Source organism: Uloborus diversus, chromosome 7, assembly GCF_026930045.1.
Source record: "Uloborus diversus isolate 005 chromosome 7, Udiv.v.3.1, whole genome shotgun sequence".
NCBI classification, from domain to species: domain Eukaryota; kingdom Metazoa; phylum Arthropoda; class Arachnida; order Araneae; family Uloboridae; genus Uloborus; species Uloborus diversus.
The window spans coordinates 52517326-52661504 of record NC_072737.1 but is presented as its reverse complement, the minus strand read 5'-3'; the positions used below and the strand labels follow the sequence as shown (position 1 = coordinate 52661504).

Below are 144179 nucleotides of genomic sequence, written 5' to 3'. Positions count from 1 at the left end.
ATCTATATCATATCATACACGTTACAAATAACACCATAACACTGACTTGGCAATTAAATACTATTATCAACTTGCTCAAAAAATAAATGAGAAAAGACTATCACCACACACTCAACCAGATATGAGAATGCAAATTTTAGCCTAAAGCCTGAGGAGCGGACTGGCTGACTTTGACCCAGTCGGCAAAAGAATATTTTGGCCCATCTCTGCAAACGAGATTAAACGAGAAGTTTCTTCCAAAACTAAACGAGCCTACTTTTCCGTATACCAATATCGAATTTTTAGTATCTGATCAATATTCTCAAAATTTGCTAAAATCGCAAATTTTTTCAAACGTAATTAACAACATTTTAACTTGATTTCTGCAAATAAAATATGCCCCGCTCATCTGAAGAAATAGATGCGTAAAAAATAAATAAATGAACTAATAAAGTAGTAGCGATTTTTAAACAAAGCAACTAAGGCATTTTTTGCCATTAAAAAATTTTTTTTTAATCGCATTCAAAAAGATTTTTAAAAAAATAATGAAAAATAATAAGCTTATTAAAATAAGCTCATTAAAATTGTCAAAAAAAAAATAGTTTATTTTCCCCCTCTTGGCAAAAAAATTTTTTTAAATGAAAAAATATACTCACAAAATAAAAATAAAAAAGTTTAATTTAAGTAAATAATTTTCATTATCAAAACATACAAAAAATCGTTTGCGCATATATCTTTATGTAGAAACATAAAGGAGTCCGAATTTCTCCGTCAAACACTGAATACTTAAGTTAAAACTTTAGCGTTAAAATAAAAACAAATCATATCAACAATAACTATTTCAAAGTAAAAACTGTGGCTGCGGAGTCGGAGTCAATCTCATTTTGGGGTAAAAGAGTCAGATTCGGGAGTCGAAGGTTTTTCATTCAAAGATTCGGAGTCGAAATCGATCTTTTCCCCTTATTGTCTGTAACTTTGCCAATGTTTGCGGAGCCGGAGTTTGACTTATTTTGGGAAAAAAAGTCACTGTCACGTTTTAGAAATCACCCGACTTTTAACAAGAGCAAGTTTCTTAATTTCTTCGATAAGTGGAATCCTTATGCTTTTTTTTAACACGCTTTTATTAGCTTCACCTATATGTATGTATGTATGTATGTATGTATCTTGTAACGGAATCTTGCATCTCAAATTTCGCCCACTTCCTGCGATCGGATTCTTTTGAAATTTGGCACGCGACCTCAGACCCGATGACAATGCAATATTCTGTAATCAAATTAATTAATTAACTCTTTTAATTGTTAGTTTCCTCCAATTTTAATCAATATTTTGGCAGAAATCCAACAATGTGAAAAAGGAAAAATTTAAAAAAAAAATACATTACAAAATGATCGCAAAAATTATTTAAAAATATCTACAAAAACCTTTAATTTTTCTGCATCAGACAAAATTTGTTCCAATGTTCCAAGGTAATTAGAACATGAAATATAATTGTTTTTAACAAATTTCATGCCAAAATTTAGGTGAGCCTTCAATTGGAAATTTATTGCTGATCAGACCATTGTTGAAAAAAACTTTTATTGAAATGCATCTCAAATTTTCAAAATAATATAAATATGATTCTCGCAAACATACATCGATGACTCACAGTAGCTTTCCATCGGGGTGCCCTTGTCTTAACTTTAAGATATTACTTCGCACTTGTTTTATAAATAATTTCGTCGCCTGATAATTCTCCAACATAAGACTAAAAAACAGAAAAATAAAATAAAGTTTAAAAAACTAAAAAAACACGCTTTCGTAGCAAAATGAACTAAAAAGTGAAAAATAATCTTTGGATGATAGTAGTTGACCGATAACTTAATTTTAATGTAATACAAAAAAGCGTGGGGGGCTTCTTACCAGATGTCTTGAATTTCTTCCATTTGTTGTCTAAGCAAAAATATAAATAGACAGCACCCTACGCTTTTTTGTATTACATTAAAATTAAGTGATCGGTCAACTACTATCATCCAAAGATTATTTTTCACTTTTTAGTTCATTTTGCTGCGAAAGCGTGTTTTTTTAGTTTTTTAAACTATTATTTTATTTCGTTGAACCCTTGGTTTTTCTTCGGTACATAGTTTAAATATATCATTCTACAGGAGTGTCCCACCTGAGAACAAAAGCGCCCCCCCCCCAAATATCGCGATGCCCCTCCCCCCCCCCAAAAAAAAAACAAGAGCCCCTCAAAAAATGAGAAAAATACCCTCAAAACAGCCCCTACTAAAAATTTCAATGGCATTCTAAAATCGATTAATTTGCAATAAAAAAGAAAATTATTCCAAATAACGCTCATTGTCTTCAAAAAGTAACTTCAAAAGTTTTCTTTAAGTTTAACGTATGAGCGTTGAATTTGCATGTCAGCTTTTGAAATAAGTCTTCTGTGATTTTTTTTTTTTTTTTTTACACAACGTTGAGAACCAAGTTTGATGAAAATGGTTTAAGTTCCATTCAATATTGTTTCAATAAAAGTTTCGTTTCTAGTGCTGACATAATCGGAATCTCGTACACTGACGACAACTGGGTATTTAATCCACGATTCATTTTGATACTTTCTTTACTGACTATTCGAAGAATACTGATTTAAAGCTTCACTCAAACCTCATTTTCACAGATGTTTTAAGTGACTAATTTCGATTTTACAAAACAAAGCAAATTTCGCGGAACCTTTGAAGGATCTCCACGGAACCGCGCCACGATGTAAGTTCACGGCAGGTCACTGACCTTCCAAAAATTTCCTTATTCGGCAAATGTTGTCTGACGATTCGGCAAAATTACGATCATTCTGAAAAATTTGGAGTTCTTTCTGGAAAAATTATCATCATCCGTCAAGATTTGAAGTTCTATCCGTGAAAATGTGGAGTTTCATTCTACAAAATTATCATCATTCGGCAAAGATCGGAGTTCCAGTCGGCAAAATTATCATCATTCGACAAAATTGGGGTTCATCCAGCAAATTGAGACTTTCCGCCCTCCCAAAAATTTAAATTCGGCGTGCCCCTGGTCAAAGGTTCCACGGAACACAATTTAAGAAACGCTGATATCTGAAGTATATGTCTGAACGGAATCAAAATTTCTGACTGCACCAACAGAACTATGCCCGAGGGGCTTACGGAAGAGCAATTAGTGGAATAGAACGATCGGTTATGAGTCTCCAGATTATGAGGAATTAGTCATACTTTGGCAGTGCCTCAGAGACCAATTGGCTTTCGATTAGCTAATGGGGAGAAAGCTTCCGATGGAAAGTAATGATAGCTCAAAACACCTGCAGAAATCGATTGAAAATGAATAGCGTTTTCATTGGGAAGAATAATTGAATTTTTTTTTTCATAGTAAGTAAATAACGTGAACGGTTTTTTTTACTCCGTTAATAGTGATATATTTGAGGGGGGACGCAGAGTTTCCCTCTAGTTTTTAACTTTTACACAAGCGGCAGCTTACTTTTTTATAATTTAATGCAAGTAAGTGTTCTCCACTTTTTGATTTCAATAACGTATGCTTTGTATCGGTAAGAGCCCCCTCACCTTTTTTTCCAGGACTGTACCAATCATCAGGAGCGCTCATTGCACCACCCCCCACCCCTCAATGGCTATGGTGCACTTTCCACAAAAGCTCGGAGCACCTCCAGAACGATAGTCGCACCCCCCCTGTGAGAACCCCTAACACTGCTTGTAGAATACCCTTGCCCCATTGATTCAGAACCAAAACATGATTATCAAATCACGGACTGGGTTTTATGAAGCCTTAAATTTTGGTAGAAGTTTTTTTTAATTTCTCAAACAATTTACTTATTTTTTTAGGTTACATTTTAAAACTTTCTCACAAATTTTGAAATCAAAAAAAAAATAATAATAATAATAATAATAATAATAAATAAATAAATAAAAAAGAAAACAATGACTTAATTTTTCTCACGGTTCTCGAAGTTGAAACAACTGGCGTAATTATAAAGTTATTATAGTACTCTGTTTTATATTACGAAAAGAAAGCCAAGAGTAGAAGATGGTTCCCAAAATTTCATATGCTGGGGGAGGGGGCGGGGGCAACTATTGAGGATTATGACGTAGACGTCACCATTGAAATTTTTAAGGAGCGGGTGTTTTTAGCGATGCTTTTCCCTTTTGGGAGAAACTCGCTCAAGACAAACTCTCTCTCTCTCTTATCGGGGGCGGGGGAGCTTAGTATTATTTAACGGGGTTCCAGTGCCAGTTCTAGGGGGGGAGCAGGACGGGGCCCTTGCTTCGGGCGGCAACTTCTAGGAGGCGCAGAATTCACACCATTTCTGTAGGGGGTGGTTTTTCGTTGAAACACAAGTAAGAAACCACGAAAAAACGATGCGTAAGCATAACAATATCAAGATTTTTCCCTCAGACCGGAAAAGTCGAAGATCTGGCACCGAGGGCTACATCATTGCTCTTAGGAGCAATAGGCACCATCGTCATATCTGTGGGCTCTCAATCGAATTAGGTCAATAAAAGGCAGTTGTAACGTTTTCACCTCTCGTAAGAGACAACCAGAGAACACATCATTTTTAAGAGACATTTAATGCATCTAATATTTAAAACTATTTTACAATTATTTCATTTTACAAGATATTTTTGAACTCTCATCATTTCATCCAGTAATCTCTCTCCTCTTGACTTGACCCACTTAATTTCCTTTATATACGGGGATCCGGATCGTTTCACGGTAGACTGCACCCCTGTTTACCGCAGACAGACGATGTTGGCAAACGTAAAGATATGTCCCTTATGGTCTTATGCTGTCTGTGGTTTCGAACTGTGATGACAGGATTGTTGAAAAATGTTCGCTAAAGTGTCAGAAACATCATCTCGCAAACAGAGAATTTTTATGAGCCAAACAACAAATGTCCAGCTACGGATAGAATTCAGCTATTACGAAACCACTTGGTTTTTCGTAGAAAAGGGGAGGCTAAGGCCCGTATTTAGGTGTGGCCCTAGACTTATCCAGTTTCCATTCTGTCATCGAAATAAAGAATAACAGAAGGACTCATTTTCGTACACGGTGGAGAGTTAGTAAAGATTTGGTTTTCTGTCAACAGATTGAATGCTGCGTCTTTTTAAATAACTCGACAGAAATCAAAAATATGTGACCTTCATGTTTTCTGATGATCTAAAAGTTGAAATGATGTCAGATTTCTTTTATTCTGAAGCACAAAAACAAAGGTTGAAAAGCTTATACTGAAAGGAGAAAACCAGGCCCGCGCCAAGCCTGATCAACGCCGTCGTGCAAATGCCTTTTGAGCGCCTTTATGCAGTGGCGTTTGGCGAAAATATAGTTAACAGCTGGATTGAAATTTTGTAGACCAATATGACGTAGAAAAAATTAAGTTTGGCATTTAATTTTTCAAAAAAATGTAAAAACGTGTATTTTATTTTGGATTACAGTAAGTTTTTACTTCATATCTCATAGTTATTTCGAGTTACGTTGCTCCTCTGATACGCTAATGCGTTTTGGAAAAAGAAAATATTTAAAATATCAAAGTTAACGCCGCTCTAAATGTCTCTCTAATTTCTGATTGTTGAATAACTAATCAAACATCTATGCCTCTTAAAACATAATAACAGGGTACTCATTACATTTCTAAATTGAAGTATAGAGGATATTTCAACTGAAAATCTGAAATTGAAATCCCCTTCTAGTAAAACCAATAATTATAAAATATGGGAGGCATTGAATAAGATATCTAAAACAAATACATAATTCAAACCTCCTTTTTTTTTTTTTTTTTTTTTTTTTTTTTTTTGACAAACAAATACTACTTAAAGAAAAGGAGGAAGGGGGGTGAGGAATCGAGTAATTTGGTCAAGTCGTTACTTTATGGAACTAAAAAGTTAACCCCAATTGATGTCTACAATATCGAAATATTACGCACAAATAAAATATATGCAAATGGACTTACATTATTTTTTATGTATGATAACATGAGATAGTCGAATTACCACGAACAATAATTCAAAATCTCAAAAAAACACCATTAAACAAATTATAATGCAACATATTCACCTCAAGATCCAAAATGAGAATAGAAAATTTCTTGCACCTCATATGCTGCTCAGCCTTGTGTACAGTCGACTCCCGTTACAACGCGATTCGACTTACGCGAAGTGGCTATAACGCGATTTTTTCCCCAGTAAAGAATTTTTGACCTAACGCGAATTAATTGCCAGCAACATGAAAACTTTCGGAAGGGAATCATGGTGCGTAAGTATCGACTTTGTTATTGGTTAATAAAAATATTCTTTTTCGCAAATGAACCTTCATTCCTTTAGCATCACTGACAGCTGAAGTTCCCACAGCGTACTAGTCTAACATCGTATTGTTAGTGCACATTCAAATAACTCTCTCTCTCTCTCTCTCTACTCTTCATTTTCCATTTATTACAGAGTCGAATCCCGACTTACGCGAGGGATGCGTTCCAAGACTCCTCACGTAAGTCGAAATTTCGCGTTGTGGAAAAGTGTATGCATACACATTTTTTTGAATCATACCAAATCCTTTTAGACACCCCTCAAACTGATTTAAAGCATTCCTCAACTATACATTAAAGTTTCTTATAATTAGAAACTGTACTTATACTGTACTTAAAAAAATAAAAAGCTGCTTCATTCAACATAAAAACTGTTGAGATGCACAAAATAAATGATCAATAGCAGGGAAAGAAATAAATTAAAACCACATGGAAATCACTTATACTTATTGTCCTGCTACCGTCGACGTACTTTTTAGTTGTTCAAGCATATCAAATATAGCTTGAGCTTTTTTTTTTCCAGAAACTTTTCTCTTCTTCCTATCTTTACAAACTTTAGATAAAACAGTGCACTAAGGTGCCATTTTATTTCATCAACTTTAATATTTAGAAAGAAACAAAGACGCCGAGTGGTTACTTGATGCACTAACAAAGCGATGCGTGGACTAGTAGGGTGAAGGGAACTTCCGCTATCAGAAACATTATAAGGATAAAATATATTAACGAAATCAATATTTAGGACCCAATAACGAAACCGATACTTCCTTCCAAAAAAATTCGTATTGCGAACGAGGAATTCGCGTTAGCCCTAAAATTCGTTACTCGGGAAAAACTCGCGTTATAGCCATTTCGCGTAAGTCGAATCGCGTTGTAGTGGGACTCGACTGTATTTTCATTCTAAATGCGAAAGTTGATGATGTGTAATGACACCTAAGACCGCTGTTTTACCTAAAGTAAGGTAACACGACAATTGGGTATGAGAGACAATTAAAAGTCAAGAAAAAGGAAATCCGTATAAGTTCGCCGAGTAGTGTCTACGTAAAATGCAAAAATGATGAAAATAGAAGCTACTCTTGTATTGTAAATTAAAGAAACCTGAAAGAGGGGTGTTGCCATAGATGGACACGTTATTAATGAATTGGCGATGCAACTATATTTAAAATATATATTCGAATAACGGTTTGATCACGCAGCATAAATCATCATCATCTTCATTTTTTAAAGGTACGAATATCATTACTGGATTTACTCTATAGTTCAATATAGTGCATTATTTCATTAGTATACCATACGTGCCATACTAGTTTATTTTATGTCCCTCTTTCCCATTGATCATTGATTTTGCATAGTAAAAATATTTTATGTCGAATAAAACAGCTTTTTTTAAAAAATGCAAATAAAAATTCTGTTCTTGATGTAAGAAATGGTAATGTATAGTTAAGGAATGGTTTAAAACAGTTTGAGGTGGTGTTTAAAAGTGTGTTAAATATTTGGGTGTGTTTGTAAAAGTTTTTGCGCATACATTTTTCCACAACGCGAAATTTCGACTTACGCGAGGGGCCTTGGAACGCATCCCTCGCGTAAGTCGGGACTCGACTGAGACATACCGAAACAGCATTCATGGCTTCACATTAGGAATTAGGATGAAAAATGCTACTGTTTGATCACGGATTGTATGTAATTTGGCAATCGGCCAAGTTAAGACGATTCCATCTGAATGAATCCAGCAGGGAGAAGGAAAAATAGCGATGGGATTTTTATGCACGTGATTTATAATGTCGCTAGTGCCTAATTTATTTATTACATTCTTTAAGATGAAAAACAGAGGAAACAGAGTTTCTATGGAAACAACAAAAAGATAATAAAATGTTTTCATTTTATCAAGAAATGTAAAATCGAAATGGTAAGCTCAAAATTACGTTGCAAAAAATAATATAATGTTTTTAGTGAGGATATAGATCGAATATAGTTTAGATTAGAAAAATGATTGCCGTGAACAAATTGTCATTTGTAATAAAGTGCGTCTAAATAATTAAGACAGGCAAAAGTGCACATCTGTACAAACAAACTATCACCCATGCAAGCTAATAGATGCGCCCATTTCCACCTCTAAACGGGTATTAACCTTTCCATACAACCAGTGGTCTGACAGTAGTTTATGCATTAATTAGCATCACGTGTTTTCATTGTAAAAGATTTCGCGTTTGAATAGAATGTTTAGTCTCAACGAGGTAATATTTTTTTTCTTTTAGATAGGCAGCGAGAGGGTTGCTTGTTTCAATGAGTAGTGTAATTTCACCGCCACCATTTAGACAATATCGGGACCTGATGAACGCACGGTATGGCAAATTCCTGGACATGGACACCGCAATTTTAGGGTCACCGAAATGGGGGGGCGGGGGGATTTCTTCATTTCTTCCTTTTTTTTTTTTTTTTTTTTGAAAATTCCACATGAAAAAATGTGCAGATTTTCATGTGAGAGGGGCACCAAATTTTTCCAGGGCATGTGCATCACTTTGGCTTGATCGGGACCTGAATATAATGCTAAGTGCAATTTTATTTTTTATTTTTTTGGTCGGCGAGATTTCCCCCATTTAGAGTATTTTTGATTGGTAGAGTTAGGCGTCTTTGCGACTCTGGCGCCGTCGTGCTCGCACGACCTTGTACATAAGGACGGCACGGTCCTGGAGAAAACTTACTCCAAATTGTAATTGTAATTTTGAAAACATTTTTTTCTACTGGGAAATAGTTGAATTTTGCGTGAAATGATGTTCAACTATGTCACGTAGATTTCAAATGTGGATTTGTGGATTACGTTTAGTTAGACAAACCCCAAGCTTTCATGGGATGGATGCAAAATTATAATCAGGTTCACAAGCATTTTCTTTGCCTTGTTTTTTTTTTTTTTTTTTTTTTTTTTTTTTTTTAAATTTCGTGTCTGGTCATTACAATCGTAGGATCACTTACTGTCAAACAACAAACGCAACTCAAAAACAACCATAATCCTGCAGTGAAGGACTTCTTTTCTTTTCGATCTGCACTAATTCTCGTTTCATACATGTATTCGTCACTCTATTCACAGGCAGCAAATTATGCCTTATGCAGGGCATTCCACTCTTAAGGTCACGGTGAAGTCTGAAGTCACGGTAGGTCACTGTGACCTCCCAAAAATACCTTATTCGGCAAATTTTGAGTGGCGATTCGGTAAATTCATTAGATGAGGCAAATTCATTAGACATTATTGCTAGATTGTTGGGGGTTTCATTTTTTTTCCCCTTCTTCTTCTTTTTTTTTTTTTTTAAATTCCTTAGCGGCTGTCCACAAATGATATCACGCTTTGAGGGGAGAGGGGAGTTGCGAAACTGTAACAGTTTGCGGCAAGGGGGAGGGACGGCGTAACAAGAAATGTGACATCGCGCACCTTTTTATAAGAATAGGTTATTAAAAAACAGTGTGACACGTGAGGGGGTGTATGTGGAAGTGTGACACGTGGTGACAGAGGGAGAAGAGAGGTCATAAAAAATTTAAAAGTGTGACATCGTTTCTAAATAGCCATTAATGTCGCATCTCATTGGTGTAAATACATGCGCATGATCGCATTTAAGTTTCAAAAGTTAGCAAAAGTTGGAGTTTCATCCGGCAAATTTAGAATTTCCCCCTTCTAGAATTTAAATTTTTGGGCGCCCCTGATCTTATGCCACTATTGAACAAACGTAGAGATTTATGAGGGAGAATAATTTTATAGTAAATGACTTTTTTTTTTCCTCTGAATAAATTTTCGTTTAATACATGCATTCGTCTCCCTCAAACAAACAGCAAAATATATCTTATGCCAATGCCGCTATTGAGCAAATAGCAAATACAGAAATTTATGTGGAAAAAATTCATCAACAGGTCGCTCAAAATGATTTATATCACAAGTACTTGCTTTCTAAATGATATAATCTTTCAAATTGCGGTAAAAAAATTACATAGAGATGCGACACGAAGAATAAAATCTGACAACAAAAAAGGGCTGACAACGGAATGCATCGAGTACATCACCCGGAGATAACTGTTGAAAGGGAAATGAAGAAATTCGTTTATGTTCGCAGCCCAAAGGTGGCGCTGGCGACACAAAGAAGATCCGGAGGAGAAAGTGATGAAATGAGCTTCGTTTTCAATCGAGATAATCATCCGAGTAAAGAGGGAGCGTCTCAGAAGTGCTTGCTCAAATATTATAGTACGAGTTCAGTACACGAAAAGTACTGGGGTACAGGCCCGTCATTTAGGGGGATTCCAAAAATTTATGTTTTTTACTAAAAAATGAGAGTGATTCTTGTTGTTTTCCGACAAAATTTGCATTGAGTATACGCCCCTTGCTCCCACCCCCCTCCCAGAAAAATTCGAAATGACGTGCCTGCTGAAGGGGTACACACGGGGACAAACCGGAATCTCTTAAAGGACGGTGGACCACCAACCCAAAGTTGCCAACACGCTTGCTATACACTCCGAATACAATAATATAGTAAACAAAATCCCCCCCCCCCAGAAGCATATTAGCATACTTTCTGTATCCATAGTTTTTAATGTATCTATCTCCATAAGTGCTTCAAGAAAACTTTTATTCCATTGCGCCTAAAAACATTTCACGCTCTTTCTTTTTTTTTTTTTTTGTTTTCTTGTCGCTTAAAGATATAGGAATTTTTTGCAAAAATAGTATTAGCTTATTATGCTTCACATTTTTGTCTAATAGCAACAGCATTTTTTCAAATTAATATTGTTTTAGTAAATTGGATTTCCGCTAATGTTTTACATTCACTTTCTTCATAATCGTTGTCTGGGTGGCGTAGTGGTAAAGCGTTGGCCGCTTACATCTTCGGGCCTGGGTTTTGAACCCGAAGTCCAAGTGGCCAGTCGTTGGATTTTCGAGGTGCAGAAAATCGTCAGTGCGTATGTTGTTTGACCAAGAAGCATGTAAAAAATTCCTCGGTGATTCATATGGCTTTGAGGATTCTCGACAAAATTAAATCCCAAATGCAGTTTCGCATCGGAAGAGAACTCCGGTGCCTTCATCTATAGTTGGGGCAAACCTAACCTGGTATTGTCTTCATGCCAAGATAGCCAAACAAACTGGTAGCTAATATAAAATTAGCACAGACCAGTCACTCGTCGGGCTCCCTAAAGAGGTTTTCCACCTCCAGCTCAGTCGCTTTCTATTCCGGGCTGATGAGTGCTAATAAGCACGAAACTGCAGTCCTCGGATGGAATGGCTGAGCTGGCGGTGTATTTTATATGTTACTAATAAAATTTGTTCGAACTAAAATCATAAAAACTATTTCTGTCAAAAATCAAATATTATGCCTTCCCGAGATTTCTAACGAACACGCACTTGCGTGCGTGCACCCAGACGCAGGGCTGTAGTTGGGCGCTGGGGGGATTTTTAGGGGAACTCACTTTGGGGTTTGGTAAAACTCCCTAAAAACAGAAAGGGTGTTCTGAAACCCTTTTACATTACATTTGCGTTATTTTTTTTAAACCAAATATTTTGAGACACGGTGGTCCTCTGCTTCCTCCTCCCCCCCTTCCTCAACTACAGCGCTGCCTACACTCGAGAAGTTTAAAAACCGGAATGAACAACCACTTCAAGGAGATTTTATACCTTTAATCATTACATTGCGATTGCTCCAGTACGCATGCAATTAATATGTATTTTTCTGCGACAGGAAAAACAGTTCCAGCATATTAACCATTAATGACAAGCCGATTTAATTACAATAAAATATTTATATGGAGAATAGGAGTTACACAGAGACGCCCCAAACTGAAATTTTTGGGAGGGCGGAAATTCTTAACTTGCCGAATGGAACTCCAAATTTAGCTGAATGGTGATAATTTTGCCCAGCGCCCGGATTTAGGGGAGGGCAGGCGGGGCTACTGCCCCGGGCCTCCACAACAAAGGGGCCCCACATTAAGGGGACCCCCATTGAATAATAACAATAAAAAATGAATAAAAATAATAATATTTTAATAAAATAAAAATAATAGTAAAGTGTTCACAATTAGGGAGTATCTAGTTAAATTCCAAACTGGGTTTTGCATATCCAAGCACTGGTACACACTTTAAATTATATTTTTTATTAATATTAAAGTAGTGCATCTTAAGCGCTGAAACAGATATTAATATTTTCAAATGGTTTTTAAATTGCGCAATTTGCCGCCTCCAAAAGTAAATTGAATTTCTAGTTCAATTCCGAACTATATGTTTTGCATATCCAAGCACTCGTACACACTCTAAATTATTATTAATAGTAGTAATATTTTTTTAGCATTGAAGCAGTGAATCTTATAACACTGAAACAGATATTCATACGCTTAAAAACATTTCAATTTCGAAATCTGCCGCCTAGGTCGCCTACCCCCAGAGTCGGGCCAGCGAAGGAACATTGGGCATTATTGAAAACTATTCAAAAAAAGAAAATTAGAGTATTTATGTTGCAATACTGTCTCCTAATTTGTTGAATCCATTGTCAATGACCCCTCTCCCCCCTTCCCCCAAAAAAACATTTTTGGAGGTCACGGTGACCACCAGTGCCTTCCCATCCAGGCGACCCTGAGGGGGGGGGGGGAGCAGTTTCTTAAGTTCGCCAAGAGCGCCAGACCCCGTAGGTACGCCACTGCGTGTACCGTAAAACTAGTATACAAGATGACAAGGGGGCGTGTACCGTAAAACTGGCATACTAGATGACAAGGGGCCTCCGTGGCTTTATGGTAGAAACTTCGCTTCATATGCCGGAGGTTGCGGGTTCTATTCCCACTGGTGCCCTGGGTGTTATTTCCTCTCTGTGTGCTGTAAATCTTTATCGTGTTGTCTTATCTGTTAATAAAGAAGTGCAACCTTTCGAGGCAATGGCACCAATCATACCGTAGTAGTTTCCGCAACTCCAACAAACTATAGGGGGCGCTGCAGCCACTGTCTAATGGCAGATGAAAAAGGTAAAACAAACAAATGCCGTAGCTTATAACTTGCTTCGACACTTAGTGAATGGCAGGAATTTTTCATCGTGTTTGTGGGAAGCTTTCTTTTCTATTCTTCTGAAATTACGTTACGCCACAAACTGTCTGAAACCTGTAATTTACCCCAAAGAAAACACGTGGAATGGAATGTTTTACCTTTTTTCTTTAGTAGTGTTAATCACCGCAAGGTAGCGTATTTGAGCTCTGGAGTTGCGAATTACGGACACAACAACAACTAGATGACAAAAAAGATGACATTAATATTAATAATGATGAAAAATTTGCAGTTAGTGCCCTTTACCTGCCGGCGGCAGTATGATGTTCTTGTAGCATATAAAACACTTCGTAAAGTAATATATCCTACTTGGTTTAAAAAATACTTGCTACTCACCATCCATACACTCAGCAAAAGAAAGTAACGTGCGCTCCTAATTCCATCGAGTACCAACAACATTCCTTTAAAAACTTTTTCAACATTTTGCATAATAAGCGTGGATGTAACGAGACAGTTTGCGTCCTTGTCATTCTTTCAAAATGGCTGTCTTTTGCATTCTCTGCGCTTAACGACTTCTTTTCTTCACGAACAAAAGCTTTATGCCCAAAAAAAGAACCTGCCACGAATTTCACTGCTTTGAAAAGTTTCAGCCTTAAGCACTGATCGCAGTTGAAAAAACAATCCATACACTATGATATGCCTCAAAGTTTGTTTTGATAGTTGTCGCTAACGGCTTAATTTGCTATGAAGCTTTTTCTTTTATTTGGTATAAATGCGTAGAAAAATATTTATGTTTTCATTTTGCTGCTTATTAATAAAGATAGGAAACCTGTAAACAGCAGGCATTTTTTTTTTTTTTTTAATTTGATTGAAAAATAATTGCAACCGATGCTCTAAAATGTTTCATTCTGTTATTAAGTCTTCTTGGCTTTTACGCAATTCATACAATATGCATAGTTTTTTATAGCCAATATATTATGATTTCTTCACGGTAGAACTTTTCAAATTTTGCATATTTGCTCCGTCACATAAAGTACTTCAGGGGCGGACTGGGTCCTCCAAAAAGGCGCCAATCTCGACTCCCAAAGGACGCAGAAAGAAAAAGAAAAAAAAAAAAAAAATAAGGCGCACAGGTTTGTGGGCGGGAAAAAAACAATAAGAACAAAGGCGCAGAGGTACGAGAACATAGGAGGGTGCTTAGTCGGAAACTAGGTGGGAGGGGGGCGGTGACACTGACGCAAAAAAAGAAGGAAAGAAAAGCGAAAGAAAAAGAAAGAAAAAAGAAAGGGGGGGGGGAACTCCGAATAAGATTAAGTAAAATTTACTCTTATGGTATGCACTTTTGCAGCATTAAAAATAGAGTTAACTGTTTTCGAGTAAACAGATTTTTTCTCCCCTCCCCCTTTTCTCTTCTCCCTCTCCCCTCTTTTTTTTTTCTTCGTTCCCCCTTTTCTTTTCTTTCTTTTTCTGTTTTTGGGGGGTGGGAGGGGCCCAGCGACATAACTGACAAGTGGCTCGCCTTGGCTCTCTGGGGGGAGGGGGGTAGACACGAAGATGCTGAAGGCGCACAAGTTTAAGGGCGCAATAAACAACCAAAGAAAAAAAAAATCAAAGTCGGACAAGTTTGAAGCACAAAAAAACAAGGAAAAACGAAAACACAGTTCTTGATTCTAAAAACTTGAATTTCTCAAAATCGAAGGTTTTTTTTTTTTTTTTCTTAAAAGATAGAGAAAATTAATTTCTTATTTGCTTATTTCAGAACTGATTCGTAGTATTTTCTCGATGTCTATGTTCTCTCTGAACTAGTTCGAAAGGACAGTGACTGATTCTCAGAATATTGATGTTTTCCTGCACCAATTCAACGAACCTAATGTTACTTTTTTTTTTCTTTCTTTCTTTCTTTTTTTTTTTTTTTTTTTCTTTCAGCAGAAGTGACCCTTAATAGCACGAACTACAGCAACGCAATTATCTGCAACACAACACGATGAGAATCTATCGTAATGAAATAACTAAACCAAACAACTGTGGTGAGTCACCTCTAACTGTTAACAAACTGCATCCCCCCTTCTGCTAGCTTAGCCTAATTCAGGGGGAAATAAGCGATTAAAAAGAAATTCGAAGACAGAGTATTACGCAATCAAAACCTGAAATTCAGCCGAAATAACAAAGCTACAGGTATTTTTGTTTGGAAAAAGAAAAAAAAACTCAACCGACTGAAATGAAGGGTTTGCTTTGACTACAGTTCTTCCGTTCACCAGGTAAAATGGAATCGAGAAGGAATTTTTTTTTTTTTTTTTTGAAGAAAGTTGTGGGAAAATGCATGCAGCTACCCTACGTAAATGTCTCTGCGAGTGTGTGATTTGTTTTTTATTCTCGAGGCAACAAAGAAAGGTTTTTGGCGTCTGATTTGTGCATTTGTGTGTTGCTCTAAAACTAGCCTTGCCAGACGTCCCAGTTTGACCGGGACAGTCCCGGTTTTCAGACAAAATCTCGGTTTCCGGCCGGTTTACTTCACGTCCCTGTAAAAGATAAATTTGATTACAGATGACCAAAAAAGTTTTTAAACAATCAACTGGGAAGATTTACCTTTGTCATTTGTAAAATTGACTTGAAAAATTAATATCGGATTAGCTTGTGAGGATTTTTACAACAAGATTAAAACTAAAAAAACAGACTTTCTAAAAAAAGTCCTTGGCAGTGAAAAGTATATGTGAATATTGTCGAATTCTTCATTCCTCAAAGTGTTTCTTCTTACTAAAAGGACTTTTAAATATTAACCTAAAAGAAGAAAAATGTAGATGAAAAAAGTAGATAAAAAGTAAGATGAGACCTAAGTAAATGAGAACCTAAAAGTAGATGAAAAATTCATCTATTTGTGTCATTTCTTATTACCGTTTTTAAGGTTCATAATTTAATTAGTGACCATTTACTCATAGCATTGAGAATGAACTGTCTTGAAAAATATTCTAAAAGTCAGCCAGTGTTGGAAATTTTGATACTCGCAACGCTTGCGCGGGGGGGGGGGGGGGGGGTCTGGTGTCCCGGTTGAACATTTCAGAAATCTGGCAAACCTATCTAAAACGCATAAACCGGTTTTTGATTTTTCCCCCCTTGTGTAAGAAGACTTGACTAACAGTATTCTTAGATCCCAAGTATAGTACAGTAAAACTAAGCCAAAAAAAATCGCAAAACTCCAACCTTAAAAAAAAAAAAAAAAAAAAAAAAAAAAAAAAAAAAGTTAAACCTGTTGCTAATTACTTCTTACCCTTTCAACTAGAAGAAGAAAAGTCCCAACGTTTTGTGCGTCGGGTTTGGGCTTAAAAAAGGGGAGGGGACGAAAAAAAAATCCTACTTTTTTAAAAAAGAAAAAAAGTTCTATTACTCAACAAAATTACTCAAAAATCGCAGAAACAACACTCTATAAAAGGATATCAATAAACTCTATGCTATAATTAAGGGCTATTTAATCAATAAATGCTATAATTAAGGGCCCGTGGGGGGGAGGGGGCTCGGCACAGATTGATCCTTTGGAATTTTTAAGGAAGCTTTATGATGGGGTAATTATCTCTTTCTTGGGGGTTTTATTCTGGGAGGGTACTACTCCGCAACACTTGAAGAGGGAGGGATCTTGGGGGAGGGGGGTATGTAATTTTCAATCTATAATCAACAATTGCAGTGATGTTCAACGGACAAACTTCACTGATTCTAAACTTTTCCGAAATATGTTAAAATGCCACGCAATGACATAGCAATGTAAGAAGGCACATCCTAAAGTCATCTAAGCGAGCTCAGGAACCAATTTAGTTGGAACAAGAGTTATTTAGTTGTTTAGAACGCTGGAATGATATCGAAAACTAAATCTCTGTGAAGTTCAACAAAACGTCCATATCCCAACTGAAATTTCCTTCCACCATCTTTTGCCATCATTGCAATTGGGGATAAACCGAAATCGCCAATAGTGACCTAGGAAATGCTGCAATTCTACTCCCTCTAAGCGAGACCCACGTGATAACAGGCCAGACAACTCCCCTCCCCCCCCGCTTCGTTACGCCACCAGTAGTCGATCTTTGAACTTGGCGCGAAACTTAAAAACAGTGCAGTTTACCAGTAGTGTTGCTTGCTCTGGTTGATATAGATGAAATAGGAAATATGTAACTTCGGATGCATATTTTTGAATACAATTCTGTTGGATTTATCTCTTCCTTCCCACGTACCGGAATGTAGAGGCAATTAAAAAATATATGTATAATATAAGTCTTAAGTATCTGCTGAGTGAAAAGTGAGTCAGCGAGTTCCGCTGCCGAACAACCTGCATGTAAAGCAAAAAGCTGGACGCCTCATGGAATAAATTTTAAAGTTCGGAGGTAAGTACTCTTTTCTCAGATAAACAAATTTACATTTTATGCAGTTAAGATATCTTAAGTTTTCCTCCATTACACAAACAATTGTCAGTTTCCTTTCCGATATCTTTGTCTGTAATTTGTAATTTCAGCATACTGCTTTAATATTTGAAACGGTTAACTTGCAACTTTTTATTTCTTTATTTTTTCAACTTTGAACACGCATTTATTCGAAATGGATTTTCCAAACTAACAATATACATATGTCAAAATTTTCTGCGAATATACTTGTTGCTATCAGAAGCGTAACTTGGTGTTGATATTCAGTAAAAATGTAAACAAGTTTATTGAAACAGGCTTTTAACTGAACTAATCTTATATTTTCGGTTTCGATTAAATTGTTTTATACGCTAGCATGTGTTATTTTGATCAAAAAACATTCCTTGATGGGTTTCCGTAGTTCTGAGATAAAAGATTAGATTTGAACGCCGGAGGTCGTGGGTTCGATACTTAAACATTTCCCCCCAACTACGCCCCTGCAATGTTATTCAAACAAGCTGGTTCTGTGCGTAAATTAAAAAATATATATATGGTTTTTTTTTCACTGTTGTCTTTAGGTTTTATGATATTTATGCACACATTGTGGTTAAGTTAACGGTATTCATAATTTCTGGGCTTGCGAAAGATTAATTTTGAGCAGTGGATACACAACGTGTTTTTGCCAAATGCTCTATGATTGTTTGTTTATGCTTAAAAAGGGCAAAATGTCTTGAACTACATATTTTTTGAACTCCTTGGGTTTTCTGTTAATAAGCTTTCAGGAACTCTGAAACTGTAACATAAATTGAATTAAAGGGCTGTCTATAAAGTATGTTACAAACTTTTGAACAAATCCTCCCCCTCCTCCTTGTTACATGTAACGCTGTTCAACATGAGCATATTGTTATAAACAACGCGTGATGTCACACTTCTTGTTATCCCCTCCCTTCCCCCTGTCACAAAACTGTCACATTGATTTCCTAAAAGAGCATACTTAGCAAAATGTTGATCTAAATTTAACATATATGAGGTTTTAAGTATTAAAGAAAGTTGCTAAAATGGTCATTCTATGAAAAGTTTTTTGAAAAATATTACTTTGTCATCAATTAATGCTTTTTAAAATAATTTTTCAAAAGCCTAAAATGATGAACAATTAAAGCCCCCCCCCCCACACACACAAGAATCATTAGCAGCAGAAAAAGCTAAAAATGGGAAAGTAGCCGAATTCCAAAAAAAAAGGCTGTTTAGATATTGAATACATTTTTTGATATACAACATACAGTATTCATGATGTATCATTCATTCTTTAATTAACGTTTTTCAAGTTGAATTCCTGTGTAATTTTTCGAGAGTGCCCACCGAAGGGGGGGGGGGGTCGGAATCATAGTCTCATAGTAATGATAGCTTTTCAACGGCTATAGTTATAAATAACTGTGCCCTTGAAATTTTAAGGGAGATGGAGATGTTTTGGTTTTTTTTTTTTTTTTTTTTTTGAAGGTTTCATAATTGAAGGGGGTAGGGCACCGTCTACTTTGGGGATGGCACCCAAGCATTCACGTCTTTTTAAAAGCATAAATTTGCTCAGCTAAGTTAACATTAATAATCTGGTATTATGTACTTTAATTTGATGTTATGTCTTTGAAACATATTGCAGTCCTGTTTCCCGTTTACTTAAGTAAAAATGTTTATTTATTTTTTAAAATTTCATTTAATTCTTATTCAAATACAATAGTAATATTATTTTTTGTTTTGATGTAATTGTAAAATGAAAGTTCATTTATTTATTTGAATACTTCTTAAGACTTAATGTTTCAATACAATATACGAGTACTTAAAATGCGATTAGTTAAAAAACAATTTCTAATGAAAAATAAAACTGTGTTTATTTATCACTTTGTTTTAACATGATTGTAAAATAAAATCGTGTTTAGTTATTTGAATACTTTGTAAGACTATGAATTAAGCTCAGTGTATTTTTTAATGTATGATTATCGGTTCCTTTTTATGTTTTCAAATGAAAAAGTAGAACTTGTAATGCTACTTGAATAACAGAAGACAATAATAAATAAACCAAATAGTTTTATTTAACCAAAATATTAATCGAAGTGCTCCCTTCCCAATATCATTGTGGATCGACAAACGATGACGTCATTTGCTAGTTGGATGGCCTTTTTATCTCGAAGGCCTCGGTCAGAGGGGATTCTCTTGTGCATCACCAAGCTGTTCTTTCACACAGTCGATTATTAGAATTATGCTAAATCTGCGCACATACACTCGGCAAGACAGTGTGAAACTTTTTAGTTCATTATGCGATAAAAAAATTTGATAAGCATGTGCTCAAAGGACATTTTCAAGTTTAAGGTAAATTTTTAATTTTAAATGTATTAATTTTGTATTATTCACTTGCAAATGTTGATTTGAAAATGTGTTCGCTAATAATTTTTGGGCTTCTTTTTTTTTTTTTTTTTTTAAATTTTCGATGTCATTTTTGAAAAGATAAATAGAAAAAATCAATTTTTAAAAACAATTATAAATTGTAGACTGGACACCTAAATAGTTCTTAATTTGGATAAATATTTTTGTGGTACATGCGAGGCTACAGGGACAACGTTTTATAAACATTAAATTTCGAACTTAAAACAAAAGTTTTTTTTTTTTTTTTCGATTTTGCCTATGACAATTTTGCCGAATAGAAATCCAAATTTTCCGCATTCTCAGACAAAATTTGCCGAATAAGGAATGTCAGGGGTGCGCCTGATGCCGTGCCACACCGCCACGCATCAGTTACGTAAACTGACTTCGCGAGTAATGGTAGCAAGAATAAACATTCAATTCAGATTTCAATTCTTATGTTCTTCAAATTTTTGATAGGCATAAAACTTGCCCTCGGTGAGAAAGCGACATGTTTTTCAGCCCCCCTCCCCCCCATGAAGTTTCTGATTAACTCATTGTCTACTGAATGCTCAATTAAATGACCATCCTTTAGTTACTTCCAAAGAAATTGCCCAAATGTGTGCAAATTACCAGTTTCAGCTCCATTAGCTAATCGAAGATTGCTTCTGTCTCTGAGGTGCCATAAAGATATGTGGTTGCCTATTCCCCTATCCAGGACCTTTTACCATCATACTAATTGCGATTAGGGACTAGGAGAGACGCCCTCTTGGGTGTAGTCTTCTGCGTCTAGTCGGAAATTTTGATTTTATTCGGTAAGAAACGGCTGCGCTCTGAAGCGTTTCGAAATTTTTTAACTTTTTAAACTGCAACCCTTCATTATTTCCAGACAACTGTCATATATTTTGGAGGGTGGGTCATTTGCTTCAATTGCGATTAACTTCTGCCACACCTTGGTAATTTATGAGAATATTATACGTGAAAAGAATAGGAAATACTCACAAGAGGATTTGGTTTACCTATTAGTACTGAAAAATTCTGAAATCATCGTTTTGAAGTAATTTAATATTTCTTAATTATTCCTTTGTTCATTCGCTATTTAGCAAAAAGAGGTTGTCAGTTTTAGAATGCTTATATGTGTCACTTTTTAACAAAAGTTGACATTTATGCGAGCTTCCCTAGTCAACATTGTAAGGTAACAAAACCTTCTTGACACTGCACTAAAGTTGATATACTAGTAGTTTATTATTTTCATCAATCTATATGGGTAGAAAATTATTATTATTGTATTTTTGTATCATTATACTTACGATTATAGTGCTTGTGTTTTATATGCCAATGTGAATGGGGCATTGGGGGTGTTTCCTTCAGTCAAAAGTACTATTTTTAATCACTGAAAATGATAAAATAAGCAAGAAAAAAAAATAATTTTAAAACATGGAGTCAGAAAAAAAAATTACTTTTATTTTCCTAACAATTAATTTTTCTACTTATTTATTTATTTATTTATTTTAATGTCAGTTTTATAAAACAAGATATTTTATCGTGTGTCACACAAGTGAAGACAGACATCTTGGCAATCTTGGGTCGGATCGCGTGGTTACCTTTTCTGGCAAGATATCGCATTTTGATGATTTTTTACCGCGAGCAATTCGCAACTCCAGCGCTCGCTACCTTGCGGTAACTTACAAAACTGCCGGAAAAACTAAAACTTTGCCACGTTGCGTTCCATGTGTGTCTGTTGACGTAAACACAGGCAGTTTGTTCTGAGTATTTATTAACGCAATCGATGTGTCTTAGTTCGACTTCTGTAGCTTTCAGCTACAGAAATTGTTTAGTCCCTTAGTAGTATTCTGGAGCTTCTCAGAATAATGTTAGTTTTCCTTATTTCCTTTTAAAATGTGAGTTGATTGAGAAATGGTTAAAGCGAAAACTCTGGATTAACAAACTTGGATAACGTTATACAAGGTAAAAATTTTTATTGTTTTGCATGAATTTGTAAGAATATGGGTTTTTTTTAAATCTTAAATTAATTTAACTAACCATATTTTACAGCAGCATTCAGTTGGAATGGACAGTATGCAAAATATTTTCTTGAATATATTATCGTAGAACAAAATGAAAAATGTTTAACCGAGAAAGAATTTACTTTATTCCTTTTATTCTCAGCTGAAAGGTTTCGTTAAATTTCTTTAGGGTTATAGTTTTAGTATTGTGCGAGCAAAGTAACCTTGGCGAGATTTCGCGTTTTTAGTTAAACCATTTTTAATTTTTATCATGAGTGGAATAAAATGGTAGTAAGATTACAGAATTCGATAAGTTAAAAGAAATAATGGTCATTCAACTGAAAAGAAAACTACTTCCATATTTCCGTGAGAAATTTGTTGATGATTTGCATAGCATGACATAATTAAATCGTAACTCAGAAATTAGAAACATCGAAGCAGAAAAATTTTAAATTAACCGATTCGGGAATTTGAGAGAAATAACTCAGCTACAAATGCAAAACAATAAGCGCTAGCCAAGCAAGGCAAAGAAGTATCATCTTCTGTTGATAATAATTCGTAATGTCATATAATTAAATTATCCAGCATTAATTGTTATTCTTGTCAGGCTACAATTATTATTTAGTTTTATCAAGAATTGATAAATATCGAATTCAACATCGTGGAAATGGCTGCTTAGAACTACGAACTACGTAGTTTGCATTAATGTTTTTAGTAATGCTTCTTGAATTCTCATTTCTTTCTGCGTGGGCCAAAATATCCTCAGGACTTAAAATATTGATTTAAAAAGGATAAAACAAAAAATCATACATACGAACAAAAATCACAACACTTTTAGCTTTTTCTCTTCGTTACCACGTGCGTTTATTTTAGTTTTTTCGTCCGCCATTAGACAGTGACTGCAGTGCCCCCTATAGTTCGTTGGAGTTGCGAATTATTTGCTCACTTGTGACGTCAGCAGCGAAAAGGAAAACCGAGACTGAACATTTTTTAAAACTTTCTTTAAGATAGTAAATAAGTCAAAATTAAGAAAATTAACTGTAATTTGAATTCCGAAACTTTGAATTCAAATTATGTTTTTCGCAATCACGAGTTGCGACAAGACTCTACTGGTTAGAGTTATTGTTTCTAGAAATGGCTCCCCCGCCCAAGCATGTCCCTCCTCCTGGGTGCTTACGTGTATATAGTTGTGTGCGTGTGTGTAGGCTTACGTGTGTGCACGCAGGCGTGTGTATGTATGTAAAGGCGTGCGCGCTTAGGCGACTGTGTATGAGCATGCGTGTGTAGGACATGGACGCCACCGCCCAGCAAAAGTGGATTCCGGGGGACAGTGCTCAGGACCAGCCGCGCCGTCGCAGGTGGACGGTGGTGCTGCAGGCCTGATCCAAGCTGAAAAAGGAATCGGAACATCAAGGACTGTCAAGTGAGAACAATAAGCAATCGTGATTGCTCAAAAAAAAAGTCCTCACCCCATGTTTTCGACCATGATCTTTCAGAAAAAAATATTTTAAACAAGAAGTTCTGTCTAGAACTAGACTAGCCTAAGCTTACTTTCCCGTATACCCATACTACTTTCTAGTACCTGATCAATATTCTCAAAAACAGCTAAAATTGCAAATTTTTTCAAACATATTTTAAAAATACTTTAAGCTGATTTCTAGGAATAAAATAAATAAAGCAGCTAATACACTTTTTTCCATTAAAAAATTCTTTCACAGCTTTCAAAACGAAAAAATAATGATTAAAATTAATAAGCTCATTAAAATAACGTTCGGATAAATCTGCAACGGTCTACCTCTGACGTCACAAGAATGGGTGGAGCTATATAACCTGACGTCACATCGTTTCTTTAGCTAGTTTGATTTTCTCGTTGATAATTTTTCTTTTCGCTTTTCGACCTTATTTTATTTATTTATTTATTTCTGGTTTTTATTTTTATTTTCTTTTTGTTATTGTTATAAAACAGAAAGGGAGTTCATTTTTTTAAAGCAATTACGGTTTTATTTTATATTTAATAAAAATGAATTAAGAATATTATTACTGGTTTTTTAAGATTTCAATTTGGCGTTCTAAAAGATATGATTATTTTATTCATTAAAAAGGATAGGATGGGGGGGGGGGGTGTAATATTATTATACAAAACCCAAATAATTTCTGATGAGGAATAAGAGAAAAGAGAGGGACTAAAACGAAAATTTTTCATTGATGAAGTTTAGTACATTTGTGCTCATTTATTTTAACTCCTTTAAATGACTACTTTTGACAAAGTTTCAGTTTTTTGTATTATTTTTAGGAAAAAACTAGGATGACTTGAATAAGAGTCCCCTGCTCGTTTCGCTACGCCGCAGACCCGGGTTCGATACCTAGGATGGGCACGGTCAACTCGACCTTTCATTTCTTCAGTGGGTCGATAAAATGAATATCAAGCGTGCTTGGAATCTAAATACTTCTGACTCTGCGTTCGGCTGAGTGGAACATCTGATTTTTGCACCCTAGTATCTGATTTTTGCACCTAAGAATTGCTGATTTTTATTTCGAGGATATGAAGCTAGGAATATGTTTTTTAAATGAATAAAATTGCAAATAAAAATCAATGTTGCCTCCGTAGTCAACATGCGAAATAACACTAGCCTACACTCCAGGGTCCCCCGTACCTACCGCTTACAAATGAATTAATTGGTCGGATGAGACCTTCAAGACAGTTTTAGTTTCTTGATCTAGACCATGAGCCGGGCAATCCGTGATCCAGCATCCTCCGAGATATCGATATGGAATGGAAACTTGGAGATCTTCGTGATCACGACTGATTAAATGTGAACCTGTCACCATTAGCGTACACAGAGGATCTCCTACCAGCTGCATCGAACCCGCGACCCTGCAGTTGCGAGTCCAACGCCCTACCAATCATGCCATCACGGCCACATGTTAAGAACATGCAAAATTCTCAGTAATATTTTTCCTGGGGTCGTGGTGGTCTGATCGGCAAAGTGTCGTCGGACACGTAACCGAAGGGTCTAGGGTTCTATGCCAGCCGGTCGAAGGTATTTCGTGTTCGCTAAATAGTTGATACAAAATTTAACTTATGTTGAAAGATAAAATCGTCTTTGAAAATTTTCAAAAGAACGCATCATGCATGAACACCGGCAGAATTAAATGAAGGGGGTGTAGCCATATAGAATTCCGTAACAAAAAATAACATAGGGCTTCCATACAGGCATGGAATCTGGCCAATCGGGAAATCATTCAATTCTAATAGCTATAAATCCTTTATATGACCAATGTGTCCCTTTTCCCTCCCCAAAAATTATATATTAAAAAAATGGTTTAATTTTGAGATTTTTAATTCAAATTAGGTTTTTCGCAACCAGGAATTGCGGTAGGACCCTATTCGATGGGTTTCTTGTTCCTACTAATAGATTTTACCGCAACGTAATTTGAATTCAAGACGTCAAAATTCAAATGAATGCCAGGGGCTGGATATTGGATGTTATGTGCTGGATACCGTTTTCGCGTAAAAAGGATTGTGTAAAGTCGAAAAGGTCGTAATAAATAATACGATTTCGAGGTGCATGGGCGCTACCACCCAAGGGAAGGGACATGCTAGCGGAAGCCCGCGGATCAGAGGACATGAATGCCACGAACGAATGGACGAGGAGAATGGACACGCTTATGGAGGCCCGTGCACAAGAGAAGTTTGCGTTATGAGCATAGGAAAATAAAATCAAAGAAAATCACCTATTATCAAGTAAAAACAACAAACAACCGGGATTGCTCAAAATAAAAAAATAAATAAATAAACCTGTTTTATTTTTTTTTTAAATTCAGCAATTGTGAACCGCTTATTTTTCTCACTTGACCGTTTTCGGCGTCCGTCCGTCCTTTGATTTTATTTCTGCCTCCACCCCAGGTGGATTTTTGGAGGGACTCCCCACACTCGCATACCTGCACGCACACATATGCTTGAAGATAGACTTACACATACACACACACGGCTACATACATGCCTACACAGACACTCTTGATTGCGAAAAACATAATTTGAATTCAAGTTATCAAAAGTCAAAATTAATTTTTATTTATTTATTTATTTATTGATTTTCCAATTTTTAAAAAGTATGTGATTAATTATTTATTTATTTAATTTAAATCTTAAAGCGACATCTAAGACGTATTTCTATTTAATTATTTAGTTTATAAGTTATTTTTCTGATCACAGTATTTTTGTACTTTTGAATTAGCCCCTTTTTAAAATGCTGTTATTTTTACTTACTTTCTTATTTATAGTATCAATAACCATTAAAACATGTTTAAAAAATATTTTTATAATATTAAGTCATTTTTGTTTTTAAAATTGGTGTAATTTTATTTTTTTAAATCGAGGGGGAGGGGGTGCATCTTCCTGCCGGTTCGAGTAGACATAAGCGAGGGAATAATACTTATCGTGATGTATTTTGCAGTTCTTTAAGGTATCTTGCAATTTTTCAATATGTTTAACTATACCAATTTAATTTTTATAAGGGGTGTCAAGGGTTTTAAGAATGCCCCTAAAAATAATATAAACACGTAAATATAGAAGAAAACCTTTTTATTTATTTTTTTTAATTTCTTATAAATAACTAGTAAAAAATTTAATATGAAAAAAAAATGTCATTTGAAAATTGTTTTTTGATGTTTTTTTCATAAGCCGTGAGATATAAGAACACCTCCTGCACCGCCCTGCCGGTATCCATGTGCACATGCTCTTATTCCCTGTGGAAGTAATAGGTGTCATATCATTGTCGTATGATTTACAAAAGTAAAAGAAAAGGAAGGAAAAGAATGAGTAAAAAATAAAAATAATAAAAATATCGAGATGAAATGCAACGTAAATCCGCTTATATCGAGACGGCAGAAGAAAACGTAGCTCCACCCATTGTGATGACATCAGTAGTCAACGTAGCTATGACGTCAGCGGTAGACCGTTGCAGATTTATACGTTCGGATAAATCCAGGTTGTTCATTGTTTTTACTTGATAATAGGTGATTTTCTTTGATTTTATCTTCCTATGCTTATAACGCAAACTTCTCTTGTGCACGGGCCTCCATAAGCGTGTCCATTCTCCTCGTCCATTCGTTCGTGGCATTCATGTCCTCTGGTCCGCGGGCTTCCGCTAGCATGTCCCTTCCCTTGGGTGGTAGCGCCCATGCACCTCGAAATCGTATTATTTATTACGACCTTTTCGACTTTACACAATCCTTTTTACGCGAAAACGGTATCCAGCACATAACATCCAATATCCAGCCCCTGGCATTCATTTGAATTTTGACGCCTTGAATTCAAATTACGTTGCGGTAAAATCTATTAGTAGGAACAAGAAACCCATCGAATAGGGTCCTACCGCAATTCCTGGTTGCGAAAAACTTAATTTGAATTAAAAATCTCAAAATTAAACCATTTTTTTAATATATAATTTTTGGGGAGGGAAAAGGGACACATTGGTCATATAAAGGATTTATAGCTATTAGAATTGAATGATTTCCCGATTGGCCAGATTCCATGCCTGTATGGAAGCCCGATGTTATTTTTTGTTACGGAATTCTATATGGCTACACCCCCTTCATTTAATTCTGCCGGTGTTCATGCATGATACGTTCTTTTGAAAATTTTCAAAGACGATTTTATCTTTCAACATAAGTTAAATTTTGTATCAACTATTTAACGAACACGAAATACCTTCGACCGGCTGGCATCGAACCCTAGACCCATCGGTTACGAGTCCGACGACACTTTGCCGATCAAGCCACCACGACCCCAGGTAAATAATACTGAGAACTTTGCATGTTCTTAACATGTGGCCGTGATGGCATGATTGGTAGGGCGTTGGACTCGCAACTGCAGGGTCGCGGGTTCGATGCAGCTGGTAGGAGATCCTCTGTGTACGCTAATGGTGACAGGTTCACATTTAATCAGTCATGATCACGAAGATCTCCAAGTTTCCATTCCATATCGATATCTCCGAGGGTGCTGGATCACGGATTGCCCGGCTCATGGTCTAGATCAAGAAACTAAAACTGTCTTGAAGGTCTCATCCGACCAATTAAATCATTTGTAAGCGGTAGGTACGGGGGACCCTGGAGTGTAGGCTAGTGTTATTTTACATGTTGACTACGGAGGCAACATTGATTTTTATTTGCAATTTTATTCATTTAAAAAACATATTCCTAGCTTCATATCCTCGAAATAAAAATCAACAATTCTTAGGTGCAAAAATCAGATACTAGGGTGCAAAAATCAGGTGTTCCACTCAGCCGAACGCAGAGCCCCTAGTAGTTAGATTCCAAGCACGCTTGATATTCATTTTATCGACCCACTGAAGAAATGAAAGGTCGAGTTGACCGTGCCCATCCTTGGTATCGAACCCGGGTCTGCGGCGTAGCGAAACGAGCAGGGGAGTCTTATTCAAGTCATCCTATTTTTTTCCTAAAAATAATACAAAAAACTGAAACTTTGTCAAAAGTAGTCATTTAAAAGAGTTAAAATACCTGAGCACAAATGTACTAAACTTCATCAATGAAAAATTTTCGTTTTAGTCCCTCTCTTTTCTCTTATTCCTCATCAGAAATTATTTGGATTTTGTATAATAATATTACACCCCCCCCCCCCCATCCTATCCTTTTTAATGAATAAAATAATCATATCTTTTAGAACGCCAAATTGAAATCTTAAAAAACCAATAATAATATTCTTAATTCATTTTAATTAAATATAAAATAAAACCGTAATTGCTTTAAAAAAATGAACTCCCTTTCTGTTTTATAACAATAACAAAAAGAAAATAAAAATAAAAACCAGAAATAAATAAATAAATAAAATAAGGTCGAAAAGCGAAAAGAAAAAATTATCAACGCGAAAATCAAACTAGCTAAAGAAACGGTGTGACGTCAGAAGGTTATATAGCTCCACCCATTCTTGTGACGTCAGAGGTAGACCGTTGCAGATTTATCCGAACGTTTTATTACGACCTTTTCGACTTTACACAATCCTTTTTACGCGAAAACGGTATCCAGCACATAACATCCAATATCCAGCCCCTGGCATTCATTTGAATTTTGACGTCTTGAATTCAAATTACGTTGCGGTAAAATCTATTAGTAGGAACAAGAAACATATCGAATAGAGTCCTACCGCAATTCCTGGTTGCGAAAAACCTAATTTGAATTAAAAATCTCAAAATTAAACCATTTTTTTAATATATAATTTTTGGGGAGGGAAAAGGGACACATTGGTCATATAAAGGATTTATAGCTATTAGAATTGAATGATTTCCCGATTGCCAGATTCCATGCCTGTATGAAAACCCTATGTTATTTTTTGTTACGGAATTCTATATGGCTACACCCCCTTCATTTAATTCTGCCGGTGTTCATGCATGATGCGTTCTTTTAAAAATTTTCAAAGACGATTTTATCTTTCAACATAAGTTAAATTTTGTATCAACTATTTAACGAACACGAAATACCTTCGACCGGCTGGCATCGAACCCTAGACCCTTCGGTTACGAGTCCGACGACACTTTGCCGATCAAGCCACCACGACCCCAGGTAAATAATACTGAGAACTTTGCATGTTCTTAACATGTGGCCGTGATGGCATGATTGGTAGGGCGTTGGACTCGCAACTGCAGGGTCGCGGGTTCGATGCAGCTGGTAGGAGATCCTCTGTGTACGCTAATGGTGACAGGTTCACATTTAATCAGTCATGATCACGAAGATCTCCAAGTTTCCATTCCATATCGATATCTCCGAGGGTGCTGGATCACGGATTGCCCGGCTCATGGTCTAGATCAAGAAACTAAAACTGTCTTGAAGGTCTCATCCGACCAATTAAATCATTTGTAAGCGGTAGGTACGGGGGACCCTGGAGTGTAGGCTAGTGTTATTTTACATGTTGACTACGGAGGCAACATTGATTTTTATTTGCAATTTTATTCATTTAAAAAACATATTCCTAGCTTCATATCCTCGAAATAAAAATCAACAATTCTTAGGTGCAAAAATCAGATACTAGGGTGCAAAAATCAGATGTTCCACTCAGCCGAACGCAGAGCCCCTAGTAGTTAGAATCCAAGCACGCTTGATATTCATTTTATCGACCCACTGAAGAAATGAAAGGTCGAGTTGACCGTGCCCATCCTTGGTATCGAACCCGGGTCTGCGGCGTAGCGAAACGAGCAGGGGACTCTTATTCAAGTCATCCTATTTTTTTCCTAAAAATAATACAAAAAACTGAAACTTTGTCAAAAGTAGTCATTTAAAAGAGTTAAAATACCTGAGCACAAATGTACTAAACTTCATCAATGAAAAATTTTCGTTTTAGTCCCTCTCTTTTCTCTTATTCCTCATCAGAAATTATTTGGATTTTGTATAATAATATTACAACCCCCCCCCCCCCCCATCCTATCCTTTTTAATGAATAAAATAATCATATCTTTTAGAACGCCAAATTGAAATCTTAAAAAACCAATAATAATATTCTTAATTCATTTTAATTACATATAAAATAAAACCGTAATTGCTTTAAAAAAATGAACTCCCTTTCTGTTTTATAACAATAACAAAAAGAAAATAAAAATAAAAACCAGAAATAAATAAATAAATAAAATAAGGTCGAAAAGCGAAAAGAAAAAATTATCAACGCGAAAATCAAACTAGCTAAAGAAACGATGTGACGTCAGAAGGTTATATAGCTCCACCCATTCTTGTGACGTCAGAGGTAGACCGTTGCAGATTTATCCGAACGTTTTATTACGACCTTTTCGACTTTACACAATCCTTTTTACGCGAAAACGGTATCCAGCACATAACATTCAATATCCAGCCCCTGGCATTCATTTGAATTTTGACGTCTTGAATTCAAATTACGTTGCGGTAAAATCTATTAGTAGGAACAAGAAACCCATCGAATAGGGTCCTACCGCAATTCCTGGTTGCGAAAAACTTAATTTGAATTAAAAATCTCAAAATTAAACCATTTTTTTAATATATAATTTTTGGGGAGGGAAAAGGGACACATTGGTCATATAAAGGATTTATAGCTATTAGAATTGAATGATTTCCCGATTGGCCAGATTCCATGCCTGTATGGAAGCCCGATGTTATTTTTTGTTACGGAATTCTATATGGCTACACCCCCTTCATTTAATTCTGCCGGTGTTCATGCATGATGCGTTCTTTTGAAAATTTTCAAAGACGATTTTATCTTTCAACATAAGTTAAATTTTGTATCAACTATTTAACGAACACGAAATACCTTCGACCGGCTGGCATCGAACCCTAGACCCTTCGGTTACGAGTCCGACGACACTTTGCCGATCAAGCCACCACGACCCCAGGTAAATAATACTGAGAACTTTGCATGTTCTTAACATGTGGCCGTGATGGCATGATTGGTAGGGCGTTGGACTCGCAACTGCAGGGTCGCGGGTTCGATGCAGCTGGTAGGAGATCCTCTGTGTACGCTAATGGTGACAGGTTCACATTTAATCAGTCATGATCACGAAGATCTCCAAGTTTCCATTCCATATCGATATCTCCGAGGGTGCTGGATCACGGATTGCCCGGCTCATGGTCTAGATCAAGAAACTAAAACTGTCTTGAAGGTCTCATCCGACCAATTAAATCATTTGTAAGCGGTAGGTACGGGGGACCCTGGAGTGTAGGCTAGTGTTATTTTACATGTTGACTACGGAGGCAACATTGATTTTTATTTGCAATTTTATTCATTTAAAAAACATATTCCTAGCTTCATATCCTCGAAATAAAAATCAACAATTCTTAGGTGCAAAAATCAGATACTAGGGTGCAAAAATCAGATGTTCCACTCAGCCGAACGCAGAGCCCCTAGTAGTTAGATTCCAAGCACGCTTGATATTCATTTTATCGACCCACTGAAGAAATGAAAGGTCGAGTTGACCGTGCCCATCCTTGGTATCGAACCCGGGTCTGCGGCGTAGCGAAACGAGCAGGGGAGTCTTATTCAAGTCATCCTATTTTTTTCCTAAAAATAATACAAAAAACTGAAACTTTGTCAAAAGTAGTCATTTAAAAGAGTTAAAATACCTGAGCACAAATGTACTAAACTTCATCAATAAAAAATTTTCGTTTTAGTCCCTCTCTTTTCTCTTATTCCTCATCAGAAATTATTTGGATTTTGTATAATAATATTACACCCCCCCCCCCCCATCCTATCCTTTTTAATGAATAAAATAATCATATCTTTTAGAACGCCAAATTGAAATCTTAAAAAACCAATAATAATATTCTTAATTCATTTTAATTAAATATAAAATAAAACCGTAATTGCTTTAAAAAAATGAACTCCCTTTCTGTTTTATAACAATAACAAAAAGAAAATAAAAATAAAAACCAGAAATAAATAAATAAATAAAATAAGGTCGAAAAGCGAAAAGAAAAAATTATCAACGCGAAAATCAAACTAGCTAAAGAAACGATGTGACGTCAGAAGGTTATATAGCTCCACCCATTCTTGTGACGTCAGAGGTAGACCGTTGCAGATTTATCCGAACGTTTTATTACGACCTTTTCGACTTTACACAATCCTTTTTACGCGAAAACGGTATCCAGCACATAACATCCAATATCCAGCCCCTGGCATTCATTTGAATTTTGACGTCTTGAATTCAAATTACGTTGCGGTAAAATCTATTAGTAGGAACAAGAAACATATCGAATAGAGTCCTACCGCAATTCCTGGTTGCGAAAAACCTAATTTGTATTAAAAATCTCAAAATTAAACCATTTTTTTAATATATAATTTTTGGGGAGGGAAAAGGGACACATTGGTCATATAGTGGATTTATAGCTATTAGAATTGAATGATTTCCCGATTGGCCAGATTCCATGCCTGTTTCGAAGCCCTATGTTATTTTTTGTTACGGAATTCTATATGGCTACACCCCCTTCATTTAATTCTGCCGGTGTTCATGCATGATGCGTTCTTTTGAAAATTTTCAAAGACGATTTTATCTTTCAACATAAGTTAAATTTTGTATCAACTATTTAACGGACACGAAATACCTTCGACCGGCTGGCATCGAACCCTAGACCCTTCGGTTACGAGTCCGACGACACTTTGCCGATCAAGCCACCACGACCCCAGGTAAATAATACTGAGAACTTTGCATGTTCTTAACATGTGGCCGTGATGGCATGATTGGTAGGGCGTTGGACTCGCAACTGCAGGGTCGCGGGTTCGATGCAGCTGGTAGGAGATCCTCTGTGTACGCTAATGGTGACAGGTTCACATTTAATCAGTCATGATCACGAAGATCTCCAAGTTTCCATTCCATATCGATATCTCCGAGGATGCTGGATCACGGATTGCCCGGCTCATGGTCTAGATCAAGAAACTAAAACTGTCTTGAAGGTCTCATCCGACTAATTAAATCATTTGTAAGCGGTAGGTACGGGGGACCCTGGAGTGTAGGCTAGTGTTATTTTACATGTTGACTACGGAGGCAACATTGATTTTTATTTGCAATTTTATTCATTTAAAAAACATATTCCTAGCTTCATATCCTCGAAATAAAAATCAACAATTCTTAGGTGCAAAAATCAGATACTAGGGTGCAAAAATCAGATGTTCCACTCAGCCGAACGCAGAGCCCCTAGTAGTTAGATTCCAAGCACGCTTGATATTCATTTTATCGACCCACTGAAGAAATGAAAGGTCGAGTTGACCGTGCCCATCCTTGGTATCGAACCCGGGTCTGCGGCGTAGCGAAACGAGCAGGGGACTCTTATTCAAGTCATCCTATTTTTTTCCTAAAAATAATACAAAAAACTGAAACTTTGTCAAAAGTAGTCATTTAAAAGAGTTAAAATACCTGAGCACAAATGTACTAAACTTCATCAATGAAAAATTTTCGTTTTAGTCCCTCTCTTTTCTCTTATTCCTCATCAGAAATTATTTGGATTTTGTATAATAATATTACAACCCCCCCCCCCATCCTATCCTTTTTAATGAATAAAATAATCATATCTTTTAGAACGCCAAATTGAAATCTTAAAAAACCAATAATAATATTCTTAATTCATTTTAATTACATATAAAATAAAACCGTAATTGCTTTAAAAAAATGAACTCCCTTTCTGTTTTATAACAATAACAAAAAGAAAATAAAAATAAAAACCAGAAATAAATAAATAAATAAAATAAGGTCGAAAAGCGAAAAGAAAAAATTATCAACGCGAAAATCAAACTAGCTAAAGAAACGATGTGACGTCAGAAGGTTATATAGCTCCACCCATTCTTGTGACGTCAGAGGTAGACCGTTGCAGATTTATCCGAACGTTTTATTACGACCTTTTCGACTTTACACAATCCTTTTTACGCGAAAACGGTATCCAGCACATAACATCCAATATCCAGCCCCTGGCATTCATTTGAATTTTGACGTCTTGAATTCAAATTACGTTGCGGTAAAATCTATTAGTAGGAACAAGAAACATATCGAATAGAGTCCTACCGCAATTCCTGGTTGCGAAAAACCTAATTTGAATTAAAAATCTCAAAATTAAACCATTTTTTTAATATATAATTTTTGGGGAGGGAAAAGGGACACATTGGTCATATAATGGATTTATAGCTATTAGAAGTGAATGATTTCCCGATTGGCCAGATTCCATGCCTGTATGGAAGCCCTATGTTATTTTTTGTTACGGAATTCTATATGGCTACACCCCCTTCATTTAATTCTGCCGGTGTTCATGCATGATGCGTTCTTTTGAAAATTTTCAAAGACGATTTTATCTTTCAACATAAGTTAAATTTTGTATCAACTATTTAACGAACACGAAATACCTTCGACCGGCTGGCATCGAACCCTAGACCCTTCGGTTACGAGTCCGACGACACTTTGCCGATCAAGCCACCACGACCCCAGGTAAATAATACTGAGAACTTTGCATGTTCTTAACATGTGGCCGTGATGGCATGATTGGTAGGGCGTTGGACTCGCAACTGCAGGGTCGCGGGTTCGATGCAGCTGGTAGGAGATCCTCTGTGTACGCTAATGGTGACAGGTTCACATTTAATCAGTCATGATCACGAAGATCTCCAAGTTTCCATTCCATATCGATATCTCCGAGGGTGCTGGATCACGGATTGCCCGGCTCATGGTCTAGATCAAGAAACTAAAACTGTCTTGAAGGTCTCATCCGACTAATTAAATCATTTGTAAGCGGTAGGTACGGGGGACCCTGGAGTGTAGGCTAGTGTTATTTTACATGTTGACTACGGAGGCAACATTGATTTTTATTTGCAATTTTATTCATTTAAAAAACATATTCCTAGCTTCATATCCTCGAAATAAAAATCAACAATTCTTAGGTGCAAAAATCAGATACTAGGGTGCAAAAATCAGATGTTCCACTCAGCCGAACGCAGAGCCCCTAGTAGTTAGATTCCAAGCACGCTTGATATTCATTTTATCGACCCACTGAAGAAATGAAAGGTCGAGTTGACCGTGCCCATCCTTGGTATCGAACCCGGGTCTGCGGCGTAGCGAAACGAGCAGGGGACTCTTATTCAAGTCATCCTATTTTTTTCCTAAAAATAATACAAAAAACTGAAACTTTGTCAAAAGTAGTCATTTAAAAGAGTTAAAATACCTGAGCACAAATGTACTAAACTTCATCAATGAAAAATTTTCGTTTTAGTCCCTCTCTTTTCTCTTATTCCTCATCAGAAATTATTTGGATTTTGTATAATAATATTACACCCCCCCCCCCCCCATCCTATCCTTTTTAATGAATAAAATAATCATATCTTTTAGAACGCCAAATTGAAATCTTAAAAAACCAATAATAATATTCTTAATTCATTTTAATTACATATAAAATAAAACCGTAATTGCTTTAAAAAAATGAACTCCCTTTCTGTTTTATAACAATAACAAAAAGAAAATAAAAATAAAAACCAGAAATAAATAAATAAATAAAATAAGGTCGAAAAGCGAAAAGAAAAAATTATCAACGCGAAAATCAAACTAGCTAAAGAAACGATGTGACGTCAGAAGGTTATATAGCTCCACCCATTCTTGTGACGTCAGAGGTAGACCGTTGCAGATTTATCCGAACGTATTAAAATAAATACATAATATCAAAAAAAAATGGTTTCTTTTTCCCCTGATGCCAAAAACAATTTTTTAAATGAATTAATGCACTTACCAGAATAAATAAAAGCAATAAAATGTCAACTTAAAGAAATAATTTTCATTGTCAAAAAAAAAATCGTCTGCGCATATCTTTATGTAGAAATATAAATGACTTCGAGTTTATTCGCCGAAAACTGAATACCTAAATTAAAACTTTAGCGTAAAAATAAAAACAAGTCATATCAACAATAATTATTTCAGAGTCAAAACCATAGCTGCGGAGTCGGAGTCGGAGTCAGTATCATTTTGGGGAAAGGAGTCGGAGTCGAATAACTAAGAATTGGAATCAGTCATTTGTCCTCCGTGTATAAATTTTTGCCAAAGCTACGAAGTCAGTCGAAGTCGGGGAGTCGGAGTCCGATTAATTGTCGGGAACAGGAGTCGGAGTCGGAGCCAAGTGCCCCTAAATTCTCGGAGTCGAAGACTGGAGTTTGGCGTCAAGAGTTATTTCGAACAAAATTTGTTTGAAGTAAATCCGCCTTCAAGTACGGAATCTACATTGACTTTCAGTTTCCCCGTAGGAGCTAATGTTAAGGGATTTGAACTGTTCAAAATTGAACGGAAAATTGTTCAAATCAAAAAGATATTTTATATACAAGTTTTTCATCAAACGCTTTTTCCTACAAAGTTTGTTTGAAGCAAAATCGCCTCACAGTTCGCAATTGCCTTAAATTTCCCCGTAGGCGCTAATGTTAATTTTTTTTGAACTGTTCAAAATTGAACAAAAAAGAGTTCAAATCAAAAAGTGAAATATGGGAATGAGGTGTCCTCGCCGAGATCTTTCGAACAAAAAAAAGTTTGTTCGAATCAGACTATTCATTCAAAAGTTATTAGGGGGGGACAGACAGACCGATAGACCGACAGACCGACAGACATTTTTCCCCATCTCAATACCCTACTTTCCAATTTTTAATTTTTCAATATTTATTTAATTATTTTATTTATTTTTGACTTTTTTTGTTTTTTTGCGAAATTTTTAAGATGCATTAAGCCTTCTTTCATGCTTTTTTCTTCTTTTTCTGACTTATACTGGGAAAGTAGGCTAAAAATGGGAAAGGTCTCAATTGTAAAAATCTAATGATGGTGCTCCCAGCAGCCAATGAAAATCTTTGAAACTTTATGACGTTGGAAAGTAGGGATAAATTTCATAATGAACGTTTAAAATTTCAAGCAGAGGCTGAAATAGATCACGTGCTATATTTTGCAAACGATTAAACTAATATTGGAGTAGAAATGTTCTAAAAATTTTTTGCATAGTATTTTTGCATTTATTCAGCAAAATCATTTGAAGTTAAAGTAGGGACTCAAAGGTGGGGAATGTTTTGAAACATGAGAAAATTTTGCACTCTTTTAAGTTAACAACGCGGAAAAATTTTATATCCCGAATATATTTTTTCTGAACATATTGTTGAACTCGCACCTTCTAAATTATAATGCTGTCGGTCAATGGCGCAGCGAAGAGGAGGTTTTGGAGGAAAACACAACCACCAGGTGCCTCAGTTTTAACCAGGGCTGTGGAGTCGGAGTCGGAGTCGAAGAGTCGGAGTCCGGCTGATTTTGGGGTAAAGGAGTTGGAGTCGGAGTCGTTAGAAAACATGCCGACTCCGACTCCGGGCTTCTTTTTTCTTTCCTTTTCACTGACTCTCCTTGCATTTTTTAAAAACTGACTAACAATTGGTTCGATTACATGTATAAAAAGATACTAATGAGAAAATAACTGCCATTATGGCAATCAGCTAGCTTGAGTGTACCGAACTTTCTGTAGCCGTCCCCTAATTTGCTTGCTTTTTAACTTAACTAATAGCAACTGTCAGCAAACGGTTTTGTTGCCTAACATTTTCAAGTAATCAAGTAATCACTTTCAAATAATAATAGAAATATAGTGTTTTGTTCGATCTCAGTTATAAAATAGTAAAAGAAAAGTAACAAATTAGTAAGTCGAGGTCCGTAGCTAAGGTTTAAAGGTGATCGATAAATTCAAAGAAGTTCTAGCGCGAAAGCACGAATCCAAAAGATTCAATGAAATAATCTAATGTTTTTTTCTTTATTAAGACTATTTCTATAAGCTTGGTTCTCACTAAAAAGTATGGAACAAAATAAGTGTAAATGATTTCTTGATTACAACACTCAACAATTGCAGTTAATCATAAAATCTTCATATTAAGGTTAATTCTAAAGCAGCCAATAAAATTTAAATAAAAAATTTAGCGAAGAAGAAATATAGGTATAATAAAAGCTATTCGTACAAATTTGTATACCGCCGCATTTTGTGTAAAATTAGCTCCTGAGGTATAGGTGCACTATTTTCGTTGAAATTTTATTGATGAAATATAATTTAAAATACATTCGCGAAAATTTTCAGAATTAAAATATTTATATTTTTTTATAAACTCTGAAATTAACTTTGGGTGTCATTTACCAGATGGGTGTCACCCGGGGCAAACCACCCCCTCTCAAGAACTTGGATTTAGGAAAAAAAAGCTTTTTTTTCTCTTAAGTTACAGGTTTCAAAAATTGAAAGCACACGATTTGATCAATATCTATTTGTTAATCATTAAAGGGGGCAAATTACAAATAATCCTTTTCAAATTTTTAAAAGGGATTTTTAAGTCATCTCACTTTTTAACTCGTAACTATTGGAAAATTTGATTTTTAAATTGAATTTCTAACGTTGTATACGTCTTAAGTTTACAATAAAAAACAAAATGCGAAATTTTCCTAAAAAGGAATTAATATTTCAATCTCTGTTTAGAGGTTTTCCCCCTTCCCCTGAAGGGAGAGAGGGAGTTGAAAAAATGCAATTAAAAAAAATTTAAAAAAATGCGGAGTCGGAGTTGGAGTCGGAGTCGGGCGTTTCAAAATCCAGGAGTCGGAGTCGGTCATTTTCCTTCCGACTCCGCAGCCCTGTTTACAACAAACAATTGCGCCAGACAAAATCACGCACTGTCTCTAATGTCGGGGAATTTATTTACTATTATTTTTTTAACCACTATAACTTAAAAGCTGCTGTTAGATTTAAAACATCTTCTGCTACTAGTCATTACCCTGATATTTCTTCTAGGAATTCACACAATTAAAGTGAATTATTTCGAGTCAAGATCAAAACGTTTTCGCGCGAATGAGTAACTGGAAATAAGTTCCAACTGCCATGCACGAAGATGCGGCGGGAAGTGCTACTCATCATCGAAAAATGGGCAAATTTTGACTTTTATTTACCTTTCTTTGACAATAAGCGCATTTCATTTTAAAAAAGTTTTTTTTTTTTTCTAAGTGGGGTTGGTTTTCTTAACCAATAGTTTTATTATTGCACAAATGAGAACAGGCAATCTTTATTCAGTTAAGAGAAATAAAAAAAAAGAGAAAAATGAGAAGAACGGGGGGGGGGGGGGGGGGGGGGGGGGGAGAGAGATTCAAAAGTTGTTTAAAACCCTTTTTTGGCAAAAAAGCTCGGTAAAAATTTCGCTAACCTGTTTTTATTTTACTTTTATATTTATTAACTTATTTTGAAAATTTATAGGTGTTATAAAACTACTGAATAAGCTAATATTAAAAAAAGGTTTACTATCATTTAGAGGAAGCAACATTTAAATGTAAAGAGCATCAATTATTGAGCTTATTAGCTAATGAGTAAGTAAACCTTTGAAAAAATTGCAGGCTACTTATATATATATATATATATATATTTTTTTTTTTAATTACAAAAAAAAATCCTTTGTATACAAGAAGTAACTAGTGCGTTGTGCCAGTTGTGGCCATCACAAAATTTTCTTTTGTATCCATCTCATGAATTCTTGGATCAAACGCATAATTGCTTATGTAATTGCGACAGCAAAATTCTGCTGTTCACAAAAGGGAGAAGATTTCGACAATTTGGGAAATTGGTGGTTTTAATGCATTAGCGCTGTTTTTTTTTTTTTTTTTTTTTTCACCAATGCTTGCGCGAGGAATGTATTTTCTTTGCATGCACACTCCCATGCTACAAACTAATTCTGTGCCAAATTTCGTGAAAATCGGCCGAACAGTTTAGTCACTATGCACGTCACAGAGATCCGGACAGAGATCCAGACAAAGAGACTTTCAGCTTTATTATTAGTCAGAGACGAATCTATGGGGGGGGGGGGGGGGAGGAGCAAGCCGGGTTTTTTGCTCCGGGCGGCAACTTCAGGGGTGCGGCCTGTTCGAGTGTGCTACTATTCGAGTGGTGGAAAGAAAAACTTGTTCTAAGAAAAATTCTGGAAAGTATTAAATATTGAAAATTTAAAACTGGAGAAAAAAATAAAGTAATGCAAAAGTAAACTAAGAAAATTTTTCTTAACAGATACGATAAAAATTGTGTAGAAGGAGAATGAATTCGGGAAAAATAATAAAAAAATTCTAAATTATCATCTATAGTTCGCGCATGTCGCCTAAAGTTACGAAAAAATCAATTTTTTTCAAAAATTTTCATAATGTTGAAAAAAAATTCTAATTATGTTTTTTTTTTATCCAACACCAAAAAAACAACAGTATGTAACATACATTTGATTTTAAAAATGGTTTTATTGCTGTTTTAAAATAATTTCGGTTTGCAAAAAAAGTTATAAAATGGTAATAAATCGGTGAATTCGGACATTTTTGACTATATTTAAATCACATCGTTGTACCAAAATTAATAGTTAAAAGGTTTTAACTACACTTAAAAATGAAAGTGTGATCGATGCATGTATGTGTGCAGCTCTTTGCTCGTCTCAAAGACATTGAAACTACCCAGAACTCACCACGGGGAGGTGGCTGCACTTCGAGTTCCACCCACTCCCTACCGAACCATCCATCCAAATGTAGGGGTGTTTTTTACAATATTTACATATTTACATTCACCAATTCTTGGCTAGCATGATAGTGAATTTAAGTTTACTTATCATCTTTAGACATTGTCTTGAATTCACTTTTAAAGTTAAACAATGGCATGACTGATCTTGAGAGCAGTGTTGCTCTTATGAAATCATCTCTATTTTCTTCCCCGCAAACTTTTGTACAAGACTCAGTTACCAGTTTTACTATTCTTTCCACACTTTGAGTATGGCAAGGAAATTTCATCGGGTCAAACTCCGGCAAAACATTACTACCACTCAGTTGTTCTAAGCTCTCATTTGACACATGGTTCATTGCTGGAGGAGGTGAAAGTTTACACTGAGACCAGTCAATCAGTTCAATGTAATCTGAAGCAGCAAAATTGATGGTCGGAGGTTGAAATGTACGCACGGATTTCCCTTTGGGCTCTTGATTTCTAGCTTTTAGCAACCTTCGAAAAGCTAACTGCCGAACATGGATTCTTTCGTCTACTGCCATTGATATTAACATATTTTCTGGATGACAAAAGAAAGCATTCCTCTGCATCACAGGATCAATGATATGCTACAATGATGTCAGCTACCACTATCGGGTAGCTGACGTGACGACTTGAAGAAGAGCTTTGAAGATGTGCTTGGGTCCAAACTTCACTGATGGATGCCCTTTGATTTCAAACCAAACTGGGGCGTATACTTTCATAATGCAGTCTACAAGCATCTTAAGTCCTTCAGAGGGTGTCACTTCAGATATGTATAGCCTTAGTGTCCTATTTGCACATGTCAACCACCTAGAATGACTAAGAGGACCAGGATCTTTCACAGCAAGATTTGAAGGACACTCTCCTGTCTTCACTGCTTGATATATGTCAAGTAAGTACTTTTGGTCCTTGCTCAAGTCAGTTTTTGTTATGCTTATATCTTCACCAGTGATTGTTTCAAAATTAACAACCGGGCGTTTTTCACAGTTCAATAAAAGTCTGCCAATTGTTCCCCAGAAACTTGTTTGCCCTGAAGTCTCACCATCTACACTTTCAAACAAATGTCTCAGCGGCAGTTCATTGAAATGAAGCAAGCATATGAACCATTGCACTGGGCGGGCAAGTTTAATCTCAAGATTACGTATTGCACCGTTTTTCCAACCTGTATTTGTTGCTGTGCCGTCACATCCAACAGCAACAAGCTCATTATGGTCAAATTCCTTACTTTTTAAAAAACTCAAAATGGTTGATGCAATTTCGCTTCCTGTGCCACTTACTGGTGTCAAATGGCCTATGTACTTTCCACCAGGCTCTTGTACTAAACTTATGTGCTCCTCCTTCTTCAGTCTCCGATACATTTTATTACCAATTTTTTCTTGGAAATAAACATTGTCCTTCCTCCCATCAAAATATACCCCATATATCTTAGCACTGTTATTTTCGAACTTTATGTTTTTCACGTCTGATCTTGCTCTTGTCTATTACAAGCGATAAATCTCCTTCATTGATTAAGCCGATGTCTTGTAAAACACTTGAAGCGATAGCGGCAGTGGCTCTATCTGATATCCCGTATCTATCACTCATCAATGCAGTCGCAGGAAGTTTAATTCGCATTTGAGAGGTCGATGGTAAACTATCACTGTCATCTCCGCAATTCTCGATTAGAATGTCATGTAAAGGTTCAATTGTAATATCTGTTTTACTGGCATTAACATCAGGTTCATCAATTTTAGGTTTCTTACAGATTTGTAATCGTTGATCTCTTTTAATTAACTTATTCGTCTCTACTCTGTCCAAGGAACCAATATACCTTAACCTCATATTTCGTTGGTCATAGATAAATTCTCTCTCAATAATAGGGATTTTCTTTTCCTTATCACACCTACAATCCATAACTATTTTACAATTACAAGAGTTTGGCCTCTTACCACATGAACACGTAAAATGCATAACACATTTGCAGAAAGCAATGTCAAAAAGATTGTTATTGGCTTCACTGACAAACTCGTTAAGCTTTTTCTTAAAGTTAGGTTTTTGTTTATCACGATTGAATGATTTTTTCAAAGTAAAATACTTGTCGTGCAAATCTTTAATTAATTTTACAACACGTTGATGACTTACAGTTGGTATAGAAGCTTTACTGTAATTTTTTTCTATTTGATTACCAACACAAGAGATATCTCGGAAAAGGGTACATTTTTCGCAGAATTTGATGTTTCCTCAATGCATGCTAACAAAACATCTTTATGTGTGGGTAAAACACTTTCACTAAAAGGTTTTGACTTACCAAGAATTGGACAAAGATTCAAACGCTTAGAAGTTTTGGTAGACGCCATGTTGCTTGTTTAGGACTGACTGACTGACTGTGAGGTGAGGAACGGGTGCGGTATGGTTTCATGTCAGCACATGCTCGGCCAGTGTGCTGCATGTCGCGACAAGTAGGCGCCGTGCCGCGGTGGCTTAGTGCATGGATCACGGCCTTGGCGAATAATTTAGTTTATTTTTGACTTTTATAAAAACATACATGCATCGATCACACTTTCATTTTTAAGTGTAGTTAAAACCTTTTAACTATTAATTTTGGTACAACGATGTGATTTAAATATAGTCAAAAATGTCCGAATTCACCGATTTATTACCATTTTATAACTTTTTTTGCGAACCAAAATTATTTTAAAACAGCAATAAAACCATTTTTAAAATCAAATGTATGTTACATACTGTTGTTTTTTTGGTGTTGGATAAAAAAAAACATAATTAGAATTTTTTTTTCAACATTATGAAAATTTTTGAAAAAAATTGATTTTTTCGTAACTTTAGGCGACATGCGCGAACTATAGATGATAATTTAGAATTTTTTTATTATTTTTCCCGAATTCAGGGTACAAAACTGCAACTTTTGAGGGGTAATCGGATACCAAATTCGAAAAAAACGTTTTTTTCGAACCACCCTATTACACATGAGTTTTTAGGTGCTACAGAGGGAGATAAGTAAGCAATCTTGGTAGGACTGAACATGATAGATTCGCCTTTACTAAAATTGAATAAAAATCAGCAAATGATGGATTGTTTCCTCGTTGATCAACTAGCTACCGTGCTACCGCCTATGGCGGCATATTTTAGGGGGCGACACATTTTTCGATGTCTAGGTAAAGTAAAAAATACTGTTACGGATCCGGTGCGACTTCCAACTTTCTTGAAAGGACGACACAGTTCTTGAGAAAATCACAGGAAATTTATTTACACTATGAACAGGAAAGATTTACATCCAAATACGAAAAACAACACAGCAAAATGCCTCGCAATAAACAGAGCTAATACACACAGAGCAAAATAAATGCTCTCAGCCCAAAGGCTCAGTCGAGATTGACTTTTTATGCCGCGGAGGCTATTTATACTAAATCCTTGAAAAGTTTCCACAATGTTCCATTGAGAAGTTTCGATAACATTCTACAAATATCTCGTACTTTCTTTTTATTCATTCACAAATTTTATCAATGAAAAAAAAGTCGGACCGTATACTTCAGTCGAATGTCAGGGGGTTGTATATTCATTACAAGAAACTATTTACACGTTACGTTGCTACAATAATTTTAGATGAAAGATAATGGAATAAACGCCCAAATTTAGCTAGATTACGACAAATTAATCACAAAAATAATTACTATTTACAGAATTTGTAGCAATACAAATATTTTTCTATTCCTTATGTCTTGCTTAAAACCATAGGGGAAGCTGCTGCACCCACGGACGGTTGTGCCTACGGACGTTGGTCGGGAAATTCCGGATATCGTCGAGAGGGATCCTAATTGGGGTTCAACGTGTGTGTCACAGCCCTATACTCCAGAAAGTTTCAATCCCGTCAAACGAACATTTAAGATTCTATCACATTTTTTTCGGTTTTAGTAGGATCTAAGTAAAAAATAACATGAACAATTTCTTTTTTACTTTCTTCTATATCTAATATATAGAAAAAAGTATTGGATTCGTGCAAATTTTCGAATTTCGAATTTTGACGTATTCGAACGTTTTGAGGTGTGCTGAGTCCATTTCGACTATTTTTGGAAAATGTCTGTCTGTCTGTGTGTGTGTATGTATGTGTGTGTGTGTGTGTGTATGTGTGTGTGTATGTATGTGTGTGTGTGTATGTGTGTGTGTATGTATGTGTGTGTGTGTGTCACGTCTGTGTGTGACCAGTTTTTTGTGGCCGCTCTACAGCAAAAACTATCGCATGAAATTGAAAGAAATTTGGTACACATATGTGACCTTATGTGAACTTGTGCCCATTGGTTTTTGGCGCGAATTCCTCCAAGGGGGGTGGAGCAATGGGACGTTTTTTGAGTTACGCGTGATTGCTATTCCTTGGGAACTAACTGGCGGAATCAAACAAAATTTGGTCCATATGTTGCCCCTAACTGGAGCAGGTGCTGATTCAATTTTGGTGTCAATAGCTCAAACGGGGGTTGAGTTATAGAACGTTTTTTGTCGTGAATTGTGACTGCTGTATCTCAAGAAATAACGAACGGAATCAAACAAAAATTTTTTGACAAGTAGCCCTTAGTGGGTATAAGAGCTGATTTTATTTTGGTGTCAACAGCTAAAAAGGGGGTAGTGCAATCACCCGTTCTTTTTTTCCATTGTGAGTGCCCTATCTCAAGAAGTAATGCTACGTTCTGGTTGAAATTTGGAATATATGTAAATCCATACGTAAACAGGCTTTGGTTCAATTTTGACTCAATCGCTCCAAGAGGTGTTGATTTTTTTTTTCTTGCGAATAAAAATAGTTTTATTAATGCAACAATAAGAAAGATAAATCGTAATAGATTGTCGTCTGCGTATTTCTCGTAATTTTTACTTTCTTCTATATCTAATATATAGAAGAAAGTATTGGATTCGTGCAAATTTTCGAATTTCGAACTTTGACGGATTCGAACGTTTTGAGGTGTGCTGAGTCCATTTGGACTATTTTTGGAAAATGTCTGTCTGTCTGTGTGTGTGTATGTATGTGTGTGTGTATGTGTGTGTATGTGTGTCACGTCTGTGTGTGACCAGATTTTTGTGGCCGCTCTACAACAAAAATTACCGCAGGAAATCGAACGAAATTTGGTACACATATGTGCCCTTATGTGAACTTGTGCCCATTGGTTTTTTGCGCGAATTCCTCGAAGGGAGGTGGAGCATTGGGACGTTTTTTGAGTTACGCGGGCTTGCTATTCCTCAGGAAGTAACTGACGGAATCAAACAAAATTTGGTCCATATGTTGCCATTAATAGGAACAGGTGCTGATTCAATTTTGGTGTCAATATCTCAAACGGGGGTTGAGCTATAGAACGTTTTTCTTCGTCAATTGTGACTGCTGTATCTCAAGAAATAATGAACGGAATGAAAGAAAAATTTATCGGCAAGTAGACCTTAGTGGGTATAAGAGCTGATTTTATTTTGGTGTCAACAGCTAAAAAGGGGGTAGCGCAATCGCCCGTTCTTTTTTTCCATTGTGAGTGCCCTATCTCAAGAAGTAATGCTACGTTCTGGTTGAAATTTGGAATATATGTGAATCCATATGTAAACAGACTTTGGTTCCATTTTGACGCCAATCGCTCCAAGAGGTGTTGATTTTTTTTTTTTTTTTTTTTTTTTTTTTTTTTTTTTTTTTTTTTGCGAATAAAAATAGCTTTATTAATGCAACAATAAGAAAGATAAATCGTAATAGATTGTCGTCTGCGTATTTCTCGTGATTTTAATTGTATGGAAATGACCGGAAATATTATTTCAATGATTTAAAATTTTTAACTGTTGCCATCTTATGTTTGTTAATAAATAAAATATTTGTAATTAATTCAAGTAACTCTTTTAAAGTAACTTTCAATTTTCGCTCTTTGTTTTGTTTTTACAATAATTCAGACATTGGGATGGTCGTCAAGTTTTTGCATGTGTAATTTTGTTTTTGTTGGGAATATTGCTTCCTCGTTAAGCATGGGGAGGGATCAGAATTATAAGAAAGATATAGAAGAAAGTTTCGTGATGGCCACAACATACTAGTTTTAATTGTATGGAAATGATCGGAAATATTATCTCAATGATTTAAAATTTTTAACTGTTGCCATCTTATCTTTGTTAATAAATAAAATATTTGTAATTAATTCAAGTAAGGCTTTTAAAGTAACTTTCAATTTTCGCTCTTTGTTTTGTTTTTACAATAATTCAGACATTGGGATGGTCGTCAAGTTTTTGCATGTGTAATTTTATTTTCGTTAGAAATATTGCTTCCTCGTCAAGCATGGGGAGGGATCAGAAAAAGGAAAAATATAGAAGAAAGTTTCGTGATGGCCACAACATACTAGTTTTTTTTTCGTTCGACGTGTATTGTATTATTCTTTTTACTTTCTTCTATATCTAATATATAGAAGAAAGTATTGGATTCGTGCAAATTTTCGAATTTCGAATTTTGACGGATTCGAACGTTTTGAGGTGTGCTGAGTCCATTTCGACTATTTTTGGAAAATGTCTGTCTGTCTGTGTGTGTGTATGTATGTGTGTGTGTGTGTGTCACGTCTGTGTGTGACCAGTTTTTTGTGGCCGATCTACAGCAAAAACTATCGCATGAAATTGAACGAAATTTGGTACACATATGTGATCCTATGTGAACTTGTGCCCATTGGTTTTTGGCGCGAATTCCTCCGAGGGGAGTGGAGCAATGGGACGTTTTTTGAGTTATGCGTGATTGCTATTCCTCAGGAAGTAACTGGCGGAATCAAACAAAATTTGGTCCATATGTTGCCCCTAACTGGAGCAGGTGCTGATTCAATTTTGGTGTCAATAGCTCAAACGGGGGTTGAGTTATAGAACGTTTTTTGTCGTGAATTGTGACTGCTGTATCTCAAGATATAACGAACGGAATCAAACAAAAATTTTTTGACAAGTAGCCCTTAGTGGGTATAAGAGCTGATTTTATTTTGGTGTCAACAGCTAAAAAGGGGGGTAGCGCAATCGCCCGTTCTTTTTTTCCATTGTGAGTGCCCTATCTCAAGAAGTAATGCTACGTTCTGTTTGAAATTCGGAACATATGTGAATCCATACGTAAACAGGCTTTGGTTCAATTTTGACTCCAATCGCTCCAAGAGGTGTTGATTTTTTTTTTTTTTTTTTTTTTTTTTGCGAATAAAAATAGTTTTATTAATGCAACAATAAGAAAGATAAATCGTAATAGATTGTCGTCTGCGTATTTCTCGTGATTTTAATTGTATGGAAATGATCGGAAATATTATCTCAATGAATTAAAATTTTTAACTGTTGCCATCTTATGTTTTTTAATAAATAAAATATTTGTAATTAATTCAAGTAAGGCTTTTAAAGTAACTTTCAATTTTCGCTCTTTGCTTTGCTTTTACAATAATTCAGACATTGGGATGGTCGTCAAGTTTTTGCATGTGTCATTTTGTTTTTGTTAGGAATATTGCTTCCTCGTCAAGCATGGGGAGGGATCAGAAAAAGGAAAAATATAGAAGAAAGTTTCGTGATGGCCACAACATACTAGTTTGTTGTAGGCATCATGATTCCCTATATTTTAAAGGGGTTTTTTTCTGATTTTTAATGTTGTAAAACTGTGGTCGTGTCGATGTGACTGCCTTGCAAAACCAAAATGGCATACCTTTGTACCCAAGGACACACAACCATGTGTACCCACGAACAGCGATTTTTAGTCTCCTTGAGTCACACTTGAGTCTTCTTACGATGTGAAACACCTCAAAATGGTGCCTTGTCATCAACGTTCGAAATTTGCTTTTAACAATAATGATGAATTTGAAGTAGGGCTTGAACATATAGTGTTGAAGTAACCTCCACCTGTTGTAAGATCTTTAAAACGTCAATCCCACCTGTTTTCATTTGAAGTCGACTTTTCTAGATTTTTGTTGATTTAATCTAAACTGAGTTTTTTATGATGGGTTAATTTTAGTTAAACGTTTCAATTTGCATATAAATTGAAGTTATTATGTAGGTACATAGAGGGCCATACTATCATGAATATAGTTATTTTTTTTTTTAAAAACGTATTAATTATTCATAACATCATTAACTCTCTTAAGACTAATCACTTTTTTAAAGAGTTCACTGATGTTAATGATTAAGGAAAATTTAAAAAAAAGGGAAAAAAACTTCGATTAATTTTCAAAGTTTAATTTCTGTTGCATATTTTATTTAAGGTTATTTTTAATGGATGTTTGAAGTATTTCAACATAAAATGGCTTATGAAAATGTATTAAGTATAATTGAGTTCCTCAGACCGAGTTATATATTATTTTTTTATATGTCCATGGGTACAGAGGCTCCTGTCCGCTGGGTGAACGAGTTGTTGTACCCACGGACAAAAAAGATGGTTTTTAAGAAAACAATTTTGAGGTTGATAGCTTTGAGGTTTTCACCTGACAAAAATTGCCAAATTAGATGATAAGCTGTAGATTCTGCCAGAAATTTTTTCCGGGCGATTATCCATTCCCAGAGACCAGCAAAAATTGAAAAGTAAATTTTGTCCGTGGGTGCAGCAACTTCCCCTACAGCTGTTTTTCCTTCACAAATATTCTAGAGCTACCCTTTGCTAATAAACGGGGGGGGGGGGGGGGGGATGAGACTGTAAATGTTACTGGAGACACTTATTAAGCGCCAACGAAGAAACAACGTCATGGGTGCAAAAAGGAGGGAAATGGTTTTGTCGTCAAACTAAAAAAATACAGCTAGTTTTATTATTATTTTTCAGTATTAAGTAAAAACTTCAAAAAACGCTACTGAAGATAGTTTCGTTAGCATTGATTTCTATAAGAAAATACTAGAGGACCCGACAGACGTTGTTCTGTTCAAACTTTATAAATTGAAAAGTTAAAAAATTTCAATGAACTACCAAGTGTTTGAATGTTAAAAAAAATCAGTAAAAAGAAAATGATTTAAGCTGCTTGGTGTCAGAATACGTATATTTATTACAACGTGATTTATCTAATGCCCACTGAGCAGTTGTTTTATTAACTATTTTTCTCCCGTACTTGATGGCTTGTTCCTTCAGCCATACTTAAAGGATAAAAAGCGTCCTCAGATATTAAATGTAAAAAACTAACTACCCATCTAAAACAAACGGGAAATCCCGCTGCAGCATCCCTATAAGAAAAAGAATAAAACAATCGAAAGGATATCGTTTTAAAAAATGATGAAGGTAGGTAAAAACAGTTCTCTGAATAAGCGGAAATCACTCATCCGCCCCCCCCCCCCCCCCTCCCGATGTAAAATAAACACATTCTTCAACTTAAATGACTAAACACTCTTTAAAAACGAAAAACAGTTCTTTGCAATTTGAAATATTTCGCAAAAAAGCAAAAAATACAATAAATTACATTAACAGTAGCTTTAAAATGTAAACAAATGATCACGCAACTCTATTGTTTATAGCCAAAGTCTCCGAACCACCTCGTTACTGTAATCTAGCCGATCAGTGAGCAAAGCCAACTCCGACGATTAGCAGTACGATCTTTTGAACAAAAATTTTTAAAACTTCATATATTGCCTAATTTGTTCTTTCCACCAAAGATGAAGATCTTCCACTGCACTGATCTTTTGTGTGCAGAACTACCCTGCTGTAATTTATCGGGAAGAAAATAAAATTTGTTTCGCCTTTAACTTCCATCCTCTTTTCCTTTAATAATGTACTGATTAGTTAGATAATCCTTAAAGTATTCTTGACATTAGTGCCAAAACTCAGATGGATTTCAGCCGAGAATAAAATGTTGCTAGGTACGGTACTTTCTGATCATTTGGATAGGAAAACCTAAAATCGTTGCTTTCAAGAAATGAAGGCTTCACTCTCTCTCTCTAACGTTTTATCTTTCCTCAATTGACATATCACAGTAGGAAATTTCATTACAAAAAGCAGAGCTGACTTTCTTATTGTCCTTTGGCAACGTGTTAAATATTTATTTAAGTTCTCGCTGAGGGCCGTGGTAGCCTGATCGGTAAGGCATTGGACTCGGGGCCGGAGGGCCTCGGGTTCGATCCTTGCTGGTCGAAGACCCACCGTCGTCATTAAAGGGGACTGGGCGACGTTAAATATGCTCGTGGTCTCAATGTCCTCCAAGTGAAACGATACCTCTGGGGGTGCTAGTACCAGGTAGCTATTAGCTCTTGAACTAGTTCTAAATTCTCATTAACTGCTCGATCCGGTGATGGTGCTGCCATCTATCGGTATATAAAAACAATGGAGGCAAGGCACTTAGTATGCAGTCCTCGACATAAATGCGGTTGAAGTCAGTTGTGACTCTTGAATAGAATAGAATAAGTTCTCGCTCAACAATAGGTTAAAATAAATATTAATCATTTGGGAAATATAGCCATCCAATGTTTAAGTTAATTAATTAATAAACAAAAACGTTTCCGATTTGATCCATCGCGCTTCGAAACCATGCTTGCCACAACTTAAGTACACACAAAAAAATTTTATCAAAATCGGTTCAGCCGTTTAAAAGCCTTATGGTGACAAACGACCGCACAGAAGATTTTTATATATTAAGACTAGAGGACCCGACAGACGTTGTTCTGTTCAAACTTTGTAATGTGAAAAGTTGAAAAATTTCAATAAACTATCAAGTGTTTGAACCGTTTTGTTGAAAAAAATAAGTAAAAAGAAAATGTTTTAAGCTGCTTGGTGTCAGAATGCGTATATTTATTACAACTTGATTTATCTCATGCCCATTGAGCAGTTGTTTTATTAACTATTTTTTCTCCCGTACTTGATGGTTTGTTCCTTCACCCATACTCAAAGGATAAAAAGCGTCCTCAGATATTAAGTGCAAAAAACTAACTACCCATCTAGAACAAACGGGAAATCCCGCTGCAACATCTCCCACATGAGAAAGAATAAAACAATAGAAAGGATATCGTTTAGAAAAATGATAAAGATAAAAACAGTTCGCTGAAAAAGCAAAAATCATCCCCCCCCCCCCCCCCCGATGCAAAATAAACACATTCTTCCACTAAAACGACTAAAAGCTCTTTTAAAACGAAAAACAATTCTTTGCAATTTGAAATATTTCGCCAAATAAACAAAAAATACAATTAATTACATTAACAGTAGCTTTAAAATGTAGACAAATGATCACGCAACTCTATTGTTAATAGCCGAAGTCGCCAAGCCACCACGTTACTGTAATCCAGCCGATCAGTGAGCGAAGCCAACTTCAACCGATTAGCAGTTCGAGCTTTTGAACGAAAACTTTTAAAACTTCATATATTGCCTAATTTGTTCTTTTCGCCAAAGATAAAGATCTTCCACTGCACTGATCTTTTGTGTACAGAACTACCCTGTTGTAATTTATCTGAACGAATATAAAATTTGTTTCATCTTCATATTCCATCATCTTTTCCTTTAATAATGTATTGATTAGTTAGATAATTTTTAAAGTATTCTTGACATTGGTGCCAAAACTCAGATGGATTTCATCCGAGAAACAAATGTTGCTAGGTACGATAATTTCTGATCATTTGGGCTAGGAAAACCTTAAACACCGATCCGGTCACATGGTTCAACTACGACGACAGAACACACGTTTTGCGTGAACTTTCCACAGTACTTTACTTTAAAATATATCACGGGTTCTAAAATCATTGCTTTTAAGAAATGAAGGCTTCACTCTCTCTCTCTCGCTACGTTTTATCTATTCTCAATTGACACATATCACAGTAGGAAATTTCATTACAAAAAGCAGAGCTGGCTTTCTTATTGTCCTTTGGCAACGGGTTAAATATTTATTTCAGTTCTCGCTCAACAATGGATTAAAATAAATATAAATCATTTGGGAGAAATAACCATCCAATGTTTAAATTAATTTATTAATTAACAAAAACGTTTCCGATTCGATCCATCGCGCTTCGAAACCATGCTTGCCACAACTTAATTACATACAAAAAATTTGATCAAAATCGGTCCAGCCGTTTAAAAACCTTATGGTGACAAACGTCCGCACAGAAGATTTTTATATATCAAGATTATATAAGTGTGTAATATCTAACACTTTCTTTTTTTCTCTTTCGCTCTGAATACGGGGTTAATTACAAAATAAAAGTGAAAACTTACTCCTAAAAATATAAGTAAAATAATCTCTCATATTTATTCTGAAATAAAATGATTGGAGATATAACCAAGTATGTTGTAAGGAATCGTGTGTCTGAGTGCAGATTTTTATGAGATCCCCCTTAAAAGACGCCCCTGCCCCCTTCTAGCCCTAACCATACATAGAAAATAGAAATTATTTCTCCATGCGAAATCTCGGTTGGGAAAATTCGAAATGACGGGGCGCATCCATGACTTAACAAGTATAAGTTTGTCGAGTGTTAATTTGGATTGACCAAATTCAAAACAGGATATAAAACTAGGGGGTTGCTCCCCTTCTCGCTCCGCTCGTCAACGCCCGATAATTATTGCTTGGGGATATGTCCTCTAGTATCGGAATGAAAGTAGTGCGCACGGAGTAAAATTAGCATAACGGGAGGAAGGACCGGCGACATAACTAACATTGGGCACGCCTTGTCTCCGGTAGCCCAAATTTTACAAACCCATTCTTTTATGGTCCTTCAGTTAAAAAAAAAGATAAATAAATATGATAGCTGAGACATATTCACATATGAGGCAGTGAGAAGCTAAGAGATGTAAATGGCAAAATTAAAAATTTGGAGATAACCAGTACAAATGGTAGGGAACCTCTCCTCTGTTTTGGAGAAGGAGATAGTACTAGTAGCCCTGGTAGGTGCTGCTCTACAGCATGATTGCGAGAAACTTTTCAATGAAAGCCTACCTAGGAACTTTGAATGCGTTTTACTCAGAACTTGAAAATGTCCACTTTACATCCTTTTGCTTCTCACTGCCTCATATGTGATTTTTTTTTAATGAAAATTACTGTCTTGAAAATTATTACTAAGTGGAGGAAAATGCATGGGTCACTGAAATATGTTTGAAATAAAAACAAAAAAGGTAAATACAAAAAAAGATTCAAAATATCGTAATGAGCGACACTCAGTAGGATGTCTCAAAAAAAAAAAAAATGAAAGTCAATTTTTCAAGTCTCACACACTCATATTTTTCTTTTTATGTCAAAACAACTGTAAAAAAAAAGTTTTATGTAATTTGAACGAAGGCAAAACGTGCCGACATGCGTCTAAAAGAGAGCACTTGTGTGCTAAGCCGAATTGAAAAAAAAAAAACTTCCTTTATAAACTTGAAATTTTATGTTCATAAATCGTTGCGCTGTAGCATCACACGTACCACAAAGATATTTATCCAAATTAAAAATATTTAGGTAACCCGCACTAGACCTAAAATTTGTAATTTTCTTCTAAAAATTGATTTTTTTCCTATATATTTTTAAAAAACTGTAAGGTAATTTTTAAGAAATTATCAAGCTGAAAATTATAAGCAATAAGGTTGGTTATTAGCCTTAAATAGAAACTTTCGCTTTCATGCAATATTTTAGTCTCCCAAATAGTGCTCAAAAATATGGATTTTTTCAAGTTTAAGTAAAAAATTTTCATTTTAACTACATTATGTTTTTATTTTTCATTTGTAAATGTTCATTTGAAAATGTGTTGGTGTAATAATTTTTAAACTTGATATTTTGTTTAAATTTATGTATTTTTTTAAATAAATTGAAAAGTCAAATCTGATCTAATATTTTTAAAATTTGGATAAATATTTTTGCGGAAAATGTGGGGCTGTAAAAGGACGCTTTATTAACGTAAAAAAATAAAATCAATTCGACCTAATACACATTACACAAGTGCTGGGGTACACTTTCAGACGCAAGTCGGCACGGGTTGCCGTAGTTCAAATCATATGAAACTTTTTTTTTTTACAAGTGTTTTGAAATAAAAGGGAAAATGTATGATGGTGTGCGACTTGAAAAATCACCTTTAACTTCTTTGGGGTCACCCTAATACTCACACCAGAAGTTCTAACTGCTTGAATGTAAGAATCAGTGGCGTAGCCATGGGGGGGATAGGGGGGTCAGAACCCCCCCCCCCCCATGAGCCCCAAAAAATCATTTTTCAGTCGAACCTGAAGATTCGTTTATAATGTCAATTGTTGTTTAATTGATAAAGAATAATATATATATATATATATATACATGCATACATATATATATATACATACATACATACATACATATATATATACATATATATATATACATACATACATACATACATATACATATATATATATATATACTTTAACCTACAAAAAAAATTAACCCCCCCTAAGGATTTTTTCTCGCTACGCCACTGGTAAGAATCATAAGTAAATTCAAATTTTATCAAAAGATGCAGGAGGCATATTGAAAATATAATGCGGAGGAATAAAGACCTAGGACCTAGGCCTAGGGTATTGCAGCAAAGAACCACATCCGCTCAAAATATTGAAAGTTCTTTTTCTGGGGCCGCAGACGTTTGTACTTCTAGCAAATAAAATATTAGGCTGAAAATTGAAAATTTTAATATGGAAAATCCAAGCAATTAGTTTTGGAAAAGGAAAACTGGGGAAAGGTTTTACCACAGTATGTTTATCAATAATTAAAAATGAAGATAGGGACGTAGCAAAAAAAGGAAAGAGGTAGAAACTTTAAACTTTTATTTTTACGTTCTCAAAGATGGTTTGGAATTGAGTTTTTTAAACTTAGGGTTTAAAAGAATTCCGGGAACATATTCTCGAACCCCATCCTTTGCTCTAACGTCATTAAAGATAGCCTACTTGTGAGGATTTAGGCCAGCAATTTCAAAGAAACTTTCAGGAGAGTGCTCCAAAAGAGGAGTCCCCCCGGATCCTTTCCCTGTCACAAACGGAGAAACTTCACAATTGCGTACTTGGAGTTTAAATTTCGAAAAATTATCGGGGGTGACCTCCGATCTATAGATTGTCTAAAACTGTGTTTTTTCGTACAGTAAAACCTGTGAAGTTGACTACCCTTGTAAATTGAACACGACCACCTGTCTAAGTTGACCACTTTTTTCAGGAACGGAATTAGCCTCTATCATATAAATCAACCTCTGTAAGTTGACCACCTGCTTAACTTAACCACTAAAGTAGTGCACCGAAGGTAGTCAACTTACACATGTTTCTCTGTACTACAATTTTGAAAAATTTCCAACGGACCTCTCTTTCCTAGACATAATTGAATATATTGTACAGTTGTTTTTGCAGATTTAATTACGAAATATTATCGGTTTGAGGCTCCGTAGAACCTCATCTCCCATAAACGTAATATATGTACCTAAAACTACTCTTTTTTTTTAAACTCAAATTTCGAATAACTGCCGGGAGGTAGCCACCGACCCCCCCCCCCCCTTTTTTATGACTGAATATACACTTGTGATTTACAGGGTGGACTGTGCCCTTAAAACGAAAAAGCAATAGGAGCGAAAACAAGAAGATTTAAAGCAAAGCATTCGTATCCAAACTACTAATATCAACTCGAACACTGTGGAGGATCTTCGCCACTTCTTCTTTTTCACATTTTTCATAAATCAACTTTTGGAGAAGGGGAGAATTGAAGAGACCAGGTTCACAACACACAACTAATTTATTTTTCTACTCACTGACACAATATACATGATGGGCAGCCAAGTTTTGCCCTTTTTCCCGAATAGCGGTCAAAAGATATGCCATAAAGTTATTCCGCTATTTGGTCAGGAAGTTTTTCCCAGTCATGTTTTCACGACTTTCTATAGCCATATGAACTTAGGCGCTCTCATGCATCTGCGCAGTAGGCAATCGCGGAAAGCCCCATTACGCAATTATGGAGATCCCAGTTATTAATATTGGGTTCCCTGTCAAGTGTTACGCAATGTAATCGCGTGGAGCATATAATTTCTTACAAACACTAAACTCGCTTTCGGAAAAAAGGAGAGAGAAGGTTTTTTAAACTGCAATTTGTGTTACGGTATACCTCCGTTTTAGCAAAAAAAAAAAAAAAAAAAAAATTGTTCAGAATGACATTTTTTAATACAAAACGAATTTTTAATCAATCTACATGGTGTGATCCAAAAGTAATGAGCATTCGTTTAAAAAGACAGATTTATTGAACTGATCGGTGTAACTGCCTAATGTCTTAAAAATAGGCACCTCTTGCAACAATGTACTTCTGTCGGCGGCTTTTCCATGACTCAAAGGCATCCCTGAAGTTCTGTTTCGAGCTGCAAGGGCTGCCTTCAGCGCTGATTTTAATAGTGGAAACAGGAAGAAGTCAAGAGACCACAAGCTCGGACTGTAGGAGGGCTAGGGCAACACGGGATTCGTACTTTTTTCAGTCAGAACTTTCGCCACAAGTTTCGCGCAGACTTTCCGCATGTGCAACTTTTCCGTAACAATGCGTTTCACCGTTGTTTTTCCGATACGTCCAGGGCTTTTGCTACTTGGTAGAGACTCAAACGCCAGTCCGTGTTTAAAAATTCACACACTCGTTGCACATTTACGTCAGTACGGGCCGAGGACGGGCGTCCAGAAGGGGTTCGTTCCGGCAATTTCTAGATCCGACACTGTGTAAAAGACCGTGGTGGCTTGATCGGTAAAAAGCGTCGGACTCGTAACTAGAAGGTTCCGGGTTCGATGCGAGTCAGTCGAAACTTCTCCGTGCTACTTAATGGTGACTGGGGAATGTTAAATATGGTCGTGGTTACAAAGTTCTCAATGATCTCATTCCAAATCAACACCTTTGGGGATGCTGGATCAGGGGTTGCTCGGCTACTGGGCTGAATCAAAAAGCAGAGTTGTCTTCAGGGTATCTTCCAGCCGATTAAACCACGTATAGTGGTGGGTACGGGTGACCCTGGAATGTGAACTTTCTTCTTTTTTGGGGTATTCGGAACTCCAGCGCTCGAATACGCTACCTTGCGGTGATTTATAAAACTGCAAATGAAACTAAAACATTGCCACGTTGCGTTCCACGTGTGTCTGTTGACGTAAACACAGGCAGTTTGTTCTGAGTATTTATTAACGCAATCGATGTGTCTTAGTTTGCTTTCAGTTACAGAAATTGATTCGTCCCTTAGTAGTATTCTCGAGCTTCTCAAAATAATGTTAGTTTTCATTATTTCCTTAATAATTGGTGAAAGCGAAAATTCTGGATTAACAAACTTGGATAACGTTATACAAGGTAAAAAAATTTAATGTTTTGTATGAATTTGTAAGAATATGGAGGTTTTTTTAATCTTAAATTAATTAAACTTACCATATTTTACAGCAGCATTTAGTTGGAATGGACAGTATGCAAAATATTTTCTTGAATATATTATCGTAGAACAAAATGAATAACCGAGAAAGAATTTACTTTATTCCTTTTATGCTCAGCTGAAAGGTTTCGCCAAATTTGTTTAGGGTTATAGTTTTAGTATAGTGCGAGCAAAGTGATTCTTCCAGATAATAGGAACAGGAAACATGCCAAAAGAGTCGCCAAAAGGAACTCGTCGCCGCATTTATGCCAACCTCTGGTAATCGTTATTTGGAGTACTGATCACGAATTTATTTACACCTGATTTGATTTACACGAGGCGTGGTGATTATGATCCGCAAAAATTGTTTATTTCTTGCATTTCTGTGTTTTATATTTTACTTTTTTGTTTTAATTTATTCATTTTGATTTGTACTTTACATTCCTAACTGGTATGCGACTACTAATTATTGGTGATTCGATGATGAAATACGAATTTAAGAAGTTGATGTTCCCAGAAGAAACTTAAAATTGATGATATTCCGGCGTGTTCTAAAAGTGAATGGAATTAAAATCTTGATATAGCAAGTATTTTTTAAGTTAAAACGCAATATCTTTCGAAACGGTTGGTAATTTGACAGCATCGTAGATGGCTTCCAAATCATATAACACAAATTTCAATAAGTAATAATTCACTTGCTGCAAAATCATATCATAGTCAGCTCTTATAAATGAAAAATGTTGTGCCAGAGAAGAAATTTCTCGGTCAGATTATGTTTTTTCTACCAGCAAATATCAATTGCCATTGGTTCCTACTGTTATTTACAGTAAAAGATATAGAATGATCAACTTTTAGGATCCTAAAGGTTTGCAAAAATTTAGATGTTTATTCTGATTTTATAATGACATGGAGAAACTTCTTTTGTAAACTTTTAAATATCTTTGATAGTGATGTAACTCCTCATAACACATTGATAACGTGAATTGTGGAGTATTGGTTTCACTATTGAGAATTTTGCTCAACAAATTCTCAATAGTCAAAATTTTAATTTCTTCATTTGATATACTTGCCAGGGTTCAAAATTAACAGTGGTCCACTAGTCCAGGACCGACCACAAAAGTATCTACTGGACCAGTAAAATACAAATTGTAGTAGTCCACTTGGCCAGGGAAGTTTTATTTCTGCTTTCCTTTCAGAAATTGTAAGCATCAAAATTTCGATACCATAAGAAAGTTTGCACCTTTATTTACAATGTTTAGATTTTCATTCCGGAAAAAAGAATATGTTAAAAGATTTCTATAGCATTATAACATAGTGATTTTACCTCTTGTGTCATGTCGATTAAAAATTGTCGTTGTAAATTCACTCTATATTATCATGTTACTTTATTTTGTTTTTTCACCTTTTTTTGTGTTGTTTAAGATCAGGATGTGATAATGGACCACTAAACATGTGCTGTTCTGGGAAATTTAGATTTTACTAGTCCATTGGGCCAGTGACGTATTTTTCTAAATTTCAACCCCTGCTTGCTTTTAGGAAGCAAATATAAAACACTCTTGTGGGTTGCAAATAAATAATTACACGTGAAACTGATTTTTGAAAGGTATGAGAAATAATTTATTGCTCTACCTTTCTCTGCATACTTACCTCACAAAATACTTTTTTATGTTAATATACTTTATTTTACAGCTGCTGTGCAGAACTGATGAGGGCAGTTTTAAATTCCAATGCTTGAATTTTTGCAAGTCTCTTGGTGGCAATTTTTTTCATCAGAGACAGAAGACCCATAAAACTTAGACTGATCCATACTTAATCTGAATGCGGAGTGGAAATTAATCCTAGTGTATGCTCATGCAGTAGTTCATTTCATGCTACAGTTTAAAAGTTAAAATGCATTTTTTGTTCTTTCTTTTTTTAAAAAAAAAAATCTCTTTAACACAATTTTTAAACACGCCAGCATTAACAGCTGCCAGTCCTAAGCCTGGATAAAGTTTGAAGGAAAATTGTACAACATTTTAATTAAATTTCTTTGTAGGTATATTATAGCAGGAAGAATTGGTTTTAATTAGTGCCAACCTTTCTGTTGATGCTTTTCAGTTTGCATTGGAAGAAATTGAATTTCAAGGAAATATACATAAAGAGTTTTAATTTGCTGTCAAGTATCACTATGAAATTTAAAGAAATCCTAAGATTTAAATCACATATTCAAAGTGTCTTGTTTAATATTAAATAATTTCTTGCTTTTACAGCTATCCTACGATCTTTTATTTTGAGCCCTAAGATCCAGACCTGGAACCAGGAGTTTCAATACAAGGATTGGTCCAATCTCGCAATTTCCTTTTCAAGTAAATGTTTGTACTGAGTAGCATACAGCAGGAAGATTTGGTTTTAATTAATGCCATCCTTTCTGTTTGTGCTTTTCGGTTTGCATTATCTCTTCAAAGTTTCTTCAGAGAGCAGTGGATGAATTTTGCAGAAGCAGCTATGAATCTACATTGAACCCTTTAAATTGCTATCAATAAATCACACGTATAAACAACTATATATATTTGATGCACTTGTATGATTGTAACATGTTTTGTTTGTAATAAAGTATGATACCCAACATTTAAAAACATGGACTCAATTTTGATGCAAAAATGAATTGAATGGAACTGTCATTTGTCATGTTTGAACTTTATGCATAACATCGAATTTATTTGTTGAATTATGTAATATGTGTGAAATAATGATGAATTCTTATAAATTACAATTTAGTAAATTTGAAAAAGGAAATTGTATTTCAGATTGATTTGAATAATCATGAACGGGAGCAGGGTTTGTTAATATTCATATTGTACTCAGTAAGATTTAGTTAACAGTGACTAAAAAACATGTCTTTAATTTTAGCTAAGACCAACATTTCTTTTTAAACTAATTAAATGCGGTAGGAACTTATTATACCTCAAGGATTGAGGGATATATTTTGCACTTGGCTCATAACTTAACCATGGTATAACATTATTCATTATTACCTTCCCATTGGGCAACAAATTATAAAAATTAAAATGAAGAAAATGCATTTTACTTGGGTGTTAATGTTTGACAGCTGTACTTTACATGTTATATTTTTTTCCCGTTATAGAACTCGGACAAGAGAGGAGAAAAATTATAGGAACATTACATGAAAATTCCAACTTTGTTTTGTACATGCATATTAAATACTGTCGTAATTTATTTTGTCGGTTAAGGTTGCAGAGGGCTCAGGGGGATGAGACCCTGGATCTGGAGAAGGGCACCCATTTCCATCTTCAAAGTAGTTGTGTGTTTAGTATTATAATTTGCATCTGCAATAGTTAATCAAGCATTCTTTCATAATTTAACACATATACATTACATGATATCAGGCCTGGCTCCTGGGATAGGCAATCGCCTAGGGCAGCAGATTTTAGGGGTAGAAAATTTCAAAGTTGAAACATTTTTTTCTTTTAAATATGAATAACTGTTTCTGAATCATAAGATTCACTGCTTCAAAGCAAAAAATATATATATATTTAAGACTGTGTACCAGTGCTTGAATATGCTAAATATAGTTTGGAATTGAACTAGAAATTCAATTTAATTTTAGAGGAGGCAAATTGCATGATTTGAAAGTCTTTTGAAAATATTAATATCTGTTTCTATGGCAGAAGATGCACTACTTTAATGTTAAAATTGAAGTGTGTACCAGTGCTTGGATATGCAAAAATCAGTTTGGAATAAAACTAGAAACTCGCTTTAATTTTAAGCACTTTACTATTATTTTTATTTTATTAATATATTATTATTTTTATTATTCAATGGGGGGGGGAGGGGGCACTTGTCAATATCGCCTAGGAATGCAGAACTACTAGAGCCGCGCTACATGATATAAAAATAGTTTTGCACAATTCTTTAATCTTTTTGCTATCTACATAAGATTTAATTCAAAGGAAGCTGTAAAATGAATGAACATTATGGTCAATAGCCAGAAAGTATAAAATTCCATGCTGAGAATGATAATACGACTAAAAACCAAATGTTCTAGAAGAGAACTTTAATGCCCCCTAGTTGTAATCATTAAAAGTCCCTATTTTTTTTTTTTTTTTTTGAGCAATCACGATTGCTTATTGTTCTCATTTGACCGTTTTTGGTGTCCGTGCCTTTTTCAACTTGGACCAGAAGCCTTTGCAGCACCGCCGCCCACCGTCCTCTGCTGGCGGCGCTGCTGCTCCGGTTTTGAGCTATCCGCTTCTCATGGTTGGAGGCGTCCATGTCCTACACACACGCACACACACATACACGACTTCACACACATACACACAAGACTTCACACATATACACTCACACATACCTACGTGCATACACACAGGTCTACGCACACACACAACTATGCACAAGTAACCGCCCAGGAGGAGAGGCAGACTTGGGGGGACAGGAGCCGTTTCTAGAAACAATAACTCCAATGAGTAGGGTCCTGTCTCAGTTCGTGATTGCGAAAAACATAATTTGAATTCAAAATTTCGGAATTCAAATTGATTTTTTTTTTTTTTGTGAACAATTTTAAAAAAATTATTTTTTGTGTAGTCTTATAATTTTTTTTCTTGTCTATCCAATAAACAGACATGCTGCAAAATTTTGAAATTTGATAGTGAGCAGAGTTATTATAGGGGCTCATGTGAACAATTGAAGACTTTTTTTTTTTTTTTTAATATCATAAAGTAAAGAAACTTAAACAAAAAATCTCAAAAAAATCCATGACATAAAGAAAATATTTAATAGGGACGTTTATGGGGAAGTTCGTCATTAGTTCATAGACTAGTGTGCATCTAACCTTAGTAAATGGGATGATTTACGAAAATTCTTAATTCCAATTTCCATTATTTTGAGCTAAATTACCCTTCATCTTCATTTCAAATTTTAGCGTTTACACACTTTTTTTTTTTTAATTTTCTACAAACTACCCTCAGTTTCCACTAGTACAGCGCTGTACATATATAAACAAACCATGTCATGATTCACACCATGTGGTATAAACCAATCTAATAAAATAATGTGGTGTATAAACCAAAATATAGTCCAAGTGGTGTATACCAGCTAAGAAAATGTATATCTGAAAAACATAGAGCAGATCAAATTCATCTAAAGTCAAACCCAGTGGCGAATTTACCATATGTCACAACTGTAAAGGGGATCCGAATGACGCACAAAAGTGCACATGATAAGTGCACTATGTTTTACATAGTTTTGTTTTAGAGAGGGCCTCCAACTTTGTATTCTGATGGGCCCTAAATCTAAAACCGCAGCTGGTCAAACCATCTATTTTTCCCCCCAAAATTAGGGCCTGGTTAAGACATCAGGGAGCCGTGTGTAGTCAACTCTTACAATTTTAGCCATTGACGAAATCAGTTTGAAAAAAAAAAAAAAAAAAGCCGTTTGGGGCCACAGCCTAGTTGACCTATTCAGTAATCAGGCCCTGCCTGAAATTAAGTGAAAAATTAGGTATACCAATAATTACCAAAAATCGCAATCATGAAATCGAAACCTTTTGAAAAACCGCGATCAAAAAAACGAAAGCTTTTCATACACGAGTATAAACTTAAAACATTTCAATTTTCTTCATTTTAGTCCATTTATTTCCCCAAAAATGCAGTGAAGTTTTACTGATTTTCTTCAGACCATCTTACTGACCATATTCCTTGAATAGAGAGAGAAAAATTACCTTTTTTGCGACCTATATAAACGGAATTAAAAAACTTTTATTTTCTAAATGTATTCATTTTCTGTTTTTATATTCTGTTTTGTTCTCAATTCCAGCGCACGGCGGTCCAGTTCCTGCACTTGTTCGCAATTTTTATTTATTACTATTATTTTTTTTTTTTTTCAAAGATGTCCATTAAGAATGCTGACGTACCCCTTCAGATGTTACAGAGCATCCACAAATTGTCCAAAACTTCTAAAAATCTCAATGGCGCAGTCTGCATCGTGTTTTTTCTCATTATCGACGGGATCCTGACTATTTACGCATTACTACAATTTCTAAAGACTTAGTGCAATTTTTTCTAGCCAAGCCACTATCTCTTATATCACTTTTTAAATTAGAATTGAGGCCTTACCCCGAACCTAGACTAGTATATTCCATATCATAGTAAAAAACAAAATAGCATAAAATGTATTTTTTGCATTCAGTTTTAGGAGCCCTGCGTTTTCAAAATATCCTGCTTCTTGTTTTTTAGAGACGGGACGTCAGTGTATATATGTGTGTGTGTTTGTGTTTTTTTTTTTTTTTTTTTTGAGCAATCACGATGGCTTATTGTTCTCACTTGACTGTTTTTGACGTTCCTTTGATTTTTCCCACCACCACCCTCCGCACCATCACCGTCGACGGGCTCCTCACGATGCTGCATCTCCAGCGAAAGCCGTCTCCAGGTTGCATCCATATCCTACACACACGCACATACATACACAACTACACACACACAAACACATACACCTACACACACCTACACAAACACATACACACACGCATACATATACAGATACCCACACATACACACACAAAAACATCAACTACCCACACATTCATGCCTGCACACAGACACAAACACATATGCCTACACACACATACACCCACCCCCACAGACACAAACACACATGCCTACACACACATACACATAACCCGTACACACAAACACATACCCCTACACACAAACACACACGCCTACATACACACACTCGTGATTGCGAAAAACATAATTTGAATTCAAGATGTCAAAATTCAAATTAATTTTTCTTCTTTTTTTTTGGGGGGGGGGGAGCAATTAAAGGTATTTTTCAACACTCATTTTTGTGCGCAAGTGATTTTTTTTTTAAATAAAAATTTAAAATTAGGATAATTTTATATTCTCAAGTAGTTTAGATTATTCTGGAGGCCAAATAATTAAGCATTCAACCTTCATTTCTCGCGACATATCATCATCGTGAGCACATGAGCCCTAAAAATTGGGGGCACAGGGCCGCAGTCCCATCTATAGAGTCCCTATATAAGTGAGTTTGGAGCATTCGATTCTCTCCCTACTCTTCTGACGATGCTCATGGAAGCATTAATTAAAATTTTACCAATTTTTCTCCGTTTCTTGTTCATTATTATTATTTTAATTGTCATTATCTGATTTTTAAGAAAAAAAGACTCTGCGAATGACCTGCTTGATCAGTACAATCAAATCACAGAAAACACCAAAAATAAATTGACATAAAACGTAAAAAAAAAATAATTTAATTAAATTATGCGATGTTTACTCTTGTTTACGATTTTTACAAGACTTTTTTTACGCTTGTGAAAAATACTAATTTAAAAAATATTATTAATGTGAAGAATTTCTACTTATACCATTTTTAACTGTGACCAAGTTAAGTGCTTGTTCTGTCTTTATCCACATCTTTGAAGTGAATAATTAGAATCTTTCAACTGAGCGATAAGTTGCCAAATATGGTAACCCTGCAGTGTTTCCAGTTCCTATTTATTAGTCAGACTAGAGCAAAGTAGCCTTGGCGAGATTTCGCGTTTTTAGTTAAACCATTTTTAATTTTTATCATGAGTGGAATAAAGTGGAAGTAAGATTACAGAATTCGATAAGTTAAAAGAAATAATGGTCATTCAACTGAAAAGAAAACTACGTCCATATTTCCGTGAGAATTTTGTTGATGATTTGCATAGCATGACATAATTAAATCGTAACTCAGAAATTAGAAACATCGAAGCAGAAAAATTTTAAATTAACCGATTCGGGAATTTGAGAGAAATAACTCAGCTACAAATGCAAAACAATAAGCGCTAGCCAAGCAAGGCAAAGAAGTATCATCTTCTGTTGATAATAATTCGTAATGTCATATAATTAAATTATCTAGCATTAATTGTTATTCTTGTCAGGCTACAATTATTATTTAGTTTTATCAAGAATTGATAAATATCGAATTCAACATCGTGGAAATAGCTACTTAGAACTACGAACTACGTAGTTTGCATTAATCTTTGACGTTTAGTAATGCTTCTTGAATTCTCATTTCTTTCTACGTGGGCCAGAATATCCACAAGACTTTGAAAATTAATTTAAAAATAATAAAGCGAAAAAATCATACGTACGAACAAAAACACAACACTTTTAGCATTTTCTTCGTTACCATGTGCGTTTGTTTTAGTTTTTAAGTCCGCCATTAGACAGTGACTTCAGTGCCCCCTATAGTTCGTTGGAGTTGCGAATAAAAGTTCGTCCTACTATAGCAATATTTCACTCCGTTTGCAAAAGCTAGATAAGTTTCAAAATGGCCTCAAATCTTGGTAAAATGTAGTACAAGCGAAATTATTTTCTGTTGAAAAGTATAAAGCTATTTTTTTATGCTTGAAACCTGCTTTTATTGCTTTCAGTAACAAATATTTTTTTTTACTCCGTGAAACTTTAGATAAGCCTTGTTTTGCTGCTTGGACGTCATTTTTCTCCGCCAGGGCTGGATGTTTTGGTTTAGTTTTGCCTTGTCTTTCAGTCACGTTGCTGCAGCAAATGATAGATGCAGTTTTTTAACTAACATTGGTTCCGCGCCTTTTTTTCAGCTGGTATTTGATAAATTCTCTTTTCAAATAGTGTAATAACAAACTCCTGAAAATTTACCACTGAGGTGAAATGATTTTTATAATTAATGAACTAAAAACTTCTGTTTTGAAAACTTTTAGAACATGTTTAAATGCTTAAATTTTCTCTCTCTCTCTTTCTTTTGACTGTTGCACGTAATTTTATTGAGTAAATACCAATTAAGTATCAATAATCACAATTTTGTAACTCGTTTATCTCTGGTGATTGTTTCCAAAACATATCTGTATAGTTTTGCTTGGAACCTGGCAGGTGCAAATGTTAAATTTTAAGTTTTAAGAAAGGAGTGGAATTAATTTTGTAATTAATGTTGATGAACTGCTACGTAATTTTAATCGACTTATTGTTCACGGAAAAATTATTATCGATTTTTGTTAATATTTCTTATCGCCATTGTTCTCCAAGTTCTACTTATCGTAAATGTGAACATTAATATTCATACTCAATTTTAACACAAACATTTAAGCCACGGTAAGTTGGCAAAAAAGTAAAAGATATTCACCCTTTTAAATGAAACTAGTTTACTTTTTTTTGTCTGTTTTTTTTTCTTCTCTTAACTTTTAATTTTTAAACGCCAGATTTCAAACTTGGATGTAAAATAGTAAACTTTTCAATTCTTTCGCGGTTGATAAAAATTTATTAGTTTCATTCCTGGTTTATTTTTGTAGTCTGGTCCAGATGAACGAACCTAATGCAGTACGCGTTTTAAAATATTATTATAACCCTGTACTGAAATAAAATCAAACTAATCACAACAACTTGACCCTACTTATAATTTTACCTCTAAATTTTTTTGTGAAATAATGATACCGATCTTTGAACTAAGTTTCATTATATTATCGAGTTTTAAATTCATTATAAACAAAGATTAATTTTTTGAAAAAAATCTAAAACTCTGCAAAATATAGTTGCTATAATTAATGTACAACACATGTTTGGGGCTGATAAGAAAATAATATTTAAATTCTAGCCTGTTACTTATGTAGTGCTGTATAATCTCGTTTATCCAGACCTCTGTATAATCTGGATAACAGTTGTGAATTTTTTAAAATAAGATCATATTCACACTATAGGGTCATTTCATGGTAATTTAGACATTTATGTAAAGTCCGTAACATGACCTTTTTTTGCCATAACTTTTTAATTTACTGTTTGATTAGCATATTATTTTATTTTGAGCTTTTCTTACCAACACACCAATTCAAATTAAAATAATTTGCAAATCAAACGGCAAATTAAAAAGTAATGGCAAAAAAAGGTCACCTTATGGACTCGACATAAATGTCAAAAATACTGTGAAATGACCCAGTAGTTACAGTCTAGCACCGTTTATTTTTGAAGGGACTGTGAAAAAAGTACAGAAGTGAAAAAACATATAATAGGTATATATATTGTATTTGTAGGTATATGTATTGGACTGTGCAAGGACCAATTTTAAAAACATACAGAAGAAACGTACAAATGGTGCTTTACTGTACACCCAAATCTTTTTTTATGCTGTCTTTTGTGTTTTTTTTTGCAAAGTTTTTTTGTGCGGTAAAAAAAGATTTCCATCAGATTGGGATTCAATTGATGAAATTATTTTTAAAATGAGTGCGAGATAGTATATTCAAATGACGAAATAGGCTTCCTGTTAGGAAGTCACAGTGACCTCACAAAAATTTCCTTATTCTGAGTACTCGTTAAAAATTATCACTTTTTTAAAAAATTTTGTTTGAAAATTATAATTTTTAAAGTTTTTGGGTTATTTTCTATGTGAGACTTTTTTTATGCGGTCCCTATCTACCGCATGAAAAAATATTTTTTAACTGTGTTGCAAAAACAGCTTTTTAAAGTTACTCGTGAAGTTTCGAACAATGTTTTTTGTGAGATTTTTTTTAATGTGGTATCCACCGCATAAAAACAGTTTTGGGTGTATATTAAATTTATGATTGCAAACAAATGTAACTATGTATTAGTCTGCAAGGGTTTTCTTTATCTTGATTAAATGCATTTCCTGCACACATTGTATGATCAATTATAATCCCCCACATTGTAAGATCTTATAAACATGATGTAGAGGAGAGTGTTGTACCTTGGGACACTTTTCTTATTTTAATTTTTAATGTCAATTATTTGAATCAAATTTAAAATCTAAAAGTCACATTAAAATTCCCCAACATATTTCTATGCAATATATTTTTTAAAGTTCTGACAGTTTGAAAAAATATATATATTGCCAGCCATTTAAAATAAAAGTTCCAAGGTGCAACACCCTATTGTACCTTGGGACACATCCTATTGCACTATGGGAAAGTCTTCATGATTCAGGAAACAATTATGTACTTGAACCAATTTTGTACCAGAAAGCAAAAAAAAAATATATTAATTTGAACTTTTGTCATCTTGAATTCAAATTATGTGTTTTGCAATCACGAGCATGTGTGTGTATAAATACGCGTGTGGGTTTGTTTAGGCGCATGTGTGTGTTTTTGTGTAGACGCAAGTGTGTGGGTGCGTGTGTGTATGTATGCATGTGTGTTCGTGTTGTGTATGCAGTGCTGTGTGTGTAGGCGTTCGTGTGTGGGTGTGTGTATGTAGGCATATGTGTTTGTGTCTGTGCAGGCATGAATGTGTGTGTTTAGGAGTGTGTGTTTGTGTCTGTTCGCAGGCATGAGTGTGTGTGTAGGATATGGACCTGATGGTGGTGCTAGCAGAGGGTGCTAGTGGGGAAATAAAATGATAGGAATTCAAAACAGTCAATAGAGAACAATAAGCAATCATGATTGCTCAAAAAAAAAAAAAAAAATAAATAAATAAATAAATAAATAAATAAATTTTTTTTTCATGGTAATGAATTAAATCACTAATAATTAATTATGAATTATAAAGAATTAATTATGAAATATTATCTAACATTAAATGTGTTTAAAAGACTGCATAAGATTAGAAAATTTTTTCATGTTCCTAAATATATCTTAATTATTGAGAACCATGCATATGTTGTACTTTAAAATGTGTCCTGAGACACAATATGTTAGGCCTGTCCCAAGGTTTTCACCATGTGGTTTGAGAAAAATCAAAATGATGGTCAATCTGGATGCAGTATCATTTTCTCATTACCAAAATATTTAAAACACTTTTCCTAAGGAATATGTAAAGAACTTTTATCTTTTATAAATTCACTTGATTAGTTTCACAAATACCAAGATAGAAAATGAAATAAAAATGAAGAAAATATTTACTTTGGAGTTATAAAAATTTCTTTCTCTCACAAAATCGTCAATTTTACTCATTTGATGCTGATTTTTACTATGGCACCATTTAGTGGTGAAGGTTACTATTAGAGATTACACAAACACGATGGCTAAAAATAAATTCTTAGAAATTAGCAGTGTCTCAAGGTATCCACAACACTCTCCCCTACTTGTAGAACGTTAGAGCATCATCTTGAAATCACTCCAGCTGGACTGTCAAAAATAAAGCAACCAAACACCACGCATATTTGAAACACAAGACAGTCAACCAGTTCTTTGTTAAGAAATGATGTGAGAAAGTATTTTTACATTTTTTAATGTCTTGTAAACAATTCAATGTATAAAGGTACAAATAACCACCCCTTAGCCGGAGAGCAGAATTGAGAGTGGTATTTATTATACAAATAAATAGAAATGTGTGGACCAGCAAACAGACTCTGAGCCCAGTTGGGCTAGTCCTAGTCAGTTTGTTAATCCCCAATAAAAATCAATGGCCCTCTTAAAGTTCTCTCCATTCTCATTACAACATCATCCAGTAAACTGTTCCAAGTGTCCATATCCCTACTAAAGTAATAATTATTCCAAATTAGACTGAGATTTGAAAAAATTTATATAACCCATTATCATCTTTCTGTTTGATAAATTTAATCAACTGAATTATGTCCCCTCATTCTCCTTTGTTTTACTCTATACATATTAAGCGTTTTATGGCTCCTGAAAGTCCCCTTACTATCCTAGAAGCCTTTGTTTGAACCCTTTCTAATAAAGAAATATTTTTTCTTGAGATACAGTCAACTCTCAATAACTCAAAGTCCCAAGGGACCGGCTAAAACGTTCCAGTTTCTGTCCGACCATCACGAGAAAAGCCACCGCCGAAATGTCTGCGCCTGTCTACTGCTATAGCAACGAGGCACGTCTCATTTTTCCAAAGGAAGCTTAATGTTGGAAAAACCCCTACAAAATGGTGCCAAAAAGCTTTCCTGCTAACCTTTGCAGAAAATGAACAAAGTCTGTTTCTATGACAGTAGATGGGTTCAGACTTGGACGGCGGGAACTTTTCTTGTGAAAGACAGACAGTATTAATAGTTCAAGTTATGAGAAGTTTCCACAGCAGTCTCAAGAGTTTGGGACCCTATAAAAACTTTTTGAAATTCGATTGTATTTCTTGATTGGACATGGACATCTAATGTTGATATAGATTTGCTTGCAGTTCTATCTAAACATTATCAGGAGCTTGCACAGAAATTTTTGGGTCTGTCGCAAATGACTTTTTCGGGTCTCGCTCCATAATGTTTACCCCTATATTTCACGTTTAGTTTTTAAAATATTGAGCTCTAGTTATTTTCTCTTGCTTTTTTCTTTTTTTTGGGGGGGGGGTGCGCCCTTGTTCTTAGGGGGGCACCTCTGATTTTAGAGATCTTTTCTTATTATTGAAGTGAAATGTCATTTTCATAAGGTGGATATCTGGTTAAAAAATGTTTTTTTTTTTTTTGAGTTGCTAAAAAATTATTTGATCAAGTAGTCAACCAAAACTAGTTTTATTATCCTTTGACTATTTTTAATCTGACATTTTGTTAAAAACTTATTTTCTAGGTTACTCTCCAAATTGGATAGATTATATTTTTGGATGATGGGGAGAAGATCTGCAGTCACTTGTTCCTACCGTGATAATTAGGTTCATTTTTTAGTGTAGAAAGTAGGTAAGAACTTTGATGTTCTTTCTATGTTTTTTCCTTTTTTTGATAATTTTTGTTATAGCTAAGAATTCTTTATCTATTAGATAGTAAGAAGTGCCTCAGAGTGGAATTATGTGGAAGGGACTTGCCACGACTGAATTGTATGAAGAATTTCTGAGAAATGGCCTGTGTGCCGAACACAGCAAAGAATTCATATTGGTAAAAATTTTCATAATGAATTACGAATTGAGAATAATGAATGATAGTTTTTCAGAGAAATTGAGCTTATAAAATAGCACTAAGCATAGTTTTTTATTTATTTAAAAAAAAATCAGAAATTCTCACATAAGTCACATGTAAATTCATTTCAAACTTGCTTTTCAACTTTTATGCAATGGCAGTGTTGCCAACTGCTCCTCATTTTGAAGGGGTTTCTCAGAAGAAACCGAATCTCCTCGACGCCGCAAGTAAGTTACTTTACTCCTCATTTCTACCAAAATTCATTACAAGCCTTTTCAAGCAGTTGTTGAATGCACATCTAAAGTTTCTGGAGATGTCTGCAATAACTCATTTTACTAAAGAAGACTTGCAGAAAGCCAAAAATGCTGTCTGATCTTTAATTTCATTGGATAGTGTATGAGTGCAAAATTTGCAGCCGGCAATCCAGATACCACCCGTCATGCAGCAATGACAGGACACAAGAACGTCTTTTTTTTCTTTTACAAAATTGTTTTTTGGAAGAAAACATTTTCTGAGATGGAAGGAAAAAATAAAAGATGCACACCAATTAAAAATGTTCCAAAAATATGTTTGACAAAAGATTTCAGGGCTTTGTAGTGAAAAATAGTAGAGCTGAAGATTTTGAGTTACTAGCCAGTGGACAGTAGAGCCGGAAAGCTTAGAGGCCACTTTTTCAGCAAATGTAATAATTGTTCTAGTAAAAACAGTGTACTCAATTTCAGTTATCAAGATCTGTGTTTCCAACTCAAATGTAAAAACTCTTGCTCATATGACTTTTCTATGTTGAATGTGCTTTGCTATTTTGGCATATTTTGTGTTTCTTTAATGACACGTGTCAAACATAATGTTAGTGTTTATTTATAATTTTTCAGCAATATGTTAGCATCGGCTTTCCTCTTATAGTTTGTTTCGATTCTGCGTTGAGGGTGTTTTTTAGTTTCTACCGTTAACAAATGTGATAAATTCTTATCTTCTCCTCTGCAAACTCTCAAAAATTGAAAAGTCAAAAATGTTTAGGCTGTCTTTAATAATGTAAAAGTGGGGAGGGGGAGGTTTTAAAAAAATTCGGAAATTTTAGTCTTAAAAACATTAATTTAGGCAATCTTTGGCGAATTTATGAAAGATAGTTTTGGTGTTCTAACCTGAAAATGTTTTGTAACTGACCTATTAAAAACTATTTGACGCTAAAAAGACTTAAGAGAAAGGGAATTTGGGATCCTCTTCCGTAAAGTGTTTGTAATTGAAGTCTTAAAACTTTTTAGGCTGTCTTTGGCAATGTCAAAAGGGAGAGGGGGAGGGGTGCTCTCTTTAGGCGAAATTTCGAAACTGGAGTCTTAAAAGCGCAACTTTAGACCGCCTTGGGGTTCAGGGTCCCCTTCCCCGAAAATTATTCAAAACTAAAGTATTCAGAACTCAGCTTTAGGTAATCTTTTGGGGACTTAAGAAGAGGGAATTTAAAGGCTTTATCTCCATAAATTTTAGAACTTAAATTCTTAAAACTTCGGTGATGAAAAGGGAGAACTGCAAATTTAAGATAAATTTAGTGAACTTAGGGAAAGGAGTTTGGGGAGGGAGGGGGCTACTCTCTCCCTCGAAAATTTCTCCATGCTGAAGTATTAAAACGATATTTTTGCTATTTTTGAGAAAGTTAAGAGTTAGGAAATTCGGGGGTATTTCTTGAAACATTTTCGAAATTGAAGTCTTAAAACTTGGGGTTGTCTTTGGCGATGTGGGGAGGGGAGTTGCTCTTTCAATAGAAGAATGAATCTTAAACACAAACTTACACTGCCTTTAGTAAACACAAGGAGAGGGGGGTGGGGGTATTCTGCCGCGCAGCCTGAAAGATTTCAGTTTCTGAAATTTTATGAGCTTTGTTTTGGGCTATCTTTGGATGACTTAAGGGGGAAGGACGTAGAAATCTTCTATCAAAAAGTTTCCAAAATTATAAAAACTTTTACGTGTTCATAAGTCATGTATATAGGTAAAATGGGTACTGTTTCTAGAAAACAAATCAGAAACTGAAGCCTTAAACCGCTGAAAATATTTTCCATCTTGAACACATCACCAAACTTACATCCATGCTTGTATGCTAAATTTAAATTAGTTAGGGAATTCATAATATTTGATAATATAATCGAAATATATTAATTATTAATTAAATTAACACACAAATGAATTCCAGAGATGAACAAAGATAAATTTTTAGTGCTAATCTCTTAAAGTTTAAGGCGTGTGTAGTTTTTTTTTTGAGCATTTTTATGATAAAAATAAGGTGAAGTTTCATGATGGTAACTTCTTACTATTTCTGAAATACATTTACCATAAAAAGAATTAAAAAAAATTTTTTTGAAAAAAAAAAAAAAAAAAAGAACCAACTTCAAAATTGCTCTAAAAAGTGAAAAATAATTTTATTTTTTAAACACTATCAATAATACTTTTAAACTTAATTTTTGAAGTTGGAACAAAAACGATAGATAAAATCATTCACAAGCCATAACTCAACTACAACTATAAATTTAACCAGGCCCAGTTTCTTCACTACCACCATAGGTGGGTGCCAAGACCTTCTGTCTCAGGACAGATTTCCGTCTTGATGAAATTTCCGAGATGGAGGGCGGGACAGAAACCAATTCGACGATTTTCCTTCAGGTTTTACTTGGGAAAAAAAAGAAGGAAAATTAGGTATTTGAAAAGTATGCTTTATTTATCATACCATTCTATAACCACAAATTTACATTGTCATTCTCTCGGTTTTTCGCTATGGGCTTGTTTTGTTTGCTACGTGCTGCTGGAGGGGTGGCTTTTAGACATGCTCCGTTAGTCTTATTTTTAAGTAGCTCTGTTACTGCAAACTCACTGCATAGCATCGACGTTTATGCATAATGGTTGTAAGTTAATAAAGGAGAAAAAGGTTGAAAGCATGGAAATTAAAAAATGCCAAATACAAAGAAAAAGCTACTTTGAGATCGATCTCGTTAGCATTAGAAATATCTTTTTTTTACTTAAAATATTTTCTGTCTTGAGCACATCAGCAAACTTGCACCCATGACTACCACATGCATTACACATTAATGACAGCATATTTGAGTAACAATATAAATGTTTCTTTCCTAACTTTTGAATGATTTTCTGAAAAAAATATGAACAAAGCCTTTTTACACTGTATTTTTTGCACCAACTTCAAAAATTATGTTAAAACTATTATCGATGGTGTTTGAAGATTAAAAGTTTTTTTCACTGTTTAGAGCAATTTTAAAGTTGGTTCTATTTTTTTTTCCAAATTTTTTTATTTCATTTCAATTTCTTTTTGTAATCATAAAATTTTCCAATCTTTACAGGCATCAAAAAATGCAGATGTTGTGGAACTCAGAACTGAACGTAAGTTGATTTTGAATTTTGTCACTTAAGTAGTATGGGGCTTTGTAAAAATTTGGAATGTACGCACTTCCCACTAGGGGCCTCCATACTTACCACTACATCTTGTTTAACCAGTTAGATAGGGCCCTGAAGTGTGCTCTGTTTCTTGATCTAGGCCAGGAGCCGAGCAACCCCTGATCCAGCACCCCCAGAGGCATTAGTTTAGAATAGGAATTTGGATAACTTTTGACCACGAACATATTTAATGTGCCCCAGTCACCATTAACGAACATGGAGAATTTTCAATTGGCTGGAATCAAACCCAGACCCTGTAGTTAAGAGCCTGACACCTTACTGATCTGGCCACCACAGCCTCATTTGGAATATACAATCTGGTGGAGCAAAATACGGGCGAAGTTCAAGGGGTTGAACCAACCTAGTGCGTAAAAGTTGTCTACCTGTACCACTAAGAAGAGGCTCGAATTTTTGCTGATTCAGACACTATCTTTTGCCTCCGACAACTAGTTAAAAACACAGGATTTTAGAAAAAGTTTATTTTTGAAAAATATAGAATGCAATGGATCAAAAAATTACTGGGTGAAACTGGTTATGTAATTTTACCACCTAGAAAAGTTCGCAAGATTTGACTGATCACATTGTATTTTTTGGCTCCTACACAATCGACTGAAAATTTAACTTTTAATTTAAAAAAATCATTTTCTGATAAATATTTTCTCGACCTTACCAAACTCCAAAATTAGACAGCAAATTATTTCTATGGAATGAGTATTTACTGTATGAAATAAAGCAGATAAGGCTACTTAATTTTGCTTAAACGCTACCTTAAATGACAAGACAGATTTTTCTGACCCATGTATAAAAATTATATGAGCTATTTTTCAAATTTGTGCAGCTCTTTGCCCATCCAGAAATAAATGAAGAAATGAAAGTGACTACGAGGTCCATCCTAACCTTAGCTAACCTACCAACTATTGAGGATGCTTAAAAAATGTTGAATGATATAAAACTTAAGACATTTCTTAGTGCCATGGGAAGACAACTTTTTTGAAATAGGGTGTTCCGATCCTTTAAACTTTGTTTTTTGTCTCATTCTAATGTACAATCCATTAAGGGAGAAGGCTGATCCCAAGAATATTTGAGATGTGGTCCATGTCGACCTAATTTCCCGAATGGTGCACAATATTTTGTTATTTTGTTTCAGAATTTTTTAAAATAGATAATGAATTTTCTCTCTGAAATTATTTGCAGCATTTGAAAATATGTGTTCAATTTTTCTTTTACCACCTTTTAGGGAAAAGTTAAATTAATATTTTAATTTTTTTTTAAATAGTTAATTTAAATATTTTTGATTTTTTTTTTTTTTTTTTTGACTGTTAATCTGTCTTATTCCCTGTCTTACATTCCCTGTAAAGTAGAGCTTCCATGTTTGAGTTTAACAGGTTTTAGAGGCATTTGAAGAAATGAGTTTTTCAGCGACTTTGAGTGGCGCACACAAGGGGTCCAGGTGGTCCGGATCCTTCTCATAAGTCTTGCTTTTTTTTACCAATTGATTACGACTCTATGTATTTATTAAGTAGAATAATTTCAATCAAAAGTAATAATTTTACTTCTAATAAGTGAAAAAATAAAATCCTCATGTAAAAAGATTTTTTAAAATACTGTGCACTTTTCCTATAAGGAATCGCCTTTAAGAAGCAGAATGGTGATTACAAATGAATACACTGTAACAACCATGTTTTTAGTTTTATAATTACAAATTAAAACAAGATTCTATGAACTTGAATCCCTTTTTTAATTGTGAGAAAAGTAAATAAATTTTGCTCTCTGGTAATTTAAGTATATTTCATTAAACAATGCAAATTATTTATTCAATAGTTTTTTTTACTGTTTTCCGTTCTCCGGAATAGATTAAACCAAGTTTGACGGCGTGTTGGGGTATGATATGAGAATGAGGCTTTCCACCTTGGACCCTCCCCTTGCAAAGCTTCTGTGTGCGCCACTGACGGCTGCATATGTCAATGAAAACTTGAAACTTCAAAGTTTTGTATCGAAGCAAGTGATCAGAAGACACTTTCAATTTAGTATTTAGTGACATTTTCATTTTTTGTTGCCACGTTATCCAGGATTTTTAGTTTTGGGAAAACAAGTGGTAATCTTTGGCACTGCACTAAAAAGTGCATGCAGAGAAAAGTGTCAGCATTAAAGTGTTGTCTAGCTAATTGACTAGACACATGACAGGGGTCTGTCCAGGATTTTTCACAGGGTCCGTTTTTTGTGAAAAATCAAATAATTTTGTGAAAAATGAATTAATTTTGTGAAAAATCAAAAAATTTCGCAAAAAAAAATTTTTTTTGTTAAAACAAAATTTTAGAATTTAGAGATGTCACAAACTGCATCAGTTAAACTTAAAGTTGAGTGTTTTCCTCTTCTATGACGAGAAAATCATTCTGGATTTTTTTTCTGATATTTGGCGGGGGGGGGGGGGGGGGGGGGGAGGTATCGCTCTTTCAACTATCAATATTTATCTACCATTCTGCATTATGTTAAATTATACTAGATATATTTCTGTACAGTATTTAAAATAACTAACAAAAATATAAATAAATAAAACAATATTCAGAATAGGGTTCAGCATTCAACTTTTTGACCCAAGAAACTCTTAAAAAGCACAGAATTTCGTTTAATACTTATAAATTCCGTGATTTTAACAAAAATAAAAAGATTTTTCAATTGTTTACCTCTTAAAGCGTAATAATCATCAAAAATTCGAAAAATCGGATTCCCATAGCGCAAGAGAAAGAGAGAGATCGCAATTCTCAAAGTGAAGTCATCAAAAGTATAAAAACGGCTTGTAAAAGAAATATTTTTGATAAAATTATTTTAAAATTGCATTTTAGAGTCCTATGATAACATATCATTAATATCTGTGGACACAGTTGACCCCCCCCCCCAAAAAAAAAATAATAATAATAAAATAAACCATCTATTCAGCATTTTAATTTTTGACTCATAACAGAAAATGGAATTTTGCTTTAAAAACTTGAAATGAGAGTTCTAACAGAAATAAAGAGACTTTTCATTTATTTGAATCCTAATAAAGCGAAGTCAGCTTGAAAAAAGAACAAAATATGATTCTCATATCGGATTGCATTTTTCAAAATGTAGACATCTAAAGAAAAAAAAACGGCAATTAAAGGAGTTTATTTAAAGTTAATCATCCTTGTTAGCATCGAAAAATCAAAACCCATATAATTTTCTCCCAAAATAACAATTAAACATCGCACCGCACCGTAAAAACGCAAATATTGACAAGCCGACAAAATGATGAGAATATTTTCTAATCAAGTCAATATAAAGGTTCAACGCCAGACGCTAAGTGGTGATAGTTTTGAAGTTGGTAACCCTATCTGAAGCGATCATATTTCCTTACTATCCCTTTGCAGTTCTAAGTTTATTTCGCAGATATATATTATTATTGTTTATTAAATCATGAGCGGAGAAAAGTGCTTACCAATGCCTTCTCAGAAAAGTTTACAACAACACCGCTGCTAATTAACTGTGATAAAACAAACAACCATTATATTTATTTGGCAGTAGCAATTATTTATCGCTTGCAGGAGCATCAGGAGCATCGCAAGAGTGCCATTTTTTTTTTTTTTTTCAAAATTAGCCGATTTTGTATAAGCTGATCCCTCTAATTTGACTTAAAGGTTCCAAAAGTTATCGGTTTATACACAGAAATATGCGTTATTTTGCTTTCAGATTTGCTCTTTCAATAAACAATTTGTGAGATCCGATCTTGTTTATCAGAATTTTGTGAAGGGTCCGTTTTGTTTGATCGGGATTTTGTGAAAGGTCCGTTTTGTTTGATCGGGATTTTGTGAAAGGTCCGTTTTGTTTGATCGGGATTTTGTGAAAGGTCCGTTTTGTTTGATCGGGATTTTGTGAAAGGTCCGTTTTGGTTGATCGGATTTTTGTGAAGGGTCCGTTAACGGACCCAAATATCCTCTGGCCAGACCCCTGCATGAATGACATTGCTACAAACTCTTATTTGTTATTGTAAAAATAATACAAAATTAATGCAATTGGTTTCAAACCACCTTTAAAAAAATAGTGAATGTAATGTATCTATTGTTTTTTTCTCCTTTCAAGTGCAAAGAAAGGCTCTATTATTCATACGTTTGCGAATGTTTGATCCAATTGTGTTCAAAAGGCCTTGTGTATCTTCGAAGTTAATGGATTTACTATCTAGAGAAGAAGATGTACCAAAGAGGTAGTTTAATTTAAAATATTTTTCTTAAACATGAATAAAACTCAATATTATAAATTGTTTAATAAATGTTTGGTGTCTGTCTAATTAACGTTTGGTGGCCCTCATCTAATGCTATCTTTCAGTTTTTCAATTATTTTGTTGAAAAAAAATTATGTACAGTTAACTCTCAATTATCCCTGAGGTATGAAATTACTTTCATATCTTAAATTTTTTGTGCAGTCGCCATGTTTGGCCATTTGCAAGATGGAAGCAGACAAGACTATTTAATTGCCTAAGTTTCCAAAAACAGAATTGGATGCCTATCTCAGTTCAAACTACTGAAAATAACATAAAAAGGGCCAGAAATTATGTTTTCTTTAAAAATTATTTTCTGGAAAAGTGAAATTATGTCAGCAAAATTGTATTTTTTCTAAAATGCAGTTTCCTGCCGACTTTTCATTGATTTATTCAGGCCCGGATCTATAAACTTTGGTCCTCCTTGCAACAAAATCTGTAGGGCCCCTACCCAGAGGCCAGCAGTGTATACTTGTAACATTAATAAATCTTAGTGCTAATTTGTTTCCATTTTTTCTTCAATTTCATGAGCCGTTGGGCCCCTTAAAGACGTGGGCCCTCTCGCATTGCGCAGTGTGCGGGTATGCAGAGCCAGGCCTGGATTTATTTTATCTATTTATTTTGGGGGAAACCCCCCGGAAATTCATGTTTATGGCTTTTAAAATGTAATTCTCTTAAGTTCTATTCATTTGTTTTCTCATGAAAGTAGTAAAAACTCCTCTCCCATTTTGTTCTTCAACACTCGGCGAGAGTGGTGGCCACCAAGTTTTTTGGATCTAGTGGCCATTGGCCACTTAGAAATTTTCCGAATCTTGACCTTTAATTAGTCAGCAAGTATGGGTTTATATTTCATTTATTTATACTGTTTTACAAATGTTACTTTATTCTGATATAACTTAGCCATTTTGATTTTTTTTAACATTTTTTTTCTTCTATTTGTATCTAATTGTTTTGATGAATCTGTTTGCAGGGAAAATGGAAATTTGGATGACTTTATTGAAAAATTCACTCTGTTTGATTCTGTTCTTGTCTTCATCATTTGCTATTTTTCCCGAGTGAGTTGAACTTTTTCAAAAATAGGAATTGATGTGTAATTTTGTTTTAAATAAGTTTCCATATTTATCTAACAGAAGTAAAATAACCTAATATAAGTGAATAAATCTATAGATAAGCAAATACTAAACAGCTGCTTGCAGCATTCAGAAACTGCAACATATTGTCTTTATTGGGTTAATCAGTCTAGAGTAAATGCTTAATCATGCTTAGTAAAAGATGTTTGTGCTAAGTTGCCTATCAAAATATGGCAGCAAGTAAGGGGCACTTATGCTGCCATCTTGGATTTTAGGTACGTTTTTGTTCGTTACGCATCTTTTAAAACGATTAACTTGTGAATAAGGTCATTCCTTGCCAAATTAAAAATCATAAAATCACCTTTAAAGAGGCATTTTCGTTGTAGCTGTAAGAAGTGCAGATATGCTATAGATAGCAGATATGCTAAAGCATGGAATGGGGGGCATGCTTCAAGGAGTAGAATTCGAATGGGTACTAACTATTGGGATTTTAGTAGAAACGGAAATATGGTGGCTAGTAAGAGAAAAGATTTTAACAGTTGGGATTCAAATAATCGCGCAGCATTAAATAAAGGTAAGATGGGCTTACTTAAGGTTTTTTATACAAATGCTCGTAGTATTAGGAACAAGATGGAAGAATTGAAAAGCATAACAATAGACGAGAGGTTGGATATTATTGGAGTTACCGAGACATGGGCTACCGAAAGTGATGATGATTTATTATCTATTGCTGGGTACAATTTGTTTAGACAAGATCGAGTAGGTAAAAGAGGTGGTGGGGTTTTATTTTATGTTAGAGACACTTTAACTTGCAATGAATTGGTAATTAATGATAAACCTAATGAGATTGATACGATTTGGCTGGAGTTGATGAGCAATAAGGGCAATAAACTACGTTTAGGGAACATTTATAGGCCACCCAACTTAAGCCAGGGTCAAGATGAACAGTTGTTTAGTATTATTAGTGACATTTCAAGCAAGGGGTCAGTCATTATAATGGGAGATTTTAATTTTCCAGGAATTGATTGGAATAATTTTTACCATAGTAATAGCAGAGAAGAAGAATTTTTGAAAATAATTGGTGACTGTTTTTTAGATCAAATTGTAACTCAGGGTACTCGACAGGACGTGATTTTGGATCTAGTTTTCTGTGATATGGAAGGTTCTGTTCAGGGGTTATGTGTAGGGGAACACATTGGAGACAGTGACCACAACAGTATTAGGTTTGGGATTAAATTTGACACGTACAAAGTAGAGAATTTTAGGTTTGTGCCCAATTTCAGAAATACTGATTTTGTGGCACTTAGGCAGAGTTTGAAAGCAATTTCTTCTTCGGGATTGGACAATAGCGAAGTGAATCTTCAGTGGGCAGAGTTTAAGGAAAAGCTAGCGAAAACGGTTGGGGATCATGTTTCTTTTAGGAGAAAGGGTGTCAACACTAAAATTTGGCCAATGTGGTTCTCCAGGGAAACTAAAGGCGCTCTAAATTACAAGCAAGCTGCTTTTCATAGGTTTAGAGAAACTGGTCACAGTGCAGATAGGCTCCAATATTGTAAGGCAAGGCGTAAATTTAAGTATTTGGTACGGATTCAGAAAAGAGAGTTTGAGCAAAGACTGGCAGATAACATAAACAGGAATCCTAAGAGGTTTTTTGCATACGCTAATTCGGGGAAAGTTCGAAATAGTCATATTGGGCCACTAGTTGATGAGCACGGAATTTTAATTCAGGACAATAGTGATATTGCTAATGTTCTTAATAACTTTTTTTCGAGTGTTTTTAACGATAACTGTATCTCAACAGTTGACACCAACAAGACACAAGCTATAGTACAGCTTGAGGACTTTGTATTTTCCAGGGATGAAGTTTTACTTCATTTGAAAAAAATTAAAGAGACTAAGGCTCCGGGACCTCATAATATTTATCCAAAAATTTTAGTTGAATGTGCGGAGGTATTAGCAGATGTAATCGTAAATATTTTCAATGCTTCTTATAACTCGGGGACAGTGCCAGAGGACTGGAAGCTAGCTAACATTACACCGCTCATCAAGAAAGGGTCTAAAGGGAGTGCGGGAAATTATAGACCTGTGAGTCTAACTTCGGTGGTTTGCAAGATTTTTGAAACATTGATAAAAATTAAGATAGTAAATTTTCTAGAGACTAATAATCTATTGACTAGTTTTCAGTACGGTTTCAGGAAAGGTAAATCTTGTGCAACTAATTTATTACATTTCTATGACAAAGTTACCATGGCTTTGGACAATAAGAAGCCTGTAGATGTTGTTTATATTGATTTTCAAAAAGCTTTCGATAAGGTACCGCATGTTGCTCTACTTAGCAAATTAGCTGATATTGGAATAGGAGGGAAAACTTTCATTTGGGTAAAAAACTGGCTGACTGGAAGGAAACAAAGGGTAGTTGTAAGGGGAAATTATTCTAGTTGGAGTGAGGTTTTAAGCGGGGTTCCTCAAGGATCAGTGTTAGGGCCTGTTTTGTTCATTGTTTTTATGAACGATATTCACAGAAATATTTCTGGGAACATGAATTGTTTTGCTGATGATGTCAAAGTTATGGGGACTGTGGAAAATGAAGAACAAGCAAAACAGCTGCAAGAGGATCTAGATCATATTACGGAGTGGGCTGATAAATGGGGTATGGCTGTTAATGTTGGGAAATGTCAAGTGCTACATTTAGGGCATGGAAATAAGTGTACAAGTTATTATTTGCAAGGTGTAGTCATTAGTCAGGCAGACAAAGTTACTGATCTGGGGGTCTTAATAAGTCAGGATTTAAAGTTTAGCCAACAATGCAGCATTGCTAGTTACAAGGCCAATAAGATGCTTGGGTTTATCAATAGATCTATTTCAAACAAATCTAAAGAAGTTCTTCTGCCCTTATATAGAAGTTTGGTAAGACCTCATTTAGAGTATGCTGTTCAGTTTTGGTCTCCTTATCTTAAGAAAGACATTAATGTATTGGAAAGGGTTCAAAGGGCTAATAAATGGACTTTCTCATTTAGACTACGATTCCAGGCTTAGAAGGCTAAAAATGTATAGTCTTGAGCAAAGAAGAGACCGAGGGGACATGATTCAGTTGTTTAAATTTATTAAAAGGAAAGATGTTACGGGGCTGAAGTTTAGCACTGAAAACAGGACAAGGGGTCATTGTTTTAAGCTATTTAAATCTCAGGCTAACATGGATGTTAGGAAAAATTATTATTTTAGCAGGGTAGTGGAACCTTGGAACAGTTTACCGGAAGAGGTGGTAATGAGCAAGGGAGTAGATAGTTTTAAGAGCCATTGATCTTCATTGAGGATTGTAAATTGACTAGGAACCAGTCTAGCTGGGCCCAGAGCCTGTTGCTGATCGTCACTTTTGTGTTTGTATATATTTTGTCTCTAAGTTCATTAGTTTTGAACCAGTTTCATGAGCTAAAAAGAAAAGTGACTTATAGGTCTTTCTCAGAGTTGCAAAAATAGAACAAGAGGTGATAATAGTTCTTCAAAAATTCTTGGACTTTGATATTTAAATATCTCTGCACCTCCTACTGCTACAATAAAAATTATAACACCTTTTTAAAGGTAATTTTAAAATTTCTAATTTGTCAATGAATGATTTTATTTCCAAGTAAATAGTTTTTGAGGTATGAAACTGAAACTGGAAAAACTAGCTCCCCTACTTGCGGCCATCTTTTGATAAGCAATGGGGCAGAAATATATTCCTTTAATCGTAATTATGCATAAAAATTATGTTTTGTTTAAAAAAACAGTTAAGAGTAGATATTTGCAGTTTTCAGCACTTCTTTTATTATATGTATAAATTCTGTAGTAGTGGACATGCATGTTCTTGATTTTTCATGCCGCCTCAAAAAGTGTAATTCAATTGCATCCGAGTTTGTTTCAATTTCTTGTAAAAAATTCATGGTTAAATTTATCACAGTTAATCTCAATATTTTGAAGGCTTTAGAAAATGAAGATTTTAGTCAGGCAATAGAACATAGAAAGAGGAGAATTCTAATACTCTAAAACGGAGGTGCCCAACATACAGCTCGCGAAACTGATCCGTGTGGCCAGCTGAAATATATCTGGTTTAGAAAAATGAATTTACTAAAAGCTTGGCCTTTCTTTAATAAACTAATGTGCTGTCAAGTAACATGGATGATTAGATGCACTATTGATGCTAAAGGACAATGTTTTTATGAAGTGAATTTATTATTGGAAACTTAGTAATGACTCATTCAATTTTTGTCCCATTCATTACTATTCTGCCCTATTTATTAAATATTTAGTAGGCATTTAAACATCACAGTGTATTGCATTCATTATATCTTTACTTTATTTGAATTTATACGACAAAGACGAATAAGAATAATTTATTAGTTTCTGCAGTGTGCACTGATATTTTTTCAGTCACAAGTAAATGCTCCCATGACGTAGTGGCGTTCACGTAAAAGTTTAGCCCATTTCCAAAAATTGGCAAGTTAAATAGTACTACATTCTTCGTGTATCATTGTCAGGAAAAATTTTATGAATTCATGAAAAAGTGTCTTAAAAAATCATGGAAATTTTTTATCCAAATTGAGTATGAACCCTGTTCAGATGTTGAGCAGCAGTCATCGACATCATTAACTTTCATGTATAAGGATGAATATGTAAAAATTGAACTTTTTGTTTTAGATTTGCTGCATAGGGGCTCTATTTCTTAGAAAAACTAAACTAGAAGTGAACCCTGATGTTCCACTGATTGGAATCCTTCAAAATGTTTTAGAAAAGAAGCATCTACTTGAAAGTGAAATTAATGTTTTGTTTCCTCTCTTGCAGTAAGTAATTGTCTTCATCTCAGTATTTAAATATGACAGCATTGATAAGTTTTGATGGGCCAAAGGGAGAAATTAGCATAGTTGAGAGATCAGCTATGGAGTGAATCTCTCGAGTGATTTTAGAATCAACTGCACATTTCATGTTGTTTTACAGTCTAAGAAATTCCTTACGATTTCATAATCAAATAATCCTCTCCAGTATTTTTGTGTTAATTTCTCAAGTGGGCTCAACAGATTCCAATCGATGTTTTAGAACAATATTCAAAAAAAAATTATATGCACCAATTCTAGAGGTATACTCTTTGACAAAAGAACCTCAGTAGTGCTCAACTTAAAAATTACCATATTTTCCTGCCTAATTTATCCATGAATTATTTGTTAAAATTCATTAGGTGCAGATTATATACTGCCGGGAATTATTTGTTCTTTTTCTTTTCTTAGTGTCGGCATATTAAACCTCTATTTACAGCAGGATTCACAGGCAGAGACCATCTTGCTGACTGTTGCTTATTTTACATGACTTGAATTTTCCTCTTATCATGATTCAGGCTGTGTAAAATAAACAGCCAAACAGTCCAGGAAGAAGCCTCCATTTGCACAAAAAAAAAGACAGTTTGTTCCTCTGGCTTGACTCTTTATCTTTAAGTAATTAGCGTACTATAATCACGATTTCAAGAAAAAATCCTTATTTTTTAGATTATGTTGATTATATACCTTAAAAATTATTACTTCTTCACATTTTTTATTTAGTTGCAAAAACTGTATGTTCAATAAATACAACTTTGTTTTCTTATATTGTGTTATTCGCGGATTATACAAAGACTTCTTTTCTTCTTCAAGCAAATTTTAAAATTTGCAAATTATACCTCGCCACGGATAATATGCAGGAAAATACGGTAAATGAATTTTGGTCAAACTTCGACCACAAGTTGACCACTACTCTTATGAGAGAAAACACATGATAGATTCTGAAGTCTCGTTGCTGTTTCATTTTTAAGTCATTTTTTCTCAAGTGAATTTTATTGTTATGAAAAAAATTTTTGCCTAAGTTTTGTTTTTGCTCTCCTGCCCCAATGTATTTCGATGCTTAGTTTGTTTCCATTGTAAATCTTTTTTTTTTCCTTTTAGAAAAAACTTTAGTGATCTTGATCCAGACCAAATACGACTTACCTATGTGGCTACCTTGCTTTTCAGTGAGTAATTTTTATTTTAAAATTCAGTGAAACTTTAAAATTTTTGACTTAAATTCTTTCTTTTTAACTTTGCAGTAAGAAGTTACATCAGGCGAAAAACATTAAAATTTGTTACAGACCAGTTAGCAGCAGAATTAAAAATGAGCACAGTATGTATAGTATCAATACTTTCAATATTGTGTCTGAATGTGTATTCATCATCCTCTCTATCCTTTTTAAAACATGCTTATTTTTGTTTTGAAAAATTTCCTTCAGGAATGTCAAGAGCTTAATCTCATGGGCAATGAAGCTTATAAAAAAGAACAATATAAAGCTGCCATTGAGTTGTATGATTCAGCTCTTTCTAAAAAGTAAGTTAATTTCTCTTACTTTAACTGAAGTTCTGAATCTTAGAATAAGTAGTGGCACGTCCGCCATCTTGGGTCTTATTGATGCTTTCTTTCTATGTCTACTGTGGTGAAGTAGTGTGTTTTGCTTCTTAATTGTGGTTTCTTATAAAATCTATGTTAATTCACAATCAAGAAGCAAAACACGCTACGTCCATTACAATAGACATAGGAAGAAAGCGGCATTTAGCCCCAAGATGGCGGGCCTATCACTGCTTGAACTGCAATCTAGGGCTTTAATTTCAACTATGTATTGATGTTTGGAATAAACTTTATTTCTCTTCATGTTTTCAGCCCATACTCCTACATGATTTTGAGCAACCGTGCTCAAGCATACAAAAAATTGGGAAAATACAAGGAAGCTCAGTTGGACTGTTATATAGCTGTAGCCATCAATCCTACCTGGTGTTTGGTATGTTACTGCTCATACAATTTTCAAGATTTTCCTTCCAGAGTAAATAGTGTAACCTCGTAAAATGTCTCTGATTCTTAATGCATCATACTTTTTCTTAGTCTTCGATAAAGTAAAAACAAAGACAGTTTTGAAAAAAAAAAAACGAAAAACATCTTGTTCAAATGTTTTGATACTTAGCAGTAAAAAAAAATTCCAAAACAGTTAAAGCATTTAATACCATTCATTTTATGTTGGGTAATCTATCAGTAATTAATCACTTTAGCACAAAAATGTAGAAAACATGAATAAATAAATGGATATTCTTTATCTAATTGCTAAAATAAATTCCCAGCATCCCATGAAATGCTGTATGATGTCTTATACATATAAGTTTTAATTGTAGGTTAGGAAGAAAAGCCTACAAAACCACCTAGAAAGTTTCAAAATAGCGACTTTTATTATTAGTGAGAGGTGTTATTAGATGAAATTGTGTTGATTCAGATTAAAATTAGTTCTACAGGTTTATTTATTGTAATATCCAGAACATCCATCTTGTTTCAAGTAAATAAAAATATCAAAAAATTGTTTAATCAACCAGTTGTGTTGCTATTAATCACTTTACGCATTTGACAGTGTTTGACATCTGCGAAAGTTGCCAGTAAACTCTTAGTTTTTATACCATTTTCTTAAAAATTACTATTCCCTCACCCCCCACACAAAACAATATACACAACCTGCATAGTACTTGAATGGAATACTCAATTGGCCAAGAAATTTTATTTTAATTCCATCTCTTTTTGGTTTACAGGGGTCTGAAAACGTCTTTTTCTCCCTTTTCTGATTTTTCAGGTGCTGTAGACTATAAAGGGTAAACAAGCACACAGTTAGTTAGATTTTCTCATTAACCTGATTCCAGTGATTGATTTTTGCCATATTTCTTTTTGTGCTTTTGACCCTTAAGCAAGTTATTGCCCTTTGAAGTGAGAAAAAGTTTTAAATTTGACCTTGAAATTCAGCCTGTTGCCATAATTTTAAAACAGAGGTCAAGACGGCTGCCCAAGGACCAATATTGTTGATATTTGACATTTCATTGTAGTATACAAATTACAGTTCATTGAAGTTATTATTTGTCTTTTTTTTACAAACCCTGAAAGCTAAAATAGTTAAAAGAATAAAAGCTATATATTTTTCTTTCTTTCTTTCTTTTTTTTTTTTTGTACATAAAACTTTCTTTTTTTGCAGGGCTACTGTAAGTTATCAAGTTCTCTTTATTGTCAGCAGTTGTATGACCAAGCCTTTTATGTTGCTGAGTACGGTTTATCAAAATGTAAAAACAACCAATCTAAAGACTATGAGACTTTAGAGTCTCTCAAATTAGAAGCTAGCTTTAAAAGTAAGTTGTAAAAAATATTTTCTTTTCAAGAGTAAAAGTTCTTTATTTTTTAGAAGGCACTCCTGCAAATGAATTGCAGAGCATAAGTAACCTTTCCAGGTTTCGTTACTTTTTATCCTTCACTTTCAGGGTTTCTGACGTTGAACCACTATCACCCCCGATTATTATTTTTCAATTTAATTTCCCCTCACAAGTATTTCAGTCTTTCTAATAGCACATGTTTTTTTTATTGATTTGTTGTATTTTTTTGGCAGATTGTTTTACATTTTTTTGGAGCTCTTCAAGTGTTATTTTGTTGGGATATTATTTTAACGGAATTTTTCTTGTCATTTAATTTTTCTTTTATTTGGGGGAGTATTTTATTTTAATGGCTTAATTGAACAACTGGGCATGGGATCATTCATTGTTTTTTTTTTTTTTTTGTCACTATGTGAGTAGAGGGAATTCTAGTCTAATCTTCCCCTATTCTTTTTTTTTTTAGCAAAATTTGTATCTTGTGTGATTACTCTTCAATTTTCACCATGGAATGAATGGCAAATTCAGTAGATTGAAATAATTGACAATAGTTTTTTAAACTGCCACACTTGGTTTTGCCTTTCTCATTGCTTTTAGACCTTCCAAATGTAGAATGTATGCAGAAATGGACTTCTGTTTGGAAAAGCAATTTTGATTGAATTGAAGCAGCATTTTTGTAACAAAATTACCTCTCTCACTAAAATGTTTTGGTCTACAAAATGTTGATCTATTTTGAAAATTGCAATAATAATATAAGGGTCATTCCGACGAAAATGGTACATTTCATGTCCAGTACTTTTGGATTTTTTACAGAAAATTTGATAGTTAATATGAATTAATCATATTTTTTTTTGTTTATTCTTCATGCAATTTTGTACCATGAGGTATTTTTTGTTTTTAATATTTTGATTTAGGAATTTAAAAAAAAAAATTATGTTAGTCAAAAAGGCAAAATCTTGAATCAGCTTCAAAACAGTGACAGTTAAAAAGTGATTTAAGTAATTGCTTAGATGCAATAACAAAAAAAAAAAAAGTCCAATTATATTGCAACACCTTTATTGTAACAATTTAAACAATAAATTTTTTTAGAAAAATATTTTTTTAATGAAAATGCAGGGAATTCACAATTGTCCCTACAGTTTACAAATTTTAAAATGTCCACTCTGTTACAGTTATTAAAGAATAAAAAAATATTTTTACAAAAAAACTAGGGATATTTTTGAAATTACCAGATGGTAAAAACTCCATGTTTAGCTAACCTTAGTGGATTCAACAGTCAAAAAGCAAGGTAAGATTCATTCTTTATTTCTGATAGTAAATTTGAGTAACAAAATGTCCACTATGTTACATTAATTTTACTAATTAAATTTTTAAACAAAAACTTAAATTACATATAAAGTAGTAATTTTAGAGTTACTCTTTGCTTTTGTATTACTATTTTAACTGTTACTTTATGTTTAGGTTTGGAAAAAAATTTTTAACTATTTATTTGTCCACTCTGTTACACTTCTTGTGTAACAGAGTGGACAATATTTATTTATGGAAGTTGTAAACAAGTCCCATATGCTATTGATGTTTTTCAAAAAGCTTAGCTTAACTAATTAATAGAAAAATTGAAATAAATACAGAATTTTAAAAAATGAAACATTGTCTATCTATTTTCTCTGCTTAAACATAGAGATTACTTCTATCTTCAATAATAGTGTCCACTCTGTTAAAGGTATGTCTACTCTGTTACAGGAATATTTTAACTGATTTAATTGTAATTTTTGTTTTACATATTTAATTTAAAGGTTAATTTGCATAGAACTAAACAATTGCTAACTAGAATAATCCAACTTCAATCTTTTTTCAAGTTTGTTTCATATAATAATCTAACTTTTGCAAATGATTTTTTTTAATTTTGTATTTTTGAGTAAGATAATTACAGGGTTCGTACGCCCTTGAAAAACCTTGAAAAGTGCTTGAAAAAAAAAAGTTCATTTTCAAGTGCTTGAAAACCTTGAAAAAGTTTTAAAACCTTGAAAAAGTTTCTTAGTGCTTAAATTCTCTCAAAAATCAACGAATTGTGCTTAGAAGTTTTAAAAAAGTATTTCACCAATGCAATTTTCTGAGCATGTGTTCAGTATGCAACATCGCGAAAAATTACTTCCGTGTTTGGGATTCCAATCCTTTTGCATCTTGTAAATCTTTTGATGTTTTTTACAACCGAAAGATATTTTGACATATGGTACCTTAGATTAGTTTATTTTTGTTTGATTTCATTAATTAACAAAGAAATTAATTTTTAAACCATGACAACATTGAACTTACTCGGGTTTCGCGGAAAATTGCTCTTGTGTTTGAAATTTCAATCTTTTTGCATCCTGCAAATATTTAAATATTTTGGCAAATCAAATGTTAGTTTCGCATATGCTACCTTAGATTAGTATATTTTTTGTTTAATTTTAATAAAAAACAAATAAATTTATTTCATGGGAAACATGCCACGTCGAACGAACTCAGACTTTGCGAAAAATTGCTTCTCGTGTTTGAAATTTCAATCTTTTTGCATATTGCAAATATTTAAATATATTCACTAATCGGATGTAATTTTCATATTTGCTACCGTAGATTAGCATATTTTATGTTTAATTTCGGTAAAATATAAGTTTATTTTATGGGAAACATGACAACATTAAACTTAACTCAACTTCGCGAAAATTTGCTTCCCTTGTTCGAGATTTCAATCCTTTTGCATTTTGTAAATATTTTTATATTTTTGGCAATTAGTAGTTATTTTGACACTGCTACATCTGATTAGCCTATTTTATTTTTTATTTTAATAACTAAAGAGTTAAAGAATTTATTACCTTGGTCTTGTTTAATTATTTGCTTATTTATTTTTGCAATTTTGAATCATTATCTTTACCTAATTTTTGGTCATAACAGATTTTTTTTAAAAAAATTTAAATTTCAGCAGTTGAGCACCTAACAAATTAACTTGAAGTTTGTATTTTAAATATAAAGTTGATTTATATAATTTTATTTATAAGTACATCATTTTTTTTATGTCTGCTAAAATAAGGTGTATAACAGGGGTGGTTGTGTTATGATTATTCACTTGAAATCCAATAGTGTTCGTTTTTATGCTTTTACCTCCGTATATCTCCAATTTTCCCCTTTTCCTCAAATATTCAAAATTACTACTTTATTAAGGTTGTGGATACTTGGAGCTTACTGAAAGAGGCTTTAATCAGCAAAGGGGTAGATAGCTTAAGGAGGGTCATTCATCTTCATTTGGATCTAATAAATTGACCAGTACCAGCCTAGCTAGGCCCAGTGCCTGTTGCTGGTTATCAACAGACACTGGGCATGGTATTTCTATGCAGAATATTTTGACTTAAACTATTTTATGAATTGTATGCATAGCAAAAGTTATTGTTGTACATATGTATATTCAAGTAATAGGGGTCTTAGTTTTAAAAATTATTCCCCCCCCCCTCCTCGCCCCATTTTGCTCTTTGAAACTTTCAGGTAATGAACCTGAATATTATTGCCGTTCTAAATTTAAATTCTAATTTCAACAATAACCCATTTTTTCCCAAAATAAAACTACTTTTGTCATAATATATGTCAAATTCTTGTGAATCTTTTCAATTTCGAAATATGGCTCTATAAATCTGAACTTGCACATTTATTCTCTATTGCAAGTTAATCAATGAAAGCTGAATAGGCTCAAGTTTGCATTCAGAGTATTTATCACTGCTTAAGCTGCTTTTGTATATTTCGAGGTGTAGAGACTGGACTGTGGACTTCATAAACTTTTCTTACTTCCTAATTTTTAAATTTACTCGAGGACAGTTGAAATGCCTTATTGGCTGAACAGCTAATAAATACATACGAATAATTGATTTGCATACTTATAAATGGTTTGCAAACCTAATATTTTTAGAACTTAATAGTGCAAACTGAAATAACTTTCTGGGTAGTGTTTTTGTCCTAAACGCCCTTATATTGTAATAAACCACTGTATAGATATTGGAAATAAATGTTGGAACCGGGCGGGGGGGAGTGACTTCAAAAACTCCTCTCTGGCAATGCCATTGAACTTGGGTATTTTAGTTTCTTCCCATAAAAGTTAAAAGCAGTTATGAAAGGTTTTTTTAATTTGCTGATTCTAGAAAATATACAAACCTCTGACTGCTGCAAGCTTTGAAAAACCTCAAAATTAAACCTCTTGGTATCTGCTTCTCTTTATGACCAAACTTTTCAAACATTTTCAGAAAAACTTTCAACGCAGTAGATGTTTCATCAAAGCGTCTCTTGTTGTAGAAAAAGCATTTTTGTTTTAATATACTTTTTTGTATTATTGCCTTATTTGCATGTGTTTGTAGTAAATGAAATCTGCATACAATATTTTTAGTACAAATTTATGATATTGCCTTGAAAACAAAATTTTTTACCTTGAAAAGTACTTGAAAAGTGCTTGAATTTTTTTCTGCCTAAAGGGTATGAACCCTGAATTAGTAATAAAACCTAAATGTGCCTTTCACAATAACATTTTAAGCATTTGTATGAAAGATATGTTCCATTTGTTCATATTAAACAAAAAAAAAATAAAAAAATAATTGAAAATATTGAATTTGTTGTTTTTAAGTGTAACAGAGTAGACAAAATCTTTCATTTCTGATGAAAGAACTGAGAAAATTGAATATTAATACCAAGTTGAGCTAATTAATTTTTATAGTTCAGATAAATTAAACCCTTTTGCCATTATTTGACAGTAATTTTTGTTGGATTAGATGACTTTGAAAAAAAAAGTTTTGAAAACTGAAATGTACCATGTTCACCGGAATGAACAATAAACATAATAGTATGAAATTATGTATTATTAATCTTCACTAGTAATAAAGCTGAAAGTCTCTCTGTCTGGATATCGGTATCTCTCTCTGTCTGGATCTCTGTGATGCACACGGTGCCTAAACCTTTAAGCAGTTTTTCATGGAATTCGACACAAAATTACTTTGTAGCATGGGGGTTGCACCTCGAAACGATTTTTCAAAAATTCAATTTTATTCTTTTTATATTCTAATTTTAAGAACATTTTACGGAGCAAATTATCATAACGTGGACGATTAAATTACTAAATTATCATAAGGTGGAACCGTAACATGGGCGAGCAAATAGCCGTAGCAAGTAGGCAAGAAATTCATCATCCATTATTTGTAAATAACAGGCAAACCAAATGACTTTTTAATTTTTCTACTACGGGCAAAACCATGCGGGTACCACTAGTATTAAATAAAATTAATATAAAAATTAAAAATATAAGACTAATATTTTTTGGTCTATAAAATGTTGATCTAATTTGAAAAGTAGAAGTTATTTCGATCAACTGGCTAGTATACTTTTTATTTTAATAGTGTTATTTTTAATTTTACTTTCATTAGGAAATTAATAGCACATATTTTTAAGAAAACACTAATATCTAAACAAATAGTCTTAGCTTTTAATTTTTTTTTCCCAAATAATATATTTCTGTATGGTTTAACCCTTCCTTCCCTATGTGTTTTAATTTTTACATGATTTCTTTATTCATTGGTGAGTAAATTAAAAATGTGCAAAACTTTTCAACTCAACAGTGGTATCTGGGAACTTATTTGACAGGAATCACAAATCAATAGGTAGTTGGGGCAAATCTAACCTGGCAGAATTGTGGATGCTACGCAGATCCTAAATACTGCATTACGACCCTACCAGGTTAGGTTTGCCCCAATAATAGTTAAGCATTCTGCCCTGTTAATCAAAATTATTTTGCTTACAATATTATGCAAAAATTCATAAAAGTAAAGGTTTTAATATTTTTGAGCTCATTTTTTCTTTCAACATTTGGCTTTTGTATGTAATTATGAGCTGTAAAAAAAGGGGGGGGGGAATAATAATCCTTGCATCTATTTTATTATATCTTCCCTTCTTTTGGCTTTTTTAGTTATTTAAAAAAATTAATAAAATCATTCTAGTGTAAAATTACGTTAATAAAATCTGAGCCTAGTATAATTCAACTGAAAATGTCAAATTAGTAAATTAATATTAGTTTGATAAAATTTTTATGCAAAGAGCTTATTTTAATTAGCAAAAACTTCAGGTTATTTTTTTTAATGTTTGCTCTGAATGATGTTGTATTGATACATCTGTCATTCTAAAAGTTTTTTTTTTCCAAATTTTCCTAAATTTGGTATGTTTATGTATTCAATACATTGTATGAAAGTAAAAATTAATAATATAAGAGTTGTCAAGATAATATTTTCTGAAATATTCTTTTAAAAAATACTTCTTTTTGGAGTGAACGCTTTAAAAACTTTTTACTTTCAATTTTCAAACTTCAGTTTAAACTCTGTTATACATTCTCTCATCCATCTTTTCCCCAGTACCTATAATGAAACCCCTGGACGGTGGAACCTAAGGCTTACAGCTAAGTGGTGGGGTGTGTGGGGAGAAAAGTACCTATAATGAAAAGTATACTGCCGTGTGCAGGTAAACGGCAGTATCTGCAGAAATGAGTTTTCGATATATTTGAAGAAACTAGTTTTGGATTCAATACTAGCAATAGGGAAATGTTGAAATTAGACATCTTTTTCAGGCCTTTTTTTCAGCAGAAGCCAAATAAGCGATCTTGTAAAATAAAGATAACTTACAATAGATGACAAAAACGCAAAAAAATGAGCAGGTAAAGGGCAGTTACTGCCCTTTACCTGCACACAGTATAGTACAGTAAAATCTCGAAAATTCCGAGTCTCAAAAGTTTGAGGTTCTGCTTATTAGAATTAAATAAACATAAAATGTCTATCAACTCGTTCTTAGAGAGCCATCTAAATCAATGCAGTTGAGGAAGCATGCAGCTTACCTTATCATATATGTTCTTCATCTGTTTTTGTATATCTATAATCGAAATTGATATGTTGGAGGAATCTTCCGCTAAATGAGGCTGATATCCATAGATGAATATTCACGAATACATTAAAACCATAACTGCTTCTGAACTAAGAAACACAAATTTAATATATATATATTACAGCACTACATGTTTACAGTATAAGCAGTAAGAGAGAAGTGAATTGAGTTCTAACAAGGAATTAAAGTTCCTGGTTTGCAACATAGCATTACCGGCTGTAAAATACCGCCTTAGAGATAATAACTTGATAAGTAAAATTAACATTGATTTGCCACAATGAACGTGTAATATGCCTTTTGGAATACTCGATTGCAGTCCAAAAGTAGTATTGAAATGGATTCAGGCACAGTTGAAACGCATGTTTGTTTGTCTACTAATATGCACTCATGCAGATGTCGTGAAGGGAAAAAATAGTCAAAATTCGTTTGAAGGTAATTAAAGCAAAATTTTTATGTTGAAACTGCAGTGATAAATTTTTCTTGAAGACAATATATACTTCCTTTTCTTTATAAAAGGAAGTAAAATGCGCTCTTCCTTATGTCATCCGAACAGTGTAAAATTTTTATTTGGAGGTATTTTCCAGATAATCCGAGTTTTCGTAAGCCCCAAATACCTCCGATTTTCGAGGCTCTCTGTGTTATAATGATTTTGTTTCAAGCTAAATGAAATGTCTGATTCAGAGGAACATTTTCTTTTTCGGTGTCAAATATGTACTTCAAACTTACATTGAAATTAATGATATTTGTTGTTTGGATGTTCATAAAATCTTTAAATTGTTTCAGAATCACCTACAAAAACTATTAAAGAAAATACTAGCAAATCAATGCTTTCAAAGTAAGTAATAAGTAATTTTATTTTTGGTAATGCATTCTTATGTGTTCTTCTGGTTTTTTTATGAGAATATTGCATCTATTGATGGGAATCTTCCGCATCCCAAATGAAGTTAGAGCTTAATTCTGTAGTTTATAGCAGCATTCAAAGTCAAAAATATTAGTTTTACAAAGATTGTCCGCAAAACTATTGTTTAGTTCTGCGTTAAGAAAGTACATGTGATTTCAAATTATTTTATATGTACTTGAATTACATGTGCTATTAGTTTTTTAGCTGTAACTGAAAATACTGATAGTTGAAATTTACAAATGTTTGGGACATTCAGGTGTGTGATTACTATGACTCGATACTAAGGGCTGCATCACATTGGTTCTCAATGCACGAAAAGTTTACTCAGGCCCAGCCCCTGGGGTAGGCGACCTGTGCCACTACTTAGGGTGATATATTTTAGAGGCGGCAAATTTCATGACAGCAAAATGTGAGAAATTTTGAGTTTTGTCCTAAAATTCAATATTTTATTCCATTCTTGCGCAGAAAAAAAATCATCTAAAAAATGAAACTTTTTATGATGATATACCTGTATTTTAGGATAAAATGAACTTGCTTGACCCTAAGAAATTTTTTCTAAAAAAGGAAAACCTATGCTGCTGCTGCCTTTTTTTCTGTAGAAGAGTGGGGGGGGGGGGGGTGCATTTAACCATAGCATATGCTAAATATAAAGCTGTTTGTTTTATCTGTACCTTGTAACTTTTGCAGTTATTCCGCTTCTGCAAGAAAGATATATATATAAAAAAAGGGCAGCAGACGTCCTCCCAAAGAGTTGGGGGAGGGCGGAGAAGAATAGGATCTATGATATTTTTGATTTTTTTCCTCCTTCAAAAGAAATGAAAAATATGTAAACCATGTCAGCTGATATGTCGCTCCCTAATCAGGTTAACATAGGAACTTATTGTTTGCATATTGTGCATAATGCTATATGCAAGGGAGTTGAAAAACTTTTGTTCCACATAGATAATTTTCCATTAGACATTCATCATGGTTTAAATTATCATCACCATGAGGGAAGATTTTCATTCCTGATCATGTCTTTTTACAACATGTTGAAACAACGTGGTTAACTCTTTGGCCTGTATGTGATAGACTGATTGAGCAGTATTTAGTTATTGAACGCTATTTCTTAAAATCTATATCTGTTCAGTAGTATGAAGGTGGCAATTTAGATAGATATAATAGAAGTGCAAGTTCATTGAAAGATCCATTTACGTTTGCACACTTGCATTTTTTCTCATTTATCTCTGAACCTGCTTTAAGAGTAAGTACTACTTTCACAGAAAGAAACCCAGTTGTTCGTTTTTTAACCTAAAATTGAGCGAACCTATTAGAATGTTTTTAAAGTTCATGAAATCTAAAGTAGTTGAAGACAAAAAAAAGTATTTCTGTAATTAAATGTTTATTTGTGTACTAATTATAAAGTCAAATTCTTTAGAAGATTTTCCTTTAAATTGCCTGTTTAGATTAACCCAGATTGAAATTGTAAGATGAAATATTTCTACTTCATAATGTGTCACAGTGTTGAAGGATAAAACATTGATTAAATTCTATTGTAGTTTTCAAGATTGAGTTTGAAACCTTTGATTATTCACTACAAAAATCAAGCTTTTAATTACATTTAAGTTTTCAAAACTTAATATTTGTTGTCCTAAAAATGTAATAAAATTTTAGTAAAATTATGTCCTAAAATTTTTGAAATCATTACTCCGACCCCTGAAAAAATAAAAATCAAATTTGTTCGTTAGTTTTTTTTTTTTTTTTTTTGCAGCTCAAATTGCAGCAATATGTGAGATTGTTCAACAATTTAAGAAAAATTACATATCATTAAGACGAGGTGGCAGCACTTATCAACATCGCCTGAGATGGCAAAACTGCTAAAACCGGCCTTGAGTTTACTTGTGTCAGAGGCATATTACTATCATAAATTACATTCGGACAAAGTCTGACATTGGTTGTAGTTATTTCAAGGTATAGAATTATGAATAAAGGTCTAAATTGATGAAGATACTTTTCAATAGAATTTGAAATCAGAATTTGACTTATAAATTTGAATTGTAAATGATTGCAGTATATTATATGGTTGTACTTTTTAATTAATTGTAAAATCTGCTTTGAACAATATTCAATTTTTTTACAACTACTCTGTATTGGCCGAGTACCTGATCAAAACTTGGCCGAGTACTGAGTAGTTTTTACTTTTCAATGAATAAAATGTAAATTTACTTGGGGGAAAATTGTTTATAGGATTGGTTAGTGCACATTAATAATTGGTTTAGATTTTTCTCCAAAATTTCATTTTTTCTCCATTGCCAACTTTCTTAATAATCAAAAAGGGGCCTGACAAATTAAACAAATGTATCTGAAGCTATGACATACTTTTTTAAACACAAGCTGCAAATGAGTAGGTTCACTTTATCTACTGTTTTATATCTATTCACTATATATCCTAATTTTGAATGTAATGTAGTTGGTTTTTATAAGGATGGTTAAAAACTTTTCCATAATGGATTCTTTAAATATTTTAAATGATTGTTGAAATTCTATTTGATTGTGTTATCTTTGATTTTGCATTTTTTCTTTTAATTTTCAAATTTATGTTAATATTTGTTGTTTTTAAAAGGAAAAATATCTCAGATAAGACTTCTTCTAATGAGAAAGAAATCAAGAAAGAGAAAGATTCACCTGAACATTTGTAAGTTTTGAAGTTTAATTGCTACAACAATTTTGCTGTCAATGATTTTATAAAAGTTTTATTTCAAAGCAAATAAATAAAATTTATTTTTATATTTATTAAAATTTTAGTTTTAATTTATAAATGTACTGTATGACCCATAAAAAGTTAGTTAATAAATCATTTAAACAATCAGTAATAAAATAAACCAAAGGAAAGCAGTTCTTAATAAAGAATCTGATGATATAAACTGATTGTTTTAAAAGTGATCATTTCTATAGAGATGACAATTTTCCACCAATAGGGGAGTTTTGCAACTCTCAATCTTCATATTTGCAGAATTCTGTAAAGAGTTTTCAGCCTTTTTTTTCTGTTATTGAGCTATCACATGCATGTAATAATATTAATGTAAAGTATTTAATTTTCTTTAAAGGGAGAATGCACAAAATCACTCTTCCTCTATTCAAAAAGAATTACAAAAGGAGACTAAAATATCTGAGTAAGTATTATAAATGCCTAAAAAATATATGCAGTCAGTGGCATTGCTAGGGAGGGGCGGTCCGTCCCCGGGCGGCACTTTTTGGGGGGGGGGGCGGCAATTTCACACTTTTGGTGCGAAAAAAAAAAATAACGTGTTTTGCCAGTAAGTATTATTATGCTTTTAATCTTTTTCCGGACTCAAAAAAAAAAAAAAAGGTCTTTGAATTCTGACGTTGTGGTAAGACTATGATAATAAAATTACTCAAATATAAAACATTTGTTGTTCTTGTGGACATCTCAGCATTATATTGTTTGTTTTTTCTCTTCCTTCATCTGAAGCTACAGACTGAAGGCAGTGTCACATTTTTCAGGCAGAACAACCGAACTTTCCTATCTTTTTTGAAGTCGCCAAACAGCTCAAAATTGCAGTTTTAGGCCTTGAGTCCTGAAACATTTCCAAGGGATAACGCCCTCCCCATCACTGTACATCTCTACATCTCATTGTTTAGTCTAATATTGAGTTTTTAAAAATTTCAATACCAACAAATTCCTGAGGGCGGTCAAACCCTGACCCATCGTAAAACGTGATTAAAGATAGTCTAATATGTGTATTAAGGACATCAACTTCGAACTTTAAAATCCCCATCGCATCCAATGTCTCCAAAAGTAGCTTAAAGTCAGGTTTTGGAAACTTAAATTTCATAAAAACTTTAAGGTAACCCTATGTGCAGGAAATCACCTAAACATCGTCACAGTTGGCTCTAAATTTCGTTTTTAGAGATTTCTGAGGGAAAACCGCAAAGTCTTCTTTTCTTAGTGATGAAGAGCTTAAAATGAGCAACAGTTTTGGAAAAGATTTCGGGATGGAAACATCCCTCTGAACTCTTTCTCATGCAGGACGTTATTGTCCGGCAAACAACTGCTCAAGTCGCGTTGTTAGAACATCATTATCATAAAGTTTCATAGGGAGACGGGAAACCATCTGACTTCCCAACGTTTTTGGAAATAGTTGGAAACTTACGCTGTCAAAGATAGAATACAATTGCATTTTTGAAGCTTCGGCATTGGAAAATTTCTTGAGAGCTCCCGAACATTCCCTATTTTCTTTAACGTCATCAAAGATAGACTAAAATTGGTTTCAAGTATGAAAATATTTCGGGAGGAAAATCCATTCTTTGTTGAAGTTAGGGGAGACCCTTACACCACTAGATACACCCTACATTTACGCGTTTCTCAGTTAAGCTGAAAAGCTTTCCGGACAGCGCCGCTGAACCTTCCCCCATATCTTTACGTATCCAAAGATAGCCTGAAATTGCTTTTTTAAGACTTCAATTTCAGAAAATTTCTTAAAAGTCCCAACCCCCTAACGTCACCAAAGAAAGCATAAAACTGATTTTAATTTTGAAAAAAAAGAATCTGGTGGGAGTTCAAAACCTTTTTTCTAGAAGCGTCACCAAAAATTACTTAAAATTTCGAATTTTGACTTAACTTCTGGAATTTTTCAGTGGGACTTTGAGTTCTCTTTTTTTCTCTTCTGCAAGAAAAATAAGAAGGAAAAAATAATTTTATTTTCTTCTTTATTAAAACTTATTAAAACCCCTTTGACTCTTTAATGTATTAGCTATTTCTCATGAAAAGGGCGGCAAACTGAGGTACCGTTCCAGGCGGCAGAAAGCGTAGCTAAGCCACTGTATGCAGTAAGCGTCACTTAATGTGATCACTTTGGGACAAATATAGTTTGATAACAATAACTGATTGATAGCAATAACCGAATATAATTCAGGACACACAAAATGATTTTTTTTCAATTAAGAAGCATTGATTTTTAAAATTGCGAATTAAAATTTAATCTTTTTTGCCCATTTTAAAAGCACGATCTGCTTTTTGTTTCATTAACAGGCTGTTTCCCCGACATTCGCAAACCATAGTTTCAAAGCAGATTCAACTTCACCATCTTTTCCAGCACGGTTTCACGTGTTGTTTAAATTTTCATTTAGCTTCACTTTGTTTTCAATCTCGTCACAATCCTTAGCAACTTACTAAGTAATGGCTAAGAAATGTTTAATTCTTCTGCAGCATATCCGTGATACATCAGGGTTACATTCTCAAAGCATTTTAAAATATAATTTTTTTCTCATGACAGTTAAATCATTGCACTTTTTCTCCATCTCTAAAATGTTTGACCATCTAGAGTGAAGTTTTTTGTTTAAACAAGAAGAAAAAATATTCTGCTTTACTGATAAAAAGGGAACTTGTTTTCCCGGAAACTACTTGTCAGGATTTGCCTTTGTGCCCGTTGATTGAGAGAGAGAAATAATGAAATTTTAATGAAGGTACTGATTAATAAATATAATGTATCAAGATGAAATTTCCAAGTACGCCAAGTTTGGTCTCATTAGTCAAGATATTTTCCTCTGTATTCAAGTTAAGTTAAAATGCTAGCAATATATTCATGACTCATTATTTTGAAATAAAAACGTTTATTTGCATATGTACACGTATATAGTATTTAACATCTTTATAGAGGTAATTCAGTCACGTTAAGGGTGACTGCCATCAAGATACAGCATCGATTGATTCAAGAGTCAAGAGAAAAACTAAACCGGCATTCAGCCTATTTAAAGGGCGCATATCACGTCATTAGATCACGTGATGAATTTACATTAAAATACTTCAACTTCAAGTTTAACTGAAACGAGAAAAAATACATGCAAATTATAAATGCAAATTAAATATTTAACAACTCCCCCCAGATGAACAGTTGTTCATCAAAAAATATATTGATCAAAATCAAGTAGAATATTAAATTAAATTTCTTGTAATATCTTCGACAAGATAATTTAAATCAAGACTTCCAAATTGTCGTAAGTAAACAGGAACTTCCTCTGAAAAATAGAAAAATATAACATATTAGTCATGTATAATTTTAAACATTAAACCAAGAGTTTTTTTTTAGTCCACAAAAAGTTCACTAATTCTTCAAGTCTCTTATCTCAAGATTATAGAGAAGTTGAACAGGTCTTCTTAATGTGGCATTTCCAGTTTGTATTTTGCAGGATCGAATTTTCCCATCTCTTCCTGGAATTGTTTCAAGAATTTTTCCCATTTTCCAAAAAGTTCTTGGCAGATGCTCATCATGAATTAGCACCACATCGTTTACCTTGATATCATGACTTCTGATTTGGTTTGTGTGATGTGCTGACCTTAAATTCAGAAGGTATTCGTTTATCCAACGTTTCCAGAAGTGGTTCAATATTGTTTCGCGCAAGCGTAAACGTTTAAGTAAAATTTCCTTAGTTCCAGGCAAATTTAAATCATTAATTTTAATTACAGGTAAACACATGGCTCGTTTTCCAATCAAAAAGTGGGCAGGCGTAAGGGGCGATGGTTCTTCAAACTCTGAATAAACATAGGTTAAAGGTCGAGAATTGATCATGGCCTCAACTTCTACAAGAAGAGTTTCTAACTCACTCAGAGTTAAAGATGATCTTCCTATGCTTTTACGTAGGCTGGTTTTAACCGAGCGAACCATTCTTTCGTAAAACCCACCCCACCATGCTGCACGTTCAGCGATATATTTCCAAGTAATTCCAAGAGTGGAGTAAAATTTTTTAACTTCTGGATGGTGGATTGCCTTCCACATTTCCTTCAACTCAATTTCAGCTCTTTTGAAACTTTTTGCATTATCGGAATATATTATAGCACACAAACCTCTTCGAGAAATAAACCTGCGAAAAGCCAATAAAAATTCAGCAGTTGTCATATCCTTGACAAGCTCCAAATGAATTGCTCTAGTAATTGAGCAGGTAAATAATAAAATGTAATGCCTATTTTCACTGCCTTTAACGTAAAGGGGTCCAGCGAAATCAAGTCCTGTGACCGAAAAGGGAGGTGATTCGTTGATTCGGTCGCCGGGAAGAGGTGTAATTACTTGTTGCCCAGGACGAATATTAAATTTCTTGCAAATATAACAATTATTAAGAACCGATTTTACACATTGTCTTCCCCTTAGAATCCAAAACTTTTCCCGAGTTTGTACTAAAGTGTCGGCCACTCCTGCATGCAAAACACGTTCGTGAGAGTCTTTTATGACCAAGTTTGTGAAATAATGCTTATCAGGAATTATAATAGGATGTCTCCCATGAAAAGTTAAATTAGATTTTTGCAACCTTCCCCGTACTAAAAGTACACCTTCTTCTGACAATACAGGATTTAGCTGAAAAATGTTCGATTCCTTGGGAATCTTTTTCGCTTTCAAGCACTTTATAACATCATGAAAACTTTCACTTTGAACTGTTTTCACCCAGAAAATTTCTGCGCGTTTTATTTCATCAGCTGAAAGTTCTTCGCGATTTCTTTCCTCAAATTTTACTCTACTGTTATAAATAAATCTGAAGATCCATGCAGTTACACGATAAAGTTTTGTTAAAGAACTGTATTTAGCTATGTTGATAATTGGAACATCATTTTCCTTTAGTACGCAAGACAAAATGTATGTTGATTTTCGAGAAAGTTCGTCAGAAACGTCAATTTGTTTTGCGCGTTTTTTAGCACTTTTCCACTGATCTTCAGGTAGGGATAAGAATTCAGGTCCGTTCCACCATAGTTCAGAACTTATTAAGGTTTTTGCTGAGCAACCTCTTGTAATTAGATCGGAGGGGTTAATTTTGGATTTGCAATGTCCCCATGAATTAGGATCTGATAGACCATGTATTTCCGCAATACGGTTAGATACAAATTGTTTCCATTTTTCTTTTGAACCCTTTATCCAATGAAGAACAATTTCTGAATCTGTCCAATAAAAAATATTCGACACTAATAAAAAATTCTTAATATAATTTGCAATTCTTGCACCAATGAGTGCCCCCATTAGTTCAAGTCGTGGTAGCGAAATTTTCTTTAGAGGTGCAACCCTCGATTTAGCCAGGACAAAATTGGTTTTGAAACTATCATGCGATGTTTGATACCGCAAATATGCTACTGCACCATACGCCTTTGGATTTGCATCACTAAACACATGCAATTGAATAACAGTTTTTCCCGTGATTACTAAAGAATTAAAGTAATGCCTCGAAATTGTCAATTGATTTAGTTCTTCAATTTCTGAAAGCCAAATTTTCCAGTTAGTTTGAAGCTCGCCAGAAAAGTTTTCATCCCAATCCAGTCCCGCTATCCATAATTGTTGCAAGAAACATTTTATACGAATGACAAAAGGTGCTATGAATCCAACTGGATCAAAAATCATAGCTACAATTCTAAGGACATTTCGTTTAGTACAGTTATCATTTATTTTTGATAACAAATTGCGAAAATCTAATCTAAAAGTGTCATTATCGCTATTCCAGATCAACCCTAGTACTTTCAGTGAAGTATTATCAGAATTAAAGTTATCAATACAGTCCTGCTCATTCCACTTAGCTCTAAGTTCTTCTGAATTAGTTTCAAATTTTCTTAAGTTCATTCCCCCTTTGTTCATGATTTCAACAGCTTCTACCGACAACTTAAAAGCTTCTTCAGTAGTATTTGCCCCAAAAAATAAATCTACAAATAGTGACGAGTTTAACATGTCAACTGTTTTCTCATGAGATATTTTGTATTTATTTATATGATATTTCACCGTACAAGAGAGAATAAAAGGACTGCAAGTTACGCCGAAAGGACATCTCGCCATATTGTAAGGAACTATATTTTCATGAATATCAAAATTATTATAGTATAGAAATCTTAAATAGTTGCGATCTTCTTCAGCGATAGAAATTTGAAGAAAAGCCTTTTCAATATCGGCAGAAAAGGCAATTTTATGCTCACGAAACTTTAAAATTATGTCTAATACATTTGGGTTTAAATTTGAACCGGCACTTAGACATTCATTTAGAGATAAATATCCAGCTTGTTTGGATGACGCATCAAAAACAATACGCGTTTTTGTAGTAGTTTTATCTTCACGAATTACAGGTCTATGCGGCATGTAATAACAGTCATTATTAACAAATTCCTCAGGACAAAGTTGTATTATACCTTGATCAAATTGATCCCGTAAAATAGAGTTATAATCCTCAAACAATGAATTGTTTTTCAAGAGTTTGTTTTCTAAATTAGAAAACCTTACTTTGGCTACTTCCAAATTATTTCCAAGTAACTCACGAGAATCCTTCCATAATAAACGTGCTTCATAACGACCGTTTACAAATTTCAAATTTGCTTGAAATTCTTTTACTGCATCAAGATTAGCAGTGTTACCTTCATTTTTTTCAATAATACCAAGAGATTCCAAATCCCAAAATGATTTTAGCTGGGTGTTTATATTTCCAACTGAAACCCTTAAACAATTCACGTCCCTCTTATTTGAATCAGTTCTTCCCTGCACTGTATGACCAAATATAGTTTCCACTACATACAATTCTTTTGTGAAATTTTCGACAATTCCCTTTTGAATTTTCCATAAGAAATCAGAGCCTAATAATACGTTTATTTCAGATTCAAGACCTACATCTGATGGCGTATATCCGTTTTTTCTCATGGTTTCTATAATTTCAAATGCTACAGGTTTTACTTTTGCCCCGGTAATTTCAGGTACTACAAGAGCTTCTATTTTAATAGAATTGCATGGTTGTACAATACTATTAAGTTCAAGAACAACCACATCATAACAAGATTCATAAGGTTGTCTTTGCCCAAAAGGGTAAATCAACAAGTTTTCTTTCCTAATAGATTTCAATTTAAGTTCTTTCACTAAGGAACTTTTCACGAAACACCTTTCAGACCCGCTATCGCAAAGAACCCTCGCTAGAATGCATCTATTTCCAGTAGAGACAGAAACACAAAGAGTTTGTAAAAGCGTAGATTTATTCTGTTTAACTCTTTGCTCCGACATCATAGACACAATTGCACCAATTTTATCTTTCTCAAGATTTTGTTCTTTAATTTCTTTAAAGCAAAATAAATAATTATGATCATGACTTTCACATTTTGAACAAGGAATAAGCTTTGATTTGCAATTTGATGACAAATGAGATTTTAAAAAACACTTATAGCAACGTCCTTCCTTTTTTAATTTATATCTTTTTTGTTCATCAGAGAATTTTGTGCAATTTATTCCTGTGTGTTCGGAAGCTTTGCAAAATATGCAGAATTGCTTTACCGTTGTATTTAATGCAGCAGCCGAAGGCATACGCTTACTTTGAGAGAAATTAGTATGCTTGTTTTGAGAATTTTCGTTTGACGAGTTGTTTATCATACTAGTAGCTTCGCGACATCGTAGTTCATCTTTAATAAACGTGATTAACTCTGTAACTTCTGTATCTTTATCTGGGTCCCGTTTTCTATGAAAATCTAGAATTAAATTTTCCGGCAACAGTTTTAGCAAAATAGGCAATAACAAATGTCCGTATGAGCCCGACGTAACACCCATTGCTTCAAGATTTCTGACACTCACTTCTACACTATCATAAAGTTTTCTTAAACCTTTAACATTATTAGCAGATTTCACCCCTTCAAGATTAAGAATTTTGTTCATATGGCAACTGATAATGTTTTCGCGTCTTCCGTACCGTTCTTGAAGCAATTTTAAACACACTTTATAATTTTTATCATTTAGTTGAAATCCCGCAACAACATTATATGCAGGTCCTGATAGCAATGATTTTAAATACTGAAACTTCTCGATTTCAGTTAAAGATTCGTTTGAATCAATGGCATTGGAAAATGTATTAAAAAACTCAAGAAATTGGCTCGAATCTCCACTAAATTTTTCTATTTGTAACTTAGGCAGTTTTACTGCTGAAAATCTTTTATTTTCTAACACTGATTCATTAATGACATTTTCTACTTTAAGGTCTTCATTTACGTTATGTTTTCTCAGTGTATTCTTAAGCTTGAATTTTAGACTTAAGATTTTGTCAGAATATTCTTCAACATTGGTTATTTCTTTTTCATACTCTGCTTTATCAGTAATTAGATCATCTATTGCGGAATCTAATTCTTTTAATAGCTTTTCTTTTTCAATTAAGATATCCAGTGATTCACTTATCGAATCAAAATCCGCAACTTCAGCGATATCTTTTAGTAACTTCTCAGATTTTGTAATTAATTTAGTTACTGCAGTTCGCACAGTTGCTCTTTTATTTTTTAGTTTTTCTATAGCATCCATATTTAACTTTTCTTTAACACTCATATTTATAGCCAAAGTTGCTTCAAAACTTAATTCTTAATTTTGCATAGTTCAAGAGTTAGCAATAAAGAAAAAGGTACAGCTTACCTTTATTTCAAGTCCAACCGTGGGTTTCGGCACCAGAACAATAAATATAATGTATCAAGATGAAATTTCCAAGTACGCCAAGTTTGGTCTCATTAGTCAAGATATTTTCCTCTGTATTCAAGTTAAGTTAAAATGCTAGCAATATATTCATGACTCATTATTTTGAAATAAAAACGTTTATTTGCATATGTACACGTATATAGTATTTAACATCTTTATAGAGGTAATTCAGTCACGTTAAGGGTGACTGCCATCAAGATACAGCATCGATTGATTCAAGAGTCAAGAGAAAAACTAAACCGGCATTCAGCCTATTTAAAGGGCGCATATCACGTCATTAGATCACGTGATGAATTTACATTAAAATACTTCAACTTCAAGTTTAACTGAAACGAGAAAAAATACATGCAAATTATAAATGCAAATTAAATATTTAACACTGATTACAAAACAAGTGCTTCAAGATTTTGTGATTCTGTTAATATTAAGCAAATGATAACATTACCCTTGATCACATTAAGTGGTGCCTACTGTATATATATATTAATTGTTAAAAATGTGCATTAAATGTATTGTAAGTTTCATTAACATTTTTATTATTTGTTCCCAATTACAAGTACTTGCAGTATTCCTTCAGTACTCTGTACCCTCTCAAACCAGACTTGGCTTTATCCGGCAATTTAACGCAATAATGGATTTTTGTAGACCGTATTTGTATTTTTGTGATTTATTTTAATAATTTCCTCTAATGCAATTTTAAAACGCAATTTTTGCTGTGTACAGTCCTCTGTTTATGTACCTTGGCTCAATTTATAGGTTCTTTTGTTTAATCTATAATTTCATAAATTCGGACGGCCTTGATTCCATATTAGTCTGGGTGAATGAGGCTCTACTGTAATCTAATTTCTGTACATTTGATTGATAAAAATACTTTTTGGTGCAATACTCTCACCAATTAAATGTAAAGTTATTTGTAAAGTTTTTTATTTGTTCACTATACTGTCATCTCAGAGCAGCCAAAAGAGATCTAATCCCAGAAACTCCAGTAAGATATCCTACTGTTGTTCTGAGGCGATGATATATCCTAAATTTGAATGTTATGCTATTTGTTTTTATAAGGATGTTTAAAAGCTTTTGCATAATGTTTTTTTTTTTTTTTAATTTTTAAATATTATAAATTATTGTTGAAATTCCATTTGATTGTATATCAATGCTTTTACATTTTTTTTTTAATTTCATGTTAGTATTTGTTATTTTTAAAAGGAAAAATGTGCCTGATAAAACTTCTCCTGGTGAAAAAGAAATCAAGAAAGAAAAAGATACACCTGAGCATTTGTAAGTATTGAAATACAAAGCTGTGCAAAGTTAATAAAAAAGCTGTTCTTAGTTATTTCGTAAATTTTGGGGGTTTTCCATGTGAAACGTTTTTATACAGTTCGTATCCACCACATAAAAAAAAAACTGTTTTTTAACGTGTTGAAGAAACTACATTTTATACCTACTGGTGAAGTTTTAAGCGACTTTTCAATGGGGATTTTTCTTTATGAGGTCTCTATCCATCAAACAAAAACAAGTTTGGGTATGCATGGAAATGAAAGTACTTTAAAAAAGAATGCATGCATGAATATTTTTCTCTTTGAATAAATAAATTTAGATGTAAAATAATACAAGCATGGAATTTTTCTGCTAATTGGCATAATACCACAATTTTCAATCTTCGTTGTTGCATAATTCTATTTTTATAGTTATTCTATTTTTTTAAGCTTTTATCAGAAAATATAGGAAATTAGCAAAAATCTTTCACATTTGCTAAGCATGTTTTATATTGTCCACTGTTTTTGAATTAAAGGTAATATTGAAAACAAATAACAGGAATTTGGAGATTGCTGCTCAATTTCATAATTGTTGTAATGCAGCATAAGCGTTCTTCTCCACATGCAAGAGAAGTATAATAGACGCCAGTTAATTGAATCAGTGGTTAATTAAATCAACCGCTTTAATGAATCAAGTTGTCAAAAATAATAAAATCCAGCTTTATTGAATTATCCGCTTTATTGAACCAGTCACTTTATGGAATCGAAACTGTTTTGAACAAACATGGTTTATATAAGCGACGGCCACTGTAATGCCTATGTGGTTTTCAGTACACAATCTGTCTGCATCCTGCTCAACAATCAGATATTTTCTGTGTCAACAGTTTTTTAAAGTTTCTTTTTAAAGCAAATAAATGAAATTTCCTTTTATTTTCATTAAAAGTTTAGTTTGAAACTATAGATGCACTGTATGACCCATAAAAAAATTAGTAAATAAATCATTTAAACAATCAGTAATAAAGATAAACCAAAAGGAAGCAGTTCCTAATAAATAATCTGATGATATAAATGGATATTCTTCTAAAACATGATTATTTCTATAGAGATGACAAATTAAAAAAAAAAAAAGCATTTTCCGCCACACCTAAACACAATAGCGGAATTCTCAATCTTCAGATTTGCAGAATTCTGAGTTTCAGCTTTTTTTTGTTTTTGAACTATCACATCTTGATCAAAAAAGGGACTGACAATTTGAACTTAAATGTATCTGGAGCTATGACATATTTTTTTAAACGCAAGCATCAAAAGAGTAGGTTCACTTTATCTACTCTTTTATATCTGTTCACTGGATATCCTAAATTTGAATGTAATGCAGTTGGTCTTTATAAGGATGGTTAAAAACTTTTCCATATTGTGTTTTTTTTTTATAATATTTTAAATGATTGTTGAAATTCCATTTGATTGTGTATCCATAATTTTGCATTAAGTGTTTTAATTTTCAAATTTTATGTTAGTATTTTTTGTTTTTAAAAGGAAAAATATCCCAGATAAGACTTCTTCTAATGAGAAAGAAATCAAGAAAGAAAAAGATTCACCTGAACATTTGTAAGTTTTGAAGTTTAATTGCTGCAATGATTTTGCTGTCAATGATTTTTTAAAGTGTTATTTCAAAGCAAATAAATGAAAGTTATTATTATTTTTATTAAAATTTTAGTTTTAATTTATAAATGCACTGTATGACCCATAAAAAGTTAGTTAATAAATCATTTGAACAATCTAAGAAAGATAAACCAAAAGGGAGCAGTTTCTTATAAATAATCTAATGATATCAACTTTAAAACATGATTCTTTCTATAGACATGACAAATTAATAAAATAAAAGCATTTTCCACAAATAGCAGAATTCTGCAATTCTCAATCTTCAGGTTTGCAGAATTCTGAGTTTTCAGCTTTTATTTTTATTTTTTTGTTTTTGAGCTATCACATGCATGTAATAACATTAATGTAAATGTATTTTCTTTTCTTTGAAGGGAGAATGCACAAAACCTCTCTGCCTCTTCTCAAAAAGAATTACAAAAGGAGACTGAAATATCTGAGTAAGTGATATGAATGAGTAAAAAAAACCTGTACCTTTTTAAATTTCTTTTGAAATGTGCAATAAATCTATTGCATGTTTCATTGATATTATTGTATTATTTATTCTTATTTAAGTACTAACAGTAAACTTTTTAAAATCTTATCCTGTTAAACCGGACTTCGCTTAATCCCGACAGTTATTTAGATGTACATAATGTATAGTTTGGATTAATCAGGATCTACTGTAATTTAATTTATGTACATTTGAGGCTGTGAGAAGCAAATGGATTAAGTGAACCTTGTTCAAGTTCTGAGTAAAACTCATTTAAAGATAAGGTTCGGGTAGACGATTCATTGAAAAGTTCCAAATCATGCTGTATAACAGCGTCTACCAGAGCTAATAGTACCATTTCTTGCCCTAAAGCAGAGGAGAGGTTCAAATACCATTTGTGCTGGTTATCTCCAAACTTTTAATATTGTCATTTACATCCCTTTGCTTCTCATTACCTCATTTGATATACTTGTGTCAAAAGATTTTCTTAAATCCCAATGTTGCACATATTAATTGCAATTTGTGAGAAGATGCTGGTATGAGGCAAATACAATGAAGGGAGCATGGCAATGAAGGGGGTCATATCCCCCACCCCTCAAACTGTAAAGCAATATTTTGTTATGTGAAAGAAATTCTGCTGTTAGCTTCATCGCATTGAACCAATTAATTGGGTTATAAATGCTTGTTCAAGAAACAAAGTAACAAAGCGAATTGAATTTAGTTTAGAAAATATTTACTTTTTTCCAAGCCAATTTTTTGTGGCGCCGCATATCTTTTTTTTTCAAAAAGCCTTGAGAAAGATGTTAACTCCACAAAACAGCATTTTCATACAATAAGTTCATTCAGCAAGATTCACTCTAAAACTAATTCCTGAGTTAGACATTATGTAAATTGATAAAACATTTGTGTCTGTAAATATTTAAGTACTGTCATTGCATTAGTGCATTATTCTTTTCCCTCATTATTTTAAGTTAATCTTGTTTTTAAATGCAATATATATTTTTTATTTTCATTATCTAGTGCTGTGGAAATATTGCTAATATTGCTATGCAAAATGATCTTGTTAGCGTGTTCAGTCCTGTTATAAGAGGGTGTTTTGATAGTTGTTATTATTATTATTATTATTTTGAAGGCTAGAGAAATAAAAAATACAAAAATAGTTAAGCCTAGTAGCAAGGAAGGATACTGTTGAAGGCAGAGATTTTCACACTTAAAACCTTTAAAAACGTCACTAAAAGCATTAGTCCCCCCCCCCCCCCCCACTGTTTTTTCTCTTAATTTTTGTTGTAAAAATTAGTATCAGTCTCACTTGTGTTAGTGAGGTTCATGTTTTGAAAAAGAATTTTAAAATCTTCAAAGCATTGTACCTTGCATCTGGTTATAGTGCAGATATTTAGTGAAAAAACTTATAGTATAAAGTATATTTGTTCATGTTATGCTGAAAAAATACATTTGAAATTAAAAATGAAATTAAGCATTCATAATATAGCATTAGAGTATATGCATAATTTTTTTTTTTTTTTTGTGAAGCTATCCAAATCCAAAGAACGATTGGGATCTCGAGCGTTTCTAATTTTGTGTCACATACTGTATATTGATAAAACTTTGTTTTACCTTAACTTAAAATATTGCCGGAATATTTATATTTTTGATGTAAGGCCAATGTATCAGATGTTACTTCTAACGAAGAACGTGGCATGGAGGTCTCTGAGACATCATTAATGTATTACTAAAGGTCACAAACTCTAAAGAAAAAAATTAGAATATGCTTAACTATCATGTATGTATTTGCCCATATTTAAACAAATCTTCGGTGTGCGTAGAATTTTTCTTTTGCTTTTGTATCAAAGTGCATAAGAAGTATATATATATGTGTGTACATGTATCATATTTTTATTTTGAAAGAAATATGCATCATGGTGTTTCTGAAGAAAAGGAGTGCAGAGAGGAAGCAACTACTGAGAAAGCGTAAGTACAATTAGATACTATTTTATAATAACGAGATACAAGATACTATTTTATAATAATGATCAGTACATAGCAAAATTTTTAACTTTTTTCTGTTTGCAATACTCGGCATAATTCTCGCACTGTGTTTTGCTGTCCCAAATAAGGAGCTTAGAAATTATTATTATTATTTTTTTTTTTTACAAAGTTGATTTGTATTTTTGTTTCTTAGATTTTATTGAAAGTTTTTATACATATTAGTTATTATTTTATGAACATATAAATCCTTCTGGGAATTAACAAAAAAGGAAAAAAAAAGAAAAGCCATGGGAAAAGTTCTGATGGCTATTTTAAATGCCTTAATTTTTTTTAGCTGGATTTTCAAACTAAGTTGCTATTTTACAATAATAATCAGTATATAGCAAAATATTAAGCTTTTTTCTGTATGCAATACATTATATAATTCTCACATGATATTCAATTTGCTGTGCCAAATAAGAAACTTATAAAATTATCATTAATTTTGAAATATTTTTACAAAGTTGAATTGTATTTTTGTAATTTAGGTTTTATTGAAGTTTTTAATCATGTTGTAGTTGCATAGATGTTTTAACATGTCTTTTATTAACTTGAAGACTAGAGGTTTACTTTTGTTTTAATTTGTTCTGCTTGTATTTTTGTCTTGTTTTTTCATTGTCTTGCCACTAACTGGATTTTTCTGTCCTCCAGTTTATTTTTTTATTGAATCAATAAGTGCTATTTGGATGCAGGTTTCATCCATATACATGCTGAAATATGTTTAAATTAGGGATGCACCAATTAGCAAACTGGCTGATTGCTGATTAATTGGATGATTAATTATAATGCTAATTATTTTTGATACCACAGTTACTCCATCATCTTTTTTTTTATTTAAAATTTTGAGTTCTAAGGATTAGTAATTGGTTTAGGGGCTGCTCATTCATGATGTCATTTTTAAAAACTTAAATATTCTTTTTCAAAGGACTAATTATGGTACTCTCAATTTTTGAGTTTCGGGTCCTGCCATGTTTCCAAATGCCGAATTTCATGCTCTATACAGGTTTCATTTAAGAAATCCCTTTTTATATTTAAAAAAAAAAATCTCTTTCACGCTCTAAATTTATTCATGCAAAGTCTCCTTAATTTTCAGCTTTCACTGTTGACAGCTATGTGACTCTTATCATAAAATCAAGCCATTTGTGTATGTTTCGTATTGAGTATGTAAAACTATATAAATGAAGATGTAGAAACAACTGTTTTAGTTTTCTGTAAGTAGATTGCTATGTGCAAAACATGTAGCTCTTGAAATCAGCAATAACCCATGTCAAAACCTGCAGATTAAAAACTTGGAAAAGAAGAGTCCTAACTTTAGATTTAACTTATTTTTAAAATTTAATGTTCATCTCCATGGTAATCTGCTCGGAAAAAAAAAAGTCTCCTAAAGTCTGTAATCAGAAGGTTAAATTAACAGTTTTCCTTTGTGTGAGAAATGTTGTTCTGCATGAATTTTTGCATTTAATCTCTATTTTTACATCTTTTTCTCTCTCCTATTTATGTAGGAAGATAGGAAATAGTTCTTCTACACCCAAAAAAGCTGATGAATTTCAAAAGATCCCAAATGAAAATGTGTAAGCAATAAGTTTTTGTAATTATGCTAAGACATCTTGCATCTGAGGGATTTATTCCCCTCTAACATTGATTTCCATAGATTGCTATGTGCAAAACATGTTGCTCTCAAAATCAGCAATAACCCATGTTCCAACCTGTGGATTAAAAACTTGGAAAAGAAAAATTCTAACTGTAGATTTAACTTGTTTTTTAGATTTAATGTTCAACTCCATGGTAATTTGGTCAACAAATAAAAAACAAAGTTTCCTAAAGTTTGTTGTCAGAAGGTTAAACTGTTTTCCTTTGTTAGAGAGATGTTGTTCTGCATGAATTTTTGTATTTTATCTCTGGTTTTACATCTTTCTCTCTCGTATTTATTTAGGAGGATAGGAATTGATTCTTCTGTACTCAAAAAAGCTGATGAATTTCAAGAGATTCCGGATGAAAATGTGTAAGCAATATTTTGTAATTATGCTAAGCCGTCACCCATCTAAGGAATTTATTACCCTCAACATTGATTTCTGTCATCCAAATGTTTTGTTTATAAAGTGCAATTTGTGAGTATAGTTACAGCACTAGAAAGTTCTTGGTTAGTTAAAATCAGCTAATAATAAGAAATTTCTTTTTGAAGTGAAGTATAAAAAAAATTCTATTTAACTTAGCAATTAAACTATTTTTTTTATTAATTACAGTAGTAATTCCAATGAAGAGGCCCAGCAACAGTACCCCCCTCCCCCATCAACATTCTTACGTTTTAGCCATATTGCTAGTCTTGGTTAAGTACTTCTTATAAATATTTATAAATACATGTGTGGGTTCTGACAAATTATTGGTGGCTAAAAAAATACCTCGGTGATTTATTCATTCAGCACAAGTGAAAAAAAAAAGTATCAGAAATAAATTTTTAACTTAGCAAATTATCACTATATGTATAACAAGCTCCAGGGAAAGTTATATTTTTCAAGTACTAGATTGAGTCACAAGTTTTTTCGTATTTTCACCTACAAAAGACTTCTTGACAGCGCCTACTCACAAGCCCCAGTTGGTAGAGGTGTTGATTGATGGTACTTTGGGAAGGACCAAGCTCTGCTGATAATGCTTGGGTGCTAAAACTTGGCTGGTGTTGGATAGCCTCCAGCAAAACTTCGTTATCGACAACAGATGGCCGCCCAGATCTTGGTTTCTTTTCAAGGGTCATATCACCTTCCTTGAAACGTTTCAAACCAATTTTGAGCAGTGCGCTCACTCACAGAACCTGGACCCTCAACAGCATTAATTTATTTTGCCACTGCCCTTGCGTTAAGACCTTCTTCTCAGAGGAAACGCAAAATAACACGAATTGCTAGCTTATCATCTGCCATTTCAAGAGACTGCAACGTCTACACAGTTATAAGAAATCACAGCAACTGATAAGGATTATCAAGGTTAAAACTCCACTCTACCATTTTAGATCAGCTGCGTAGAAACTGTAGTTTGCATATGTTACATTCAGGCCTGCCAATCCAGGACAGGGAAAATACGGAAAAACCTTTGACTCAACCTGGTAAAGTAATATTGACACTTGTAAAATATTGCTGGAAAAATCTAAATTTTATAATTTTATTCTGATTTCTACGTATAACGTCTGATTCAAAGTTAACTGATGTAACTTTAAACTATTCTTTTTCTTTAATGGATTTATTTATATTCAAGGTTTTTGTGGAATAGGTTCAAGATATGGATTGTTTCTTCTGCTTTAGTTTCTAATATTTCAGACTCCTTAGTTTAACACTACTTATATGTTCTTTACTGAAGTAATTGCTGCTTTGCATAGTTTTAAGTTGGAGGTTTTTAGAATATTTTAATTTTTACTTTTTATAAATATATATCGGGATAATTCATAAATTTGCCGGTACCGGAACACCAGTTGAATCCTTAGTCATGATTAATTTAATGTAAAAAGATTTTTTTTTTGTCCCTGATGTATATCCATATATTTATTTATTTATTATTGTTCAGAAATTGGTTTGTTGTTTAAATAAATTTCTTGTAATTTTCTTGCTTTTGGGCATGTAGAGAGCAAGAAAAAGATCCTCCCTCTTCTGAAATTAACCATGGGGAAACACGTGAAAAAACTGAATCTGCCAATGAAGAAAAGTAAGCTTTTGTAGTTAATGTCTTTTATACAAATGTTGTTGACCAAAATTAGTTCTCACAATTATGTTCATTAGAAATTTGATGTCTAACTTTTGAGCATTAGAACAAATACATTGCTCACATACATATATATGTGTGAGAAATGTACCCTCTTACCAGAAGAGGTGGTAATAAGCAAGGGGGTGAATACCTTTATGAGGGCCATTGATCTTCATTGGGAACCTATAAACTGTCTAGGACCAGCCTAGCTGGGCTCAGAGCCTGTTGTTGGTCATCATATTTGTATATGTACATTACTTTTATTACTGAAGGATGTGATGTGGAATAAGGCATAATTGACACTGATCCCATCTTATAGACCAGTCAACAAAGTTTTCTTGGAAGAAAATTTTATCAGTTTGACTACTGAATTTTTCTAATAGCCCTAAAGAAAGTAGTTGTGAAATATACAAAGTCAAAAGCTAATACTTTAGTACATTTAAAATCTTCGAAATGAACACATCATAAAATGAGCCATTATCAAAATAGTTTTTCACTATGATACTCATTAGCGTAAAAATGGCCAAATATTTTCGTGTTGATTTCATTTTGCCTAGTTCATTTTGTGGGAAAAAAAATTTTTCGTTCATTTGTTTATAATTTTATAACTTATAATTAGTGATGTAAAATACCTAGGTATTTATTTTTAGGGGTAAATACCCAGGGTATATACCCGAGTAAATACCCAAAATGGGTATTTACCCGGGTATTTATTTCAAAAATTTATATCCAACTATAATACTTTTCTGTATGTATTCCACTATGTATATATACAGGGTGTTTTGTTTTAACTTTCAGGACCTCTATTTTTGCAACCGTTAGTCCTAGATGCATATTTCCAATAGCAAAAATGTTCAAAATCAGATGCAGACTTAAAGATATTGAAAATTTGAGGTAAAAATAAAAATGAGTAAAAAAATAAATTCTAACTTTTTACACCAGCCCCAGGTCCTCTGACTTATATTTAGGGAAATAATCTCCATTGAAAAACAATTACAAAAAAATTTGACATGAGTACGACAAATATTCACTGAGATATGAAACGCAGGGTTTTGTGACTTAAACCACTTTACACTCGCCCTCAGTAACATCTTTTGGGGGCAAATATAGCAGTTAATGATTGTTTATATAAAATTATATGTGTGCAGAGTGTGGTTTTTCAAATTATTCAAGATTTTGCAGCGTGTTTTGCGTATCACGGCATAACATTTGCATGAATTTTTGAATGGAAATGAAAAATGTAAATACCTTGTATTTCTTACTTTGCCAACATATCATTCTTCTGAAAGGGTAATAAGTTCTAATCTCATCTTCTGCATGGTCCCTTAAAACTTTCAAATGAAATATCTCCTTGAGTTTTGATTGCACAAATGTCAAGTTTTTTTGTGTCAGTAAGTTTTAAATGCAGATCATTTCTCTAAATATAAGTTAGGGGACATAGGGCTGTAGAAAAAGTTAAAATTTTGTAGTTTTTGACTCATTTTTATTTTTGTTTCAAACTTTCATATCTTTACTCTGCATCTAATTTTGAATATTTTTGCAATTGGAAGTATGCATCTAGGACTAACGATTGCAAAAATAAAGGTCTTGCCGGTTAAAACAGAACACCCTGTATAATCAACCATATACAAAACAATAAATTTTTCTCTAAAATTTGTATTTTGATCGCATATTTAAAGAATTATTGTGTGAAACAACTCAGCAAGCTAATATGATATTCACATATAAAAAGCCATTCTACAAAAAGCAAAAAGCTTAACTGGTTAACAAAAAAAAGCAAACATCTTCTCCAATTATGGCATTGAAAAGAAAGATTCTTTGGTTCATGATATGTTTCTTTCATAATTTCATTAAGTCTTTCAATAAAAAATATTATAAACTGTGTAATACATATGTATGTATCAGTTTTACCAATTATTTCATATTTAGATTTTTAAAAAAAATTTCTCAATCACTTTTTGCATTTTTTTGTAAAATACCCAGTTTTTGGGTATTTACCCAGCCGTTGGGTAAATACCCGGGTAAATACCCAAAAAATATTTACCTACCCGCTGGGTATTTACCCAATCCACATCACTACTTATAATATATATGACACATTCTCAGTGTCATAAATTTTACAAACAGATAAAAAATGCTAATAAATATCATGTAATCTTTTTTTTTCCAAATGAAAAGTTTACTAACAAGAGATTGACTACTCAAAAAATTTAAAACTTTGATTTTTTGAAATCTTGATTCCCCCTGCTACATTGATATTGTTTTTATTGTAGGAAAGCTGTCAATCCTTCAGAGGAGAACTTAACTCAACTTTCTCCACAAAAAGTAAGTTTTGGGCTCTTCAAAATTTTCACCATAAAAGTTATTCCATTTCAAATCAGGCATGCACTTATGAAAAGTGTCATATGACGATCACCAATTTTTTTGAAAAAATTACAGTAGTTACAACTAAGGGGCTTATGAAATATCCCAGAAAGATTTTGCAGGATTTTTTTTTTTTCTTCAGTAATCATGAAATTGAAATAGTGTCCATTTCAAATCAAGTGTTTTGCTGTTTTTTTTTCCAAAATGGCCGATTTTGTGCAGAATTTTAGTAGCCTGTAACTGAAGAAAAAAATTTTTTCTTGTAAAATCCTTTTGGAATATTTCACTTGTCCCTTAGTTGTAACAACTGTAATTTTTTCAAAAAAATCGGTGATAGTCATGTGACAGGCCTGGGTGATATGAAATGGAGTGGCTCGTTTTGAAAATCATTGAAAAAAAATGAAAAAATTTTTGTCCAAAAAAAAAATGGGAATCCTGTACATTATTCTTTTGAAAAATTTCAATGCCTCTTTATTGGGATATCTCCTACGTATAAAAACATAACTCTAAAAATCACAATGAGTTGAAAAATATTTATAAATTTAATTTTTATGTATCATGAATGTCATAATATTTGATTCTTGAATTTCTATTTGTTATTTTAAGTATTTCTAAAACGTACTTATGCAGTTGAACTCATTACATAAACTTTCCAATGTATTATTTTAGGATGTTCCTCCTTTATTAGAAGCCCCAGAAAGTGATGACAGCTATTCTGAGGTGAGAAAATATAAATATCAACTGAAAGTGAGAATAAAATTAATAAATTTAATAAATAATTATGTAACCTTTTTGATTGCTACTTTTAATCTCTTATGATGACAAAAAATCTTTCATTTTCAATGAAACCAAACTAAGCCTAAAATTAGAGCTTAGTCGAAAAGATATTCTGAAGAACACGTTAACTAGCCCTGTGGCCTCTTGGGATTTTTATGAAACAGAATCTGACTTATGAAACAAGGATGTGTGGAGCTGTTTTAAGATTTTGTGCAAATGTTAGACAAACATGTTGGTTATCAACTTTATTTAGTATCAGATATCTGCCATGAGGGCGACAGTTTTAGTTAGATTTTAAATATTTGTGTTTTTGTGAAATTTATCAAATAAATGTTCCAAAAAATTTCATTTTCGGTCATTTTTAAACTGAGTTTGTGGGCGTCGCACAGTGGTTCAAGGGCGGAAAAAATAGCCATTTTTAAGTTTTAAGATAAAAAATATTTCATGCCGTAACTACTTAGCCCTTGAGTTGTAGTAACTTACTCCATAACAGTTTAAAAAAAAAAAAAATTAGTTTTTGCAAAAACAAGCCGAGATTGTTGAGCAATTATGTTTTTACTTTTTTCGGGCGTACGTCTTATACTTCAGTACTTCAGTTTTAATTCATTCGTTCAATAAGGAGGACTAAAATTTAATAAAAGTCATTTCTGATTGGTTTTTCACACTTATAGGATGCATATTACATTGTAATTAAAAATTAAAAAATTCATCAAAATTGAAAACTACCTGAAATAAAAAAACATTATTTTCTTAAAAATATAATGAAAAGTATAGTGGAATATACTTTTATTGGCGGCTTCCGGTGGGCTAAAATTTACATATATCAATAGTTTAATCCTTCCTGTAAATAAACAACATTTTAGCTGCGACCACCTGCGACTGCAGTTGTGACAGATGTTTTTGTTTGATCTTTGCTATTTATGAATACCAATATTGTAAGTTAGAAAATAACTCGTAACGGTATGACAGGGGTAAAAAGCTTTTTTATCAAAGAAATTGGTCATCAAATTTGACATGCTCCAGACTAACGTATGTCACAGTTTCACTAATTTGCAGGAGAGCCTAAAAACGTTTGTTTACTGTTTCCGAAAGTTTGGGCTTTTGAAACATTCATCAATAAATATAGAGGATTTTTTTTAAACAGATTTATGTTGTTATGGCTTAATGTGGAGCATTTTTCTACATGCAATGCAGTAGTAACCTGAAAATAACAATTTTCGGACCCGTTTCGCTTTAAAGAAGATACATATGAGAAATAAATTTTTAAAACTCATACAGAATTCTATGTAAAAAGTTAAATAACCATTCCGTTCATAAAACAATGAAATTAGAAAATCATTAAACTTTTGAAATTTTTGATTTCCTTTTCGAAATCATTCTAGCTGTTCTCAGTTTGTCAACATTGCCAGAAAATATTGTTTGAGGATATCAATTGCAATAAATAAACCTTGCGTGTGGCATACGACTGATTTAATTTATATTTTTCACTAAAAACAGAAATGAATTTGAATTATAGAGAAACCCCGATTTCACGTTTCTCAGAGGCCTGAATCAAACATAAAATATTTGAAAACGTCAATTCAAATCCAAAAGCATAAAATATGGGAAAACGTAAAATACGAGAAATGTATAAAAAGCAAAAATCAGATAAAGAAACAAAAATAGTAATAAAGGTTGCTACGATGACGCTTATAAAATGTAAAAATGCGATATTTTACGAAAAGAACATTATTGTACACACCAGTTTAGATCATTCTAACACATTAAGTAACGAATTCGAGCGTTTAGGTTGAAAATAGACAGTAATAATGAGTCATTGAATCCAAAGTAAATACAGCATTTTCCAGGATTGGAACTTTGCAAAGTTTTTTCCTTGTCTTTATGATAAAGAAAATAGTCTTTCACTATTATTAGCCTCTTAAATGCAGTATTGAAAGAAGAGACGAGTTTTGTTTCCTCTTCTTGTTCATCTTTATTGGCGGCCGAAAAGTCCGTAAGGTCAGCTACAGATGGAGCAGAAGCGTTTCTGTTTTCATGGATTAACTTTCAACAGAGTGGATTATGTTTAAAAATGCACAGAGGGAAACACTTTTCTTAATTTTAAAACATTTTTTCTCTTTTTTTAACTGCCAAGGGAAAACGTCAAATGCGGGAAATTCATAAATAACAAACTTTCCATCCGGGTTAAACTAATATTATTAGTGTACGGAAAAACTGGGACCTGTTGATAAAAAACGTAAAATGTGGGGAAAGCCTAGATCCGAGGGACATAAAATCGGGGTTTCGCAGTGTTTACGATCAGCAAGCATGAAGATAAATATTACCATGCAACAATTTTAACAATTTTCCAAGGCAATTTTTGAGAATATTAAAAGTTATTGAATTTTTTCCGCTTTTTTGTCGTTTTGAACCACTGTGCGTCGCCCTCGTAGTGTCACAGATTTGACAGCTGTAACAGTATCTAACTAGACTATATAATAATATGGAATTAAAAAATGCATGTCATTATAAGGGCGCTTCAAGCAACAAGCGCATAAAAAACTGCAAATTTGAAAAAACAGCAAAAAAGTGCCACGCCCCCTAAACTAAAAAATTTTTCTCAAAAATGGTGAGGCAGACAAAGATCATATTTTGGATTTACATTACATTCATGATAAGGAACAACATATGTGAAAATAAAGAAAATTAAAAATCCCAACAATCACAATCTGCCTGATCCTTACAGACAATGGCTCTTAACTTATGTATGACATATCAAAGTAGAATATACCCCGTAAAAATCTTATTAAAAAGAAAGAATTTGCAGTATACTTGCATATGACTCAATCCCCCAACTTTAAAAAATATATATATATATCCTGCCCTTCGTGGAGCAGTTTAATATTGGGGTTATCACTTTTTATGAAACTGTTTCAGTTAATTTTATTAATTTTTGAACGACTTTTTTTTCATAATTGTTTTTTTGTCTCTTACGGCATAATCTTTGGCTATTAATTTTATTGACTCAATTTAGCTGTTTCTAAATTGGAAATTTCAATCAAGTTTTTTTATTTATACGTGTATATATATTTCTATAATTATTATTTTAACTAGTTGTTATTTGTTATGTTTCTTTAGGCAGCCCCTCCTCTAATGGAAGCACCAGAAAGTGATAATAGTGATTCTGAGGTGAGCAAGCATAAAATAAAGTGAAACATAACAGCTAAAACAAAAAGTTTCAAAAGTTAATGATTAAAAAACATTAATTTTCTTGACAATTCTTTAACAATATTTTCCTGCACAATCGAAGGCACTAACTACTATACTGTACTTTTGTTCTTTAAGCACAGTCCATAGTTTTTATGCAATGTTAGATTTAGATTACAGACTCAAATAAAAGCATCACCTTTCTTTGCATTTGGAAGTACAATTCTCAGTACACTTCTTCTGCATGTGCATCACTTGGCGACTTTTTTACTTTCTCTACTTAACCAAAATTAGAATAATAATGTTTACACTGTTGCCATGTTTGCTCTTTTTGCGATTAAACATTGTAATGAGGCTCTATATCTTCAGCAGTGGATTTAACATTTTTTTTTGTTTATTTAATACGTTGTTTGAATCAAACTTTTTAGGTTATTTAATGGCAATTTTGTAACTTAATTTCATTACATATTCCCATTTCACAAGCAACCTTTCTATTAGAAAACCGTGAGTTTCAGTTAATTTTTATAATTTTTGAATCAACATTTTTTTAAATACTTCTTTTTATGTCTCTTTCAGCATAATCTTAAACTATTAATTTTATTGACTCATTTTAACTGTTTCTAAATTGGAAACTTTAATCAAGTTTTTTTATTTGTTTTTATGTATATATATATATATATATATATATATATATATGTATATATATTGCAATTATTATTTAAACTAGTTGTCATTTAAACTATTTGTTGTGTTCCTTTAGGCTGCCCCTCCTTTAATGGAGGCACCAGAAAGTGAGGATAGTAATTCTGAGGTGAGCAATCATAAGATAATGTGACTATGTGAGATTGAAAAGAAACAAAACATAACTGCTAAAACAACGTTTAAAAAGTTAATGCTTAAAAAAAAATTTCTGTTTTGTCTGGGATTCTTTTTTTTTTCTGTAACTGTGTGGATTTCTTGAGATTTGAATAATATGTATGAGATAAATAAATACCTTTGTGCTGAACAGTAAAGTAAGACAAAACAACGTTAGAAGAAGCACAAATTTGCAAATTACAGCAGACACTTGTTTCGGCGTTACAGGGAACTCCTTTTTCAATGCAAAAAATAATGAGCTTATGGATGAAAAGACATCCGGCGATTTTTATATTTTTAAGCTGCATGCTTATCTGCTCTTGGCTTTTGTCGGATGTCTTTTCATCCATAAGCTCATTATTTTTTGCATTGAAAAAGGCGTTCCCTGTAACGCCGAAACACGTGTCTGCTGTAATTTGCAAATTTGTACTTCTTCTAACGTTGTTTTGTCTTACTTTAATAATATGTGTGATTAGTTAAGTATTGTGATTTTAATTAGAAAAAATGTTTTGTTAATTTTAATTGTTTAATGCAGGATAAAATTATTTTAGAATGTATTAATATGAGATTATATGCTTCTTTTAAGCAATGTATCTAAAAGTGCAATTGAAAATTTTCTTTAAATATAAAATTTTGCAAAATGCAAGAACTAGGACTGTCACAGCTTGATAGAGAGCATCAGTATGGAAGAATAGCCATAACGGATCTTTAGGCAGAATAACTAACAGATTCCGTTCTAAATTCACACCCAGTTTTTAGTTTTAAAGTTGTGTATGAACTTTGTAGAATTTACGAAACTTTGTATTTGTTTGATAAAATAGGGCATCAATTCTGTTTTAGATTCTTTAGTATAGAAGGTAATGTTTTGGATGAAATTTCTGGTTGACAAATATGAGAATGTAGCAAAATTGTTTGTTGGCTGTTAGATGCACAGATGGAAATAAGGCAGATACCATTATCCCCCATTGGGGTACAAACACCCATATTGCATTTGCCTGACAATTTTGAGAAATATTGCAACGAGGAAAACTTTGCACTTGCACTTCTTTAGGAGTTTTTTCTTTTCCTCAAGGAAAACTTTGCACTTCTTTGGGGGGGGGGGGGAGAAATGTTGATTTGTGTTGTGTGGATTCATTTTGTTTCTAATTTCTATATTTCATGTATTTTAAAGGAGTTTTTATTATTTTAGGAGGTTCCTCCATTATTAGAAGCACCTTCAGAAAGTGATGACAGCTATTATGAGGTGAGCAGTCAACAAATGTGTAACATGATTTTGCATGATTTAAAAAAAAAAATATTTAAAAAGAGATTAAATTAAAAAAAGAAAAACATTGAAGTGCTGTCGGCCCCACTCAATCTAATGTCGTAGGTTCTAAGCAATATTATTCTATTAAGGAAGGAAATTTTCTTTACATATCTAAACTGGCAACACTTGTCTTAAAAGGTAATAATAATAAATCAATAGCTATGTAAAGGAAATAAGTTATGTTATTCGTTAAAATTTTTTGAAATAAGCTAAATAAGCAACACAATAGTTTAATAATTAGTATATATATTACAAGTACATATGAAAATTATAAAAAATAAATTACAACTTGAGTGACAATCTTTATTTTGTCACCTTTTTGCAGTACGTTAATTTTTGAAAAAATGCATAAAAGTGAATTGCTTGCTCAAGGTCTTTTGGAAACACTTTTCTGACTCCCTTTTCTCCCTCCTCTTCTGCTGTGATTTACATTTAATATTTATCAATATATTAACTTTGGAAATGTGCATATTTTTTAGTGATATTTAATTTAGTTATTGACTGAGGTTTTTTTTTTTTTTTGGGTAATGGCAAAGACAAAAAAAAATGTTTAGAGAAGTGAAAATGTTTTGATGGAATATGAATGTTGTTTTTCTCACTGGTTGTTGGCAAAAAATTTTACTTTATATCTTTGTATGTTCTGACTTAATTTATTTCTAATTTATTCAGTAGTTTTCTTAGCAACAACATTTGCGAAAGCTGATCACTATTATTCGAGTTTCCGGGGAAACTATTTGATTAAGCGGGGATCTTTAACATTGAATCTATGGGGAAATATTCGGTTCCGGGAGGTTTTATTCGTATAAGCGGGGTATGTTCTTACCTCTAGGTAAGATTATCTTTTTTCTATTAGCTGGTTTCTTGCGGTTGGCTCTACTCTGCAACGCAACATAACACAACCATTGAACTACAACAAAAGTGGACTGTATAACTTTTATTATGATTAATTTCATACACTTGAGAGCAGCATTCTTTCAGCCGCTCTGACCTTAAACTCCCTGAATTGGTTGCAGCCAGAGGTTTTAACTAAACATAGGTGGCGCTTTAACATACCGGGCCACGTTGAAACATATATGGTTTCAAAAATTATATGATAAACTATAGAAAAAAAACAATTGAGAACTAACTACTATCAAGTATACATTACTGGCAACAAATATGAAATACACATTATTAAAGTTTGTAGGATAATAAAACAGATGTAAAGAAGTCTTTTTACAAAACATAATTATTTACCAATCCATTAGTAACAGTCACCTAAAGTTCATCAGTCCATATTAGGCAAAACTGCTAATTTATGAATTGGTCGGCGAAAAAATCCAGTATCGGTCTTTATGTTAACAACTCGCACATTCTGATCCGAACCAGGGAAAACTTCCATTACTCTACCTAACCTCCACCTTAGAGGAGGAACGTTGTCCTCTTTAATTAAAACTAAATCATTTACTTTAATATTTGGTTGTTCTCGTACCCATTTGGATCGCTGTTGCAACGCGGAAACATATTCATTTAACCATCGTTTCCAGAAACTCTGAAAAATCTGTTGAGTTAATTTCCAGGGATAAGAAGGGGGAATTTTTTCGTTGAGAAGATTTTCTTCTGGTATTGAAGAAAGCGATGTACCAACCAAGAAATGCCCAGGAGTAAGAGCAGACATTTCGGATGGATCCTCTGACAAAGGGCTCAACGGTCGGGAATTTAAACAAGATTCAATTTGTGTCGTTAGCGTTGAAAATTCTTCCAAAGTCAATTTTTGGTCTTCTATTGTACGTTTTAGGAGAGATTTAGCGGATTTGACAACTGCCTCCCAAATTCCTCCAAAATGAGGGGCGGAAGGTGGATTAAAGTTACATTTAATTCCCTCGTTGGCGAAATAATTATGAACGGGTTCTTCCTTCTGGAGAAGTGCAATAACTCTATTCAATTCTTTATTTGCAGCTACAAAATTTGACCCACAATCCGAAAATACCTCACTTGGTTTTCCTCGTCTCGCCACAAATCGTTTTAGTGCAGCTATAAAACAGTCTGCAGATAAGTTGCCAACAATTTCAATGTGCACAGCCTTTACGGCTAAACACACAAAAATACAAATGTAAACTTTTAAGGTTCTAACCCCGCGGCCAGATCGCGGTTTTACTAGAAAGGGTCCTGCAAAGTCTAGACCGGTTTTTGAAAACACTCGTGATGGCATTACTCTAGCACGCGGCAAATCAGTCATCACCTGGGTTGCTGTTTTTCCCTTGAGTTTGAAACACTTAATGCATTTCCAAATTTCCTTTTTAATGGCCGACTTAGCGTTAATTATCCAAAACTCCTTACGTATAACAGATAACAAAAGAATAGTACTCGCATGTAAATATGTTTCATGATAGGAGCGAATGATAATGGTAGTTAAGTGGTGATTCTTTGGCAGGAGAATGGGATGTTTTCTTTCATTTGAAAAAGGAGCATTTTCCAGTCTACCACCAACACGTATTACACCATCTTCATTTATAAATGGCTTTAAGGAAAGTAATTTACTATTGGCAGGAAGTGGTTTTTTATTCTCCAAATGAAGATACTCAGTGGAAAACTCTTGCTTTTGAACTATCTTCACCAAAATATTTCTAGCGGCTTTCATTTCATCACTAGTCAGATAGCCAATGTTTCGATTTTTGGGATATCGAGCATTTTTAATGAAACGTAGGTACCATGCTATCATGCGGCGTAATTTAACATATGATGAAACTTTAACAATTATTGGAAAATCAACAGACGATTACCATATAAACACGAAGCCTTTTTTCGCTCTTCTTTTAGAGCGTCCGTTGACAATGGTACTTCTACAAGTGGAATTTCCTCGTGTCTAAGCCAAGGAGGACCAGACCACCACAAGTCAAACTTAAGCAGTTCAGAGGGTAAAAGTCCTCTACTTGCACAGTCTGCTGGATTTTGGTCTGAAGGAATCCAGCGCCAGTGTTGAATAGGAAGGATCCCTTGTATTTCAGAAACCCGGTTAGCAACAAATATTTGCCAACGTGACGGCTCAGATCTTAACCATGCTAAAACGATTGTGGAATCTGTGAAGGCGTGTATTGCATCAATTTGAATATGTAATGACGAAAGAACGATTTGTAGTAAATGCACTAACAACACAGCTGAGCAAAGTTCAAGGCGCGGAATCGATATTGTTTTCAATGGTGAAACACGAGTCTTCGATGTCAACAAGCTAACTTGATGACTGGACGTATCAGAAGATTTTAAGTAAATTACTGCAGCGTATGCCTTCTCAGAGGCATCACAAAAACAATACAGTTCAATATTAGACGCTTCGTGCAAAAGAACTCTTCGAGGCACAGTTACAGGTTCTAGTTGAGAAATATCGTTGCTATAGTTAATCCATCGCTCCTTAAACTCCGGAGGCACAGGATCATCCCACGATAACTGACATTTCCACAAATCTTGAATCAAAATCTTTGCAGTTATAATAAATGGCGACAACCACCCAAGGGGGTCGAAAATGCTTGACACACTAGACAAAATAGATCTTTTTGTAGAGAAGGCTCTGTGCTTATCCGAAAAATGAATGTTATACGTAAAGTCGTCGAGCGTTGGGTTCCATCTCAATCCCAATACTTTAATAAATTTAGAATCGGCGGTACTAGAAGAACATGCGGACAAGCCCTCTGATTTGCGTAGTTTTTCCAACACAAACGAATTGTTAGTACACCACTTGTGCAATTTAAATTGTCCTCTTCTAAGGAGATCATTCAGTTCATGGATAAGATCGATCGCCTCCTCTTGCGTTTTAGCGCCAAACAGGCAGTCATCAACGTAAAAATTATGCATGATTAGATCAACTGCCTTCGGAAATCTCGCTGCCTCATCAATTGCCAGCTGTTTAAGTACTCGCGTAGCTAAATAGCTAGCAGATGCGGTACCATACGTGACAGTACACAACCTATAAGTCGAAATTGGTTTAGTGGGGTCATCCCTCCACAGAATTTTTTGAAAATCTCTATCTGCATCATGAATCTCTATCTGGCGATACATTTTTTGTAAATCACTTGTAATTGCAATGTTATGACATCTAAACCTCAATAAAATAGCGAAAAGATCGTCCTGCACCTTTGGACCATTCATAAGCGTATCATTTAATGATACACCAGATGTAGTTTTTGCACTAGCATTAAAAACAACTCTTAATTTTGTGGTGGAACTAGACTCATTAATTACATGATGGTGCGGAATACAATAATGAGCATTTTCTTTGCATACCGTATCGTCGATTTCCATATGCCCAAGATCGAGATACTCTGTCATGAACTTTTTGTATTGCAAATAAATGTCAGGCATTTTTAGAAGTCTTTTTTCTAGACTATGAAACATTTTAAATGCGGTGGCCTTGGAGTTACCTAACAGTTTTCTATTAGGTTTAAACGGAAGTCTAACAGAATACCTTCCTTCTTTATTGCGCGTATAATTTTCTAAGAAATGCGTTTCACAAAGCCTTTCTTCCCTTGTAAGCGATTGTGTTGACGGAATTTGTTCTAATTCCCAAAACGACTTAACTAGCTCATCTGTACTAACACTTAAACTATTAACAGAACTAGATTCTAAGTCACAACAGCTGAGCGTTGTGGCTCCTGCGATTATCCACCCTAATCTAGAACATACTGCGAACGGAAGATTTTCACCCCGTTTTATTACCTCTCCGTTTACAAGCGAAAAAAATACATTTACCCCAAATAGAATGTCTATGCTTTCTTTCTTAAAATAAGAGGGATCTGCTAACAATAAATCCTTATACTCATTAAAACATTTCACAGGCGTAGTTGAATTGGGCAATTCCCCACAAATTTTATCAATGACGTAAGCGGAGGTTACTATCTTAAATTCAGTGTCAAAATGAGAGGAAAATACTAACTCGACTGCTCCATTGCTTAGCGTATTATAACTTCCTAAACAGGAAACTGAAATTTGAGCAGGGTTAATTTTCAATCCCAATTGCTTGGCACATTCTTTCCTAATGAAATTTTTTTCTGAGCCCGTATCCAGCAAACATTTACAACTTATCCACTCATTTTTAGAATTTCTAATCTTAATTACAGCAGTGCATAAAAGAACAGATGAATTGCTATTATTCATACTAGTTCCCAATTGATTACCATATGAATTATTTGCACATACTATAGACGTAACTTCATTCTTGCGATTTAAATCTAAACTCGTATCTACTGAACAAGGAATAAATTCTTTAGCACTTACAGAAGGAAACCTAGGTATCGACCTATTTTCATTTTCTTGATGTAACATACTGTGGTGCCTCTTCCCACATTTGAAACAAGTATTACCGCTTTTACATTTTCTAATTCGATGCACATTAGAGAGGCAATTAAAACACAGTTTATTTTGTTTTACGAAATCAAATCTTTGCGGTACGGATAGACTGCGAAATTTTACACACTTTGATAAGTAATGATTATCTTTACAATATGAACATACAGAAACCGCAACCAAAGCGTTAACTTTAGAACTTGTGGGCTTTTGTACTTTACCGACTGAACCCTTACTGTTTTGAATTGTTCTAGCGTAACTTTTTAGAAACTCTATTAAATCCCTAAGTTTCGGAATTTCAGAATTCTTTGACTGGCGTTCCCACCATAATTTAGTGGAAGTATCTAATTTTTGTAATATTAAATACAACATTAAGGTATCCCCAAATTTATCAACCGATTGACCCAGCGTTTCTAATGAACGAATTGATTCATTGACATTATCTACGAAAGTCAACAAAGCAGAAGCGGATTCATTTTGAATGCTTTGAAGATCCAAAAAGCGTTTAATGTGAGCAAAAGTTTGCTCTCTTGTATTTGAGTATCGTTCATCTAACAAATTATACGCAATTTTAAAATTACTATCAGATATTGGAATAGAATTTACAATTTTCGCAGCATCACCTCTTAACGAGGTTTTTAAATATTGAAGCTTTTGAGCATCAGATAGAGATTCATTTTTTGTTACTGTTGCATTAAAAAGATCTTTAAACGTTAGCCAGTCGATAATATTGCCACTGAAATTGGGCAAGGACAGTTTCGGCAGCTTTATTGTTTCACTTCCGTAATTTGTTTTATCTGCGCTACTTAAACTGGAGACGTTTAACTCTGGTTTCTTCTGCTCGTTCAGTTTTTTCTCAGCACGAAATTTAATTAGTATTACTTTTTCGTTATACGCAAAAACACTTTCTAACTCGCTATCTAATTCTTCAAGATTTTCAATTAGCGCTTCAACCTTATAGTCAATATCTTTCAATTCAGCCTCTTTTTGCTTTAACAGTTCTAAATTTTCAGATATTTCCTCAAAGTTAACGTCTTGTTCTTTTAGATTGCCTTCAATTTTCTTTACGCAATTTGTCACTGCTCTTCTTACGATAGAACGTTTTGCTTTAACGCGTGTCAACTCAATTTCACTTTCCTTCGCGTCTTTAAACATTTTCTGGTTATTTAGCAGTCACTAATTTCAAACTTGAAATTGCTACTCACCTCCTTTAATGTAAAGGCTTCGAATCGTAATGCGTAAGTTATTTCACTCCATGCGTCTTCAACTTGCGTTACATTTCTTCACGAGCCATTCTTTTTAATCTCCGGCTCGACGGACCATGTTCTTACCTCTAGGTAAGATTATCTTTTTTCTATTAGCTGGTTTCTTGCGGTTGGCTCTACTCTGCAACGCAACATAACACAACCATTGAACTACAACAAAAGTGGACTGTATAACTTTTATTATGATTAATTTCATACACTTGAGAGCAGCATTCTTTCAGCCGCTCTGACCTTAAACTCCCTGAATTAGTTGCAGCCAGAGGTTTTAACTAAACATAGGTGGCGCTTTAACAGGGTATTAGTTTATCCGTTGCTCGATTAAGGGGGCTGACAATATAACATTTATGCATATTTTTCAAGTTCTGATGCATTTACTTTCTAAGTGAGGCATAAGTTCATAAGATTGACAAAAATGAAGCATATGCTCATATTAGAAATTAGTGATGTTTTGTTTTCGTTGATATTTGATATTTACTGTCCTAAAAATGACCTATAATTTTGTCCTAATTTTTAAAAAGTTTCCACTCTGACTCTGACCCCTACATATGCCAAAAGAATTAATTCATTTGTTATATTTTTATAATGCCTTTTTATTTACTTTGAGCATAGGATGAAGCTGAATTTGAATCTCCTCCAAATGAAATAATTCAAGAAGAAACCGCATTAGAATGTAATGCAGGTCGGCAAGGACATGAAAGTAATTTGGAACAAAATATAGAGAAGGTAATTGCTTATTATTTAGGTACATGAAGTTATATTAATTCATTGAAAAATCTAAGATTAGTAATTGATCTCACTAGGACCTCAGCCTGGTGTAAGGAGTAAACTATTTTGTGTTTGCGATTGGTCAGACCTTTTACATGAGCCTTTTTGTTGAATATCAGACATGCAAAAATTATCACAACCTTAATTTTATGTCGGAATTAATTGGAAATTTATCCTTTTTTTTTTTTTTTTTTTTTTTTGAGATAAAAACTTAGAATTCTGTTAAAGAACATCAAGTATTTTAAACAATATTTATCTTTTAAACTTTTACACAAGAAATTATGCTATTTCTACCATGCCATTAAAGCAAAAAGATAAACTTTCATCTACAATATATTTTCACCTTAAAACCGTCCATGAATATATGGCACCCAGGTAAGGAACTTGAAAAGAAAAAAACAGTATTGAAGAAAATCAAGGTTTTACGCAATTGTAGTTTTAAGCGATTTAGTCTCAAATATTAATATGTGCAAACAATTCATAATGTGTTGTTTATTGGTTAGTTTTGTTGTCTAAATTAATAAAGCATATTTGAAAGTTCGAAAACTTTTCTTCTTAATTATGAAATTCTAATGATTTGTTACTACTGATTCTATCGTTTTTACACCACAATGCACACCAGTTATGTAAGCTAACTTTGCGAGCTTTATGGCAAGAAAGAGCATTGAATTTAGATTTTAAATTAATAGGTAGTGTGATTTTCCCAATTTTTGATTTGCGTCACTTTTAGGGATGCACCGGATATCCGTAACTATCTGGTATCCGGCCTATCCGGCTGATTTTTTAACTATCCGGAACTATGAGGTATCCGATCCGGCAAGCCACTCCGGATCCGGATGTCCGACAGTTTTTTGCAGGATATCCGGGCAGTTATCTGGTTATTTAGGCAGAATGTTTATTTAGTGGAGCTAAAAGAATTTATACAGAAAACAGAAACCGACTATCACCGAATAATGCAGAAAACTTCTGTTTGTAATGAAAAATCTAAAACATTCCCCTGCATTGGTAAAGATTCTTAAGTGTATATTAGTGTATATTGCATGAAATGAAGCATAATTCTAACTGTCATATTCAACGCCGATCTTAACTTGAGTCCATTGGAAATTTTAGAATGTTGAATAAAGTAATAATTGCTTTTCCCAGAATAATTATTTTAACTAAGACTTTCAACTGATATTTAGAATTTAAAATAGACGGTGAATGTAGCAGTGAGAAATAACAGCTATAAGTTATTGCTTCATTTTCTTCTTTCTAATTTTTTAATTGTATAGTATAATTTTTAATAATATATTTAAGAATTTAATTTGTATTTTTTAAGAATGTGTATTTTTATTTTTTCTAGAATTAAAGTAAAATTTAAGTTTATTGTTCAAATATAAATTTATAAATTCATTTAAGAAAGATGGAACATGTTTAGCATATTTTTTAATATTATATATAAGATGTTAATTTGCATCGTTAAGAATGTGTAACTTTATTTTTTGGAATTTAGTAACATTTCAGGTTGATTATTTAAGAATTGTTTTATTAATTTATTTTTAAAATCGTGAACGTATTTAACATGACTCTTAATAGTTTGTTTAAAATGTTAATTTGCATCATTTACGAATGTGAATCTTTGTTTTCCGAAATTAAAGTGAAGTTTTCAGTTGATTATTTAAGTATAATTTTATTTATGTTTAAAAAAAAATTGTTAACATGTTGAGAACGACTTTTAATAATATATTTAAGATATTAATTTGCATTTTTTAATAATGTGAATCGTTATTTTCTGGAATTAAAGGGAAATTTTAAGTTGATTATTTAAGCGTAAGTTTATTAATTTGTTTTTAAAAAGTGAAGGCGTTGAGAATGACTCTTAATACTGTATTTAAGATGTTAATTTGCATCTTTTCAGAGAGGTAATCTTTGTTTTCTGGAATTAAAGTAAAATTTTCAGTTGATTATTTTAGCATAAGTTTATTAATTTGTTAACTGGGTTGCCCACATGGGGAGGGGGGTGTTTTAGGGGTATTTTCTCTTTTTGGGGGGGGGGGCTTTCTATTTGGGGGGTATTTATGGTTTTTAGGGGGTGGGCCCTTGCTCTTGGGGGGCACCCCTGTATTTAAGATGCTAATTTGCATCTTTAGAGAAAATGTACCTTTATTTCTGGAATTAAAGTAAAATTTTAAGTTGATTATTTAAGTTTATTTATTTTTTGAGTCAAACTGGCCCTGTTTTAATATTCTCTTTTTTAAGTTGTATGCTAGAAAAATTTTACACATGTATTATCTGTAATAAAAATGATTTCAAAGCAAAGTTTTATTTTTTGTTATTTCTAAATTGGAAACAAGAAAATGTATTACTTTATGATGAAGTTTAAACAAATAAGACTCATTATACGACCTTTAAGATTTCAACTATGAATAATTAAAAGTTTAAACCATGTGTACATTACATACAGAATTAATTTTTGCCAAAAGTTTGTCTCTTTCGAAAAAATCTGTCGAAATAAAACAATATTTTAATGTTGCATTTTATATATAGCACAATTCCTAAATTAAAATATAGAGGCTCTAAAAAAGTACATTTGAATGTACTTAACATGTTTTTAAAGAAATGATATGTGGAACAAGTTTGATTTATTGTTTTGAAACGGCGTTGTAGAAAAATATGCGAACATGCAATGCAATCGAAATGCTGGATATCCGTCGGATATCCGGCCCAGGTATCCGAATCCGGCAGGTAAGGGGGCATCGGATATCCGGTATCCGGCAAAATCACTATCCGGTGCATCCCTAGTCACTTTCCATGCCAGGATACAATATAACTCAAGAACATTTACAACATTTTGATCTATCAATGCATTCAAGTTCAAATTATAGGCCTCAACCAGTTATGTTTATTTGTTAAATGAAATCACATTTTATTCGAAGCTACTGTTGTCTTTCTTTTTCATGAAATAGGGCTTACGGGCGCAGAAGAGCTCTTGCTATGTTTACATAATAAACTTCTCCTGAAAATATACAAACTCTTAATGTTCAATGGTGTAGAATGTTGAAATTTTGTATGTAGACTCCAAGTGGGGTTTAGTTGTGAATCTCCCCTTTTGGTTGCATTCGAATGATTAAAAAAGGATATTTTACACGTTTTTGTCACAATGACATTGAATGTATTCAGCTGGTCATCCTTTAAGAAAGACAGACCTGTTTCTCTTTGGAGATCACATGCCGAAAATGCAAAGGACTTAACAAAAATAGTATTAGGAAAGCCTTTGGTCTTCTTATAAATCATTGCACTTTAAAGCGGCATCTTGCTTTAATGGGTGTCAGTAAGGATCCAACTTTCAGAGGTTGCCTGAGGAAACGGTTAAATCCTGGGTGATTCTGAAGTGTATTTTGCCTATAGGTTTGAACACTTTGGTCTTCATTTGCTTGAACTGTAGGAGGTTCAAAACATTCCCATTAGGTGTTTGCTGAATTATGCTTTAGCTACTGGTCTGTTTTAAGACTTCTGTTTAGGGACTAGTACAATAGACCTCTGGTCGCCGTGCTTGGTTCGCTTGACCCCCCCCCCCCCCTTTCTTTCATTTCATTCATTCACCATGTTTAAATTGTCAATAATTGGAAAATGCTTCTGTGTGGAACACTTTTTTTTCATTGATTCAACAAACTAGGAGTGTAATTAGTTAAAATGTTTTCTTACTCACTCGAAGGCACTATACTGTATTTTTGTTCTTAAAGCACAGTCCATAGTTTTTATGTAATGTTAAATTTAGATCACAGACTCGATGAAAAACATCACCTTTCTTTGCATTTGAAAGTACAATTCTCGGTACATTTCTGCTGCATGTACGTCATTTGACTTGGCGACTTTTTTGCTTTCTCTACGCAACCAAAAATAGAATAATTATGTTTACGCTGTCACCACGTTTGCTCCTCTTTTTGAGATTAAACATTGTAATGAGACTATATCTTCAGCAGTGGATTTAACATATTTTTGTTTATTTGGCACATTGTTTGAATCAAACTTTTTAGGTTATTTAATGGCAATTTTGTAACTTAATTTCATTACATATTCCCATTTCACAAGCAATCTTTCTGGTAGAAAATCATGAGTTTCAGTTCATTTTATTTTTGAATCTGCATTTTTTTAAATATTTGTTTTTATGTCTCTTACAGCATAATCTTAGGCTATTTATTTTGTAGACTCATTTTAAGTTTCTAAATTGGAAACTTCAATACAGTTTTTTTATTTGTTTTAATTTATATATATATTTTTTACAATTATTATGTAAACTAGTTGTTATTTAAACTATTTGTTATGTTCCTTTAGGCCGCCCCTCCTTTAATGGAAGCACCAGAAAGTGAGGATAGTGACCCTGAGGTAAGCAATCATAAATTATTGTAGCTATGTGAGATTGAAAATGAACAAAACGTAACTGTTAATACATAATGTTTCAAAAGTTAATGCTTAAAAAACTTTCTGTAACTGTGTCGGCTTCTTGATATTTTGAATAATAACGCACGTAATTAGTTAAGTATTGTGTGAATTTACTCGATTTACATCAGTTAAATGGATTCACTTTTTAATGTTCTTACGATTGTTGGAAGTGTTCACTGTATATTTCCGTCCACTTGCTGGATGTTAACTATCATTTTCAAGCTCCTTGAAACAAAAGTTTGCATCAGATACTGTTTGCAAAAACATTTAAAGCAAAAAAAAAACCAAAGTTTTCATTCTTTAAATAACCCGAAATTAGCAGATTTGTATGATGAAAGCCAAAGAGTAATATGCAAACTAAGAGATACATTAGGTATAAAATATTTTCTTTTGAACATGTAGACCAAAATAAACTCTCCTTAAAAATAAATTAACTTATATTTGATGATGCAAATTTTGTCCAAGAGTTTTTGCCACACCCTGTAAATAGTATGTCATGATATAAGACACTTAATTTTTAATTACTTTAAACGTACGTAATAAATTGATGCTGTGTCAAATCTTCCATATTTCAAGGTTTTTCAATTTTGTAGATAATATTTTGCATTTTAGAAAGTAGAGTTTGGCAGGTCTGAATTCAGGAGATATTTAGTTAAAGCACCCTTATTTGGGATTCAAGAGTTATTGGATCAAAGATCTGTTACTATCTAAAATTTGTAGAATTCAAAGTTTAAGTGATATGTACTCCATTTTTATATAAGTCTAAAAGTAATCAAAAGAAAGAGTAGTAATATGTAGTAACAATTAGACTGAAACTAATTACTATTCAAGTGATGAATCCGAATAACTAATTTTAAATCTATGGCATTATTTTAACTTATGTGCAAATTTTGTGGGAAATGCATACAAATGACTTTGTACTAGAGAATATAGCAAGAATTCAGGGGTTCTTTCCGCAACCCTTATAATTGTTCTGATTTAGTAGAATTTTCCCCTAGTCATTGGTTTGGAGAGGTAATTGGTGTTTAGCTCTAAAAAGAAATAGTCAGTTTAAGATTTCAAAGTTGTTTCTTAACTTGTAAAAACATTTGTTAACTTATAAAAAAAACTTTTTAACAGTTGAAACCAGATGCTGTTTCAAAAGCTTCAGGCTTTACTACTCAAAATCCTTCTCAAATTCAAGACAAATCTTGTGGAACATCAGATGAACTTTTTCAAAAGGTTAGTTCTTACAATAAAGAATTCATAAATCAATTTACTAGTCAAGTGATGAATCTGAAAAATTTATATTAATTAGATGACACTATTGTAACTTATGTTGATACTTCTTGAAAGTTTCACTCCAGAGGAAAATTTTAGGTAGACTTTCCATCTTGATCAAAATATTAAGTGGGACTTTTGTGGGAAATACATACAAATGACTTTTTGTTGAATGGGATACTGGGAAATATGGCAGAAACCCAGCAGTCCTTCCTATAACTCTTGTTATTTTTCTGATTTAGTAGAGTTTTTCCTTAGTCATTGGTTTGAAGTGGTAATTACTGTTTCTAACTGGTAGAAACATATGTTCTTACAACAAATCTTCCTTACAGTTGGAACCAGATACTGTTTCAAAAGCTTCAGGAGTTACTTCTCAAAGTCCTTCTGAAATTCAAGACAAATCTTGTGGAACTTCAGATGAACTTTTCCAAGAAGTAAGTCGTTATAATAAACAATTCAAAAACAATTTAAACTTTAATTCCAATTTGAAGATGAGTATTTTTCTACTGTCTGTTAAATGTACTCATAACTTTGCTTTTAATAATTTGATGCACATTTTTTAAATGAATGAATTTAAAAATTCAGTTTAGTTGGAATATGGAGGATTAGGATATATAGGGATTAACGAAACCAACAATGATTGAATTTTTCTTGGGATATAATGGGGAAAAGTATGGGAGTTGAAGAAAAATTACCTTTGGTTTCAAGTTCCTTGCTTTCAAATTTTGATTAAAAAAAATTTTTTTTTTTTAATTATATACTTCAGTAAAATTTGTTTAGAAATATCATTAATGTAAACAAATTGATTTTAAGTGAATAATTTACACTAAAACATTTCATCTGGTTAAACTCTCTTAAAGCACATTGATTGAATTGTATTGTGTTTTGATAAAGTTGAAATCTTACAAATGTTCTGTACCAAAGCAAAAAGTGGATTTTAAAATTTGAATAACAATACCATCTTTCTCTCTATTTATTAACCCCCGACACACAAAGGAAGGGGGTTATAAGTTTGTGTCTGTTGTATCTGTATATATGTGTATCTGTCTGTGGCACTCTAGCACCTAAACAGATGGGTCAATTTTGAAAAAAAAATTTGTTCGAAAGGAGAGTTGATTGAGAGTGTTCTTATCTAGGTTGCATCTTTGCATGACATTAATTAACAAAGACATTAATTAAAAACCTCTAAGAGGTTTTTCGCAATTTTTGCAGTGAAAACATAGTTAAAATTTTTTTTAATTTAATACCAAAATAAAGATAACTTTTTTCCGCGTCCGATAGAATGTGTTTAGAACTTCCATGTTTCATAGAATTTGAATTATAACGTTTTTTGAAAGCCAATTTTAGTAATGGCTAAGCCTTTATTCACGGGATTGCTAACCGAATTCATTGTTGACCGACAAGGAAATGAAACGCAATGATTTAAAATTTTATCTGTTGCCAGTTTCTGTTTAATAGCAAATAAAATACTTGATATTGATTTTTAATAATATAAGGCTTTTAAAAGGGTTTTTAATTTTCCCTCTTGATTCTACAGTTGCGACTCAGTCGGGGGTTTTTAAAATTTTTAATTTTATGGTTGCTTGTGCATTTGGCATATTAATTTTTGCATATTTGCGTTGTAGGTTGAGAAACGGATATCATTATTGACTGAAAGTTTAACTTCTAAAGTTATTCATATCGAATCAGCAGTTACAGTAAATATTATTTTTTAATTTTTCATTTCTGTTTAAATGTAATGTATTTAATCTAATGAATGAATAGTTAAACTAAATCATTCTAATCTCTGTACATTATTTGGAAAAAAATGAAAGAATACTGTATTTATTCTATTATAGGAATACAATTGCAGTATATTGATGTTTAGTCACAATTATAGTACTTTCCTTAATGTTCGGTTTCACCTTTGGAACTAACACACATACAGTGAAACCCCTCCTAACGGACACCCCTCAAAGACGGACACCCCTCTTATGCAGACAATTTTTAATTTCCCAGTTCCAATGCAAATAACATTATTAAACCCCTGTCCTGCGGACACCTCTATATTGCGGACAAAAAAATTTGTCCCGTTAGTGTCCGCATTAGAGGGATTTTACTGTATATGCTATGTGCAAAATAGGAGGGATTTTGGTAAATTAATATTGATTGAGTTTATATGAATCTGCATTCGCAAGGGTGAGAGGTCAACTATTTCCAGAACCCTTAGACTCCAGCCATATCGCCAATCCTAGGGCGTTGATAAAAATAAATAGCATAGAAGCTTAAATCCAGCATTCAAGTGACCTGCACAGTAATGGATTTCAGAATTAGTTGAATTTTGGATTGTTACCAAAAACTTCTATTCCCTATACGTAAAACCCTGAATTATTGACTGTCAAATTAGTTGTTTGAAAAAGTTTATTAACCTTTATTGAAATAACTACCTTATATAATTCCTGAAAGCTGGGGGATCAGACCTATGCGAGCAAAACTTCGAACTTTTTTCAAAACAACATGCAAAAATCTAGACAATCCAGTTCAACCCTTTTAACTTAAACAGTAAAGGAAAAAAATACTAACTTATTCCAGAATAATTTTGTTATTATCTGACCATTAATTAAAGACTGATGGAAATTAAAGCCCAACTGTGAGAAAAGTAGAGAAAATGCTGAGTTCCAGAAAACATGTGTAATAAAGCTGCAACAAAATTAAAAAAAAAAAAAAGTTTTACTGATCTTAATTTGGATTAAAAACTACAATTATCAAAAAAAAAAAAATCTGGAAACAAACGCTTTTCTGATATGATCACAAAAATTGAAAGCTTCTTATATACAAATACATATAAACTATGCATGTAATAATTTTTAAAATTTTGAAATGCATTGCATTTTATTTTCCTTTTTTTTTTTGAACTTTTATTTCCCCAAATGTCCGGTAAAACACTGCAGACTGTTCTCTATCCTTTTTGAATTGCCACTTGTTGCAAACAATGGGATTAAGTACTAGAGAAAACGATGTTATGTCTTTTGCAAAGTTTTTTAATTCTAAATGTTGCAGCCTTTTTTTTTTTTTGCTTAGAAAAATTAATAATAGTAATCGGAAATATTAGTCCTTCTGAATTTCAGAATGAGGTCCTATACTTTATGTAATTTTGGTCTGCCTTTGAGCCCTATTCTATATACTGGGCGTCCTATAAATAAACCGTAATAAGTATCGGTACAAAATTGCTGGACGTGTAGGGACATAATGACTATTCGGAATCATATTGCACTGCAATGTCGGAAATAGCTCCTTCTTGTAAAAGGTGTTTTGAAGAGTTTGAAAGCACAAAAATATTCCCTTTTAGGTATTAAATGCTTTGAAACAGTTTATTTCAAAAGCTAAAATAGACATTGCGAATTCACAAAAATTTCAGATTTGCTACGTAGACATATTTTTTACCAATTAAGAACTATTTTTTTCAATGCAGAAATTGTCTTGAGAATACAATGCTAAGTACTAGTCATCAAAGGAGCATGCTTGTTATTTTAACATTCATGAATTTTATTTTGTTGCATTTATAATGTTTGACATGAACTATGAAATATATTAAACAGAACTTTTTCTTTGCCTTAAGTAGATAAAGAGAAAAATTTTGTGGCGTTCCATAACCATAGAATGCTCTCCTTCACATGAAGTAATTATTTCCATCCCTGAAATGTTATGCAATTCCAAATAATCAATCGGTCCCCTACATTTCTTTGCTTGCTTGTACCAATATTTATAGGACTAGGGGCTTTGCCCCTGCTCACTGACACTCACCAACCCCAGAAGATTGCTTCGCAATCTTATTTGATTCACAAAGATTTAAATCGTCAATTAAAATGAAACAGATTAAAAACTCATTATGTTTGGATCAAAAATCGCCTCTTCCTCGCATTTCAAAATAGCTTGTACCAACTTGCAGAGCCGTAAGGGCTAAGGGGCTCCTGAGCATTTCAAAATTGCAGTTTTTTATGTTTTAAAAGTCGCTTTCATATTCATGGTCTCTAGTAATATATTTTGCTCTTTAGCTCGGGGCTTGAATTGAGTTGAGCCTGATATTTTCCGTTAAAATCGAAACCCTTAAGGTTTGCGAATAAAAAAGAAGAAACATGAGAATCGAAAAGACGGAACGACATAACTATGGCAACGCCAAATAAAACAGCAATAATGTGAATGGAGATGAGGTATTTTCGAACTTGATTATAACAGCTTATAACTTTTTTTCCTTTGGAGATAGAAGCTTAGTTTTTCGACTATAGGTCGAGTTAGATCTGGAGTAAAACAAGCCGTTCTTTCCAGTGGTGTCAAAAAGAAAACTGTGGGACAATTGCTTCGCTTTTTACTGGTAGATTTAATGAAGAAAGTAGTGTCTAAATTTCAGCTAATCCTTAAAAAAAATTGAGCTAAAAACGCAAATACCTCTTGCCACAATTCAGTTAGAACATGGAAGCAAATTGCGTAGAACGTGAAAAATTCCACCCTTTCCAACGATATATAATATTAATATGTGCAAGTAATTTTTCCCCCTTGAAGAGGCAATTTGCAAAATTTTAGCTTAAAACATTAATTACAAAAAAAACTAATTTAAAATTTAAAAAAGAACTCCAGGTTCAAACCACCGAGGCTCAAAGTTTTTTTTTACAAAATTTCAAGGCTGTAGGTGCTATAGGGTCTCCTGGACGGAGGCTCGCCACAGACTTCCTTTCAGAATTTCTTTGATTTTACATTTTTTTTAAATATAAAGAGATACCTGCATATATGAGGACTGTTGTGAACCTATACCCTCCGTTCCCCACCTCTTTCTTTCCCGAGGAAGATTCTGGAGGTTCTACTGCATAATGCACGTACGAACTGATGCGACGTAAATACTAATTTATTTAATAGCTTTCCCTAAATCATCTTAACAATATTTATCTGTGAAATGTATTGTAAAATATGTATGTAAACTACTGTACAGCTATCTGTGGAAATGATATGCATGTTCATTATAGCCCTGCTCGGAATCTACTTCAAGTGTTTCAGAAGTTAGTGAAACGACTCTAACCTCTTCTCAAAATCAAGAAAATCCTTGTGAAACTTCAGATAAACTACATGATGTAAGTAAAGTTACATTGAACTGTAAAATAAACTTTATTTACAGTTCTATGTCTTATTGTATTGAAC

At 33.4% G+C, this 144179-nt stretch overlaps 1 protein-coding gene across 1 annotated transcript; it reads left to right on the top strand.

Moving 5' to 3' along the window:
- Positions 1–66868: 66868 nt before the first annotated feature.
- Positions 66869–143855, top strand: LOC129226691 (uncharacterized). The gene is made up of 31 exons (XM_054861321.1): positions 66869–66981; positions 71783–71885; positions 71970–72084; positions 75444–75483; positions 79636–79756; positions 80781–80865; positions 85555–85697; positions 86826–86890; positions 86966–87039; positions 87146–87240; positions 87571–87688; positions 88913–89063; positions 96795–96846; positions 99515–99586; positions 99999–100064; positions 109566–109637; positions 111149–111220; positions 111646–111711; positions 113649–113711; positions 115271–115339; positions 115702–115770; positions 117375–117455; positions 119768–119819; positions 120528–120578; positions 123753–123803; positions 124582–124632; positions 125866–125919; positions 133173–133286; positions 137643–137693; positions 139343–139444; positions 143763–143855. Exons 3-31 carry the CDS (start codon positions 71998–72000, stop codon positions 143853–143855), a joined length of 2280 nt encoding a protein of 759 aa, XP_054717296.1. The 5' UTR covers positions 66869–66981; positions 71783–71885; positions 71970–71997.
- Positions 143856–144179: the final 324 nt, after the last annotated feature.

Excerpts from the sequence above, each read along its gene's own strand:
- LOC129226691 (XM_054861321.1), top strand. The coding sequence starts at position 71,998 with ATGTGGAAGGGACTTGCCACGACTGAATTGTATGAAGAATTTCTGAGA. Across the intron at positions 125,920-133,172 it reads GTGATGACAGCTATTATGAG|GATGAAGCTGAATTTGAATC; the intron begins GTGAGCAGTCAA and ends CTTTGAGCATAG. Across the intron at positions 137,694-139,342 it reads GTGAGGATAGTGACCCTGAG|TTGGAACCAGATACTGTTTC; the intron begins GTAAGCAATCAT and ends TCTTCCTTACAG.